At 39.1% G+C, this 144,179-nt stretch overlaps 2 long non-coding RNA genes across 5 annotated transcripts; both read right to left on the minus strand.

Moving 5' to 3' along the window:
• Window positions 1-33,415: 33,415 nt before the first annotated feature.
• Window positions 33,416-35,154, minus strand: LOC123334971. Its single transcript, XR_006553142.2, has 3 exons — window positions 35,097-35,154; window positions 34,623-34,663; window positions 33,416-33,509 (listed from the first exon to the last, which is right to left on the minus strand). It is a non-coding gene; the product is annotated as an uncharacterized LOC123334971 (long non-coding RNA).
• Window positions 35,155-58,321: 23,167 nt separating this feature from the next.
• LOC123466139 lies at window positions 58,322-119,751 on the minus strand. Of its 4 annotated transcripts, none has more exons than XR_006641367.1 (5): window positions 119,438-119,751; window positions 79,710-79,788; window positions 73,484-73,532; window positions 68,774-68,844; window positions 58,322-60,073 (listed from the first exon to the last, which is right to left on the minus strand). It is a non-coding gene; the product is annotated as an uncharacterized LOC123466139 (long non-coding RNA). The 4 variants fall into 4 exon arrangements; XR_006641368.1 differs by lacking the exon at window positions 119,438-119,751 and adding an exon at window positions 88,783-88,928; XR_006641365.1 differs by lacking the exon at window positions 73,484-73,532.
• Between the last annotated feature and the right edge of the window lie 24,428 nt (window positions 119,752-144,179).

The raw sequence follows: 144,179 nt of genomic DNA on the forward strand, positions 1-144,179 counted from the left end.
TAATTATGTCTACAATAACTTCAAATTGACAGGCAAGTCACTACTTTAAGATTGTGAATAAAGAAAGTTAATGGATACCCATGAAAGCAGTGCAGAGGAGGAAAGCTTGCGAAGCTGAGAGCATGATGAAGGGAAATTCACTCATTTCACAGTTGTGCTGGGACGAGGGGCGAACGCTGACTACTCACGCAGATTTCCCGCCAAACGGCACTTTGTGCTGAGGGATGTTAAGTAAACACAGGATTGGAAGCGTATTTGATCTTGTGACAGATTCCATTCAGGTTCAGCCAGTCTGAGTTACAACATGAGACAAGGGTACACGAAAGCATAGGCACAGTAAGTATCATCAGTAAATGCACAGATAAACCATTTCTCACATGTACGCACTACATTAAAAATATGTGCAAATACCTTAATAAAATACAAGTCAATTTTAAAGTGCTACTACGTCAATAGTAGCTGTGTAGTGCAGAGCTGAGGAAACAGTTTAGAATCAATCTGAATTTGAATTCCAGCTTCCACACTTAAGGCAAGTTGTAAACCTCTCTGTACTTCATTATCATCACATGAAAAAGGCATATATGAGAGTTGAGGTGAAGAGTAAGTAACTTAAGGTTGTTTATGCTTAGTGTGTGTCTGGCATTTGTGTCACTATATAAATGCCATAAGAGTTTTTACCATTATGTATCATTCCCATTAATGAATATATGAATATTATAAGCACTACTTTGTCAACAAAGGTCTGTCTAGTCAAAGCTATGGTTTTTCCAGTAGTCATGTATGAATGTGAGAGTTGGACTATAAAGAAAGCTGGATGCCAAAGAATTTATGCTTTTGAACTGTGGTGTTGAAGAAGACTCTTGAGAGTCCCTTGGACAGCAAGGAGATCCAACCAGTCCATCCTAAAGGAGATCAGTCCTGGGTGTTCACTGGAAGGAATGATGCTGAAGCTGAAACTCCAATACTTTGGCCACTGATGTGAAGAACTGTCTCACTGGAACAGACCCTGATGCTGGGAAAGACTGAAGGCAGGAGGAGAAGGGGACAACAGAGGATGAGATGGTTGGATGGCATCACGGACTCAATGTACATGAGTTTGAGTAAACTCCAGGCGTTGGTGATGGACAGGGAAGCCTGGCATGCTGCAGTCCGTGGGGTCACATAGAGTTGAACACAACTAAGCGACTATCACTTTCACTTTCTTTCAAAGCAGGAAATACTTCAGGAGTACACTCACAAACTACTGACAACTGTTATGCATGTAGAAGCAGTGCATACATACATCCATGCTGCTGCTGCTGCTACTGCTGCTAAGTCACTTCAGTCATCTCCAACACTGTGCGACCCCATGGACTGCACCCTACCAGGCTCCTCCACCTGTGGGATTTTCCAGGCAAGAGTACTGGAGTGGGTTGCCATTGCCTTCTCCCACATCCATACTGACATCTGTACTTTTTAAATCTTTCAGCCAGCCTTTTTTAAATGATCTGCTGTATTCAATAAACCCTGGACTGTCACAGATAGAAATATAATTTCCTTTACTTTGAAATTAAACCAAATTATATGATTGAGGCAAATTTAATTAACTATTATACTCATGATATTAATATTTGAGCCATTTGCTTCTGCAAATTCAAAAACATTCTCTCCTTTGCCTTAAAAATTGCGTAATGGAAATCATTTAAATTTCTGTTCAATTCCTGAGTCTTCTCTTCGTGTGCTTAAAATGACTTCAAATAATGAAGCTAGAGAGATGTGAAAGAAGATTAACCAGATACCAAGCCAGTCTCACTTTGTTTAACTGCATTTTCTGTCTGTCTTTACATCACTAGAAGAAAGGGAAAAAACTTAAGATTACAATATGCCTGAGTTCCTGTGATATTGTCTTGAGAACCATTCTCAAGAGCTGAGAAAGCAGGGCTAAACATTTATACAAATAGCGAAGGTTGCAGATGATCTACACTCAGAGGAAGAGAATTACAGACAACTTGGAAATTGTTCAGTAGAACTCACTCAATAGCAAGATGTCCTTGCTTAGCAAGGTGATTCATTTTACCAGAGGGACACAGTAAATGTTATTCTAGATCACCTGGAGAACAAAATGGTAAATGAGTATAACGATTAGTTATAAATATTCATGAAATTGGGCAATTATACCCATAACCATTGTTTTTTCTGTCTTTTTAGAACTAGACTGATTACAATATGAAAACCACCCCTCCTTGAAAGAGTCCTTTGGATTTAAGCATTAACATTTGGCACAATTCCTCTTGCATAAGATGTATAATAACTAATTCAAATTTCTCTACCATCAGAAGACTGTATGGAGATTCCTTAAAAAACTAGGAATAAAGACACCATATGACCCAGAAATACTACTCCTAGGCATATACCCTGAGGAAACCGAAATTGAAAAAGACATATGTATTCCATTGTTCATTGCAGCACTATTTAAAATAACTAGAACATGGAAGCAACCTAGATGTCCATCGACAGATAAATGGATAAAGAAGTTGTGATATATATACACAGTGGAATATCATTCAGCCATAAAAAGGAATGTGCCATGGCAAAATTGCTCACTCCATAAAATAATAATAAATCAGAGTATGCGTCATCACTAGATCAATCTACCTAAAAAGAAAATACACTCTTATCCCCACCTAAACTCCTTCAAGATAAACTCCAAATTCCATTGGCCTGGAATTATGTTCCTTCCTGGTCAGACACTGTTGTTTAGTCCCTAAGTCCTGCTGACTCTTTTGTGACCCCATGGACTATAGACCACCAGGTTCCTCTGTCTATGGGATTTCTCAGGCAAGAATACTGGAAGTAGGTTGCCATTTCCTTCTCCTGGGGATCTTTCTGACCCAGAGATGGAACTGGCATCTCCGGCATTGGCAGGCGGATTCTTCACCACTAAAACACCTGAGAAGCCCAGTCAGACTCTGGTTACCACCAGCTCTTGAGAATACTCAACTGCTCAAGCACCATCATCCTTCTAAACACAAAAAGTTGACAAAGAAAAAAGGGACTTTCTTAGCAAACCTGCATAAGTAAAAATGTATCAGGAAGTGATAGACCTTTCAGAAAGTATTTAAGAAGAGAATTACCTGAACAGAGAACCTATCCTAGGAACTAAAAGTTTGATAGCTCTTCCCTTTTACAAGTAAGAGTTTTAATGAGTTATCTGACAAATTGGAAACACTTATCTAGAAGCCAGTACAAATGACCACCTATCATGAGAAAAGAAAGTGCAAGATTTTTTTTTAAATATCAATTCTACATATATTAAAAGCCTACTAAGTCGCTTTAGTCATGTCCGACTCTATGCGACCCCATAGACAGCAGCCCACCAGGTTCTGCCATCCCTGGCATTCTCCAGGCAAGAACACTGGAGTGAGTTGCCATTTCCTTCTCCAATGCATGAAAGTGAAAAGTGAAAGTGAAGTCACTCAGTTGTGTCTGACTCTTAGTGACCCCATGGACTGCAGACTACCAGGCTCCTCCATCCATGGGATTTTCCAGGCAAGAGTACTGGAGTGGGGTGCCATTAAAAGCCTACACACTATCAAACATAAAATAGACACATAAAGATTTACTTTATGACACATGGAACTATAGTCAACATATTTTAAGAAACTATAAGAGAATATATTCTAATACATATAGATACATATATATATTTCATTTTATATATATATATATAACTTCCTGAATCTCCCCACCAAGGTAGGAGATGCAGGAGACATGAGTTCAGCATCTGAGTTGGCAAGATCCCCTGGAGGAGGATCTGTCCCAGTATTCCAGGGAAGGCTACAGTCCAGGAGGTTGCAAAGAGTTGGACATTACTGTGCACAGCAGTATATATATGGGATGGCATCACCGACTCGATGGACATGAGTTTGAATAAGTTCCAGGAGTTGGACAGGGAAGCCTGGCATGCTTCAGTCCATGAGGTCACAAAGAGTCAGACATGACTGAGCGACTGAACTGAACTGAATATATATATATCAATGTAACTGAATTGCTTTGCTGTATACCTGAAATTAAAACATTATCAGTTATGTTTCAACTTTTAAAAAGCCTTCAAAAGTTAAGTCAGATCACTTAAATATTTAATAATAACTTAGGATTTTGTTTTTATTTGCATCCTTGAGGAATCTGTAAGATGGGGATAACTTGTACAATGAATGACCATGATGACCAAACAAAACAGCAGGAATACAAAGACGCATACACAAAAGAGGAGGCAAGAAACAAAGTCACAATAAAACAGAGATCAAGAGAGTACTGGCCCAAGTGTCAAACTATGAGATTTCTGGCCATTAACTCCATTAATTCACATTTTCCTGATTCTCCAACACCTCTCCTTACTCCTTCTCAGTATCTCTTCTCTTTCTATTCCATCCATTTGTGAACCATTTCATCCTCTTTCTCATATGCTCATATTCTATGACTGCAGTTCAAACTCCCAAAACATGTGTCCAAAGCTGAATTCCTCAACTCCTCTTTCGTCTGCATTCCCCATCCCAGAAAAAAAAGATACCATTTACTCAGTTGACCAAGATATAACACCTCTTCAGCTTCAATGAGGCTATTTTACCAAAGTCTTCATCTTTTGATGACAGCCTCAAGACTGCCATCCCTGACTCCAGAATGCTTTTCTCCATTTTTCATACTACTGGTGAGTCAGTTTATCTAAAATGCAAATAGCTATTTTGATTGTTGTGGCCACAAGTGTGTCTGTATACATCTGCATGTCAAAATTCAGAGTGTTTATCTCAAATGTGTGTGGTGTACTGCATGTCAAGTGTATCTCAATCAAGTTGTAACCAAACGAATTTAGGTATATCTCTTCCATCTGTAAAATTCTTCAAGATGAGCCTAAATTCATTACATGGCCCTCAGAGCCCTTCATAAGTGCATTCTAGTTCACCTTTCTATGCTCATCTCTTGCCACTGTAGCTTTAAGTCTATCTGCACCAGGACCACTTCTAATTCTTCTAATGTGATATTCCTACTAATTCCTTAAATGTTATGTTATGTTACTATTCTTTTCTCCTTCTCTTGCCCAAACAATTTTAGATGCTTCTCCTCTGCCAGGACATATTTGGTGGTTCAGTCTCTAAGTCGTATCTGACTCTTGTGACCCCATGGACTACAGTCCACCAGGCTCCTCTGTCCATGGGATTTCCCAGGCAAGAATACTGGAGTGGGTTGCCATTTCCTTCTCCAGGGCATCTTCCTGACCCAGGGATTGAACCCAGGTCTCCTACACAGCAGGCAGTCTTCAGTAAAATAGTTTCATTGAAGCTGAAGAGGTGATATATCTTGGTCAACTGAGTAAATGGTATTGCATTGCATGCAGATTCTTTTTGACTGATCCACCAGGGAAGTCCTCAGGACATATTTACTCCCTTCTGTTTCTCTGCCTCATCTACTTCTACTTCATCAGGACTTGGTTTAGGCAACATCTCCTTCAGAAAGTTCGCTCTGCCCTAATAGTGTGGTTGGTGCTCCTCCCACAGGCTCCAAAGTTCCCCAGGCACACTTGTCAATAACAGCCCACTCTTTCCTCAGTAGAGCTTCAGTTCATTGGCTAAAGGGACCCGGTGTTAGTCATCCTGGAATCCTTAATTCTCAAGATGTACCTGACACAGAGCAGGTATCTATTGCTTGTTAGTAAACTGATGTGGTGAAAACTGATTTATGGAATTAATTTGCACTGAGTGAAAGGAAAAACTGTGATGTGGCATTGAAGTAATTAATTATACTTAGTTCCTTTGAAGCATATAAACAAAAGGCCAAAGAAGAGACCAATGATGGTAGTAGAAACAGTTCATAAATCATCCTAAGGACTGAGAACAGGCTGACCCTGGCTCATTAGGTAGAAAGGTCACAGCCATGGGATTAACACAAAGAAACTCACGCTCAGACTCCTAATGTCCTATCTATTTCTTCTCTATCTGCAATATTATAGGAAGGGTAAGCATATTTAGGCATATCAATGTATGTGCTGCAGACTGCATTTGGACCCTGTTTACACAGACGGGACTGGGGGAGAATACTGTACATATGAATGTCTATGTGGCTACTTCTATAAACAAACAACCCAATATGTCTTCAAGTATTCCTAAGCAAATCCAGCAGCCAAAAAGACTTGGTTCTAACAGACTGAATAAATGATTATTGAAACAGATAAACCACTGTTCTGACAAAATAGGGTATTTCTCACTGCATTTTCTATACAATCAAGGCTCAACAAATGGAGACATCCTGTTTGGCTGACTCTACTATAGATGCGGTGTGATGAATTCAGAGTGCTAGGCAATGACAAAGCAAGGAAGCAAAGTACCTCAAAGACATTCAAATGCTAAAAAGTGCTGCCATATTCAGTAATTCATGAATATAGAGAGCTGTACTTACTGCCTTCCTTAGCCAAAGTTTAAATTTCTTCTTAATGGGAGATTTCTTTTTTAAAACCCATCTTCAATTCTGTGTTTAAAGAATCCAATTAAGAGTTCCTTTTTAGCTCTTTAGAAAACAAAATGGAGTGAGAAACTAGTATTGCTTATAGACAGTTCTATTGGTATATGACCTTCTTTCCGTAGTCCACACATATGAAAAAACATGGATCAAATATCAGAGTGCTTTTAATAAAAGGTAATGAAGATCGTTATCAGTTGGATAAATACTTATTAAAAATACGAGATTTTTCTGTGTTCAATAAGAATAAGAGGACATGTAGAGCAATTTCTTCTGAGGACAAGATTTCATGTAGCCCCTTTCAGTCAAGAATTCTAGGTGTTTTACCAGCTTCCCCCACCTGAAAAAAAATGGTCTTGAATCAGATAGACCACAACTGAAATATCTAATGCCATTTCACTGCTGCTTCTATTAAGACATTTTATAGCTATCATAACTTGTGCATGGTGGAAAGCTCTTAGTCTGTCATATATACGCTTATAAGACAATGTAAATTCTGCAATATAAGTTAGGAGATTTAATAGAATTCTGCAAGTCTGTTAACAGTCCACACATCATTCCAACTCTAAAAAAGTGTTGTAATTTCTTCAATACCTGCAACATCATCTTTTCTGTAATTCAGTAACATAAGTCTTGTGCATGAAAATTCAAATAAAAAACAGAGGATAAGTACCTAGTAAATTTACTATAGACATGTAGAAAATAATTCTATTAAACATATTTATTTTTTTTATTTTTTTTTTTAATTTTATTTTATTTTTAAACTTTACATAACTGTATTAGATTTGCCAAATATCAAAATGAATCCGCCACAGGTTTACATGTGTTCCCCATCCTGAACCCTCCTCCCTCCTCCCTCCCCATTCCATCCCTCTGGGTCGTCCCAGTGCATCAGCCCCAAGCATCCAGTATCGTGCATCGAACCTGGACTGGCAACTCGTTTCATACTATTAAACATATTTATTTTTTTGCATGAATAGACTAATAAACTTTATATTTAACTTTCCATGGATTTTAAAATCATTAAATGTGATTTTCAGTACCATATTCACTTGCAGGATTCTCTGAAGATTAGTCTTATTCTAGCTCCCTTGAAAGCCACGTCTATGTCAATTCATTAAAACCTCAGCTGGAGAGCCCCTCGCCGTTGAGCTCTCTACCGAGAACCCTAAACAAGAAATTAGAGAGTATCACACGGGCCGCTTTTATCCCTGCCAATCCATAGAGCACTTTAATATGGACCAGGGGGTGCAGCACTGGTTCAGAATACAAAAGACTCAGACGTGACTCTGCTACAAACAGAAGGCTCTCCAGGGGGAAAGAAAAGTGAATAAATGATCACTAAATGAATTTGCTAATCAACGAAATGCGATGTTGTAAGTTCAGTTATACAGAAATGAATGAACGAGATTCACTATTAGCATAGAGAAGGAAATAAAACACACAAGGTCAGGATAGTGAGTTAGCAGACTGTGGGACTGAATAGTGCAGAATGGTTTGATTATAAGCATTAAAAAATATATAAGGGAAAAGATGTTAGCATCTGTAAGATAAAAAGCACAACAAAGAGTGTATGCAGATTTTATTTTTTTAATTTTTGGTGATTCCAATTATTTTTTCATTTCTTGAAGTGCTTCAGGGCAGTTTAACAAAGTTCAAATAGCACAATATAGTAATAGAACAGAAATGTATGCTGACAGAATCTCAGTTAATCCTAAGATTGTTGGATACATTTGCATTTTTATTATCTAAAGCTTATCCTTTATGCATATGTAAACAAATGGAAATATTAATAAAATTTAACATACTAAAAAAAAAAAAAAAAAAAAAAGAGTGTATCTGAAAATGCTCAAAAACAATCGATACTGCTGGAGCTTAGGTTTAATGCAGAGAGTTCAACTGGATGAAGGTTAGAAAGAGATGAAAGTGAGAGCAGATGGTGTTCAATTGTTTAAATGCAATTAAATCCAATGGGAAAAGAGTAAGGTAAATAATATATAAGAACTCACTCCTTGCCAGGCACCCCTGTTAGTTCTGTTATACACATGCTATCTCTTTATCCTTATAACCTCATTTCATCCTCATTAGACAGATGAAAAGATTAAAGCTCAGAAAGATTAAACAATTTCCCCCAGGCCATAAAATCCAAAGGTAGCAGAGTTTCTCCCTCTACTCTGGTAACATTGCCTTCACCGGATTTTGTAATATGGATTAGTTAGAGCCAAAGTGAACTAGGGACCGATACTTGATCAGAGCTGTGGTTCTGAAGCAGTAGCATCAGTATCACTTGAAAACATTCTAGAAATGCAAATTCTGACCCATCCCTGACCTACTGAATAGAACAAGAGGGGTGGGGCCCAACAACCTGCGCTTGAACAAGCCTAAGTGGTTATAACCCCCACTACAGTTTGAGAATACTCAAGTGTCGGAAAAGCAAAGGCTTGCAGGAAACCTCTGAAGTATAAAAGAATTTCAGCCCAGGTTTCCCCCTCTGCTGTCATTACACTAAGTAAGATTTAAGGGCATCACCTGTGGCGTGCTGTCATAAGGGAAAAGTGATTCCCCCGGAAGAGGGCTTCCCAGACTTTACCGTGCACATGAACCACCCAAAGAGACATTAAAACAGATTTCCATGGAGTAGATGCAGTAACCTGAGATCAGCACATCTAACGTTGGAGTCAGCACCTCGCTGACTCCAAGACCGCAGTTCTGAGGAGCACGGTGTGAAGAGCAAAGCCAGAGGACACAGAATTGCATTCTAGAGATACTGACTTCTAAATTTACAAGTCAAACAGAATGTTTTGTGAGTCACATCAGAGTGAAGCTGCTCAGTTGTGTCCGATTCTGCGATCCCATGGACTGTAGCCTATCAGGCTCCTCCATCCGTGGGATTTTTCCAAGCAAGAGTACTGGAGTGGGTGCCATTTCCTGCTGCAGGGGATCTTCCTGAGCCAGAGATCAAACCCAAGTCTCCCACATTGCAGGCAGATGCTTTACCACCTGAGCCACCAGAGAAGCAGAAAATAACAACAAAAAAAAACACCACCCAGAAAACTGAACCACTGGCAAAACACTAGCATACAACTGCCTTTTAAACTTCCCTAAAGCAATTTCTGTAATTATTTTCTAAAAGAGCCTTCATGGAAGAAATTACCCTCAAACCCTAAGCCACACATTTCTGTATCTGCAAGTTTTTCCTTGTAACTCAAGTCCTCTGGCTCTGCTGCCAAGTCACTTCAGTCGTGTCCAACTCTGTGTGACCCCATAGCCGGCAGCCCACCAGGCTCCCCCGTCCCTGGGATTCTCCAGGCAAGAACACTGGAGTGGGTTGCCATTTCCTTCTCCAATGAGTGAAAGTGAAAGTGAAGTCGCTCAGTCGTGTCCAACTCCTCTGGCTCTAAGGGAAGCCAAATTTCTTTCCCAGTCTCAGTGGAGATGAAGAACAGCTGACTCTAGGCTGTTTAAATATGTCCCTTCAATCAAAGTTGGCCCAAGTCACAGTTAGTTGAGACTTTGCACCATGACAGACAAAGCTAATTATTTTATTTGATTGCCTGAGAGAATGACAGATGATACCATAATATCTGACCACAACCCACTCAGAACCACTTAGTGAGACCTTTTAATGGCTTAATCACTGCTTCCTCAAAAAATCTAAGACAGCCAAAAAATTAAACAAACCAAACGGACAGCTAAGAGTTTTGAGATATAAAAGGGGCTGTTTTGACAAACATCCATCACATTCAAACGTGTCTCCACTGTGGTAATGACTGCTTTGTTAACTTTCACTTATAGTTCTAGCTCAAATCGATGGCACCACTTGCCACTTTGCTACAGTATGCAACATAGCTTTCCATCACAAAATAAAAGTAAAAGCTGCAATCAAAGTGTTACTTGTATGGTTCACACACAAATTCTGGAAGCTTTCTTTGCAAATCTCCAAGCTAGAATGCAAGTGGTTTATGATAAAGAAAACAGGATGACATGTCCTCAGTGGACTTGGGCACTCTCCCAATCATTTCTTTGTTTTCCTCCTTAATTCTGTATGTATTTAATATCCCTTAGCTACTTGGACTGTCCTCGTTTCAAAAGATTTATTTCAGTAGACACTTAGCAAAATAGTGCGGCAAGGACTCTGGGTGAGACACAGATCACATCTAGCCCAGCCTTTAAGAAAACTGAGCTGTGTGAAATTCAGCAGAGGACGATGGCCAAGGAGAGCTTCCAGAAACACACCGGGGCTCATGTTCCATCATCTGCCACGTAAATTTTCTAGGCAGGTTCCATCAACATCCTCTGCATTAACTGCCCCATCTAATTAAAAAAAATAAGAGAATAAGGCAACGATAGTATTTTTTCATGGTGAGAGGATGAAAATTAGTTCTATTCAAAAAAATAACTAGAAGGAAACCTGGCACATCATAAACGGTCGATAGTTTTGATGCAGATGACACGCACCTTAGCCCGGAAACTCAAATCACCAGAGCGCCCCAAATACAGTCTTTTCCAGTTTGCTAAAATGAAAAGAAATTACTCTTTCCCGTCATTCCAAGTACGATGGTGCAAATTTACTTTCAATCAATCATCTGGCCACATTCAGTTTTTTATCTGAATTTGTTTCTAAGTTCTTAAAGGCTTACAAAATAAAAAGGCATCAAAAAGAAGGAAAGAGGAGAATAAATATATAGTTTCACTGCCTCTGTCCTCAGTCTCCTGAATCAACCTCTTTAATCCTTAGTCTAAGCAGGTAGCAAACTGAGGTGCCCCCGACTCTTGTCTACAGGTCTCATTAGGTCTGGAGAGTTTCAACCACTTTCAGTTCAGTTCAGTCACTCAGCCATGTGCGGCTCTTTGCAACCCCATGGACTGCAGCACACTAGGCCTCCCTGTCCATCACCAACTCCCAGAATTTACTCAAACTCACGTCCATTAAGCCAGTGATTGCCATCCAACCATCTCATCCTCTGTCATCCCCTTTTCCTCCTGCCTTCAATCTTTCCCAGCATCATGGTCTTTTCCAATGAGTCAGTTCTTCACACCAGGTACCCAAAGTATTGGATCTTCAGCTTCAACACCAGTCCTTCCCATGAATATTCAGAACTGATTTCCTTCAGGATTGACTGGTTTGTTCTCCTCACTGTCCAAGGGACTCTCAAGAGTCTTCTCCAACACCGCAGTTCAAAAGCATCAATTCTTCGGCGCTCAGCTTTCTTTATGGTCCAACTCTCACATCCATACATGACCATCCCAGAAAAACCATAGCTTTAACTATAAGGACCTTTGATAGCAAAGTAGTGGTATCTCTGCTTTTTAATATGCTGTCTAGGCTTGTCATAGCTTTTCAACTACTTTACGGTTATAGAAAAAGAACTTAAATTGTTCAAGAAAGTAGAAAGATAATGGTATTTTAGGAAATTTTCTTTCAAAGTGATTTACTTGAACAGTGGCCATGGGAACCCCTTTCTCCATATAAGCTTCAAAACTCTTATCCCCTACCACCAACTACTGACTCCAACTGAGAAGAAGAGAATGCTTCTCCTTCTTCTGGTTCACTCCACACACCGTGAAATCTCCATAAGCTCATCACCCAGGGACCCAGCCCCAGAAGCAGGGGCCCCTGTGACCTGCCAACTTCTGTGCTCCAGTCTCTCCTCTGGGATCCTTTCCTTCCCTGAACCCCGAGGGGAAATTTCCTAGTGATGGAGACAGGTAACCTCCCTCTCTCCAAAGCCCTAAATATTTTAAACTCTGAAGTTCACTCCATCCCCCTAAGAGCTTAATATTTTAGAAACCAAAGTCAGGAAAAGCTCTTTCGAGTGATTTCCATTCTGTTACAGCTGTCCCTGGAGGCAAGGCTCAGTTGACAACCTTCCTGCTTGAAGCAGAGCAGGGGAACATATGAGAATAGGAAGAGATGAAATACAAGTGAGTTAACTGCTGTGAAAGGCTATCGAGAAACACTTAAGTGCACAGATAACCATAATGCAAAGCAGCATGTTCTAACTGTTGCAAGAAAAGTATAAAGAAATTATCAGATTTTTAAAGGGAGAGATCCCTGTGTATGGAGTGGGGAGGAGGTCAGAAAAGGCTCTGGAGGATGAGGCATTCAGGCTTTCAAGAGGGATGCGACTGGGCAGAAGTGGGTAGGAAAACTTCCCAATCGAGTCTGGGTGATCACTCAAATAGCCACGAGAACCCACTGTTTCTACAAAAGGCAAATCAGTTTGAAAACCTGAAACTCCATCTTTGCCTATAAGAAGTTTTAAGGTAGAATAAAACACTGTAACCAAAGGAATACCCCCAGACAGGGATAACCACAAATAATCTCCAAGTCCTAGTGAACTGAAAACATTTTTATGCCATTTTTAAAAGCAGCCTGGTAGGGACCCCCTGAATAAATCAGGTTATAAAGGACTAATGTATAAAGGAAAAGTTTTTTCTGTCAGTTTGGCACATGTGTCCATTAATTTAAAAGATCCAGGCACCAACTGATGTTTTATAAGAATTAAAGAAACTTGGCTATGTGAGACCATCATATCCGACTTCTGATTTATTTTAAGTTACAGAAAAAGAACTTAAAACTCTGATTCCCCCTAGTCTCCTACCACCAAGCACAAGATGTTCTAAATACAACATAAGGGAATTGACTCATGCATAACAAATTTTTTCATTATGACCACTGCATCTTCCCAACCCCGGCAGCTCTACATGGCCCGTGGGACTGCAACAGAAGCAGTGTAATTTATTTCTTCCCCAAAATCCATTCAGGTAATGTTTGTCCTGTCCGTTTGCCTAGATGTTAAACTTCTCTCTGCTTTGTTCTCTTATAGGTGTTTACTAGAACACTTTTTATAAGGTCGGAATTAAATCTTGGTTGAAAGAAAACATGAGGTTTATTTGTGTAACAGATTAAGTAAAGGGACTTTGTAAAGAAGATGAAAAGTTTCAAGGTTAAAAAAAAGTCTGTGTCAAACCAAAATACATAAGGTACTGTGTTATTCACAAACATTTCAGTATTATAGCCACAGAAAACATTTTTAAAAATCAGCCTCTTACCTTGGAAAAAATGTGCAATTTCCTCCCAATAATGGTTTTACTAGATTTTTTTTCTTTTATCTAGCACAAAACTGACATTTATCTGTCATCATTGGGTCCTTGGGGATTTGCATTATATTAACATTATCACTTTACCATTTTTGCAGAGCTTAAGCCAGCCCAATAGTAAATCTCTCTGGAGATTAATAAAGATGAAACACATAGATAAAATTTCAGAATCTGAAAAATCATCAGCAAAACTATTTTGTTGGCAATCTTCTTAATGCTGAAGGAATTAATTAAGCTCAGTTTTTATGGGACAAAGTGTCTGCTTTTAAAATAAAAGTTTAATTTCTCAATTACCTCCATTTCTAATTCTTCAGAGTCTTAAGCTCCTAAATGTCTGTTCTCTTTAGCAATAAACACATTCCTTCAAAATTACAATAATAGTCAAGAAAATAATCACTGGACAGTAAGTTCAAGCACTGAAGTATTTCTCAGTACAAATTAAATAGAGGTATATATATACACACTAGTAGGTTCTGCCTCAGTTTTAATCCATACTCTGGTTCCTTGGGGGCGGGGCTCATAGATGTGGAAAATGTTCTTTATTTACTGTATTAGTAAAGAACTCAGGGTAAACACAGAGATAGAATGCTAATAGCCTTGTAACTTAAAAAAAAAAAAAAAAAATCTGTGTTCCGGGTGCAAAGTATATTGTGTAGGTGACTGAGTCACACCTAGTCAACCAAACAGAGTAGTTACTGAACACACACGCCTTGTGTTGAGGACCACACATTTCTTAAGTCTTTGGATGGGACGGGATCAAACAAAGAATCAAGTTACCACACTACAATTCTGTGGCTTGGAAGCCTTTCCTATGTTTCCAGCAAAGACTTTGAGAACTTTGAAGTATATTTAGTATTTTAATATAAAGAAAGTAAGCAGTGATATAGCTACTTTCTTAAACCCTGTAACATAACCTGGATTCTGCCATCATTAAAACTACTACAAAACTGAAATATTCCTGGTCAGGCGGCAGTAAGGCCACACTTATTTGAACATGAATCTTCTACTCTGTTTCCTTCTCTGTCTTCTGTAAGCTGGGGTCATTCCTTTGTGCTACCAAAATTCAGAGCAAACCACCACTTATCAGTTGCTTTCCCCCAAGAAACCCAGAAATTTCAGGTATGTGCCTAACATTCTGACTTACCAAGAGCATACTGGAAAAATCACATTTCCAAAAAGGGGGAAAAGAAAAAAAAAGATGAAAATATTCCTGTTTCCTTTATTGCTCCATTGGAGTTGGTGATGGACAGGGAGGCCTGGCATGCTGCGATTCATGGGGTCACAAAGAGTTGGACACGACTGAGCGACTGAACTGAACTGAAGGATATTCTTCAAATACTGCCTTAACTCTTTTTAAATATGCTTTAACTTAGTGTCCTTTTAAGTGTTATTATTGGTTACTCTGAACGTTAACATGTATCCCATTTTTTCCAAAGATCATTTTTTTTTAAAGTCACAGAATGACAGAAGCACAGTGTACATTAGAAATGCTACAACTTCCTGAATTTCTACACTTTGGTCTTACCAGTTACAAGTACAGATGTGCCTTCATGTGTCCAGCAAAGTTTTAGCTTATGGCAAATGCAGAAGCACTCCAACTTTGCCCTCAAAACATGTAAAATCAAGCTGGTGCTCTATACTGCATCCATGAAACCGTTATTAAAAAATACACCCAACATAAGAATTAAATGATATAAAATGATGTTTTCTCATTTTTAAGACTGAGGAGCCCCAGGGGGGTTCCCACTTGCTTTGTTTCCTGTAGAAATCATCCCACCTTTTCAATGACTGTATTAAGCTTGCATGGCAGTTGGAAAGGTCTTGTCTTCATTTTCAACTGACCAAGGTAGTTCTTCGTTGTCACTGAGTCTTCCCAGGTGGTGCAGTGGTAAAGAATTCACCTACCAAGGCAGGAGATGTGGGTTCAATCCCTGAGTCAGAAAGAACTCCCGGAGAAGGGAATGGCAACCCACTCCAGTATTCTTGCCTGGAGAATCCCATGGACAGAGGAGCCTGGTGGGCTACAGTCCAAGGGGTCACAAAGAGTCGGACATGACTGAGCATGCACACATTACATAATATAGTGAGTGTACGGTTATAATGAAACCCTTTTCCACTGAACATAATTACCTGTCTCAGCTTCTTCACAGCTGTTACTACTGATGCTAGAACAGAGGTTTTACTGCCCTCTGCCCTCCTGCAAGCAAGCTCTGTTTCTCCCCTCCTACCCTGCAGTCCTTTACTTCCTTTTCACTTTTTCCTCTGGAAAACTTCTTTTATAAAAGTGGCTGCACTTTATTGCTCTCCTCTCTTTTCTTATCATCTGCCTTCTGTCACAGCCCAGCTGGGAATTGATTGAACGAAAAAAGCAAGAGCTGGAATTGTTTCAAGTCATTTTCTCCTGAGCCCCAGGACACCCCAGGAACTGATTCATATACTTCTCACCTCTTTGCAACCTTCTCTCATCTCTTCCAAGTGCCAGGCTAAAACCACCGAACAGCATGTGGCAGCCTGTCACCAAAGGAAACACGTGGTCCCAAACCCTATTATCACTATGACATTTGATGCCTCAGACAGTGAGCCTAATGCCTTGCCTTTGCCAACACTCGTCAAGTCAAGAAAATTATAGAATGTAATCAAGTTATCCATCTTTGTGAGTTGTGCTGTGTCTTGTCTAGTACTGTAATTAAAAGAGTTGTACATATTGAAATAAGGAGATCAGCCAGGTATCAAGGAGTCTTGTGCTCAAGTTTGCTACAAACATCTGCTTAGGGCTCTTAGGATGAAGAGTTGTCTTTTTCCATCTTCACTATAAGAAGTAAATTGGTTATAATAAAGGGGAAAATACAGGTTATATCCAAGAATTATAAGCATGCAGCAAGAAATAGGAGACTTATATATCAGATTGACTATTAGCTGGCTTCACTGCCAACTAGTGACTCCAAACACCAAGAATCAGTACTTTTATGCAAACTAAAAGATTTCTTTTTATCAGTGATATTGCTATGAATGTTAAGACCCTTAAATAGAGCCATAATGGTATGCATATGTTCATAGTGGCGAAAAGTGAAAGAAGAACTATTGTAGCCATTAAGGCTAACATACCACAAGAATGACTATAAAACACACTATGGTCTATCAAGGTTTATACATGTTCTAAGCCAGAGAAGCCTGGAACATTCTCAACAACTACACAGCAAAAGCTGAGTGAGGATAGCACTATTGCAAGAGAAAGAAAACAGGTTAAGATGCAAGTTATTGAATTATACTTGTGTTTTTATTCCCTAACTTTAAAGGAAATGCTTTCAAAATTCCTTATAGACTTAATCTTGGCTCCTTTATGCAAAGTGATAAAGTGTTTTAACTGTAGGGATTGCTTTATGGGAAATTTTTACTGGCTTTTTAAACTGTCAAAATAGTCACTCTGCCTTTCTCAGAAATTGAACAAGCCTGAAAATACTTTCCAGTTATTATAATTCAGACGGATTCAAAGCACAATCAAAGCCGAGTCTCCAGCCCATTGTCAGGAGGAAAAAAAAAATGAGGTTGTGAATGCTAAGCACTAAGGCATCTTCTGTAAATGGACCAGCAAGGATTGTAAAGTGGTTTATTTTTCAGTATTACTTTTTCCCACAAGCCAGAAAAAAAAAAAAAAAAAAAACACATTATATGTTAACACTGGCCTCCCATTTCTCCAGTTTACAAATGGCTTACATTCCCCCTAATGATTTTATATCTTCTCACTTCTTCAAAGTTTCTGGTCCATGGGTTATTAATTTGCCTGAGTGTTTTGAAAGAGACTACCACGTGCTCCCTAGTAGCCATCACTCTTTTTGGTGTGGTTTCTTAGGCCACTAGAAGATGGGCATCAATGATGACCGCGACTTCCAGATCACATTCTTGTTAGAAATTGCCCAACCTCTCTTTCCCTCTCCTATCGCCTTTAATGCAGGTATGATGCTGGTGATACAGCTCTGTCCATACAGCCAAGGAAAACATCCTGAAAAACGGGGGATGGATCAAACAAAGGAAGCCCGGTCCTCAAATGTCCTGCTAGATTGTAATCATCTACATGCCTCAGCTGGCTTCTTACCTTTTATATAGGAAAGAAATAAGTTTCTACCATGTTTGGGTCCCTACTTTTGTTTTTCTTTATTATAGCACCTCAGCTTATATTCTATCGCAACTGTTTTATTTTTCATTTTATAAAGCTTTTTTTTTTTTTTTTACTATTCTGGATGAGAATTTAAAAAGTCCCAGTGAGTAAACTCCAAAAAGTAACACAAACAGTAATACTGATACAATTAGAAAGTGTTTTACATTAACAATTGTCTAAGAAATTTATCATGACTAGAAGATGACAAACACTACCCAAAAGTTTATAAAATGTCCCATAATTCTAAATTGTGCAAAATAAAATTTCACTTGAATAACTGTAATACTTCAAGATCAGCAAGGAAGATTCTTCAAAATACACATATTCAAAGGTTCTAAGATATACTGAACAGGAATCTTTAATGGAGGAATCTAGATTTGCGATTCTTTAATGGAGGAGTCTATATACAGAGTAACTTTTTAAAATCCTAGGCCTGGCCAAAGAAACATGTTCCTGCTAATCTAACAGCAGTAAGGGGTGCACTGTTAGTTGATAGTTCTTACTGTATTTATATTAACTCACACTTTTCTGATAACCCTATGGCCAAAACCAGATATTTTTAATTGCTGTTAAGGACTCTTAAGAGAGCCATCACTGGGAGCAATGTTAGGGGAAACTAAGGCTAGAAATTTACCTTCAATACTTGCTTTCCAGGGCTCAGAGGAGACAAAAATAGCCAAACATAATTATCATTGAGCATTAAAAACCCTTTCATTGATTATCTGAAAACCAGCCTCCCGACCATTGATCTGCTTGCTTCCAAGGCAGCTTAAGCAGTTAATGCTCAAATATATGGGAAGCACCCAGTGCTCAATGGTCAGCTAAAAAGGGCGAAAGACAGAAAACAAATATGATTATAACTACATAACAATAGTCTACTGCGTATTGATAGCCTAGTGTTATTTTATCAAAAAGCTCTTGGATATTCTATCATTTTCAAGATGATAAAGACACCAGGTAAAATTCTGTCAAGTACATAATAAACTTAATATTATTTCTTTCTTATTCCAGAGAGCATAATTCTTTTAGTCTGCCTGAGAATAAGAACTCTTCTACTTCTCCATAAAACATGAACATTTCAACAGACATAAAGTAATTTAAAGCATGCATTACAGAGATTGAAGACTTCTACTCAACGGATGATGGAGAACCCCCAAAGTGTGAATATTTATGCAAATTTCAAATTCAAGGAAATTGCTGTATATGAGATTATGTTTACACATAGAACATCCAAATTGGAATTCACCCTGAGCGGAATTCTTCTTACAGAGGAAAATAAGTCAAGCTGAAGTCAACAGGAAATAAAAATATGGGAGGAGGGGAGGAGAGGACAAATTGTCCCAGGCAAAATAATAAAGACTGAAGGAAGACATGCAATTTTGCAAAACATATGCATTCAAGACTCACAGTGCCCAATCTGTCAGAGCTCTTGTCACAGCACCTGGCACAAAGTGCATTCTCAATGAACATTAGTTTCCTTCTTTTGCCTCATCTTCTCCTTTTACTCCTTAATATTTTTTACTTAGTTCCCAGTACTGTCTGGTTCTGTTTCCTCAGTTCAGTTCAGTCCAGTCAATCAGTCGTGTCCAACTCTTTGCAACCCCATGGACTGCAGCACACCAGGCCTCCTTGTCCATCACCAACTCCCGGAGTTTACTCAAACTCAAGTCCATTGATCTGGTGATGCTAACCAAACATCTCATCCTCTGTCATCCCCTTCTCCTCCTATCTTCAGTCTTTCCCATCATCAGGGTCTTTTCAAATGAGTCTGGTCCTCACATCAGGTAGCCAAAGTATTGGAGTTTCAGTTTCAGCATCAATCCTTCCAATGAATATTCAGGACTAATTTCCTTTAGGATGGACTGGTTGGATTTCCTTGCTGTCCAAGGGACTCTCGAGAGTCTTCTCCAACACCACAGTTGAAAAGCATCAATTCTTTGGCACTCAGCTTTCTTTATAGTCCAACTCTCATGTCCATACATGACCACTGGAAAAACCATAACTTTAACTAGACGGTCCTTTGTGGGCAAAGTAATGTCTCTGCTTTTTAATATGCTGTCTAGGTTGGTCATAACTTCCCTTCCAAGGAGCAAGCGTCTTTTAATTTCATGGCTGCAATCATCATTTGCCATGATTTTGCACCCCCCAAAAAATAAAGTCTCTCACTGTTTCCATTGTTTACCCATCTATTTGCCATGAAATGATGGGACCAGATGCCACAATCTTAGTTTTCTGAATGTTGAGTTTTAAACCCACTTTTTCACTCTCCTCTTTCATTTCTACTGGAAGACAATTTAAGCAGGCCCTTTTGAGAGCTCTTCATGTCATTAGTTGTCACAGAATTATCTAATTACCAGGTTTCCGTACACCATCAGCTCATAACACTAACCAAGAACACATCTTCTCCTCCTGCAGTTAATACTTCCACGTGTACTCTGGACTTCATTTGTTTTCCTATTTCCCAGGATGCTGCTTTCATGAGAGCTCTCTCCCTTCATTAATCTGCAATATTGTATTTTTGTAGTTTTACTCATCTCCCTTTAACTATATTTAAACATCTTCTGTTCAAGAAACTCATAGTTTGACCCTCATCCTGTTTTTATTCTTCTATTCAATGCCAGACTCATCATATATAGGTCCTCTTTACATTGCTTCTAGATATTTCCCATTTATTTCTAAGAAATTTGTTTTTTGTACTGATAGTCATGAAATTATTACCTCAAATACAACAATGAACTTTCTCCATCTATTTTCACTTTTCTGTAGCATTTAGTAAAAATATAAAACTTCAAATCCCTTGATTTTCAAGACTGCACTCATTTCTTAGTGCTTCACTTTGCTTTCCCATGTGGATTAAATGAACTAATACAATTGATATGCTTATAGTAGGACAGTCATATAGAAAATGCTCAATAAATGTTTATTTCTTTAGTCCTTTTGTCTAAAGCACCTTGTCTTCAACATCTATCTAAAGTCTAGGATGGTGTCCTTCTTCTCATCTCACCATTGAAATGGCATCTCATTCACTGATGTAATTCTCTACACATGTAATTCCCAAATACATCCCCAGATTTAAACTTTTATACTTTGATTCCATATTTCCAGTTGCCCACTTGATCCCTTCTCTTCTATGTCTTGCCAGCTATGGAAACACATCAGATCCCAAGATCAGCTCCTCTTGGCATTTTCATACTGCACATTTTTAAATCTTTAATTTTTACTCTAATATCTACACCCCCTGCATATAATATGTAACTTAAGTCTTGATGCTTATTGCAAAATATCTGAATTGCCCATTTCCTTCCATTCTTATAGTTCAGATCCAAATTAGACCATACCTTAGGTAGAGCAACAATCTGATTGTTCTTCCCAACTGTCCCTGTTTCCCAAATTCCTTCAACATATGACTATCAAACCATGATTCCTAAAGCATGCCAGAAGCTGTCATTCTCACTCAAAGTCATGTCACAGTCCATAGTCTCTGCTTTGTGCTTAAGGCTCTCCTTTCACTGGACCGTGTACCTCTGACACTTTGCTTCGCGCTGTGCTATGATCTGGTACCTGACCTCAGCCCCCAGTCTTGCTTCTTCTTTCTGTCCCTCATCCACTTCCATACTATGACATGCTGTGTTTTTCTTACTTCCACTCACTCTTGCTTCCCCTACCTTAACAACTCCCTAACCTTAACCCAAGAAGCACCCCAATTTTTCCATAAAGTTCTCCCAAACTCTTATTGCATTTTGTTCCAAATTGCCCAATTAGTTCAAAGTAAAAGTTGGACATGTTTGCACAGTTTTTATCTTCCCTGATATGCATTATATTCCATCATCAGCAATTCATCATCTGTTTAAGCTGATTTTGATTTTGATTTATGGCCTTGATTTAAAATACAAAAACCAGGAAAGGGAAATAGCAAATAACAGCAGGTCACTCGGAGAAGGCAATGGCACCCTACTCCAGTACTCTTGCCTGGAAAATCCCATGTATGGAGGAGCCTGGTGGGCTACAGTCCATGGGGTCGCTAGGAGTTGGACACGACTGAGCGACTTCACTTTCACTTTTCACTTTCATGCATTGGAAAAGGAAATGGCAACCCACTCCAGTGTTCTTGCCTGGAGAATCCCAGGGACAGAGGAGCCTGGTGGGCTGCTGTCTATGGGGTCGCATACAGTCGGACACGACTGAAGCGACTTAGCAGCAGCAGTAGCAGCACTTGAGAAAAGGGACTTATTTAAAAGTTAAGTAAAAATAAAGGGACTTGGAAAAATTATGTGAAATGCATAGAGACAATTTTATCTACTTCCCAATATTGAAGTAGTATTTGATCAGTCCTAGGGGTGAAAATATGACCTTAATGGACTCTATTTTCTCAACAGGAATGCTGGGAAGAGAGAGAATAAGAACTTTACCAGGGTCTATGAGGAACTGGCCTGGAGAGTAGAGACACTGCCTTGTGAATGACAGGCACTGATTACCTGTTGCATCTACCCTTATTGTCTAGAGGTATAATTCCTTCAGGCTCTATCTCAACTTAAAGGAAATGTTCCTTAAATCCATCCACTTCCCTTGCTCTGGCCGATTCTATGCTTCCCAAAGCCATCAATTATTAACAAATTGAGTTTCCCACATATATTGCTGTCAAAAGAGTGGTGTCCTGAGAAGACAGCTGGTTCTAGTTATAGATAGCCCTAGGTGGATCTTGCTTTATAAATAAGCCAGACTCTGGTTTACAAATCCATCTCTTCAGAGTCTTATTACTGTGAATCAATTCATCAACATGAGAACAACTTAGGGCAGCCGTTAGTCAAGGAGAAAACCCTACAGCAGAGAAGCGAACAACCCAGCGGCATGAGAAGCGCTGAGTCATCTGCCTCCTTACAGGTGCTCTTAGCAACACTAGAAGAGAAAGGAGAAATCCAGGAACCTGCACACATATTTGCTCCTTGACTTCTTTTACTGCAAAATTAGTAAGTTGAAATAGGCATGAGCTAAGGGATAACTCTTAAAATATCCTATAAAATCTAGATAGCCAATTTCTTAAACTCCCACTAATTTTGCCCATGGGCCATATTACCTCCTTACATTCTTTCCTGGAAAGTGAAGGATGATACTCTCTTCTCTGAGCTCTGACTACAATAGAGCTTTATTTCTAAATGCCTTCTCAACTCTTCTTTAAAACCTTACCTGATATTCTTGTCCCAATCCTTTTTTTTTTTTTTTCCTTAAATCAAATAAATTGTGAAAGACTATCTGTGAACAATTACAAAAAACCAACTGGGAAACTACTTCCCCTCAACTCCCATCCTATCCAGGTAATGCCTTTATCTTTCAATTCTCCTTATTGCCCATGTTTTTCATGTAATATAAATGGATAAGCAAGTTAAAAAGCAAAATGAAAAAAAAAATGGTGTGTATTCAGACCAGATAAAGCCTAGCTTTAGGAACTCCAATACTTTGGCCACTTGATGCGAAGAACTGACTCATTTGAAAAGACCCTGATGCTGGGAAAGATTGAAGGCAGGAAGAGAAGGGGATGACAGAGGATGAGATAGTTGGATGGCATCACTGACTTGATGGACATGAGTTTAAGTAAGTTCTGGGAGATAGTGAAGGCCAGGGAAGCCTGGAATACTGCAGTCCATGGGGTCACAAAGGGTCGGACATGACTGAGTGACTGAATTGAACTGAACTGTGATTATTCACGAAAGACAGTGAGGAGCTCTTGAAGTGTTCAAAGCAGGAGCAGTGCAGGTTTAGGATGGGTCTTAAATGATGTTCACAATCATGGAAGATGGATTTGAAGTAAACAAAATTGAAAGCAGAGATCCCAAAGAGAAGATAATTGAAATAGCATAGCAAGAGTTGAAATCCTAAGATAAAGGTATAACAGTATGAATTATTAGTAGACAAGGAGAACTTGAAAGAAAAACACACGCACAAGTAAAAAGTCAATCTTGTTGATAAAGGAAATATTCCAAGTTTCGCAGGTGAGTAACAAAGCAGACAATAAGGTAAGAAGATGCGACAATAAGGACTCAGGAGAAGTTAATGTAGGAGGCAAGATAGTAAATTCATCCTGAAAATGATGATTTAAGATGTCAAAAGTATTTTGTGGTGGAGATCTCCAGCAAGCAGTTCAATATATTAATATGAGGCTCTAAGGAAGCTTTGGACTAGGCTTATAAATTTGGAAATACTATGTAAATGAAAGCTAAAAATATCAGAATAAGTGAAGCCAATAAAAGTCAGTGTGAAGAGTGGTAAGAAAGAAAACGGACCAAGACCCAAATTGAAGAAGTAGAGGAGCGAGCCCACCCAGGACAAAGAAATGGAATGAACAAAGATAAAGGAAAATGGAAAGAAAGACAGGCTTCATGGTAGAGAAGAAGTAATCCATGATGCCAAGTTCATGGCTCAATTTTTCAAGAAGTTTATTAATGACCTTATAGAGAGCAAAGAAGAAGTTTATTAATGACCTTACAGAGAGCAAAAAGACCTTATAGAGAGCCAATCAAAATGTGTTGGAAGGTGAAAGATGTAAATGGAAATACATGAATTACACATTAGTTGAGGGAGGAAACCACAATAATTGCAGAAATGTGACATTAAATCCAGGGGATTTTTAATATAAAATGTTGACTATGTATTTACATCACAAGAAAGTGACTAGTGGTAGAAAGATGGAGATAGAGAAGATAAATGATGGAAGAGACACACTGATGGGGCAGCATCTTAACACGCGAGGGTCAGTAACACAAAAGGAAACAGTCTCTGGAGAGGAGGAGAAATAGGTAAAAAGTTACTTTGATGGAAAAAAGAAAAGATAATGTCTTTGGGAATTCCAGCTGACAGTGGGAAGACAAAAAAAAAAAATTTTTTTTTCAAAAAACATAATTTTTGCTTACCAGGTGTCCTTCCACCCTTCTAGAAATAGCACTTTGCAGGAAATTTTGCTTTGAGGAAACGTCTCAGTCTTTATGGTTTTGGTACAGCTGAAACCATCTCCCTCCACCACCTTCAACAGGAACTGAGATCTCCTAGGAGCACACTCCATTCATCTGGCCAAAATAATTGACTAAGGTCAGGTGACCCACTTACTAGGATTTCTGCCATGATGACTAAGCTGCCATGAGCCACTACAATTCCAGACTAGAATGGCTGCAGCCCATCTCACAGCCACAGGTGAAATATGCACAAGACCAATTCAGGGACCAGTAGAGTGACCACAAAAATCATCATCTGGAGGAAAACACTTTTGTCCAGGAGAGCTGCTAAAACTGGCCTCCAGAAGGACAAAATGGATCTGGACTATCCCAGGCAAACCAAGTCACCTGACCAAGAGATGGAGATAGATTCTTCATAGTATTAACTGAGAATGTGGACCCAGAATTTCAGATTATATTGCTGACAAATTCCCAGCTTCTCAAAATCCGATTCGAGTAGGGTTTCTCTCTCCTAAAACTTCAGGTAATTGCATAGAGAAGCTATGTAAAAAAGAAAAAAAAAATGTCATACAGAGTCATGTCAGGTTCGGTTCAGTTGACTTCAGTCGCTCAGTCGTGTCCAACTCTTTGCGACCCCATGGACTGCAGCACGCCAGGCTTCCCTGTCCATCACCAACCCCCAGAGCTTACTCAAATTCATGTCCATTGCATCAGTGATGCCATCCAACCATAGCATCCCCTGTGGTCCACTTCTCCTCCCGCCTTCAATCTTTCCCAGCATCAGGGTCTTTTCAAATGAGTCTCCTCCTTGCATCAGGTGGCCAAAGTATTGGAGTTTCAGTTTCAGCATCAATCCATCCAATGTATATTCAGGACTGATTTCCTTTAGGATGGACTGGTTGGATCTCCTTGCTGTCCAAGGGACTCTCAAGAGTCTTCTCCAACACCAGGGTTCAAAAGCATCAATTTTTGGCACTCAGCTTTCTTTATAGTCCAACTCTCACATCCTTACATGATCACTGGAAAAATCATAGCTTTGACTAGATGGACCTTTGTTGTCAAAGTAATGTCTCTGCTTTTGTAATATGCTGTCTAGGTTCATCATAACTTTTCTTCCAAGGAGCAAGTGTCTTTTAATTTCATGGCTGCAATCACCATCTGCAATGATTTTGGACCCCCAAAAATAAAGTCTGTCACTGTTTCCCCATCTATTTGCCATGAAGTGATGAGACTGGATGCCATGATCTTAGTTTTCTGAATGTTGAGCTTTAAGCCAACTTTTTCATTCTCCTCTTTCACTTTCATCAAGAGGCTTTTTAGTTCCTCTTCACTTTCTGCCATAAGGGTGATGTTATCTGCATATCTGAGATTATTGACATTTCTCCTGGCAATCTTGATTCCAGCTTGTTCTTCATCCAGTCCAGCATTTCTCATGATGTACTTTGCAAATAAGTTAAATAAGCAGGGTGACAATATACAAACTTGATGTACTCATGTCAGATAAGGCAGTCATATTCACAAGGCTGGGAACACGAGGAGAAATAGGAAATCACTGAATTCACAGCATTTTACAGTAATGTCAATCTGGGGAGTTAGAATAATTAAATATGCTAACATAACACTATGCTTTTCATGCTTAGAAAAGCTATGCATGTCATATAATCATTACAAAATGTAATAAAAAAGATTTTCCTAGAGTAGTACCTACCAAAGTAATCACGTTATTACGTGTACACCCATGGCGAATTCATGTTGATGTATGGCAAAACCAATACAATATTGTAAAGTAATTAGCCTCCAATTAAAATTTAAAAAAATATATATATATATAAAATTCTTAACACATTTCCTCTAGGCTAAGACAGGAAAGGCAAAGATAACACATGGATCAAAATCATTTGAGACAGAGCTTACCTTTATTGATTGCATCAACTGAAACAGCTTCCATTAAGAAGACCAGTGAGCAGGAGTATGAATTCCATCAACAACATGAGCAACTACTTTCACTGGACCCATTAAATTACTTAGAGCTCTATTCCTTGGTCTTTCCCACTGCACCATGTTATATAACATCTACCTATTGGGATTGCTATAAGAATGGATCTAAGAGTATTTCTCAAGTACTTCAGGCTTTAAGAAAGTCAGTATTAATCCAACTCTTTTATTTGGATTCTGATGTTAGGTGATAGCTGTGAGGAGATGAAAAAGGCCAGAGTAACTGAATGACCATTCTAGTTAGGTCTCTCTCAAGGCACCTGTACTTCAGTGGAACTGGTCCTGAGCACGCAGCAATGTGAATGCAAATAAAGGAACTCTGATGCAGGCACAAAAGTCCAGAAGACAGTCAACAGGTCTGGTTTGAGGACCAGATTTTATACAAAGAGCCGAATAACCTTGGACAGGTCAAATGAACTTTACAGGACTCAGTTCTCTCATGTATGAAGTGAGTGTATTAAAAAGTATGTCATGCATGCTAGGGTAAAATGGTTTTCATGTGCAGATGCATAAGAGGGGAGTTTCTGCAGAATAGGGGGAGGTATGTGGTAAGGGACCAGAAGTAGGTAGTACATACATAAGAAAATAAGGAATTAGAGAGCAAATGGTGATTTTTCAGGGTTGGAAGTGAATGAAAAAATTGAGTAACAGCTACAGGAAATAGCAGAGGCAAGAGAAGCACTTTTCAAGATAAAGGAGATGTCCTTTCTTTCCAAAATGTCCTTGATGGCTTCTCCAGGCCTTCTTGATTCTGGCACACAGTTTTGTCTACCATCTGGTGCCAGTCTATTAGCCAACCTCATTGACACTGCCTCCAGCTTTAGTCTTGAACTTCATAAAATCATCTTACTGCCACTGTAACTCTTCACTCCCATAACTGACTCCAAGTATTTTTCATGCCATTTTCCCTATCTGGAATGCTTTTTGTCCTGGCTCCTAGGCTTTGAATAAACTCTAGCTCCTTTTTAGGATCTTCTGTAAGCTTACATCTTCTCTTACACTATCCCTTGTACAGCCCATAGGAAGTAATCACTGTTAAATGTGACAATGATAATATTGATGACAATTACAAATGGCTCAACTAGTCTAACCCACAATAGCATGTGTGCAGGTGTGTATTCACAGGCATTATATAATTTCTCACTATTCATAAAATGGCTAAATAATACATGCTTTATCATTTCATATTTCTTTGTCCAGATTGGCCAAAACATATCCTAACTTCTCAAGGGACCAAGGATGGTGTCATGCTTATATCCCTTAACTTTACAGCTTAACATAAAATATTGACCAATCAATACTCATTTTAAGAATGAATTCAGCTACAAACTATTGCTTGGCTTCAGTTATGTAGTTAAGCTGTACGTCTCCAAAAGATAATTGTTCCTATTCTTTTACATCATTTTTTTTCTATTTGCTTCTACTTTTTAGAGCAATTCAGAAGTTATTCATTTCATTGAATGTAATACACCACTGATTTTAAGAAGCACTATCATTTTATGCACTTCTACAATTTATACCACAACATGCTATCGCTTATAGGATGCATCCCAATTCCAAAGATGTTCAAGAGTGAAAAAAAAAAAAAGTATGTCTGTTAGGAGTAATGAAGCATGACAGTTAATCTAGGAAACATTTGTTATAAAACACCAAGAACTCATTCATTGTCAGTTATGGATAAAGGCTTTACAGAGATCCTCTCTAAATAAAATATGTTCAGGAGACAAATATTTCAAACGCCTTTAACCTTATAGCAGTTTCTTAAGATTATATCAAGACAATCTGTAAAGAAACGTTATTAAAATACATTGCAAATGCAATTAATATGGCTGAACCATGCTTACTGAGAAAGTCAATAAATGTTAATTGTAATTAGAACAAACTTTTTCATTGAACGTGAAAGTCGCTCTGACTCTTTGCAACCCCATGGACTATACAGTCCATGGAATTCTCGAGGCCAGAATACTGGAATGGGTAGCCTTTCCCTTCTCCAGGGGATCTTCCCAACCTAGAAATTGAACCCAGGTCTTCCACATTGCAGACAGATTCTTTACCAGATGAGCCACAACGGAAATGGAGCTCTTCCATTACTTTTGAAAATTAGAATCCTGACTTATGATCTAGAAAATTTAAGTTTGCTTTCTTTGTTGAAGACAATTGTTGTCATACAAATGAAATTTAAGATTAACACACTAGTGCCATATCACAACGAAAACTCTAGACATATACTACATCCAAAGAAAAGCATACATGAGATGAAACTAACAGAGAAGTATCTTCAGATTATGAATTCCTGTCCATGATATCTACAGTGCAGCAGCAGCTCCAATAGGTGACAAATGTGAGCTGTGCAACAGCTCATAGCCATAAGAAAATGAAGCTGGTGATTGCAAGCCTTATATCCCAACATGGAAAGACACTTTGACAAACTATGAGGCATGGCAACAGTGGAAGATTTAGCCCAAATATAACTGACTGAACTCACTGAACTCTTCCCAAAGTTACCATCCAGACATTAAAAGTACCTACATGGTCTGATTATTATCTGCACCCAGAGAAGCAGCTGAGCAGGCCCTCACAAGAATGGTTTGTCTGCCTGGATGACCTGGTTTTCTTTTTGGGCTAACAATTCTTTCAACTGCTAGACAAGCCTTCAGCCAACCTGTTGGAAGTTTCCTTACCAAGTACATAGGAACCAATTTCTCAAAGGCTTTGTTCTGACCAGGGAATTGTTACAGAGCCTTTGTAACTGAAAGACAGAATTTATTCCTGAACTATGCTTTTATATACTTTTTCCTTTTCAATACATAGTATTTTTATTTTCCTGAATGATTTATTAAACTAGGTCAGGTTCTTTTCCAAGCAGTGAAATTATGAAACATCAGTTAACTATCAGGATTCCTTTTCTGTAGAGGGACTTGACATTTCCATAATAGATTAAGTAAATGCCATTTGATTGTTGAGGACCTGATTTTATGTTTACCAGATGTCATTTTGTCTTTATTAGTGCAGACAAGTCAACCAAATCAACATTTTCTTTTGTCTGATCAGTTACAGCTCTATAAACTCAAACAGTAAGAGCTCTAAGAATATCAGTGTTTGAGGTTTAAAAATAAAATAAAAAAAAAAGAATATCAGTATTCCTATATATCCAATCAACCGAGTATTCTGGATGCTAGCCTGAATTATTAAAAATAATATAGACATGGTACAAAATGTTTGGATCCTGTAGGTATGAGCAAACTATGACCAAATCGGGCCTGCTGCCCATTTTTGTACAGGCTATGTACAAAGAATGGTTTTTACATATTGAAATGTTTACATAGTAAATGGTCATACCAGTATACCTACATAATAGCCTTGATTTTCTTCCTGACTCAGAAAAACTAGGATGTTAACTATCTGGTTCTTAACAAAAAAAGGTTACTGACCGCTTCTATAGAACATTAATGTTTATACTAAGAAGCTTCCTAGGCCTCACGTTTTATTCTGGGAGGCTGCTGAGACTGCTGCTGCTGATAAACCCAGATAAAGCATGCCGTGACTACCACCTCCACAGCCACAATCTGTTTCCCAAGTCCCTGCAAAACAAAGCCCTGACCTATCAGGAAAATCTGTGCTTACTCTGCATAGGTGCCCCAGGTCCTAATATAAGTTACACAGTGGTACCCAGACTCTGTAGCTCTCAAAATTCCAAAGATTCAGTCATATACTGCTGTATTACTCTGCAGAACTTGATTTTATTAGGGGTCTGTTTAGGGCAGTCATCTGAACTGTTCTATGAACCTTCTGTCTGTAGTTTAGCAGTGTAAGAACTAGAGATAGGAGACAGATGTATATCATGACATCGAAGCAGCTTGCTCTGGGCACAGTTATTAGAACCACAAGTTATGGGTCCCTTCCTGTACGTTACTAGCCGTGAGCTTATCTTCATGTTTCAATCTAACACAGTACCTCTCCACCCAGAACAAAATTTCACTTTTGTTATCTAGTTCCCACAAAGGAACAAAGGCTTTTTATCTTGATGGTGAACTTTGGTTTGGGTCCTTAATAATAGATGTGCTTTTACAAGGGTGCAAGTCTTGAGGCTTAAATTGTCTCACTAATAAGGGTGAGTACAAAGACTGAAATACTACAACTACCTGAGATGTGAAAAACACTTGTGCAAAACTTCCACACAGCTCCTAATGATTTTCATTTTAGCTGAGGGCAACTTTCCAAAGGCCGTATCTAATGATGTTAGCACAGCCAGGTATGGGGCTCTTCACTGATGCCAGACAAAATGGTGAAAATAGAATGAAGTCATATGATTGCAATTTGCCATAGGAAGCCATTATTGAAAGGGCATGTGGTATTTATAACGAAACACACTAGTTTGGGCTAATAAAAGGTGAAGCAAATTAAACTTAAAAATACCAGATGACAGTGAAGCCTGAAATGTACGCTAGGAAAATCTGCTGAGTCTGTTTTATACGCATAATCAAAGAGATGACTTTAAAAAAAAATAGAATATATTAACTCTCACTTAGACAACACTTAGACATCACTTAAACAGTGCTTGATGAGTATCTGACTGCTTTCATGCCTTTGGGAAAGAGTGTAACATAAATACAAAGGAAAGCAATCAAACTGATTTTTATTGCCATCTATGGAGAAGGAAACAGCAATCCACTCCAGTACTCTTGTCTGGAGAATCCCATGGATAGAGGAGCCTGGCAGGCTACAGTCCACACGGTCCCAAGAGTCGGACATGACTTAGCAACTAAACCACATAAGGTTACCTCAACTTTACCCATATAAACTAGCTGAAATCAGATACCAAGCATGATTTTTAAAAAAAAAGAGTTAAGCTTTAAAATGAAGTTTAACTTGAGAATTGGCTGAAAGGTCACAGATTACATCACTACATGCTCATTTAATCAACCATCAGTTTCAGTACATGTGAAATTGGTAATAGCAAATCTTTTCCAAGTGCTCCAGTGCACCTAAATGCTTTATTTTTTATTACCCATGTCTATAAAACAGAATGAGGAGAAAATCATTCAGGAGGCAAGTTGCTCACATGGGCAAGTAAACTGTAAGGGGCCTTGTCAAACTCTAACCACTGTTTACTACTGAATTGCCGAGGACAATTGGTGCCTCATATTCCATATCACATTTCATGGAACGTGTCCCTGCCTTTTGATAAGTGGAAAAGTGGTCATTAGCCACAAAGAAACAATGAACTTGCCAACCATGTGCTGCTCTAAATCTTAACAAAGAAGAATTAAACGCTCAAGTGGAAAATATCACAAGAGAGAAGAGTGCCACCTTCTGTTCGCCACCGGAATGCTTAATCATTTATCAAAATGAAGAGAAAGAAAAGTAACTACCAGGACTTGAACGCTAGCAGGGACAATATTGGAGTTAATTAAAACATTTCAAGGGGAAAAAAAAAGACTTCAGCTTTAGAAAAATCACTTCAAAATTCTTCGTTCATACTCAATGAAAACATGTTCATGTCTTTCTTGGAGAAGTGTTTCTGTAAATATGAGACAATACTTTCCTTTCCAGATCAGATAGTTTGAGATTCCCTGAAAATGGTCTTTGCAACATTACTACTTCACAGATAAAGTTCCTAGTTTATAAGATTCTCTTAATGTACCTCCTTTATTTCTGTATACTTTTAATTTTAAAAACTCTACTCCTACCAAACAGATGAACATCAGGCATTCTACAATCCAATTTTATTCTTCAGTTAATCACCAGTGCTTTTGATAGGGCATTCTATTTGCCATTATTCCACATAACCCGAAGTTCTAACAATCCAGTGGGAAAAGACTCCATACACAGAAAACACTTTTTCAAATATAACTTTCTTAAACTATGTAATCAAGGTCATGACCAGGATTTTAAAAAAAAAATAGTTTTCAAAAATAATTAGATTTTTCTTTTTAAATAAAACTTTAATTTTATTTTATTTTTAAACTTTACATAATTGTATTCATTTTGCCAAATATCAAAATGAATCAAACTTATGATGCATGTGATATAATTACATGTGTGTGTATGTTAAGTCGCTTCAGTTGTGTCTGACTATTTGCGAGCCCCGTGGGCTGTAGCCCAAAGGATCCTCTGTCCGTGGAATTCTCCAGGCAAGAATACTGGAGTGGGCTTTTCCTACTCCAGATATGATTATATTTAGCAACAAAAGAGGAGAAGGCGATGGCACCCCACTCCAGTACTCTTGTCTGGAAAATCCCATGGATGGAGGAGCCTCGTAGGCTGCAGTTCATGAGGTTGTGAAGAGTCGGACATGACTGAGCGACTTCACTTTCACTTTTCACTTTCATGCATTGGAGAAGGAAATGGCAACCCTCTCCAGCATTCTTTCCTGGAGAATCCCAGGGATGGGGGAGCCTGGTGGGCTGCCATCTATGGGGTCGCACAGAGTCGGACATGACTGAAGCAACTTAGCAGCAGCAGCAACAAAAGAGTTGTGTTTTTATTACTTGTATTTAATTATCTTTACTCTCCCTTTTGCTGTGTGCTCCTGCCTACAGATAATAAACGATCTAGTACGACTTTTTTATATATTGCTATACTTGGGTCTGTCCTCAGATATCATTACTACCCAGGCTCAGAATATCCATTGGCCACAGTGTGTGCTCAGCTCTGTTCAGGGTTCAGTGATCACTTTCTATGAAAGTAGAAGATGTTGAAATGTACTGCAGGTCAAAGACTAAAAAAAGAAACAAATATTCAATTTTTTAATATTTGGTACAGCAGAATGTATTTCTTCATGGACAAAGGATGATTCCAGGTAGTATTTGTTGGATACACTGAGGAAAAAAATTACAATGGAATATTAGAAAATATGAATTCAAAGGCAAGTAAACAGGTCATGGTTGCCCTGCCTCTTATGGATGCAGCTACTTCCATTCTCTTTGTACAACAGAATCCCCACATCAAACACATTAAACTATCTCTCTTAACCAAATTCTAACTTCAGGTCTTGCAAAATTTGGCATCAACATTCCCAACATTGCTGGTTTGGTTTTATGAACAGCAAAAAAACAAACAAACAAACAAAAAAACCACAAGAATTCAAGTGTATTTACAATAAGAAAATTCTGGCTTTATTTAAACCAGGTTTCACCTCCCAACATTTCCCTACTCTCCTCATCTATGAAACTGAAACATTTCAAAGAGAAAAAAAGGCTTAGGGGTTTAATTTAAGATAAACAAGAAAGGACAACAACAGAAAGAAAAGAAGCAAAAAGAAGTTTTGGAAGGCAGATGGACATAAAAAGAAAATCCAAATTGCCCAGCAGTTAAAGAAACTGTGGTCTAATCAAGCCATGGCACACACTCACAGTAATGAAATGGGCAAAATGCACTGCAACTATTCATAGCACAGATAAATCTAATGCTCATAATATTTAGCAAAGGACACACTCAAATGGTTTGTATAATCTATTTCCACCAATATCGAGCTCAGAAAGGGGGCAAAAGTAAAATATATTAAAGAAGCTTCCGCAGGTAGTAAAATTGCAAACAAAAGCAAGAAAGTGATTACTACAAGTATCAGATGAGGGTCTGCCTTTAAAGGAAAACATAGAATAATCACTAAGGGATACACAATAGGAGTCAGCACTGTCCTATTATTGACCCAACAGGTGGTTAAATTTTAAAATTGTTATACAACAACGTAAATACTTTATATTCCATTCCATAGGGGTTCTATATCATTATTGAAAGGCTACAAGCAAAAGATTAAATGACAACAAATGCAACAGACCAGAGCAAGCTGAAGTAACACATTCAAAATTATGGTGAAAAAATATCCCTTTTCCGAGTATAGATTTCTATGCCCAGCCAATTAACTGTCAAATATCAGAGTAACACAAATATTGCACACACTCCAGATCTCAAAAAACTATTTTCCCACTTACCTTCTCTCCAAAAGCGACAGGCTTTTCAAAACCAAAGTAGCCTAGAGGGATGGGAGGAAGGTTCAAGGGGGAGGGAACATTTGTGTACTTATGGCTGACTCACGTTGTTGTACAGCAGAACCCAACACAACACTGAAAAACAACTATTCTCCAAATTTAAACAATAGTATGTTTGTTTACTAATAAATGCAATTTAAAATAAAACTGTGGCAATTACTACAGAGAAAATCAACATTTGGCCCACACATTATATGGTTCACCTGTGAAAAGTATGAAATGGCCCTAAAAATGTAAGAACTGAATTTAAATATAACCACTATTGTGATATATCCCTAGTGGATAAATTGAGAAATGATTAAACCTTTCTCTCACAGTAAAAAATTCACTGCTAACACCTATTTTAATTTCTTATCACTAGTAAAACAAATTATCACAAATTTAGCAGCTTAAATCAATGTAAATTGAGTAACTTACAGTTCTGGGGCTTCCCTGGAAGCTCAGATGGTAAAAGAGTCTGCCTGCAGTGTGGGAGACCCAGGTTTGATCCCTGGGTTGGGAAGATCCTCTGGAGAAGGAAATGGAAACCCACTCCACTCTTGTCTGGAAAATCCCACGAATGGAGGAGCCTGGGAGGCTACAGTCCATGGGGTCGCCAAGAGTCGGACACGACTGAGCCACTTCACTTTACAGTTCTGGAGGTCAGAAGTCCAAAATGGAGCTCACTGGGATAAAAACCAACATGTGCAGCAGGTCTGCGGGCATTCCTGCAGGAGGTCCGAGGGAAAAGTCCGTTTTCTAGCTTTTTCCAGCTTCTAGATGTTGCTTCTTTCCCCTTCCCCAAACCTCAAAGCAAGTCACGGCCAGAGTCCATCTCACAATGCACACCACTGAAACACTGACTCCGCCTCACCCTTCTACCCTGAAAGGAAGCTCTGATTACATCGGACCCACCTGGATAACTAGGTTACCCACTTTAAGGCCAGAGGATTAGCACCTGCAGCTCCATCCATCACCTTAACTGCCCCTTTTTTCTAACAAGATACTCACAATTTCTGGGGCTTAGGGTGTAGACATATTTGAAAGCCATTATTCTTTCCATCACAATATGTAAAAGTGAAAATCAAGCATGTTATTTTGAAATGTAGAGGCAAATGCAAAAAGGACAACTGGAGATGTTCAAAATGGTTGCATCTCCAGAGACAAACTTGAGAGTGGTGAGGGATGGAGCAAGCAATACTGTCTTTCATCATAAGACTTGTAAAAGCAGCTTGATATTTTAAGTTACATAAAGGAGCGTGTGTTAGTCACTTCAGTCTTGTCTGAATCTTTGTGACCCCATGGACTGTAGCCCGCCAGGCTCCTCTCTCCATGGGATTTCCCAGGCAAGAGTACTGAAGTGGGTTGCCATTCCCTTCTTCCAAGTAAAGGAGGCACCTCCCTAAAATTTAAAAAAAAAAAAAAAAATATATATATATATATATAGTTGTTTCTCTTTCCTTCTATTCTTAGTACCCATCAGAGACATCCACAAAATAGGCTTCTGAAACCATTATCACAAACTGAAGCTTGAAAAAGGCTTTGATTTGTAAGATGAATGTTTTCATTGACAGAAAAAAAAAGTTCTTTGAGTCTGAATGAGAGACACTGAGGGAAGTTCAGCACTGGTGTGTTTTTGTCATAAAAAAAATAGTCTAGGAAGAGTGGAGGAAAAGTCAGATAAGCCTTTCTCCAGGAGGCCGGGTAAGAGTCATCTGGAGAAGAGGAAATGGGGAACTGAGCTATGAGTTCTAGAACAAGTCAGTAATAAATCTGGTGGGGGTGAGGAGAGCACATATGTGGGAAGAAGAAAATCAACCCCACCCAGAGTTCATACCAGGGAAATTTGTGCAAGCAGAAGCAAAGCCCACAAACTCCCCATCACCTATCCTGTGATACAGATGTATCTTAGCTGTTCTAGTTGCCATCTGGTGAGTGCCTTCCATTAACACCCTTGGATCAGCCAGGAGAAATGACATGAATTATTGTCCCATTATCTTCCTGAACCTGTGAACTTCCCCATGCTGACTCTCCCAGGACATTCATTATGTCCCCTCAAAAAGACAGTGCACATTACGCTATTGCTGCCTTTGGAAAACAACATTTCCTCGCCTGCCACATCCTTGTATACATCTGACAATCACACTTTATTTTCCCGTCATAACACTTGTTATGATAGGAAACTAACTCTTACTGTGCAATGGTCTGATCCTTTCTTATCCATTTCCCTTGCTAGACTAAAGTCCTGTGTCTCATCTCTTATATTCCCAGCCATCGCACAGGTCCTGCTGCAGGAAGTACTTAACAGATACTCACTTAATAAGTGAAATACGTAATATGCTTAGCATCTTATGATATAAAATTTGTCCCCAAACTGGTACACTGAATGGTCTAAGATTTCGTTCCATAAAAAAATAAATCCGTTAAGAATAAAATAAGATATTAATTTAGGCTGAAAGACTATAACAAAATGACCTCAAAAATATTGAAATTCTTTACAAATTGAATCTCTTCTATCTTAGTGATGTGTATCACAGTTATTGCTCAGAAGTCAAAAGTATTTAGGTTCTAATTTTTTCTTTGTCACATTGAGTTAATTATTTTGTGACTTAAATTTCCTCTTGTAAACATGGGTGAAATAATACAAACTGCATAGAATGTTACAGTAATTAGATAACATATATTAGAAATAGTGTAAAGTTTAGATGCATATATGTAACAGCAAAACATATTTTGTGAGATTTTGTGATAATATACAAAAGTGAGGAACTCTGATACCAACAAACGACACAACTCTTCAGTATTTAAAAATCCATCCCTAATTATATAAATAAATGGTTAACTATATGCATAGTAATCTATTTAATGAAAACACATTTTATAATTCAACTCATTTTATATATATTGCACCATTTAAGGAAGACATAATAATTTTGTTTAAATTTAATAGTGTATTACTTCCTTATAAAAGAAACTTAAAATTAACACACAAAAGCTCGGAAATAGAAATTATGCCTACTATCCCAAAGTCTGAAAAAAAAGGAACATTCAAAGATCAAAATAGAAGAATAAAAATTTTAAAGCAACATTAAATATTCAGGTTTGCTTTCAGTATTCAAAAAATAATGTCTTTTTTAAGCTATTTTGTCCAACTGAGTTTGCATACATAAAATATTAAGTTATTTCCCAATTTGGTTCAGATGGGATTACAGTTGGTATAAAATGAGAGATAGTTATGCTAAAAAACATATTCAGAGCCCAAAAGACTTAATCAATATTATAGAATAGCTGTATAACCATCAACATATACTAAAAGGAATTCTTTCCACAAGCTATAAACATACAGCTCTGCAAAGAACTGTGCAGAGATTTTATCTTTAAAATACAGTATTGGGAGAATGTAACTGAATCCAACAGTTTTATTAAAAGACTATATTTTATAAAGCTTATAAACTACATACAAATTATGGACATTGACTTTGTCAAGCTCAAAATTCTTTAGTATCTCTAATGCTTAGACACCCATCAGTAGGGTCATTCCTAGGCAAAGTGTGCAACTCCTCGTAGTAAAATTTCTGCTTTTCTCTTTACCTGCTTTGATGGTCTCCTGCTCTGGTTCTCAGGCCATTTGTCTCTCTTGCTCAAAACTTCTTATCTAGCTTATTACAGGACTAATCTTGTGACAGGCCCTGTGTAAGCCCTTTCCAAGCATTATCCCAAATCATCTTCACAACTAGCCTATGAGGAAATTAAACACCATGTCATGTGGAAACTGTGGCTTTAATAACTTCCCCAACATTCAGACACTTGCTAAGTGATAGAGCCCAGGCTTGAAGCCTAAATTCACACTGTTACTTGCCACTCTATGATTTTCTATTTTTTTCTTAGCTTCAGAACAAAACTTTGTTCAGAAGCTCAATACGCACAGTAGATAAACTGGAACCAAACCCACTTGGTTGAGTGAAGGTGAGGGGTTGAAGATCCAAATGTCTTCCTTTGTTCCACACTTTCAACAGGAGCTCCTAGGAGGCCAGATTAAAAAACCACCACTCCAAATCTTTCCTTCACTCAAGATACACCTGATTGAGCCAGTTCCCTCCTCAGGGCATCCATACGAAACTGTTTACCTCTTCAATGGGCATGTGGTAAACACCTCTGGGACTTGTGTGACACCTCCCTTTAACCTGGAGCTGTGAGACAGACATTAGACACCTCTTTCGGGTTCCTACTCAGTCCCAGAATCTTCCCCACCACCACCATGGAAGTGCAACAAAGCTGCCTGCAAGCAAAACCCAGAGGCTCACGGAGTTAACGCACCAGGCCAAGCTTCAGGCAGAAAGGACACGATTGGACCGACAAAAGTGAAATAGCACACAAAACTGACCAGCTTAAAGTGGTTTTGCCTCCTCAGATAGGTTGCTAATTAATCCAGCCTTAAGTTATTTTATAGAGACAGCATTGCACAAGCATAAGACAGGACCCTCTATCTCCAGGATGATCCCAGACCAAGAGCCTTCAGCCTAGAGAGCCTAAAGAAGATATCCGTTGCCAGTGGAGTCCTCTATGAAGCTAGAAGCCCTTCAGAAGGAAAAGCTGACTTCCAGCAAGCAGACTAGCTTATATATAATTCAGTTAACTTCAGTTGTTCAGTCGTGCCTGACTCTTTGCCACCCCATGGACTGCAGCACACCAGGCTTTCCTGTCCATCACCAACTCCTGGAGTTTACTCAAACTCATGTCCATTGAGTCGGTGATGCCATCCAACCATATATAATTCAAGATTAGCCAATTAGCTTCCAAGTTAGAAATTCCCCTAGTGAACCAGTGAAGTTGTTCATTCGTGTCCGACTCTTTGCGATCCCATGGACTGTAGCCCACCAGGCTCCTCCAACCATGGAATTTTCCAGGCAAGGGTACTGGAGTGGGTTGCCATTTCCTTCTCCAAGGGATCTTCCTGACCCAGAGATCAAACCCAGGTCTGCCACATTGTAGGCAGACTGTTCCTCTAGCCTTAACTAGAGGAACTTAAGAAATATAAAACAAGAATATTCTTTTTCTCTTCTAACCATGCAGTAGATACAATGGAATTTGCAAAGCACAGCTCAGTCTAGAACATAGAAATTTCTGAAGAAGGCAGAGAAACGTCCTGGAAACTGAGTCAGCTAACCCCTCCTCAGGACCAGGTTCTTCAGGCCACTAATACTGCAGGCTCTCAATTCCCTGAGAAATTTATTAGAATCTTATTTGTAAATATTTAATTTCAACATACAGGGCATATAAATCAATGAAAGAAAGTGAAAGTCACTCAGTCGTGTCCAACCCTTTGTGACCCCATGGACTATACAGTCCATAGAATTCTCCTGGTCAGAATACTGGAGTGGGTAGCCTTTTCCTTCTCCATGGAATCCTCCCAACTCAGGGATTGAACCCAGGTCTCCTGCATTGCTGGCGGGTTCTTTACCAGCTAAGCCACAAGGGAAGCCCAAGAATACTGGAATGGATCGCCTATCCCTTCTCCAGGGGATCTTCCTGACCCAGGAATCAAACCAGGGTCTCCTGCATTGCAGGTGGATTCTTTACCAACTGAGCTATGAGGGAAGTCCATATAATCAATTGGTACAACTTATGGCAAATTCTAAATCAGCAGCAATAATAAAAGTTCTATATAAATATTATAGGAATTTTGTTTTATTTTACACATCAAAGAAAGTAAAATGATTTAAGTTGACAAGACCAAGAAAAGCTCCTAAAAAGAAATGTGATTTGATCTGCTTAGGACCTGAAACAAATGCAAAGATAGGAAGGTATCTCAGTCTGGGGAAAGGAAAGGGGAATCTAGAAAAGAATGATGTGATAAAGGCCCTGGAAGGCATATGGTGGTGCTTGGCACCAAAACACCCAAAACACTGGCATGATTGCCACGAGGACAATCTGAACTGGGATTTGTTATGGAAGCATCCCAGGTGGATCAGTGGTAAAGAATCCACCTGCAAATACGTGAGCCACAGGTTCAATCCTGTAGTTGGGAAGATCCCCTGGAGGAGGAAATGGCAACCCTGTCTACTATTCTTGCCTGGAAATTCCCATAGACAGAGGAGCCTGGCAGGATACAGTCCATGGAGTCTCAAATAGCCAGAAACAACTGAGCATGTTGAAATAAAAGCTACAAATGTAAATACAAAGGCCCTAAAGAAGCAATTCAAGATTAGAAGGTGCAAGTTTCAGAGAACTATAGGTAGATAACTATTTTAAAGAGTTTTCATATTTGCACCCATATCTAAGTAACTACTTATAGAATTGAAATTTATTTATACATACTTATATTTGTAAAATATAGATTTCTTATTTTTAGAGGCAGCCTCAATATAAGCCTCACTGTGCAGTCCATGGAATTCTCCAGGCCAGAATAGTGGAGTGGATAGCCATTCCCTTCTCCAGGGTATCTTCCCAACCCAGGGATCGAACCCAGGTCTCCTGCATTGCAGGTGGATTCTTTACCAGCTGAGACACAAAGGAAGCCCAACAATGCTGGAGTGGGTAGCCTATTGCTTCTCTGACAGATCTTCCCAGGAATGGAACCGGGATCTCCTACATTGCACACAGATTCTTTACCAACTGAGCTATAAGGGAAGCCCAAAATAAAATTAGAACTTTAAAATTTAAATATTGGAACTCAAACATGAAAACAAATTTTAACATTCAACATATGTAATAAAAGTAAATATTCCCAATTCATCTACACTTTGTCTTATTTTTCATGCCCATTTATATATAAAGGATCAGATTTTTAAATTACTAAATATGTGCCATTCTCTAGGTTGACAGACTACAAAAATAAATAGTTCTGGGGAAAAGTATATAAACCATATTTTAATATCATCGATTTTGATATTTTGAGTTGATATAAATAGTTCTAAGATCTATTATATTCTAATTTACTTGCTTATCTTAGTGTTCATTACTATTTATCTTTCTAGTTTAGTTCAATATACTCTCTTCAATATTTCACTAATAATTTTTTTCACCTCCTTAAAAAAATGAAAACTATTTGAAATATTTAGCTGAGTTAAAAAAAATTATTTACTGAAGAATTTATTTATAGGGCAGCAATGGAGAGACAGACATAGAGAATACTTATGGACATGGGGAGAGGGGAGGAGAGGGTGAGATGTATGGAGAGAGTAACATGGAAACCTAAATTACCATATGTAAAATAGATACCCAAGAGTAATTTGCTGTGTGGCTCAGGAAACTCAAACAGGGGCTCTGACTCAACCTAGAGGGCTGGGATGGGGAGGGAGAGGGGAGGGAGGTTCAAAAGTGAAGGGATATATGTATACCTATGGCTGATTCATGTTGGGGTTTGACAGAAAACAACAAAATTCTGTAAAGCAATCATCCTTCAATAAAAAAATAAAAATAAGTGAAATAAAAAAATGTTTCAAACAAAATATCTGACATTATAAACAAAGCTGTTTTAAAGAATTCTTTTAGAAAAACATTTTTGCTTTGATTTATAAATAGAGAAATAACAAATCTTTTTAGCCAAATTAGATGACTTTAAATGTGGCTTATTTGTATTTAATCTAATTTGTGTAAAAAATGTGAATATCAATAAATCTCTCTTTCCTTCTTTACTCAGAAATAGTGGCAGGAGGATCATTTTCACTTTTTGACAGACTTCATTTGAAATCTTGTCTCATGATGACTCCTAAAAATATCATTTGTTTCAGGAAGAAAGAAGGCAGAGATGTCATTGAAGTGACAAGCTGGCCATGCAGATAATGTCTATGTTCTGTACAACCACTTCGGGAACATTACAGTCAAGAAACCTGTGTTGGAAAAAAAAAAAAAAAACGAATAATTCTGTGTACACCTGTATCTCCAAAAGCTTACTTTTTGACATTGCTCATAGAGTAACCTAAGTCAGGATGACTTATATGCTAAGCAAATAATGAGTTTCCAAATAATAATTTAAATGAGTACAAATAAAGTGTTATGTCAAAAATGTTTAATAATGATATATAACCACCAATGAGAAAGAATATTTTCTAAGCTCCACAGAGGTTATGCTTATTTCATTGACCAACACAGATCTAGTGTTTTAGTCGCTAAGTCGTGTCGGACTCTTTGCGACCCCATGGACTGTAGCCCGCCAGGCTTCTCTGTCCATGGGATTTTCCAGGCAAGAATACTGGAGTGTGTTGCTATTTCCTCCTCTAAATATAGATCTAGGCCCAAACATAACATTGAAGCTTCATAAATATTTGTTGAATTATTTAATTAACATTTTTGATGTACAGTTGGTGTACAGAGGATCTGCTATTTATCTCTCTGATAAAAAAAAATTCTATAATTAAATCTATAAGCATTTCCTTGATAATTTTAGAATCAGAATAAGAAGATTCACTGCTTGATGAGCCAGGAAGCTGTGATGGACAGCTTCATCCTTGATGGAGAGGTGGGATTGCAAGAAGATCAGAATACTCTGGTGGTTGTAAGGATTCTCTCTCTGGGGGCAAAGATAAACAGAAAGTTTGGGCTACTCTTTTCTAGGTTCTCAGCAAATCTCCCTATCTGTAAGTATCATTTTCCTTTGACTGCAGAAGAGTACAGCTGACTGAGGTTTCTGTTTTCTTAAGTTACACTCACACTTATTCATTACTTCTTGATTCTGAACCCCAGTAAAACCAAGTCTCTCAGCAACATATTCAGAAACCCTCTCTTGAATGACATCCTAAATTGGCAAATCTCTTCAATGCATCCACTCCTAAAAATTTTGCACTTCAAGTTCAGTCACTGCTATGTCTGATGTTCTGTTAAGGCAACGGTTTTGAAAAGGCAATAGCAAGCAAATGAGGTGAGATATAGTATTAACTTCTGGTTACATCACATTAAAATAAACCTCAAGGTTCATTTTAATGTAATATTCACTTTTCTATATTTTATTATATTAAGATATAAGTCATCTTGATAGGTCCTGGAATTTTGAAAATGTTAAGAATTTTGACATGAATACATAAAGGTATATGTTTAGTACATTCTCTATATGAAAGTATATCTAAATGGGAATACATTTTTCCATTTGCTATTTATTCAATCTCTTTTCTATTTCTTTTTCCTCTCTTTATGTTTTCTGGGGGGTTGGTGGGGATGATATTCACTCACCAGTAGATCCAGACAATAGACAAAAAAGAAAAATAAAAGGGTTGATTGAACCATAATTCATTGAGTTTCAATAGCTTATTCCCAGGTTATACATTAGCCTTATTATCATGTTCATTTTTTGAACATTTTTCTTGCTTAACTTAAAGGAAGAAATTGACTTAAAACAAAAAGTGAATTTCTTTCTATCTAATAATTTTCTCTACAGTATAGCAATTGTTCTATTTTCCACAATCCTGTATAACTTTTTGAAATATCTGGAAAGTAATTTCTAGATCTCAAAATGACTGAAATTGCAAGCTTAATTTCTATTTTAGCACACGATGCATTGGTGCCATATTTGTATAACCTGTTAATTTTCTATTCTATTAACTACATATCATATGAGAATTCCCAGTGACTTTAAATGGCTAACTGCAGTCAGACAAAATGTTACAGTGAATAAATGAAGTATATACACAAATCTGTAGCAAGAACAGGGGAAAAATAACTTTAAACCAGCAAAAGAATAGCAGCAGGTACAGATGCTGCTGCTGCTGCTGCTGCTGCTAAGTCGCTTCAGTCGTGTCCGACTCTGTGCAACCCCATAGAAGGCAGCCCACCAGGCTCCCCCGTCCCTGGGATTCTCCAGGCAAAAATACTGGAGTGGGTTGCCATTTCCGTCTCCAATGCATGAAAGTGAAAAGTCAAAGTGAAGTTGTTCAGTCGTGTCCAACTCTTAGCGACCCCATGGACTGCAGCCTACCAGGCTCCTCCATCCATGGGATTTTCCAGACAAGAGTACTGGAGTGGGGTGCCATTGCCTTCTCCACAAGTACAGATACCTCCCTCCAAAGAGAAGAATATCAAGATTACTTTTCTCTGCTTCAGAATAGCACCAACTCCAGTAAGTTTCACCACCATTAGCTGCAAATGTCCCCAAGCCTGCTGACCATGGATGGTTGCTATTTTGTATATTACATCTTTACAAAAGTGTGGAGGTTTGCCAATCCATACTATTATTTCTAACGGTAGTTAAGCTACAGTGTCATCATGTTCCTGAGACAGAACATGAGCCGTGTTGTGGTCATGGAGGAAAATATTTGTTTTCCAAGTTGTTTTTGCCCTGAGAATTGATGAGATCACCCCCAAAGGCTATATAGAAAAACAGTAATTTATGTGCAACTTTCTAGTACAGTTCTTTCTCAACTTATGATGGCATTACACATCTCAATAAACCCCACTGTGAGTTGAAAATATAAGTGAAAAATACATTTAACACACCTAACTGATCAAACACCATAAGTGAGCCTAGCCTACCTTAAACGTGCTCAGGATACTTACATTAGCCTACAGGTGGACGAAGTCATGGAACACACAGCCTGTTTTATAATAAAGTGGTAAAGGTCTCAGGTAGATTGTAGACTATCGTCCTGAAAGTGAAAACCAGAAGAGTTGCATCGGGACAGAACTGCTGCCGGTTTACTGGTGGTTTACCCTTGTGATTGCACGGCTGCCGCTGCAGCATCAGGAGAGAGGTGCACACCATGTATCACGGCCCAGAAAAGCTCAAAGTACACTTTCTACTGAATGTGCAACTATAAAGTTGAACACTTGTAACTTGACCCTTCTTAAGCCAGGGACCACCTCTACACATCAGTACCTATATCTCACCCATGTTTGAAAAATAAAATCCTTGACACACTCACACCCAATCTAGCTTTTTGGCTCAGTTATTTACAGAAAATGTCCTTCAAATGATACTCAGAAATGATACTTCTCTCACTGCCTCCTCCCTCCTCTCTCCACTACTCTCTCCATTCTCCTCCACTCCACTCCACTCCACAGAGTGATGCCTCATAGGTCACTGCACATTTACCCTTGCTGAACTCTGCAAACAATTGTCCATTCTCATTTTACTTGGTCTCTCAGCCACACTTGCTGCCTGTATTTTCCACATTTATCCTCATTTAAGGTGAGCAAGATCATCCAGAGACATGCAGTTTTAGAAAATACCAAAACTCCAGAGATTTATTTTTACTTTAAAAGTGAGAAACAAACTTCACTTCATATTAAATAAATCATGAGGCATGGTGTCTCTCAGTTGCCCAAAGACATATGATCACAGTCACAGAGTGCATCCGGAATATCTGAAGGGAAGATAGGGACTCTACAACTCAGAAGGACTGTAGTGAATCTCACTTACAGATTAGCTACATGCATTGCAGCTTTTCTATGTGTGATTAGTGGATTACTGTGAACCCAGGTCTCCCATATTGCAGGCAGACTCTTTACTCTCTGAGCCACCAAGGAAGCCAATATATTATCTACCTTAAATCAAATAACTCATTTAGGGGAGCAAAAGGTTTTAAAATTGGTTCCTACAATACCAATTATTAACTATGCCAAAGTCTTTGACTGTGTGGATCACAATAAACCATGGAAAATTCTGAAAGAGATGGGAATACCAGACCACCTGACCTGCCTCTTGAGAAATCTGTATGCAGGTCAGGAATCAACAGTTAGAACTGGACATGGAACAACAGACTGGTTCCAAATAGGAAAAGGAGTACGTCAAGGCTGTATATTGTCACCCTGCTTATTTAACTTATATGCAGAGTACATCATGAGAAACACTGGGCTGGAAGAAGCACAAGCTGGAATCAAGATTGCCGGGAGAAATATCAATAACCTCAGATATGCAGATGACATCACCCTTATGGCAGAAAGTGAAGAAGAATTAAAGAGCTTTCTGATGAAAGTGAAAGAAGAGAGTGAAAAATTTGGCTTAAAGCTCAACATTCAGAAAACTAATATCATGGCATCCAGTCCCATCACTTCATGGTAAATAGATGGGGAAACAGTGACAGAGTTTATTTTGGGGGGCTCCAAAATCACTGCAGATGGTGACTGCAGCCATGAAATTAAAAGACACTTGCTCCTTGTAAGGAAAGTTATGACCAACCTAGACAGCATATTAAAAAGGAGAGACATTATTTTGCCAACAAAGGTCTGTCTAGTCAAAGCTATGGTTTTTCCAGTAGTTTTGTATGGATGTAAGAGTTGGACTATAAAGAAGGCTGAGTGCTGAAGTATTGATGCTTTTGAACTGTGGTGTTGGAGAAGACTCTTGAGAGTCCCTTGGACTGCAAGGAGATCCAACCAGTCCATCCTAAAGGAGATCAGTCCTGACTGAGTTTTCATTGAAAGGACTGATGTTGAAGCTGAAATTCCAATACTTTGGCCACCTGATGTGAAGAGCTGACTCATTTGAAAAGACCCTGATGCTGGGAAAGATTGAAGGTGGGAGGAGAAGGGGATGACAGAGGATGAGATGGTTGGATGGCATCACTGACTCAATGGACATGGGTTTGGGTGGACTCCAGGAGTTGGTGATGGACAGGGAGGCCTGGAGTGCTGTGGTCCATGGGGTCGCAAAGAGTCGGACACCACTGAGTGACTGAACTGACTGACTGACAATACCAATGTATTGAAGTTTCAAGTAAAATTTTCTTCTGTTCAAGAATAAATGACATGGCCCCAGACTTGAAGACAAATTGGTTTGAGGTAACTCACATTCTAAAGAAATATGATAATTAGGACTAGGTTCCAGCTCCACAGATAACTAAGAAGAAACAAAACCAGGCCTAATTCCTTCAGAGGCTTTTGCCTATAAATAGTTTAAAATATTTTATTTTTCAGAGTGGTGTAAGGTTCACAGAAAAATTGAGCAGAAGGAAGAGATTTCCTATTTATGTCATTGCCACACATGTATACCCCTTCCTCATTATCAACATCCCCCTTCCCACAGAGTTGTACCTTTGTAACAACTGATGAATCTGTGTTGACATGTAATTATCTCTGTGAAATGTAAAAGTGTAAAAGGTCTGTGTCTAGATCCCATTTTTGCCGGTGGATGTCCAATTGTTCCAGCATCATTTGTTGAAAAGACTACCTTTTCTTCATCTAATTGCCTTTGCTCCTTTATCACAGGTCAGTTGATTATATAGGAGAAGGCAATGGCACCCCACTCCAGTACTCTTGCCTGGAGAATCCCATGGACGGAGGAGCCTGGTAGGCTGCAGTCCATGGGGTCACGAAGAGTCAGACATGACTGAGCAACTTAACTTTCACTTTTCACTGTCATGCATTGGAGAAGGAAATGGCAACCCACTCCAGTGTTCTTGCCTGGAGAATCCCAGGGACAGTGGAGCATGGTGGGCTGCCGTCTATGGGTTGCACAGAGTCAGACACGACTGAAGCAACTTAGCAGCAGCAGCAGCAGCAGCAGCAGTTGATTATATTTATGCAAGTTGATTTCTGGACCCTTTGTTCCTTTGACCTATTTGCCTCTTCTTTCACCAATACCACACTGCCTTGATTACTGTAGCTTCATAGTTAAGTCTTAAAGTTGAATAGTATCAGCTCCAACACTGTTCTTCTCATTCAACATTGCATATATTCTGGATCTATACATATTTTTTAAGCTTGGTCTATATTTCTGTGATCCTCTAATCTTTATCTCCAGGCTTAACTTCTTTGCTTATTCTGAAATTTTATCTATTCAACTTCTACTTGACATCTTAATTTGGATGTGCTTAGTTGCTCAGTCATGTCCAATTCTTTACAACCCTGTGGACTGTAGCCTGCCAGGCTCCTCTGTCCATAGGATTCTCTAGACAAGAATACTGGAGTGGGTAGCCATGCCCTCCTCCAGGGGATCTTCCTGACCCAGGGATCAAACCCAGCCCCCACCCCACCCCCCACATTACAGGCAGATCCTTTACTATCTGAGCAACCAGGGAAGCCCTCTTAATTTGGATAGACATCTAAAATTTAATGGGACCAAAATGTAACTCTTGATATCTGTCCCTTTACCCAGACTGGCTTCTCTACACATCTTTCTCATATCAGTACATGGCACCATGATTCACCAAGTACACAAGCCAAAAACCTAGGCATCATCCTTGATTTCTCCCTTTCAGCTCTTTTTTCAGTCCTACCCAGCATATGGCTAGACAACAAGTCTTATCAACTCTACCCCAAACCCAAATATTTCTCACTCTACTCAGTGGAAAAACTCTTTGTCAATCCAATCATTCTCACACAGCTAAACTCAAAGTGTTGGCCAAGCTATGATTCCATCTAAATCCTAGAGTGCTGTTCCAAAGTTGTTGGCAAATTCAGTTCCTGGTGGTTACAGGATGAAAGCCCCTATTTTCTTGAAGACTGTTGACTAAGAACCATTCTCAGCTTCTAAACGCTGTCCTTTGTTCCTTCCCTGTGGTCCTTTAACACATGGTAGTTGCTCCATTTAGGCCCGTGGAGAATGTCTCTATCTTTGCAAATTTCTGAGCTCCTCTGTCTATGACCTCTAAGTCCAACTTTGAAGGGCTTATGCACTTAGGTCAGATTCATCTTATTAATCACTGAATATTAAAATCAACTGATTTGAGATCTTAACTACATCTACAAAATCGCTTTATAGTATCTAGACTCATGTTTGCTTAAACAACTGGAAGAAATTATATGTAGAGTAGGTACCAGAAACCTTGCTGACCACTGTAGAATCCTGACTACCATGCACATCCTCTTCATCATTTAGGTTTCAGCCCAACGTCACCTCCTTTGCAACTCCTAAGTACTCTGACTAAATGAGTTCTTGGGAACCCTAAGCACCCTGATTAAATGAATTCTCCCTCTCCCCCATTATTCTTTATACCATATCCTGTTTCGTATTTTCTAATATAAAATAGACTCTAACATACATTAGCTCATGGTAGGCACTGAAGAAATATTTGATGTATTAAATAATAGATTAAAGTAAAATAGCTTAAGTCTGATTGTATTAAATGGAGTTCTGAGTAGGGAGCAGCAGAAGACTTAATCCAACAAATACATAAGTGTATTAAAGGATATTACATAGGCCATTGAACCTCTAAGTAATCTGGAGAACCCAGCTTGGAGTATACTTCAAAAAAAAAAAAAAAAAAACAGCACCTGCATCTCCCTGCTCAGCAGACTACATCACTGCAGTCCCTGGACACAGACAATGAAGCTCACAACTGATGGTCATAAAGGAATCTTCCCTAGACTCGCTTCTGTCTCTACTACCTCTGAAACATAGCAGTCTCTTTGCCGTACTTCCCACCATCATCAGAATGAAACGTTCACCACACCTCCCTCACAGCCCTCATAACAGAAATCTCAACAAGGTACATTCAGTAAACAAAGGTGAGTCTAAACAACTGCACCCAAACCATGAAAGAATTTGTCATACAACTTCTAACTTATTATTTTAGTGTATTTTCTATCTTTCCCACAAATAAACTGTATAGTTGAAATTATATATACAATTTCATACTTTACTCTTTACTTAGCAATTTATCACAAGCATTGTAAAAAATCACTGCATACCATAACCTTCCACTACAAGCTGGACATTGGAATCTTATACAATTTTGCTTTAATAAATAGGGCTATAATAAAACTGTTTTTCATGCTTTTACCTTACTTTTCTTAGCAAAGATTCCTAGAAATTACAATTAAAGATTGGTATTAGTTGTTCAGTTGGGTCTGACTCTTTGTGACCCCATAGACTGTAGCCCACCAGGCTCCTCTGTCCATTAGGATTTCCCAGGCAAGAATACTGGAGTGGGTTGCCATTTCCTTCTCCAGGGGATCTTCCTAACCGAGGGACCAAATCTGAGTTCTGTATTGGCAGGTGCATTCTATACCAATTGAACTACCAAATTACAATAAATGAGTTTAAAAGTATGAACATTTGCATGCTCAGTCACGAAGTCATGTCCAACTCTTTGTGACTGTGACCCTAAGGATTGTAGCCTGCCAGGCTCCTCTGTCCACGGGATTTTCCAGCAAGAATACTGGAGTGGGTTACCATTTCCTCCTCCAGGGAACTGAACCCACACCTCCTGTATCTCCTGCACTGGCAGGCAGAGTCTTTACCATTAGCACCACCTGAACATTTTATTTCTTTTTTAATATGTTGACAAACTACTAAAAAGTGTGATTGCCAGTGTGTAAGAACACCTTGTCCAATACATCTTTATCAACTTTATGCATCATAATTTTAATACTTGCTAATTTGACAAGCAAAATAAAAATATGTCAAAATATTACCCATTGTTATTGTTCACCTGCACAATGAGAACAAGAACAGTATCTGATACAACTCATGTATCTCCAATGTCTGGCTCAGTGGTTGGGCATATAACAGGTGTTCAATAAATATTTATCAATGGATATTTTTGAATGAACATCTTAATTTGCTGTTTTGGTTGTTATTCAGGTTCAACACTGTTTGCATGTATACTTTTGCACTTACTTTTCCTCTTATAAATGAACTTTTCATATTCTTCATCAATTACCTACTGGGATCTTAGTGGTAAAGCATCCCCATGCCAATGCAGGAGATGCAGGAGGCATGGGTTCAATTCCCTGGAGGAGGAAACAGCAACCCACTCCAGTATTCCAGTATTCTTGCCTGGAAAATTCCATGTACTGAGGAGCATGGTGGGCTACTGTCTGTGGGGTCACAAAGAGTTGGACACAACTGAGCGACTGAGCATGCAGGATCTTAGTTTGCTTTTTTATTTTTATTTTATTTTATTTTTTAACTTTACAATATTGTATTTGTTTTGACATATATCAACATGAATCTGCCACAGGTATACACGTGTTCCCCATCCTGAACCCTCCTCCCTCCTCCCTCCTCGTACCATCCCTCTGGGTCGTCCCAGTGCACCAACCCCAAGCATCCAGTATCGTGCATTGAACCTGGACTGGCGACTCATTTCATATATGATATTATACATGTTTCAATGCCATTCTCCCAAATCATCCCTCCCTCTCCCTCTCCCACAGAGTCCAAAAGACTGTTCTATACATCAGTGTCTCTTTTGCTGTCTCGTATACAGGGTTATTGTTACCATCTTTCTAAATTCCATACATATGTGTTACTATACTGTATTGGTGTTTTTCTTTCTGGCTTACTTCACTCTGTATAATAGGATCTTAGTTTTTATAATTAAGATATGGTAGTTAGTAATATTCATGCACCAAGTCACATAAAATCAAGTTAGAAAACAAAAGACCATCAGATGCAAAGATAGCTTTAAAGAAAAACAGTTTGAATTGCAGTCTTCAACATTCAACTGCTTATGTCAATCCAAGTAAATAAAAATAAGTGACATGAAGGAAAACAATAATAATTAGTAAGGATAAAATGCTATTTGTAACTGTAATTTACAGAGAATATTTTATGCATATTTGTTTGTTTGTTCAGTCACTAAGTCATGTTTAACTCTTTGCAACCCAATGGACAGCAGCACGCCAGTCTCCTGTCCTTCACTGTCTCCTGGAGTTTGCTCAAATTCATGTCCATTTAGTCAGTGATGTTATCTAACCATCTCACTCTCTGTTGCCTTCTTCTCCTTTTGCCTTAGATCTTTCCCAGCATCAGAGTCTTTTCCAATGATTCGGCTCTCTACATCAAATGGCCAAAGTATTGGAGTTCAACTTCAGCATCAGTCCTTTCAATGGATATTCAGGGTTGATTTCCTTTCGGATTGACTGGTTTGATCTTGCAATCCAAGGGACTCTCATGAGTCTTCTCCAGCACCACAGTTCGAAGGTATCAGTTCTTCAGTGCTTAGCCTTCTTTATGGTCCAAATCTTACATCCATACATGACTACTAGAAAAACCATAGCTCTGACCATATGCATATAGAATACTTTAAAATGCATTGCATTCTAGGTCACAACATTCATGGCGAATGTTTCAAGCTGATTCCTTCACCTGGAGATGCTTTCTTGAGCCTATTGAAGGCACCTCTACTGGGCCCTTCTGACCTCAAACTCCATAATATGAATGACATATTCTGTTCCTTTGCTTGTTTGCATCTGTTTGTCTTGCTGTCACTCTTAGACTTTCACCATCTGAATCCCTTAACTCTCTCTTTTCGCCAAGACCAAAAACAGATCTATTCTTGCATGCTGTCTCTTGTGAGATCTACCTACTCCATGAGAAACACTCCCAATTCCTTTATTCTATTAAATTTTGGGGTAGAAGCTGACTTCCATCCTGCAATCATAGATGACATTAGTTTATCAGGTAAGAGTCAGGCAGTCCTCTCAACTCTTGTTTCTCCCTTATTGTCTGAGATGTAGGTAGGGATTTTTTTTTTCTCACAAAGAAATGTTTTCACAAAGCCCTTCTCACTCTTGTCTGACATCTCTCTACAATATTGAACTGGCCCAAAGATCCAAGAGTCATGCGTATGCTTCTAGATACTTTTCTTTGTAACATCAGAATATGAGGATTTAGCTCACACTCACTCTGGCATTGAAAATCAATTGTACTGATGACTTAGGAAAACTTGAGGCTGGAAAGATCATCTTCACACATTCAACTGAAACAGTATATGATCAGAAATGAACATAACTTTCTCTGATGAACTAAAAACCAGGCAAGCCCAAGCACAGAATACAATAGATAATTCTATGTACACTATATGGCACAGCTTCAAAAATTAAAAGGAGAAAGGCTAGGAGAAAAAGAAAGAGAAAGAGAAGAAGCAACAGCAAAATAAACATAGTCTTCCAGGAAATGTCAAAAGCATTCCTAAAGACATTTCTTTACAAGAAACAGCTTTGGACCAATCATTTGGCAGATCATATGCAGTAGCAATTTCACAAGAAAAGAACAGTTGCCTCAAATCAGGCTTTTTTCTCTATGTGGTGAAAAAAAGATAGAAACCCATCTTTCATCATAATTTCTAATTAAGCAAACCGAATTTAAATTCAGAGAGCCAAGGAACTGTTCATAGAGTCCAATAACTCAGCTTCCTAGGACACAAAGCAGAGTGGAGAAAAGTGGGAAATAGATCTAGAAGGGTAAATAGGAGGTGACCAGCCCATTAATGAAGTTTGTGGAACGTTTCTAATACAGCCAAGATCTTAGAACTGGACATCAGAATTTAGCATTTGCAACAGAAATATGTCACCTACTATGCCCCAGCTAGTATTACAGTCAATATGTAATATGTTATAATGGCAAGCGTAATCCAGACTTGATTTCTTGAATGGAAGTTAAAATGTTCCGTCAATCTGGAAAATAAAATATAGGCTCATTCATTGTGAAATGGTCACGTTAATTCTGTTTAATGATAGTGTACTGATTAAAGGATGGCACTTTTTAACAATCTAAGCAAGTTTAAGATTTACAGTCTTAAAACAGCCCAACACCTGGACCATTTCACCTCATAGTAATGGGGCTAATCTAGCCCATGTAAAACCATGGAAACACACAAAGAGAAGAATTCTTTTACCTAAGGTTTCACAACTGTGGAAATCAAGAAAATATACAAAGCTAAGGCACATAAGAAAATGGACATCAGACCAATAATCTGAAAGCCAAGAAGGTGACGAAAGTCGAAGATAAGGAGAACACGTAAGTAATCCATCGTAAATGCCTCTAACAGAACTGGCTTTCCAGGATTTCGAAGGAAAGGAAACTTTTGGCCAAAGTACAAATCTTTTAGAACTGAATTTATCTGCCCAATTAAGAAAAAAGAGCACAAAAGAGAAGATGCCTGATGACTTTCCATTTCTCATGAGACTTGACTATACTTTGTAAAATTCGCTTCTGTTAGATTTACCAGTATTCATTCAATAAATTTACTTTTATTTGAGACAAAGTGAGTATATACTTTTTCTTACAACCAAACAACCAGTGTAACTAGGATATTGAATGACTGCTATTAGAATTTCTAGCCTACCAAAATTTATAGGGAACGTAAGTGAAAATAAATCATTGATACAAACATAAGATAAAATCCTAAAACTTTTGGAAGAAAACATGTGAGAAAATCTTTGTGATCTTGAGTGAGACAAAGATCTTTTAAATACAACAAAATATAATCCATTAAAAAAACAGATAAATCAGACTTCTAAATTAAAATATATGTATACCTATGGCTGATTCATGTTGTATTTGACAGAGAATAACAAAATTCTGTAAAGCAATTATCCTTCAATTAAAAAATAATTAAAAAAAAAACCTTTTGCCCGTCAAAATACATCATTAAGAAAATGAAAAAGTAAGTCACAAATTGGAAGAAATTTTTCAAACTATATATCTGATAGAGGACTTGTATCCCAAATACATAAAGGATTTTTTAATTCAATAACAAGAATGAAAACAACTCAATTAAAAATATTTGAATAGACACACCAAAGGAAATATAAGAATGGTTAATAGGCACATGAAAATACGTTAAACATAATTAGTCTTTACAAAAATGCAAATAAAAATTACGGTGAGATACCACATCACATCCACTAGAATGAAATATTAGAAAGACAGATAATAAACATCATGAGCATGTAGAGAAACTGGAACTCTCCTCATACATAGAAAACCAAAAGTAGTTTCTTAAAATATTAAACATAAATTGGCCCACACAACTACACTCCTAGGAACCTACCCAAGAGAAATTAAAATATATATCAACACAAACGCTTATATTAAAATGTTCATATCAGCATTATTCATAATAGTCAAAAAGTGGTAAACTTCCAAATATCCATCAGTGGAAAAACAAAATGTAACATATTCATACAATGTATTATTATTCAACAATAAGAAGAGACAAAAGTACTGACAAATGCCAAAACTGAGATGAATCTCAAAACCATTAAGCTCAGCATAAAAAACTAGATTCAAAATATTTTATCATAAATATAAATCATATTTATATGCCATTTCTATTAAAGGAAATCTGTAGACAGAAAGTGTATCAGTGACTACCTAGAACTGATGACAAAAGCGGAGATTCACTGCAAACAGGCTTGAGGGATCAGTTGCACATGATGGAATGATCTAAAACTGGACTGTAGTGATTGCTTGCACAACTATGCATACTGACCAAAATTCCTTGAACTGCACATTTAAAAACATGTGAATTTCATATGCAAATTACACATCAATCAAGCATTTTTTCTTAATTGACCACTTATACTCAACATGGGGCTCCCCATGTCGCACTAGTGGTAAAGAACCTGACTGCCAATGCAGGAGACATAAGAGATGTGGGTTTGATCCTAGGATGGGAAGATTCCCCTGGAGGAGGGCATGGCAACCCATGCCAGTATTCTGGCCAGGAGAATCCCATGGACAGAGGAGCCTGGTGAGTCACAGTTCATGGGGTCACAAAGAGTCAGACATGACTGAGCAACTGAGCATGCATAATGAGCACTCCACATAGAACTGAAAATCCTAGCCAGAGCACTTACGCGAGAAATAAAGAAAAGGAAAAGTTAAATTGACTGTGTTTGTAGATGACATGATCTAACCTATAGAAAACCAGAAAGATTCAACCAAGAAAGTGTTAGAAGCAATAAATTAGTTCAGTAAAATTGCAGAACACGAAATAAACACACACAAAAATAGTTATGGTTCTATACACTAACAGGAAATTGCCTGAAAAAGAAATTTTAAAAGCAATTACATTTACAATAGCATCATAACAAAATACTTAGGAATAAATTTAACCAAGGAAGAGAATGACCTGTACATTGAAGACTACAAGAACTGAGGGGGAAAAAAATGAGGTGCTATTAATAAATTAAAATAATAAATAAGAAAGGTAGCCTATGTTTTTTATTTGGAAAAACTAATACTGTTAAAATCTTCATACTACCCAAAGTGACCCACAATTAAACACAAACTCTATCAACTTTTCAATGGCATTTTCACAAAAATGCCATTTGGTATTTCTGTGGAGTGCTTATTGTCCACGCTCAATTGCTCAGTCATGTCTGACTCTTTGTGACCCCATGAACTGAACCCATCAGGCTCCTTGTCCATGGGATTCTCCAGGCAAGAATACTGGCATGGGTTGCCATGCCCTCCTCCAGGGGAATCTTCCCAGCCCAGGATCAAACCCACATCTCTTATGTCTCCTGCACTGGCAGTCAGGTTCTTTACCACTAGGCCATATAGTGATATGCCATTTCACAAAAACACCATCAAACTACCACACAATGGCACTCATCTCACACACTAGCAAAGTAATGCTCAAAATTCTCCAAGCCAGGCTTCAACAGTACGTGAACCGTGAATTTCCAGGTATTCAAGCTGGATTTAGAAAAGGCAGAGGAACTAGAGATCAAATTGCCAACATCTGTTGGATCATAGAGAAAGCAAAAGAGTTCCAGAAAAACATCTACTTCTGCTTTATTGATTACACCAAAGCCTTTGACCGTGTGGATCACAACAAGTTGTGGAAAATTCTTAAAGAGATGGGAATACCAGGACTGGTTCCAAATTGGGAAAGGAGTACATCAAGGCTGTATATCATCACCCTGCTTATTTAACTTCTATGCAGAGTACATCATGCAAAATGCCAGACTGGATGAAGCACAAGCTGGAATCAAGATTGCCAGGAGAAATATCAGGAACCTCAGATATGCAGATGACACCACCCTTATGGCAGAAAGCAAAGAGGAACTGAAGAGCCTCTTGATGAACGTGAAAGAGGAGAGTGAAAAACCTGGCATAAAACAACATTCAAAACACAAAGATCATGGCATCTGGTCCCATTGCTGCTGATGCTGCTAAGTTGCTTCAGTCTTGTCCGACTCTGTGCGACCCCATAGACGGCAGTCCACCAGGCTCCCCTGTCCCTGGGATTCTCCAGGCAAGAACACTGGAGTGGGTTGCCATTTCCTTCTCCAATGCATGAAAGTGAAAAGTGAAAGTGAAGTCACTCAGTCATGTCCGACTCTTAGCGACTCTATGGACTGCAGCCCACCAGGCTCCTCCGTCCATGGGACTTTCCAGGCAAGAGTACTGGAGTAGGGTGCCACTGCCTTCTCCCCTGGTCCCATTACTTCATGGCAAATAGATGGAGAAACAAAGGGAACAGTGACAGACTTTATCTTCTTGGGCTTCAAAATCACTGCAGATGGTGACTGTAGCCATGAAATTATGACACTTACACCTTGGAAGAAAAGCTATGACCAACCTAGACAGCATATTAAAAAGCAGAGACATTACTTTGCTGACAAGGGTCCATACAGTCAAAGATATAGTTTTTCCAATAATCATGTATGGATGTGAGAGTTGGACCATAAAGAAAGCTGAGCACCGAAGAATTGATGTCTTTGAACTGTGGTGTTGGAGAAGACTCTTGAGAGTCCCTTGGACTGCAAGGAGATGCAACCAGTCCATCCTAATGGAAATTAGTCCTGAGTATTCATTAGAAGGACTGATGCTGAAGCTGAAACTCCAATACTTTGGCCACCTGATGCGAAGAACTGACTCATTGGAAAAGACCCTGATGCTGGGAAAGATTGAAGGTGGGAGGAAAAGGGGACGACAGAGGATGAGATGGTTAGATGGCATCACTGACTCGATGGACAAGAGTTTGAGTAAACGCTGGGAGTTGGTGATGGACAGGGAGTCCGGGCATGCTGTAGTCCATGGGGTGACAAAGAGTAGGACATAACTGAGCGACTGAACTAACTGAATGTGACTGAACTGGACTGAACAATTTTGGTGCAGACATGGAGAAGAGGGAATCCTGTACACTGTTGGTGAGAATATAAATTGATACAGCCATATGAAAAAAAGTATGGAGATTCTGCAAAAAAATAAAATTAAATTAAAAAAAATAAAAATAAAATTATCCTATGATCCAGCAATCCTACTTGTGGGTATATGTTCAAAGGAAATGAAATCACTATCTCAAAGAGATATTTATACTCCTCTGTCCACTGAAGTATTATTTACCATAACCAACACATGGAAACAACCAAAGTGTTTATTAACAGATGAATGGGTAAAGAATATATGGTAAATGTACATAATATAATATTAATATTCAGCCACAAGAAAAAAGGAAATTCTGCTATTTGCAACAACATGGATTGGGTATTACACTAAGTAAAACAAGCAAGAGAAAGAAGATAGATCTCTAAGATCTCAACTGTATGTAAAATCTGAAAAGCTGAACCCAAAACAAAAGGAGAGAGTAGTGGTTACAAGGATGTGTTGGTCAAAGGCTATAAACTTTTTATTATAAGATGAATAAATTCTGGGAACCTAATATACAGTGTGTTACCTATATTTAATAATATTTCATGTATACATGAAATTTGCTAAGAGAGTAAACAAGTGTTTTCACCACAACAACAACCAAAAAAAGGTAACTGTGAAATGGTTGATGTATGAGTTAATTTATTTGTGGTAATAGTTATTTCATAATGTAAATGCACATCACATCAGCATGTACATACATACAATTTTATGTCAATTATACATCAGAAAAGCTGGCAAAAACTGACCAAAAAAAGGAATCTACTTAAAATTCTTAATATTCAATATAAGCAATATTCTCCCTTTAACAATGTTTATTTGCTTAAATTTTGACTCCCTCAAATAAATCAACCAATAAAACCTGTCAAATGTACAACAAACATAGTCTTTTTCCCAAACAATAAAAAGTAACAGAGTTAATTTCAAATCTCTTCAGATAATTTTACTGACTATCTGCCTTAAGTGTTTAAGCAGCCACATTGATTATATGATTACTGCAAGATTTAGAAGGAATTGACTGGCTAGAAACACACAAATTTGTAGACAAGCAGTTAACTCTTGACTCAAAAGTTGTAACTGAGTGTTAACAATGTTTTCTCCTTTCCATAGGTTCTTACTTTTTATCTTGTATGTATCCAATGGAGGGCAGAAGATCCTAACACTAATATTCACATAGTTTAAATGACTTTTTTGTATCAATATGACTGATCCCTAATGAAAGTGAAGATAATAATCTTTTGATTCTGATTCATGGGATAAGAAGACAGTACTTAGCCTCTAAATGACGAATACAGTTAACATGAAAAAGATAAGGCAAACCACAAAAAAAGATGGGACATATACATAAAAGAATTTAGAAACAAGGCAGAGATGTGTCTGTCTTAAATCATGTCCACTGAATCTCAGGAACTGGGCTTTACCTCCCTCTTTTCTTCATCTTTGGAGCCAGTACTCTTTGGCACTTTCCCTCAAATTACCACTTCCAGTGTGACTTCAAGAACTGCATGTCTTCAGCTGGTGGCCCAACATTCACTCTCATTTACACAGTGAGGTACAAGCTGATCCAGGACCTCAATCATTGACCGAAATTAATTTCCAGTCCCTCCCTAGGCATATACCACCAGAAGCTAAAACAGAGGTCAACAACCTGAATGAGAAATCAAAATCGGGATCAGGATAAAAAAGTACTTCAGTATATGTCAGATAACTGCAACAATTCATTAAATGTGCAAAAGGGAAACTAATGTTAGGGAATTAAACAAAATATTTAAAACCAAAATTGTACTCAAAATACTTGTATGAGTGAGTGAAAGCTGCTCAGTCGTGTCTGAGTGGAGCTTGACATGGGCTCCTCTGTCCATGGAATCCTCCAGGTAAGAATACAGGAGTGGGTTGCTATTTCCTTCTCCAGGGGATCTTTCTGACCCAGGGATTGAACCTGGGTCTCTTGCATTACAGGTGGACTGTTTACCAGCTGAGCCACCAGGATACAACAAAATACTTGTATATGAATGTTTATGGTAGCAGTATTCTCAATAGCCAAAAGGTAGAAACAACCCAAATGGCCACCAGCAGATGAGTCAATGATGGTATATACAGGTGATGGAATTTTATTCAGCCATTAAAAGGAATGAAGTACCAAAACACGCTGCAACATGGATGAATCTTGAAGACATTTTTGCTCAGTGAAAGAAACCAGACCCAAAAGGTAATATTCTATATGATTTAATCTATATAAAATACCCAGAATAGGTTAATCCATAGAGACAAAGTAAATCGGTGCCAGGAGCTGGGGGGAGGGCAGGGGGAGGGAAATAAAGAATAACTACTTAACGGGAATGAGGTTTCACTTGGAGTGATGAAAATGTCTTGAACTAGACAGAGGCTGTGGCTGCACAACGTCATGAATGTACCAAGTGCGACGGACTCATACACTTAATGGGACTCTTTTATGTGATGTGAATTTCACCTCAATTTAAAAGCAAAACAAAACGCTGATTGTAGCCATTTCTTTCTGAAACCAAAGGTATCATTCACAGTGCAAAACTAAGACTAAGTTCTCTTCCCTTCCCTTCCTTTTATAGAGGTGGCTGATAGAGGGGAAAAGGAATTTAAAGTCTCTGTGACTTCTTCAATAGAGACAAGAGTTTGGCATATTGATACACTCTGAAGTATAGATGGACATGGAAGAAGCTGAGTATCAGATAGAGCAGTAAATTACTACTTGTAACAATCAGAGAAGGATTTGGTGGGGAGAGGGAAAACAGTTCTCTGCTAAAAGACCCAAGACCATGGACAAAGGTGGCCAGTGAGAAAGTTTTGATGTGCGGATGACCAAATAACACTGAAGATCAAGGATGTCTAACATCCAAATGCATTGTATAAGTACAATGGAGTTTTCTTGGGGGGGGAGAAAAAATTATTGATTTGCTGAATTGAGCACACACACACAAAAAGAGCAAACAGATCAGATACTGGAAATGAGACCCAACAAGAATAAGAGTTTAAAGCCAGTATTAATGACCACTAAAACATGTAAATTACTCAAGAATTCCCAGAAATCTAGCTGCGGCATTGGATCTCTACAACGTATGACAACATGCTCAAGGAAATTTTATCGATGGGGTCAGAGAATGGGACTATGGGTTGGCACCTGATTACAATTTGTTAACTGCTATGCACAAATGAGGTAGGTGTATCTTGTCCACCTATTCATTAAAGCTCTCTAATTAAACATATTAAAGAGCCATTACTCAGTCACTCCATTTCATTCCCTGGGTACATATGCAAAGTTTCAAACTGAAATTGATATGCTAATAATCTTAAACCACGGATAATATTATGAGGAAAATAGGGGGGAATTTGTAGTCCCTTTAGTCTGGGTTTCTTAAAGTACAGTCTACTAAGGAACTACATTTGAAATATCCAAGATGCTTGAGACAGCTGCTAATTCCTAAGTCACATTCAGACCTAATCAGAATCTCTCTGGGAAGCCGCTAGAGACTCATATTTTAACATTCTTTTTAGATGATTCTTACACTCACCACTTCAGTTCAGTGCTCTCCAAAGTAGTGGGTAATCTCCAGGTGTTTAGAATAATCTGCTGGGATTTTAACTTCCTCATTATTCATTTTGGAGAAGGCAATGGCACCCCCACTCCAGTACTCCTGCCTGGAAAATCCCATGGATGGAGGAGCCTGGTAGGCTGCAGTCCATGTGGTCGCTGAGGGTTGGACATGACTGAGCGACTTCACTTTCACTTTTCACTTTCATGCATTGGAGAAGGAAATGGCAACCTGCCAGGGTCCAGCCCCGGCTGATCCAGGGAGTTCAAAGTGGGGATGGCATCGGCGACTTATTTAAATATTAATTAGAGATATAAAGAGTAATAGAATGAGGATAGCTCAGCAGGAAAATTCAGTGGAGAAAAGAGGCTGAGTAGCTTGGTTTACGCGGGAAACCAATAAAACTTCAAGACAAGAAACTTGCACCACTTACGTAGGCCGCAGGTGTCCTTCCGTTCTCCCGAAGGAGAGGAGACACTGAGGCCTCCCCGGTCGGATCATAGAAGCCCAGGCATAATTAGTAAGCATGGCGGGTTCCGCGCTCCAGATGGAGACTCAGCCAGAGTTTGAGAGAGAGGATGACAAGGGGAGACCAGTATTTCGAGGAACTGATCCCAATTCTTTATTTTCCAGAGTCTGTTTTTATACACTGAGATGTTATACAAAAGTCACGTGGGGACAGCAGTCCTGACTTTTATTAAAGTCAGGTGCTTCATACAAATGTATACAGAGGTCTTAGGGGTGTTACATCATCTTCTGGCCAGGGGGGCCTGCTGACAATTTATGACCCTCTCCTTGTGACAGCGGTCAGTCAACCAGGACACTTATTTCTCCAGGGGTGATTATTCTTAAAACAGACACCACCCAAATAAAGTTACATTCCTATAGGGTGAGGGTGTAGTGGGTTTTAGTTAAGGAAAGAATTTACTTAGCCTAAGGTCTAACATGATTAATATCAAAGGTTAATACTTATTTCATCTATATATTCATTAATGTGTGTAAGGGCAGGGGATGTGGAGTCTTAGCAACAAACATTGGCTCAACAAATGAAAAACCCTTCACCAATACAATTTCTAATCAGCCCACTATACTTATACTAATGGTTTTCTAACTTTTCTAAGGAACCTGTTTTTAGAAGGTTTAAAGCATCTCATGCCTCTCACGGTTGGGAGGCTGTGAGCAATCACATGTGGCCGGACAAGCCTGTTAGGCAGGCTAGAGAACCTTCAGAGGAGTTGTAGGTTAAAACACTCTTGTCACGCCCAGGAGTTTTTATTAACTGGAGCTCTAAGTTAACTCCTTCTCCGAAAGAGGTGGTGGGGAACAGCCCCCCGTAAAGTCAGAGGTGTAGGTGAGAGCACAAAGTAGTAAAGTAGGCAGGCTCTGGTTATGGGGGTAGATGCTCGAGGATTTCCAGGGGGACTCCTGAGGCTCGATCCCGCCTTTGTGTATGTCGAGCCTCCTTCCTCATGACCTTTGCCACAGGCGGAGTGCCTCCCGCTGGCTCCCCACAGCAACCCACTCCAGTGTTCTTGCCTGGAGAATCCCAAGGACGGGGGAGCCTGGTGGGCTGCCGGCTATGGGGTCACACAGAGTCGGACACGACTGAAGTGACTTAACAGCAGCAGCATTATTCATTTTTAATCTAAAAATTTGTCCATATTAATATTTCATATGTGCGTTGGTCCCAACACAGCTGTGAAGTAAACTGCAGAAAGAATAAATTCTATACCAGAGAGTATTTAATGACCCTTCCCTCCCAGGTACAGCCTTTGTGGGAGACTGTAGCTGGTTACTTTGTAATATAATTGTATTGTTAAATTTACTAAAACAAAAATATTAAATAGTAGAATATATGTAATACTTGATAGCAATATAAGAAGTCACTAGAAAATTCTTTTCTACCACAACAGGTTCACTGGTTAGTGCTCACCCTTCTTTATAGTCCACATCTCACATCCATACATGACTACTGGAAAAACCATAACTTTGACTAGATGGACTTTTAGTGGCAAAGTAATTCTCTGTTTTTTAATATGCTGCCTGAGTTTGTCATAGCTTTTCTTCCAAGGAGCATCTTTTAATTTCATGGCTACAGTCATCTGCAGTGTATTTGGAGCCCAAGGAAAGAAAGTTTGCCACTGTTTCCATTGTTTCCCCATCTATGCCATGATGATGGGACCAGATGTCATAATCTTAGTTTTTTGAATGTTGAGTTTTAAGCCAGCTTTTTCACTCTCCTCTTTCACCTTCATCAAGAGGCTCTTTAGTTCCTCTTTGCTTTCTGCCATAAGGGTGGTATCATCTGCATATCTGAGGTTATTGATATTTCTCCCAGTAATTGATTCCAGCTTGTGCTTCATTAATTTAAAACTTGCAAAATTGGTAGATGATTTTTTATGAATTCCATGATAGATTAATGCAGCCAATGATTACATTTCTTTCTTCTTTTTCAATTTATCTTAGTGAGGTATCTTTGTCACTGAGGTATTTTATCACTTTTTAAAAGCAAGCTGTGAAATAAACTGACCTTAGATATAAACCTTCAAATAACTGGATCACAAAGTGTTAAACCAAGTTTTTCAAAAGGAATGAAACATACTCAATTACATTTCTACTAGTAATAATACTACTAGTATTTTAAGTAAAAGCAAAACTTGTTTTTAATTTTTGAATATCATTTATTTCATTTTACTTGTGCTTTAAATTTCCATTTGCATGTACTTTTTACAATGTGTATTAACACATCATGAAATTGTAAAATAAATAAGTATAACATAATTTGGAGAAGCATACTTTAAAATACTTTACCGAAAAGAGGTGCCATTTGGAAAATGCAGAAGTAACTATTAACACTTCAGATGGTAACATTTTAGCTGGCATAGCTATTTTCTTGTTAAGTTAAAATTGGAAAAGAAAGAGGAAAAATTCCTTTTTCTAAGCCATTCAAAATAAAACCATCTTATTTATATTACAGTGACCTGGTGAAATTTTTGCTGATGCGATTTCATCGTGAGCCCTGTAACATGCATTATATCCCATGTTTTCAGTGTGTCTCTCACATAACAGTCCTTGAAATCTCCATGGCTGAGGAACTTTGTCCCACAAAACACTGACTTGCCTACTTCTGTTCTGTAGAGATAACAGTTTATTGGTCCTGTGATAATCATATGTGTGTGAATTCCTTTTCAAATCTATGGCTTCCAACAGTTTCAGGGAAGAAAAAAAAAATCCATAAGCTGTCCAAAAACCTTTTGATTTAGATCAAAGTCTCAAGAACTGTTGAGCCCAATTTAACTTTTTGTAGCACTGTATTTTCAGGTATCCAAGATACACTTTGAAAACAATGGTTTTACTTTGTTTCTCCCCAAACACCAATGTACATTTATAGCTACCTGTTTTACAAATCCTAAACTTTATCTCAATTTTTTTTTCCCCCTCCTAGAGGCATGTAGAACTCTGAGTAGTATCTCTATCCATGTGTCTACCTATAAGATCTTAATCAGAAAAGTAGGTGTGAGCAGGCATAACTTAAATGGGAAAAAATACCACAGAGAGCACAACCCTATTTATTCCTTTGCACTGTTGCTGACAGAGTAAAACACAGACTCCCTGTCATTTCTGCCGACACAAACACTGGTTCTTTGCTAGAACCAGTAGAAGGATTGATAGAACAAACACAGGCTTGGGATTCACTGAATGGGTCTTTGAGATTTACATTCTGTCTTTGTCACATTTAGCTGTAACTTTATTCTGTGGTTTTTCATATATAAAGAAGGACTAAAAAAAATCTAACGTAAAATTAATGAAAGCAATATATGCCATCACCTATGGTAAGTGCCCTGGGCATACAGGGCGTCAAAAGGACCTTGTGAATTAAATGATCTGTTTCACCTAACTGCTCTATCATTTGAACCATCCTCTGGCTACCACTATAGGCATTTTTGCAACAAATAATAACGTATCCCTGCAACTTCATCCAGTTCCAACAATCCTGGAAATACGATTAGTATCTGAATACTCGCTGATCTGCTTTTGTTTGTTGTTGGGGTTTGCATAAAGAGGACAATAGTTTTGGAAATATTAAACCAATATATGATCCATGACCCAGTAAATCATGTCCCATTACACTCCTTGGTCATTAAGCATTCGCCTTGAGTTTAACTGCATCAGGAAGAAGAGAGTGGGTTCAGAGAGGTTTTATCACTAGGAAGCTCTCCTCCAACAGAGCCAAGAACAAGAGTGGCAGAGATAAACTGAAAGGGGTAGGAGGTGCCGCACATAGAGCAAAAGGGGCTGGCTTGCCAACTATTACTCCCTCAATTAGCAAGAGGCAATGATATCAAAGCATGAGAGGATAAAGTTGAAATTGGACAGGTTTTGTCCCATTCACCATTAGAGAGTCTAACAGAAAATCATGTACCACAATATGAAACAGCTACAGCAAAGCAGAAACTGTGTGGAGAACGTTTAGGCAGAAGGCGATCAGAGGAAGCACCCCTCAGCTCAGTGGGTGCAAGTAGACTCCCTCCTACCTTCAGCTCCCACATTAGCATATAGAAAGGGGAAACTGTGGCATAAGAACTGTGAATGGAATGACGATTGCCAGCTTTAAATTGACTATTTATGTGCTTTAACCCTGAGGAGACTAAGAAACCTTCAGTTGGCATGCTTATGTTCCCCTGACCTCCCCCTTCATTGTAAGGACTGACATTGAAGCTGAAACTCCAATACTTTGGCCATCTGATGCGAAGAGCTGACTCATTGGAAAAGACCCTGATGCTGGGAAAGACTGAAGGTAGGAGGAGAAGGGGAAAACAGAGGATGAGATGGTTAGAGGGCATCACGGACTCAATGGACATGAGTTTGAGTAAACTGGGAGTTGGTAACAGACAGAGAAGCCTGGCATGCTGCACTCCATGAGGCCGCAAAGAGTCAAGACACAAGTGAGCAGCTGAACTAAACTGAACTGACCTCCCCGTAAGTCTTCTACCTCAACTACCACCAAGCAAAATAGGCCCTGGAAATCAAAATAGTTTAGAAAACTTTAAATTCTCCTTTTTGCAAGTACGTGTCTGCAAGCACAACTGTTCGTATGCGCCAACACGAAGGGTCTGATTGTCACAAGACTCATATTCCCACCCAGTCAGAGATCTTCCTCAGTCTCAAACTGTTAATAATTTCAAGGATACATGCAATCAAGAAGCACAACTGAAGCAGGGAGACACCTCAGAACATCTCACATACCTCCTGAGGTACATTCTTTATGGATTCTCTCTGGCTCAAACTAATAGATGAAGCCTCCCAGTGAGGTCTGTAGGTCTCTTCACATAGTGAGAACTGTTTAAGTTATGAAATATTTTGAACCAAATCTTTACAGGCCCTTTGTGACCAAATATTTCCAAGAATCCATATCTCATAAATTAGAACACAGAAATGAGAAAACAAAGAGCAAAGATGACCAATAAGATATAAATATAGATATATAGATAGACACGAATCAAAAGAAAGCTTTAGTGTCTATATTAATATTTTACAAAGTAAATTTCAGGACAAAAAATATCATGAATTTACCAAGGATTAAAAAAAAAGTTATTTCATAATGACAAAGGAGTTAACTCATTAAAAAATATAACAATTCTAAGAGTTCTGTACCTAACAATAGAGCTTAAAAATATGTAAAGCAAAATCTGACAGAACTGTAAGGAAATATAAAAATAGGCAAATCTGTAGTTACAGTCAGAGATTTCAATACCTATCTCTCAATAATGCATACAAAAGTAGACAGAAAATCAGTTAGGATATCATTATGGATTAGACTGTGCCCCCACCAAAATTCGTATGTTGAATTCCTAACCCTTAGTATCTCAGAAGGTGACCTTAGAAATAGAAATTACAGATATTTGATTAACAGATACAAACTGCTATATATATAATAGATAAACAGCAAGAATTTACTGTATAGCACAGGGATTTACACCCATTATCTTGAAACAATCTATAATAGAACAAAATCTTCAAAAAGAATGAATCATTATACTGCATACCAGAAACTAACACAATCAACTATGCTTTGATATTTTTAAAAAAACAAAAAAGGAAATTTTTTTAAAAAGTAAAAGTATCATGTTCTGACCATGATAGAATTAAATTAAAAACAATAAAAGTCATTATTCTTTCATTTTCTCTTTTGACACATAAACTGATTATGTTACTGTATGTATATACAGTGTGGAACGTGGTGTGCAGATGATCCCTTTATAGATTTAAAACTATGGATTTATAACAAAGAATTTGGGTCTTCCATATAAATCCAAATAGGATATAGGCAAAAGCCTTTGTAAAGTACATATAACGTCAACCAAAATACCTGGGACTAAATTAAACAAATATGCAAGGGCCTATATACTTAAATGTGCATTATTGCCTTGTTTAAAACCACAAAAAATAGAAACAATGTAAATGTCAATATTAATTATTTTAGTAACAAGAGAGAAATGCACATGAAAAAGAAAATAAATCTGAATAAGAGTTAAGGTATTTATCATTCACCAGTGCTGTAGTAGAAATCCATCAATGGTTTACATTTTACTCCAAGAAATTCTGCATTAACTAGAAACTGTTCTGAAGAGGCAAATTTTATAATCCAAAACCATAAATTTTTGGCAAAAGTATGAATTTAATGAAATATTTAATAATCCATTTAAGCCACACAACAGTAATAAAATCACTATCATTTATCATCGAGATTCCAATTTACAAACTGATTTGTCATAAATTACCTGATGAAAGTTTCAATATGTCCATAAAATAAACAGGATGAGGATCATGCTCAGTTTCCAGAGGAAGAAATCTAGGCACAGAGATAAAGAGAAAATGTGAAAATTGGAGCTAGGAATCAGTTCTTCTAATGTTCAAACCATTTGATGACTCAAAAAGGTGTAATTTACAATGAACATTTCCTTTGATCTAGGAAATGAAGTTTTATACGTGAAAGTAGATCCTTTTATCAACACCTCTTATCACATAACTAAAAATATGTGAATAGAAAAACACTGTTCCAAATTACATTTGGAAAATTGAGTGAAATCTATGTCGATTATCACAATCCCAAAGTGAATGAGCTACTAATCTCAAAAAAAAAAAAAAAAAAAAATCACAATGGCTGCTCCAAATGCAGGGCAAATGGCCCACTAATTTTCTCTCACATGTACCTAGTCAGTTTTCTCTTCCATTTTTAAAGCCCCTGAATCCCATTACAGTGTAATCAATGTAATGAATTCAGAAATAAATAAAGGAGGCAGACTTTGCCTCACAGCAGATATTTGCATTACATCCATGAGAATTTACTGTTATTAAATTAGCTGCAGGGGGGCTTTTTTTATTGCTACCTAAATGCAGAGAAATAGTCAAAGCAAATAAAATTCCATTTTTAACAACCAAATATAATACTAAAAAAGGTCAAATATACCTGTTTCTACTATTACATGCATGCAAATTTTGATACAGAGCAACCTTTAATTTTCAATTAAAAATGCCAATCATGTTTGCCCTACATCTTAACTATTCAGATCTCCCTACAAATAAGGAAGACATTAAAATTGCATAATACTGAAGTTCATGTAATAAAGAAAATGATGACCTTAGTAGGTTTAATGGCATATCATTTGTTTTTTCTGCCAAGTTTATTGCCTATATCAATACCCTCATTAACCAAAACACCAGCCAAAAGCCAAAAAGTAAGCCATGTATTACAGTGAAAAAAAACTGAATTGTGGAGTCAGATGGAACTGATTTTGAATCCCAGCATAATCATTCACTAGCAAGGTGAATTTGAGTAAGTTACTTAGCTTCATCTGTAAAACAGAGATAATGATAGCTATTTCTTATGGTTACACAACTTAAATAAGAAGACAATAAAACACGTGGGATGGCTTTTGCACATAATAAGTACTCAGTTGTTATTATTGTTATTAAGCTGCTGCCTCGTAAAACTAAAATTTTACTCCTCATAGAACCATGGAGATAACAACCAAGAGTCTATTTGCTCTGTACCCTTGGCTCTAAATATCTTGCTTTCCCTAATTCTCTGTACTAATTTTTTTTAATTTACCCATCCAACGTATATTTATTAAATTCCAGCTATGTGTCGGGCACATATTTAATCATTGGGGCTACAATAGTAAGCAAACAAAAATCTTTGTTCTCATGGACAATAGAAAAGGTACACTAGAAAAATATGCAATATGATAAATAGCAATGAGGGCTAAAGAATAAACACCAAATACGACAGGGGGGCAGAGACCGCTGTGAGTGGGCATGAAATGTCGATGTGACCTACCTTGATTTCCAGTGAGAAACTGGCATTTGTGCAAAGACATACAGGAGGTGAAGGAAGAAGCTATATAAGGTGGTAATATTGTGGTTATATTGCAAAGGCAAAGCCAGTAAGATTTGATAGACTGGATCTAGGTTTTAAGAAGCAGAGAAAAATCAAGGATGACGTCAAGATTTTTTGCCTCAGCAACTAGAAGAATGCAGTTGCAGTTTACCAAGATGGGAAATATTAGGAAAGCAGAAGGTCTGGGAAAAAACAAACTCAGTTTGGATCACACTAACTGCAAGGAGATCCAACCAGTCCATTCTAAAGGAGATCAGCCCTGCGTGTTCTTTGGAAGGAATGATGCTAAAGCTGAAACTCCAGTACTTTGGCCACCTCATGCGAAGAACTGACTCATTGGAAAAGACTCTGATGCTGGGAGGGATTGGGGGCAGGAGGAAAAGGGGACAACAGAGGATGAGATGGCTGGATGGCATCACTGATTCGATGGACATGAGTTTGAGTGAACTCCGGGAGATGGTGATGGACAGGGAGGCCTAGCGTACTGCAATTCATGGGGTCGCAAAGAGTCAGACGCAACTGAGTGACTGAACTGAACTGAACTGAACTGAACTGAACTTTGAAATAACTATCAGACATGTAAGTAGAAATTTCAAGTTGTCAATTAAATACAGAAATCTGGAATTCAGAGAAAAGCCCATCCTGGAAGTGAATTTGGAAGCCATCAGACTGTTATCAACGTATAATCCATGAGACTTGTGAAGATCTTTAGACTCATTCAGAATTGGATGTATATAGAAATTCTAAAAGGACCAAGGACTGGGACCTGAGCTCAATATCATTCAGAAATCAGAGAATGAGAAGGGAAAAGTAGCCAGCAAACATGACTAATAAGTAAAGGTTAGTGGCATAGAAAAAAACACAATAAGCAACAGTGTCTAGGAAACCAACCAAGAAACAGTACATGAAAGAGAAGGAAAGGGTCAACGGTGTCAAATGCTTTTGAAGGTGACATAGCAGGAGGACTGAGATTTACCCATTGGATTTAAAAATCTGGAATCGATTGGCACTTTAATAAGAGATGTTTCACTGGAGTTGTAGAAGTGAAACACAGAGGTAGAACTCATTAAAAGAAACCGAGCAAGAAGTATAGAGAAAGTTCTCAAAGACGTTTACAACAAAGATAAGGAGAAAAAGTGATGGTAGTAGGAAAAGAAAGTAAGTCAGGAAGTTTTGTTGTTGTTATCTTTAAGATAAGAGAAGTTCCAGCATGTGAAATGGTGAAAAAAGAAATTCTAAGAGATGAGGGAATCTGATGATGCAGAAGAAAGAGAGGACAAGTGTTAAAACAATGACCTTGGGTAACAATGAAAAAGGGATGTGAGCTGGTGTGATGTAGATGGATAATAAGAGGTAGGAAGACAGTGAACATTACTGCTAATGTTCATTGGAAGATATATATGTGGGAGTGGAATCTTAAAGAAGTTCTCTCCAGATTGCTTCTAATTTCTCAGTAATATGGAAATCAAGATTAAGAGCTGAGACAGAACCATAATGGGTTTGAAAAAATAAAATAAGGTATGAAATAATAGCCTGTGAGAGAGAGAATAAAATGGACTTCAGAATGGAGTAAGACCATCTGGCAGCATTGAGAACCAGTGGAGACAAGTGATCACAAATTTAAAATAAAATCATGAACAGATAAACAAAATATGCTATATTATACACAGCCTTAAAAAGGAATGAAATTCTGACATATGCACAACAAAAATGAACCTTGAAAACATTGTGCTAATTGAAATAGTTCAGTTCAGTTCAGCTGCTCTGCAGTATCTGACTCTTTGCAACCCCATGGACTGTAGCATGCCAGGTGTCCCTGTCCATCACCAACTCCTGGAGTTTACCCAAACTCATGTCGGTTGAGTCAGTGATGCCATCCAACCATCTCATCCTCTGTTGTCCCCTTCTCCTCCCACCTTTAATCTTTCCCAGCATCAGGGTCTTTTCTAGTGAGTCAGCTCTTTGCATCAGGTGGCCAATGTATTGGAGTTTCAACTTCAGCATCAGTCCTTCCAATGAAGATTCAGGGCTGATTTCCTTTGGAATTGACTGGTTGGATCTCCTTGCTGTCTGAGGGACTCTCACGAGTCTTCTCCAACACCACCACTCAAAAGCATCCATTCTTTGGCACTCAGCTTTCTTTATAGTCCAACTCTCACATCCATACATGACCACTGAAAAAACCATAGCCTTGACTAGACAGATCTTTGCTGGCAAAGAAATGTTTCTGCTTTTTAATGTAAACAGGTCTCAAAAGAATAAATACCATATGATTCTACTTATACTAGGTACCTAGATTACCTAGAGAGTAGAGTACCTATGCAGAGAAGGCCATGGCACCCCATTCCAGTACTCTTGCCTGGAAAATCCCATGGACGGAGGAGCCTGGTGGGCTGCAGTCCATGGGGTCGCTAGGAGTCGGACACGACTGAGCGACTTCACTTTCACTTTTCACTTTCATGCATTGGAGAAGGAAATGGCAACCCACTCCAGTGTTCTTGCCTGGAGAATCCCAGGGATGGGGGAGCCTGGTGGGCTGCTGTCCATGGGGTCGCACAGAGTCGGACACAACTGAAGCGACTCAGCAGCAGTAGCAGAGTACCTATGAGAGCAGTCACAAGGTAGAATGGTGGTTTCTGGGCTTTGAAGGAACAAGAAATGAAGTTATTATTTAAAAGCTGTTGTCTGAAGTTATTGTTAGAGTACCAGTTTGGGGAAATGAAAAAGTGCTGGAGATTGGTGGTAGTGATGGTTGGAAAATAATGTGAATGCACTTAATGCCAGTGAATCGTATACTTCAAAATGGTTAGAATGGTAAGTTTTACACTACACATGTTTTATCACATGTCATTCATCATTCAGAAAACATAAAGCAAAATCAGACATCAGGGTTGTGTATTTCTCTCTAGCCATGTTCAGCTATATAGCCATAGAACAGAGGGAGAGTTGCCTGTAAGTAACATTGTTGTTTTGCTTTTCAAGGTCAAGTAAGAAGTCATTATAAGGATAAATCATATAACTTAAGACCAAAAAGCAAGGAAATGAGGACACAAAGCAAGTTACAGGCACTAAAATTCTGGTGGAATCATACCTGATTGGATTGGAAGATTACTGGAGTTGAGATAATTTGAGAACATAAGCTGGAAAAAAAAAAAAAAACAGGATATGATTTTCAGGGAGAAGGGTGCTTGAAATTAAGATTATGGGAATATTAAATTATGTGTACTGACAGAGCCTAAAACATGACCAGGGGAGTGAAAAATTTAGGGATTTCTGAGGACAAAAATCACTAGAGAAGGGTAGGTCAAGGAACTATTGGGTCAGGGTTTTGGATGTAAAGATCTTTGCAGACAGTGAAACGATCCAGAATTACAACAGTATTATTATAAAGAGTGTCAGTAAGCCAAAAGCTAAAATCTTCCAAGAATAAAAGGTAGTGGGTGTGGGTGAAACAGATGGTGGCAACAGATGATTGCAATCAGGAAGAGTAGGGGGCAGTAATGCAGTCTGATGAAATACGATTTAAAGCTGAGTGTCTGCAAGGAGAAGCAGGGATGATTGGAATCCGCAAAGAGAACATAGACTCCATCTGCAGGTCCAGCAGTAGAAAATGCATGAAAGAAAATACAGCTCCCGCTTGGGAGGGCTGCAGGGGAAGAAGTGCCCAGATCCAGTTAGAACACAGCATCAGTGTCATGTTCAGGAAAGAGGTCAGTGATAAGGGCAGTTTGCAGTGACTGGTCTAATCAGCCAAGGACCACAAGGAGCAAAAGTGCAGTCTGACAAAATCAGATTTATTGACTTGATGCAGTGAAAAAAGGCACTCAGAGGAATCCTGGAACACCCCTTTCAACAAGAGGGAGGACGAAAGCGTGCTTTGTAGGGCTGGGTTCCTGCTGAAGGATTCGGAGGAGGGACTGAAGGGAGCCAGGATCAGTGCCACATCCTTCCAGTTTCTCAGGTGGAATGCAGAGAAGCAAGCACTAACTGGGCTACCCTGGTGGCTCAGCTGGTAAAGAATCTGCCTGCAATGCAGGAGACCCCAGTTTGATTCCTGGGTAGGGAAGATCCCCTGAAGAAGGGATAGGCTCCCCACTCCAGTATTCTTGGGCTTCCCTGGTGGCTAAGCGGGTAAAGAATCTGCCTGCAACATGGGAGGCCTGGGTTTGATCCCTGGGTTGGGAAGATCCCCTGGAGAAGGGAAAGGCTACTCACACCAGTATTCTGGCCTGGAGAATCCCATGGACTGTACAGTTCATGGGGTTGCAAAGAGTTAGACACAACTGAGTGACTCTCACTTCATTTCACTTCACGCATTAACTAGGGATCAGGGGATGTTATGAGGCGAGGGTGGCTGAGTAATTGGGTGTCCCCAGTAATACATAAGGAGAGCGAAGTAGGTCCAGGATGTCATGGGTAAGAAAGCAATAGTCATTCGAAGAAGGGAACCTTGCGGCCTTTTAAGGTTGCCGCCTCCTATTCGCTTTGCAGTTGGCTTTATCTTTGTCTGACCTCCCAGTCCGATGAATGGCAGGGATTTTTTTTTTCCTTTCTCTTTTCAGTCTGAGCTGATATTTGCTCTTTCAGTCCCAGACAGACTCACTCCTTCACTGAACATAATTCCAGAAGGCACGATGGAGGAGGTTCAGAAGAGGGAGAAGCAGTGAGAGATGGGGCCACAACAGACATATCTGGACAAAGAGGATTGAAGCTTAGGAAATGAGTGATGACCTGGAAAGCAGGGACGTCTTGTCCTGATCACTTAAACATACTGTCCTGAGAGGCTTCGTGGAGGGAAGGGATGCAGTTGGGGAGGCTGAGTACTCTGGGGGTACTCAGGACCTGGAGTCCCGCCTCACCTCTGCAGAGGGGGCCCTACAGGAAGGTGGGCTTCTCTGGAGCACTATGGCCCTCCCTTGACTTCTATGAGAAAGCAGGAAATAAAAGGGAGAAAACATCTGGAATGGGTGTTGCCTCATAGTGAAGAGAAGTGACAACAGAGGAGGAAATAAAGATTATAAATGTATAAAATATATCACATTTCAAAATATACAGTTTGGAATTATTTGATATCAAGGTAAATAACCTGACATACAGCATGTTCCCTGAGGTCATCATAGTGTTATACCAGAGGATGATTAACATTCTTAATGGTGTCCCTGAATTACCAATAAAATGGGAGATTATGGTGAGTGTGCTCTTTACAAGGCAATAAGATAGAACCAGAATATATTTTCTATATCCTTCTGTTCACAATAAATAATCCATCTCTTCTTCTTCACTAGTTTCTTCCTCATCAAATTTATTTGGAAAAGATTCCCATCAAGAAATATTGCCATGCAGAACACTTGACTCTACAGACAGACTGTTAACCCAAAGGTTGTCCAGTAAGTGGACTAAAACATGCCAAGTCCCCAAGTTCACATTCCGTCCCTGAACATATGGTAATAGAACAGGTTCCTTCTACCAATGCCATCCTTAAAAGAAAAGTGCTGGAAAGTTAGAGACAAAGAAAATAATGCCTATGTACCAACGCTCACAGTCTAGCACAGATTTGTAACAAACTCACTTTTTCATGTTTCACAATTCACTTAGTGTTTTCATGTGCATTCTCCCACTTGGTCCTCACAAATACCCTGTGAAGATATTAATCTGCAATCTCATTTTGCAATGGCAGTAACCATGCTTCAGGGAGTTTAAGAAACTTGTCCAAGGTCACATTACTGATGAGTAGAGTTGTGGATGTTGTTTAGTCACTAAGTCCTGTTTGACTCTTCTGTGACCCCGTGGACTGCAGCCCACCAGCCTCCTCTGTCCATGGGATTTCCCAGGCAAGAATACTGGAGTGGGTTGCCGTTTCCTTCTCCAAGGATCCTCCCAACACAGGGATTGAATCTGCAACTCTTTTAATCGCAGGCAGAATCTTTACTACTGAGCCACCAGGGAAGCCCTAATTAGTAGAGGCTAGACTTCAATTTGTGTCTCGAGCTTCACATCTGAACAATTATTTGGCCAGAGGAGGAGCAGGGAGAGATTACATGAGCGTTTTAGGGGGGCAACCATAACTCTGCTTCCTGAATATAATCAGGACACAGAAGACTGGTAAGACGGATCAAGAGGATGAGAAGGTGTCTGCACCTTAAACACAGGTGAGATACAGGAAGCATTCACACTTAGCCACTGGCTAAGACACACTTCCCTTTGGTTCCTTCTCTTTCTGAGCAGAATGGATAAGTTCTAGCCTTGTAGCAGGTCTTACTTAGACAATATTCATCTGAGTTTGACCTCAGAATAATAAACTCATGTTATTGGTCTCATTTGACTTGAACCATAATCTTAAGTCTTAACTCATTGTGTTTATGTTGGCCAAATCATATAAGCTCATTTCATAAATAAATTGGATACCATCTAATTTTCCTCATGTGGAAACTGTTTTCATTTTCACTGTTCTCATATGTTACTACCTTAGTGATATGGGCAATATATTGATTGTGTTTAAGAAAGAATAAGATCTACATTAAAATAAAAGATCCCTCCAAAAAATAAATAAATAAAAATAAAAGATCCCTAAATGTTATACATACATCCTCCTGATGCCTATAGAGATTATCATCCCAGATCATTAAGTCAAGTACACTGACCTATAAAGTTGGACTACAAAGAAAGCTGAGCACCGAAGAATTGATGCTTTTGAACTGTGGTGTTGGAGAAGACTCCTAAGAGTCCCTTGGACTGCAAGGAGATCCAACCAGTCCATTCTAAAGGAGATCAGACCTGGTGTTCATTGAAAGGACTGATGTTGAAGCTGAAACTCCAATATTTTGGCCACCTGATGTGAAGAACTGACTCATTTGAAAAGACCCTGATGCTGGGAAAGATTGAAGGCAGGAGAAAAGGACAACAGAGGATGAGATGGTTGGATGGCATCACCAACTCAATGGACATGAGTTTGGGTAAACTCCGGGAGCTGGTGATGGACAGGGAGGCCTGGCATGCTTTGGTCCATGGAGTCGCAAAGAGTCAGACACGATTGAGTGACTGAACTGAACTGAACACTGACCAGTATAACAAAAGAAACATTTAAGAACCTACAAACTCTAGAAAATACAAGAAATAGATAGTTGTTTATTAATGTGCATGGCAAGCAAGTGGAGTTGAAATGTAAGCATTCCTTACTAAAATACCTTAAATATGCCTAGATTACTTATCATGTGTTCCTGCACTTAGATACAGTAAGCACCTGCTATATACCAGCATCTGCTCTCGTGTGGTTTACAGTTTAGCAGGGAAAAATATCCAAGTGAGAAATATGCTATGAAATCTATATGGTATGGTGGGACCCCAAAGAGTAAAATGGTAAATTATATATTATATTATTGAGAAATTCTTATCAGCAGAAATAACTTTTAGTCTTGATCATGGAAGAGGATTAAGTGTTTGCTATGTTAATTGGGAAAACTGGAAACTTGTAGAAGAGGGTATTTACAATAAAACTGTATATGATGAGAGCAAAAAAATACAAAATGGAGCTCTTAAGAGAGCTAAAGAAGAAGACAGCTTTATGCCATAAAAATCAGCTTGGACTTTATTTTCTCAACAACACCCTCATTAATCAGAGCAGGCTAACTTACCACAATTCTCAATGTCAATATTTTGAAACCAATTTTATACCAATATTATGATAATATATGAGTGGGTAGAGGGTAATGTTTGCAATAGCATGACCAAAACTAGCTGTCAGATCTTGCCCTTGGTTTTTATTTGCTTCATGAATAACACTTTTCCCTGTGGGTCAATGATTCAAGACAATCACAAAGTTCTACATTCATAGGTATCCATGTCAAATAAGTCTGGACAAAAAGTGAAGTCGCTCAGTCGTGCCTGACTCTTTGTGACCCCATGGACTGTAGCCCACCAGGCTCCTCCGTCCATGGGATTTTCCAGGCAAGAGTACTGGAGCGGGTTGCCACTTCTTGCTTCAGGGGATCTTCCCGATCCAGGGATTGAACCCAGGTCTCCCACATTGTAGGCAGACACTTTACCACCTGAGCCACCAGGGAAGTCATGCACAAGAACTGAAAGATTGGGACTTCACTTCTGCTGGTGGTACAGTGGACAGGGATCTTCCTGACAATGCAGGGGACATGGGTTTGATCCCTGGTCCAGGAGAATTCCACATGCCACAGAGCAGCTAAGTCCACTCACCACAACTACCGAGTCTAGAGTAGTTTTAGACTACCAGAGTCCACATGCCAAAATTACAGAGCCCATAAGCCTAGATCCTGCACACCACAACTTCTGAGCCCATGTGCTGCTAACCCTGAAGCCCTCACGCCTAGAGCCCATGCTCTGCAACAAAAGAAATCGCTGCAGTGAGAAGCCCACACACCAGAACGAAGAGTAGCCCCCACTTGCCGCAACTAGAGAAAGTCCTCTCACAGCAACAAAGACCCAGCATGACCAAAAGTAAAATAAATAACTATGTTTTTAAGTCTTAAAAAAAACTGAAAGATTTATTCTACATCTGCTGGTAATAACCTATAATAGTTATTGAGTATGTAATATCCTTCTAAGCTAAGTGCTTTCTGTGTATATAAACTTTCATCCTCAAGATACTTGGATTATATAATACTATTTTCTCCATTTTTTTTAAGGAAGAAACTACAGCTCCAAAGATATAAATAGTTTATCCAGGGTCATGCGCCTTATGAATGGCAAATTGGAACTCAAACCCAGGTCTCACAGACTGCAAAAGCCATATTCATGATCTTTACACTGACCCTAGAAATATAAATAATTACAGTTCCTTCGCTCAAGGAACACATAATTTAGTGGAGTAAATAGTCAACTGCAAAATAGATGGTAGATACACAATGTGAGGGCACATTGGATAAACACCTACCACAGACTCGAGTCACGGCGGAATGTATGCCGAATGAAGGAAGAAAAGAAAAAGGCTATTTCAGGCTAAAGGGAGAGAGATAAGAGACCAATGTCTCTATGCAAAACCACAGTAACTCCACAGGACCACAGGGGTCTGGTGGATGGTGGCAGGACCCTGAACTAAGACATACATTGTTCACCCACCATTGCAGCCACTTAATTTTGGTTTTAATACTGTATCTGGACTCTATCTGTAGTCCAAAAGAATACATTAAAGTTAGAGGTCAAAGACATTCACAAAATATAAGCTGCAAGGAGAATAGCGTCTGTTAAACATGATCAGGCACATATGTAGTTTCTAAGAGCTTGCAAACTTCTGTTATTATGCACAATGAAAATGTTGGTCTCTGTCTAAGGCTGTAAGTACCACTTACCCTTTCATACCTCCAGGGTCAGGTATTTCAAGGTTATGTATACAAAAGGGCAGCTCTTCAGGGAGCCAGCTCAGTGTACCTGTAGGTCAGAAAAGCATAAAATTTGTAAGATGATCCAAAACTGTGATATCTAATTTAAAACTTACAGTTTCAGGATTGTGGAATACCACTAAGTATTATAAACTCTAGCAAAGGGGATGGAAGTAGAAAAACAAGGAAGCTTGGGGCTGGTGCACTGGGATGACCCAGAGGGATGGTATGGGGAGGGAGGTGGGAGGGGGCTTCAGGATGGGCAGCACATGTACACCCGTGGTGGATTCATGATGATGTATGGCAAAACCAATACAATATTGTAAAGTAATTAGCCTCCAATTAAAATAAATAAATTTATATTTTAAAAAAATTCACCAAAAGTGTCTGGATTACTATACTAGAAAAAAAAAAAAGTGTGGATTACTATACTAGAAAGTATGACCCAGCACTGACTTCAGGAAGTTTTTCTAATTTTAAATTAACCTTCAAAGTAGTTTAGCCTCATGAACTTGTATCACCAACACAACTCAACTTCCCTCCCACACCCACAAACACCAGCAACACCATCACCAAGAGGAGAAAAATTATATCACTCCTCACATGGTGGTTGCCATTTGGGATCCAGGACTTTATAATATCCTCCAATATGACTCCAGGTTAGGCAATGAAACAAGGATTTATCAAAAAAAAAAAAAAAAAACAAAAAACACTATACCATAACTAAGCTCAGAGAGGCTGCCTAACCCTGTCTCTGAAATAGAGACTGAGCACAGTGTAGTCCCAAATTACTTTTTTTCTTACCTACTGATCTACACATCCATAGTTTTAATTCATCTAAATTTTGTTTAAAACAATAATCCCTGAATGTCAAATTAAGAGAGATACAAACTTGGGACAATTCATGTATCAGCTGAGCTCATGTCCTCAGATTAAATTTGGGGCTGTCCCACAAGTACTTTCCTAATTCAGTTCAGTTCAGTTCAGTTGCTCAGTCGTGTCCAACCCTTTACGACCCCATGGACTGCAGCACCCCAGACCTCCCTGTCCATCACCAACTCCCGGGGTTTACTCAAACTCATGTCCATCGAGTCGGTGATGCCATCCAAACATCTCATCTTCTGTTGTCCCCTTCTCCTCCTGCCTTCAATTTTCCCCACCATCAGGGTCTTCTCCAGTGAGTCAGTTCACATCAAGTGGCCAAAGTATTGGAGTTTCAGCTTCAGCATCTGTACTGCCAATGAATATTCCAGACTGATTTCCTTTAGGATGGACTGGTTGGATCTCCTTGCAGTCCAAGACACTCTCAAGAGTCTTCTCCAACACCACAGTTCAAAAGCATCAATTCTTCGCCAGTCAGCTTTCTTTATAGTCCAACTCTCATATCCATACATGACCACTAGAAAAACCATAGCCTTGACCAGACAGACCTTTGTTGGTAAAGTAATGTCTCTGCTTTTTAATATGCTGTCTAGGTTGGTCATAACTTTTCTTCCAGGGAGTAAACGTCTTTAAATTTCATGGCTGCAGTCACCGTCTGCAGTGATTTTGGAGCCCAAAAAATAAAGTCTGTCACTGTTTCCAGGAGGGTGAGAGAGAGAAAAAAAAAAACTGAGCTACCTGAAAAGAGCTGTAACTTTTGGGCAAAGGATGCATCCAGTTTGTGGCGCGATGCCACACAGTAAAGACTAAAGGAACAAATCATTCCTCTCTCCCTCTGACCTACTCCAAGTGCTCCACCATCCGACCCAAACAGAAGCCAGAGAATGGGAAAGGCTGTCAAGTGCAGTCGATCCAGTTTAGCCCCTCCAGGCACAGTGTCTGGAGGATTTGAATGATCAAAAGCAAAACCTTATATAGTAACTGAAATTCCTCGTTCATAAATGAGTTCAACCAGATGCATAGGCCAAGCAACACACACAAAATTTTTTTCCCAGTCACTCCTCTCCCTAGAAATATCTTCTACACATTTGCAGTTCCTTGAGAAGTCACTCAGAACACAAATTATTAGTGTTGCTATGCTTTATTATTAAATTTTGTGCTCTGAATACAGATATGAACAAAATTCATATCAGCAGACACAAAATAGTGGTAACTAAATTAATCAAAATATTTTATTCAGAATAAGTTTTCATCTTTTAGCTAAACAGAGATAAATAGAGATAAGAATAAAAAAAGATAAGATGTTTATATCTTAAATATTTCTACAATCATTTACCAGTTTCCCATCTTCTACTTTTCCTTTTTTTTTCTTTTTAGCAGCTTTATTTTTAGTCTAACCATTTTAAAAATATCTTCTTTCATTATAAAATAAATATAATATCTGTGTTTGCAACAAATCAAATTTATTTCAATCTGTATCAGTAATGTTGGCAGATAACATTGACCCCTTTCATAAAGGCATAAATTCAATGTATATACACAGAAGAGCAAATAAACACTATGAAAAGACCCTGGCAGCTTGAGGTAAGATCATTCTGCGATATACTGATATTTAAAGTCTCTGCTTTTAAAAAAATTCCATGTATTAGAGTATTAGCTGATTAGATCTCTTTTAAAAGTAAAATGTCCTATGGATAACAGGTAAGTTTCTCAAAGGGAGCATTCATCTGATTTAAGCCAAGAGTCTAAGTAATCTAAATTAGAATCTTGATTTTATAACATTAATCATATACCTGCTGTGTGACAGATACTGTACTAGGAAGTGTTAGTGTAGTTGGAGAAACTAATTTATAAACACTTATAAATTCATGTGACTCAAGGAACAATCTATTGAAACATGCCTCCAGCCATTTCCAACAACTTACTTTTTCACAGCCACGTAACATGACTGTCATCTGCCTCGCCCTCTGTTCTTCAGCTTCCTCTGAGGTATGTTCCCTTTTTCCTCTCCAAATCATATGCCTCTTCAAAGTTTCAACTCAAATGCTTTGTGATACAGACTGCGAACTAACCACCAAATTAATTCCTACCCTTCTGCTGGGAGTATACCTTTACCACATTTCACTGCCCAACGGGGGCCCTAAAAATGAGTCCTAGCCAATCAAATGGGCATGGAAGTGGTTTGATCCCCAGTAAACAATCCATAAAAAGTGGTTCACTCACTTCTTCATGCTTTCAGGAGACTGAGATGGCGATACTCAAATCAACTTCAGAAGCTATTTGTTAAAGATGTAATTTCTACCACTAACCTGGATTCTCATGACTGTCTTGAACCAGAATCCTCCTGCCAACCAAGAAGCCTCTGAACTGGTACAGGAGCAAGGAATGAGCTTCTAATATGATGAACCATTACACTTGGGCCTCTGTAGATTATAATTCAGTTTTCCATAATCCGCCTCTTCCACTAAACCACTATGGTCATTCTCATTCACATCCATTGAACACTTGTGTATTATACCAAATATTACAGCACTAATTTGTGTTCTTATTTTTTGGTTTAACATTATAAGTAGCCTTCTTGCACTTCTTCAGCTCAGTTCGGTTCATTCAGCTGCTCAGTCGTGTCCAAATCTTTGTGACCCTATGAACCGCAGCACACCAGGCCTCCCTGTCCATCACCAACTCCCGGAGTCCACTCAAACCCATGTCCATTGAGTCAGTGATGCCATCCAATCATCTTATCCTGTCGACCCCTTCTCCTCCTGCCCTCAATCTTTTCCAGCATCAGGGGCTTTTCAAATGAGTCAGCTCTTCGCATCAGGTGGCTAAAGTACTAGAGTTTCAACATCAGTCCTTCCAATGAACACCCAGGAATAATCTCCTTTAGGATGGACTGGTTGGATCTCCTTGTAGTCCAAGGGACTCTCAAGAGTCTTCTCCAACACCACAGTTCAAAAGTGTCAATTCTTCAGCACTCAGCTTTCTTTATAGTCCAACTCTCACATCCATACATGACCACCAGAAAAACCATAGCCTCGACTAGACGAACCTTTGTTGACAAAGTAATGTCTCTGCTTTTTAATATCCTGTCTAGGTTGGTCATAACTTTCCTTCCAAGGAGTAAGCGTCTTTTAATTTCATGGCTGCAATCACCATCTGCAGTGATTTTGGAGCCCCAAAAAATAAAGTCAGCCACTATTTCCACTGTTTGCCCATCTATTTGCCATGAAGTGATGGAACGGGATACCACGATCTTAGTTTTCTGAATGTTGAACTTTAAACCAACTTCTTTCACTCTCCTCTTTCACTTTTATCAAGAGGCTCTTTAGTTCTTCTTCACTTTCTGCCATAAGGGTGGTATCATCTACATATCTGAGGTTATTGATATTTCTCCCGGCAATCTTGATTCCAGCTTGTGCTTCCTCCAGCCCAGCATTTCTCGTGATGTACTCTGCATGTAAGTTAAATAAGCAGGGTGACAATATACAGCCTTGATGTACTCCTTTTCTTATTTGGAACCAGTCTGTTGTTCCATGTCCAGTTCTAACTGTTGCTTCCTGACCTGCATACAGGTTTCTTAAGAGGCAGGTCTCTTAGCTCCTCTAATTTAAAAAACCAGAGATAATTAAATATCTGAGTTGCAACCAGGAGTTTTAGCATAAAAGAGACATGATTATAAAGCAAAAATATTAAATAAAAGCCTTGTTGTGTCGTGAATAACGTATAACTCATAGCATCGATGTGCTGTAGTACACACCTGCAGTGTTTACTTAAAGAGGAATGTGTCCCAACTCCTCAGAGGTAACTTCTGAACACTTAGGATCTCCCAAATGATAAGGAGTGTCCTTGTTATCCAGACCACGCCTAACGGTTCATGCTACTCAGGAAGTTCATGGTGTGCCTCTAGATAGATTATGTTAATGGCTTGCTCCTTGGAAGTAAGCTATGACAAACATAGACAGCATATTAAAAAGCAGAGACATCATACTGCCAACAAAAGTCAATATAGCCAGTCCAGGTTTGATGCATGAGACAGGGTGCTCGGGGCTGGTGCACTGGGATGACCCAGAGGGATAGTACAGGGAGGGAGGTGTGAGAGGGGTTCAGGATGGGGAACCTTGTACACCCGTGGTGGATTCATGTTGATGCATGGCAAAAACAATACAATATTGTAAAGTAATTAGTGTCCAATTAAAATAAATAAATTTATATTTTTTAAAAAGTCAATATAGTCAAAGCTATGATTTTTCCAGTCACCGACTCAATGGACATGAATTTGAATAAACTCTGGGAGATAACGGAGGTCACAGGAGCCTGGTGTGCTGCCATCCATGGTGTCACAAAGAGTCAGACATGACAGCGACAGAATGAGTCAGTGATACCATCTAATCACCTTACGCTCTGCTGCCCGCTTCTCTTTTTGCCTCCAATCTTTCCCAGTATCAGGGTCTTTTCCAAAGAATCAGCTCTTCAGATCAGGTGGCCAAAATACTGGAGCTTCAAATTCAGCATCAGTCCTTCCAATGAATATTCAGGGCTGATTTCCTTTAGGATAGGGCTTCCCTGGTGGCTCAGATGGTAAAGAATCTGCCTGCAATGTGGGAGGCCAGTGTTCAATCCCTGGGCCAGGAAGATCCCCCAGAGAAGGGAATGGCAACCCACTCCAGTATTCTTGCCTGGAGAACTCCATGGACAGAGGTGCCTAGCAGGCTACATGGGGTCACAAAGAATCAGACATGACTGAGTGACTCATTTCACTTTCACTTCCTTTAGGATTGCTGGTTTAATCTCCTTGCAGTCCAAGGGACTCACAAGAGTCTTCTCCATCACCACAATTCAAAGGTATTAATTCTCCAGCTCTCAGCCTTCTTTATGATCTAACTCTCATATTCATACATGACTACTGGAAAAACCAGGTATGTGACTATACCAACCTTCATCAGCAAAGTGATGTCTCTGCTTTTTAACATATTGTCTAGGTCTATTATAGTTTTCCTTCCAAGGAGCAAGCATCTTTTAATTTCATGGCTGCAGTCACTGTCTGCAATGATTTTGGAGCCCATGAAATTAAAAGCTGTCACTGCTTCCACATTTCCCCCCTCTATATGTCATGAAATGGTGTGACCAGATGCCATGATCTTAGTTTTTTTTTAATGGTGAGTTTCAAGCCCACTTTTTCACTCTCCTCTTTCACCCTCATCAAGAGGTTCTTTGGTTTCTCTTCAATTTCTGCTTTTAGAGTGGTATTGTCTGCATAGCAGAGATTGTTGATATTTCTCCCAAAAAACTTGATTCCAGCTTGTGATTCATCCAGCCCAATATTTTGCAGGATGTACACTGCATATAAGTTAAATAAGTAAGGTAACAATATACAGCCTTCTCATACTCCTAGTTTTGAACCAGTCACTTGTTCCAAGTTCAGTTCTAACTGTCATTTCATGACCCACATACATGTTTCTCAGGAAACAGGTAAGGTGGTTTCATACTCCCACCTCTTTAAGAATTTTCCACAGTTGTGATCCACACAGTCAAAGGCTTTAGCACAGTCAATGAAGCAGAAGTAGATGTTTTTCTGGAGTTCCCTTGCTTTCTCCATGATCCAGTGGATGTTGGCAATTTGATCTGTGATTCCTCTGCCTTTTCTAAACCTAGCTTGTGCATCTGGAAGTTCTCAGTTCATGTACTGCTGAAGCCTAGCTTGAAGGATTTGGAGCATAACTTTGCTAGCATGTGAAATGAGTGCATATGTATGGTAGTTTGAACATTGTTGGCATTGTCCTTCTTTGAAATTGGAATGAAAACTGACCTTTTCCAGTCCTGTGCCCATTGTTGAATTTTCCAAATTTGCTGACATACTGAGTGTAGCACTTTAATAGCATTGTCTTTTAGGATTTGCAATAGCTCAGCTGGATTCCATCACCCCCACTAGTTTTGTTTGTAGTGATGCTTTCTAAGGCCCACTTGACTTCATATTCCAGGATGTCTGACTCTAGGTAAGTGACCACAGCATCATGGTTATTAAGGACATTAAGACCTTTTTTTATATAGTTCTTCTGTGTATTCTTGCTACCTTTTCTTAATCTCTTTTTATTCTGTTAGGTCCTTAACATTTCTGTTCTTTATCATGCCCATCCTTGCATGAAATTCCCTTGATATCTCCAATTTTCTTGAAGAGATCTCAAATATTTCTCATTCTACTGTTTTCCTCTATTTCTTTGCATTGTTGATTTAAGAAGGTCTTCTTATTTCTCCTTGCTATCTCTGGGACTCCATATTCAGTTGGGATATCTTTCCTTTTCTGCCTTGCTTTTTGCTTCCCTTCTTTTCTCAGCTATATGTAAGGCCTCCTCAGACTGCCACTTTGCCATCTTGAATTTCTTTTTCATTGGGATGATTTTGGTTACTGACTCCTGTACAATGTTACAAACTTTCATCCATAGTTCTTCAGGCACTCTCTCTACCAGATCTAATCCATTGAATCTATTCATCACCTTCACTGTATAATCATAAGGAATTTGATTTAGGTCATACCTGACTGGTCTAGTGATTTTCCCTACTTTCTTCAATTTAAGCCTGAATTTTGCAATAAGGAGCTCATGATCTAAGTCACAGTCAGCTCCAGGTCTTGTTTTTGCTGACTGTATAAAGCTTCTCCTTCTTTGGTTGCAAAGAACATAATCAATCTGATTTTGGTATTGACCTTCTGGTGAAGTCCATGTGTAGAGTCATCTCTTAGATTGTTACAAGAGAGTGTTTGCTAAGACCAGCTTGTTCTCTTGACAAAATTCCATTAGCATTTGCCTTGCTTCATTTTGTACTCCAAGGCCAAACTCACCCGTTACTCCAGGTATCTCTTGACTTATTTTTGCATTCCAGTTCCCTATGATGAAAGGGATATCTTTTTTGGTATTAGTTATAGAAGGTATTGTAGGATTTCATAGAACCCTTCAACTTTAGCTTCTTTGACATCAATAATTGAAGCATAGACTTGGATTACTGTGATGTTGAATGGTTTGCCTTGGAAACAAACTGAGATTATTCTATCCTTTTTGAGGTTGTACACAAGTACTGCATTTCAGACTCTTTTGTTGACTATGATGACTACTCCATTTCTTCTAAGGGATCCTCACCCAGAGTAGTAGATATAATGGTCATCTGAATTAAATTCACCCATTCCTGTCCATTTTAGTTCACTGATTGCTAAGATGTCTATGTTCACTCTTACCATCTCCTGCTTGACCACGCCCAACTTACCTTGATTCATTTACCTGACATTCAAGGTTCCTATGCAATATTACCATCTTCTTTATACCATCAGACTTTACTTTCACCACAAGACACATCCACAACTGGGAGTCATTTCTGCTTTGGCCCAGCCACTTCATTCTTTCTGAAGCTATTGGTAACTACCCTCTGCTCTTCCCCAGTAGCATATCTGACACTTTCTGACCTGAGGGGCTCGTCTTCCAGTGATGTCATACCATTATCCTTTTTCATACTGATCATGGGGCTCTCCAGGCAAGAATACTGGAGTGGGTTGCCATTTGTCTTGGGGGGCCCTACACAGCATGCCTCAAAGCTTCACTGAATTACACAAGTCCCTTTGCCATGACAAGGCTATCATCCATGAAGGGGAGAAGCAATGACTACCCAGTAGCAATAAATCCCTGTAGCATCCAGATCATGATTCTAAATATCATCTCTGACTAGACTTCTTGATTTATTCCAAATTAGAACCAGAAGCATACACCACAGATTGGATCATTTCGCTGCACCAAAAAAGCAAGAAGTATGAAAGATGAGTGGGGTCTGTGTCAAAAGGACACAGAAGTCAACAGAAAGGGACCCACGATACCCAAAAAATGGGAAAATGTGAGCAAAAAAATGGAATAACAAAAACAATAAATTGAAACATCAAATTCAAATATAAAAACAAAATTTAATGCGTTCAATATTTAATTTTTTAAACAAACTCATCATCACATCAAATACTGCTAGGGTATAATTCCTTATTTTGAAAACTGACAAATAATGAGAATAATTAAGCACAATATTCTGGATAACAAAGTGGATGAGGTGTGACTTTAAAGACAAATCCCAGACAAAACATACAGAAGGAAGAATCAAATTAGAAAATCATCTTTTTGATTCTTACTCTTACCTCTTCATCCTCTAACCCTGGGCAATGAAAGGTCATGATATCCTGGATCATCTTGTATCAGAAATCAGGTGACTGCTCAAAGAATAATGAAGTCATGTCAAAAGGACACAGGAGCCAGCTCTCAAGGGGCGCTGACTGGCCAAATCAATTTGAGAATCAAAATTTTAAATGATATTAATGGATTATAGCTTATTGAGTAAAATAGGAGAATATAACATACAACACTGCTATAACAATAAATAAGTTGAAAATTTCATGAAGAGCAGGACATTTAAATAGTTTCAAAGTACCTCTCCATAAAATATTAAGTAATTACAAAAGGATAAAGAATAACCTCACAGTGGAGAAACCTGGCAGAGGCTACCTTAATCAAGTGATGAGAGTGAATGTCATCAGCAAAGGAACAAATCAAAATCATGAGCCACTTGATAGTTTGGAACAAGAACACAGTATCACTTTTGTGACGTTTCTGCTACAGTTGCATAACTTGGCTCTAATCATCAGGAAATACCAGTCAAACACAAACTGAAGGACATCCTATGAGTGCTCTGTAATCTTCAAGAAAGCCAAGGCTGTAAAGGTCAAGAAAGAACTGAGAAAATAAAGAAGCATGACAGCTAAACACAGTGCAAGATTCTGAACTGGATCTTTTTCTTATGAAGGATATTACTGAGGTATTTGGCAAAACTTGATTGGGGTCCAAAATTAGATGATAGCAATGTGTCAATATTTATTTACTGATTTCGATGTTTGAACTGTGGTTATGTAGAATGCCCTTGTTGCAGGAAATACATGAAAGTATTAAAAGATGGCTGGGCATCACATCCTTAACAAACTTTCAAATATATAGAAGTGAAGTCGCTCAGCAGTGTCCGACTCTCTGTGACCCCATGAACGATAGCCTACTTGGCTCCTCCATCCATGGAATTTTCCAGGCAAGAATACTGGAGTGGGTTGCCATTTCCTTCTCCAGGAGATCTTCCTGACCCAGGGATTGAACCTGGGTCTCCTGAATTGTAGGCAGACAAGTTACCATCTGAGCCACCAGGGAAGTCAAATATATAGGAAAAAACAATTTTCTGTACTGTACTTCCAACTGTTCTACAGGTTTAAGATTGATTTTTTAATAGAAAAAGAAAAATCACCATTTTGTAATCACAATTAAATGATTACCTAGATAACAATCAACAATGGATGCTATAATTATAAGGTATCTTGTAATACGATATCTCATAGATTAAGCTTCCATAGGCTCTTCTTTGTAGTGGAGGGTTTAGGCTGATTCCACCTGAACCAACTGATCAATCTTAATGTCATCAAATGTTTGTCAACAAAGGAAAATACAAATTATGATGTAATATAATATGAAGGATACAGTAGCCACTATGAAATATCTTTCCCTCAAAATATGAGTGTGAGTCTCATAACGCCTCTAGCTCTAATGAAGAGTGACCAGGAAACACAGGAAATAGACCAGTCATTTAATAACACCACAAGGATACAATCAGCCGAATCTACAGTGCAGAACATTCTACTGGACAAATGAGCTGGTCTCTCCAAGTCAGTTATGAAGAGGAACAAAAAGTGGTGTATGAGTGAGGACTTAATTGGAATAAGAGACTTCAGAGACATAATAACTGAATGTAACTATGGACCTTGTTTGATCCTGATTTGAATAAACCAGTAGCAAAATAGCATCACTGAGATAATCAAAAGAACTTAAATAAGGGCTAGTCATAAAAAATATGAAAAAGCAATTGGTAACATTATTAGAATTAATTACTGCATAATAGTTACATTTTTAATTTCTCTTTATAGACTAGAAATGTGTATCAGTGTATTTAGATGTGATGTTTCAGATTTGCTTTAAAATAGAGAAGCAAACAGAGAAGGCTCTGGCGACCCACTCCAGTACTCTTGCCTGGAGACTCCCATGGACGGAGGAGCCTAGTGGGCTGCAGTCCATGAGGTCGCTGAGGGTCGGACATGACTGAGCGACTTCACTTTCACTTTTCACTTTCATGCACTGGAGAAGGAAATGGCAACCCACTCCAGTATTCTTGCCTGGAGAATCCCAGGGACGGGGGAGCCTGGTGGGCTGCCATCTATGGGGTCACACAGAGTTGGACATGACTGACGTGACTTAGCAGCAGCAGGAGAGAAGCAAAATAAAAGTGATTAAAAAAATTTAGCAAATGTTAACAATTTTTGAAGCTAGGAACAAGTTCTTTATGGTCTTCCCTAGTGGCTCAGCAGTAAAGAATCCCCCTGCCAATGCAGGAGATGTGAGTTTGATTCCTGGGTCAGGAAGAGTCCCTGGAGAAGGAAATGGCAACCCACTCCAGTATTCTTGCCTGGGAAATTCCATGGACAGAGGAGCCTTGTGGGCTATAGTCCACAGAGTTGCAAAAGAGTCAGACACAACTAAATACATACACACACACACACACACACACAAGTTCAGTATATTATTCTCTCCTCTTTTGTGTATATTTAAGAATTCCCATTTTGAAAAAATCAAAAATTTATGCAAAAAATTAGCTTGTTCCATTTCTTTAAATGACTGAATATTTGTATTACTCTTTAATGAAATGTGTATGTGTACTAAATCACTCCAGTCATGTCCAACCCTTGGTGACTCTTTGTACTGGAGCCCGCCAGGTTCCTCTGTCCATGGGATTCTCCAGGCAAGAAAACTAGAGTGGATGTCCATGCCCTCCTCCAGGGGATCTTCCCAACCCAGGGATCAAACCCACATCTCTTATGTCTCCTGCATTGGGAGGCAGGTTCTTTACCACTAGCGCCACCTGGGAAGGAAATAAAACGTCAACAAAGAAATTTGGGGAGAAGAAAGGACGCAAGGAAGGTTTGGCTTATTTCAAATGGTTCAAAATTAAGAAAGAAGGTGTGAATTCACATATACACCCACACACATACCCACACTGACAAACAGACCCCTTAGTTAACACTGTGAAGAGCGACTGCCAGTGGTACCTTGCTAGTGAAAAGTGACTAATGGAGCAAGATTATGATGAGACCACACTTTAAACCCAATTAAATCCAGGTTGTGCTTAGGAAACAACAAGTTGAATCACTGTAATAAGTCACACACCTAGTGTGGAGAAGGAAAGAGAACCCACTCCAGTATTGTTGCCTGAAGAATTCCATGGACAGAAGAGCCTGGTGGGCTACAGTCTATTGGGTCACCAAGAGTCGGACACGACTGAGTGGCTAGCACACACACACACACACACACACACACCTAGTCAGTCTTTAGAGTGAACTCTTGATTCTGCACATAATGCTGCAATTCCCAACTTCATCAAAGATACTAAAATAAACCCTTGCTTCCAGCCTTCATATAGAGGTCCCAGCTTACTTTTCAGAAGACTTAGAGTAAAGGAGTCATCACTCCCCCCAGGAGAGAATAATTCAATTACTACAAGGTCAACTTATCATGAGGATGTCCTTATACTTATCCAGATTTTGGAAGAGATGGCCCCATGGGTCAGGGCTGCACCATCTGCTATGAAATCAGTTATCAAGACTTGTGGAGTTACAGGATTAAAGTCTTTCTATTCTATTGTTGTTCAATCACTATGTCATGTCCAACCCTTTGTGACTCCATGCACTGGAGCCTGCCAGGCTTCCTGTCCTTCATTATATTCCAGAGTTTGCTGAAATTCATGTCCACTGAGTCAGTGATGCCTTCCAACCATCTCATCCTCTGTTGCCCCGCTTCCTGCCCTCAGTCTTTCCTAATATCAGGGTCTAAAGAAATATAAACGTGCCAGCATAATGAGAGATACATTTCTGTGCAGAAAATCAATATTCAGAAATGTTTCATTGAAAATAAAATTACTCAATAAATCAAAAATCTTCCAAAGAATTTCTTAAAGAAATTGACTTTACTCCGCCACAAAACTCTTCCTCCCAAAGGGACTTGCAGAATATCTTTAAAACAGTAAGCATCTAACAACGGCTCTACTATGTTCAATTAAAAAACAGCAACCCAAAAAGCCCTACTGAATTCTTTCACCAACTGACAGGGATCATTGTGCTCAATCTAGAGCTGCTAAATCTGAATATCAAAGAGTTTCACGTAGCTTGCTCCAAACTACTCAACTGTTACTTCTTAATAGTAGAACAAATAGCTGCAAATTAAAAACCATTTCCAGCAGCCTTTGTGTTAGGTCTTTTCTTTTCTCTTTCCCCTTAAAAGGCTAGGTCGGGGAATAAAGGTAATCTTTGGAAGTGAGATAGATGGGCAGAGCAACTCAAAACAAATCCAGAGAGAACAAAGTTTCCTGTGGAGGAAGTAAACATTACCGAGCTGTCACCGTGTGTGGAATGTATCTTCTGAGCTTAATATTTCATATTAACTTTTTCTTCCCTCTGAAATTTACTTTAGAAAATTCAAGCCAAAACACCCCTTTGGGATCCGGGTGTGTCCTTTACCTTTGACCTCAATAGGAGTCCTACACGTATGAAAGCAGAAATTGGCTTTTTACAGTAGATCGATAAAAGCTCTCTGGGAATGAGCAGAATGCCTCCCAGAAAGATTTCTGTCTTTACATCTCATAAAATGACCTCGATATCTGGGAGAGAAAATATTCTCTCTATTTTCCCATCCAATTCTATTTTCTCATATCACAGAGACTGCACATTGCTTATACCATTGCCGGTACACAGGACAACCGGGAGAGAGATTTATCACGTTCTGATACTCCTCAGTTCAGAGAGGTCTTGCTGCTGTTCCATTTCATTTGTGTGCATCTGGAGAACAGAGAAAGTGGACTCAAATACTCAATATAAGTAAATATTCCATCATGAGAGTCAGTAAAGACATCCTCTGTCCTGTCTTTTCATCTTTCCTTTCTCCATCTCCATCTTCCCTTCTCATTCAATCCTCTTTTTCTCACATAAACGCACAGGATTGAACATGCTGTAATACATTCCAGAATTGTGTCCCCTACACTTTAATTATCAGCACATATTATGGATTAAAAAAAAAATTTCTTCAGGCAAATTGACAGAAACAATGTACAACCTTCAAATGAACTATACTAGATTTAGGGAAAACATTTTAGATTTTATCTTTCACATATAATTTCCTGAAAAATATTTACATTGAAAGAATGTTGCAAGCTTGCCTGTCCTGGCTTTCCATGAAACAAATGATTTTAGGAAAACTCCTAAATCTTGATGTATACAATCCCAGAATTTTTAAAAGTACTTTTCAAAAGCTGGTTACTTGGATTTAAAAAGGAGAAAATCAGAGTTTAGTTTTAAAGATTTTGACCATCAGGAGCTCTCATTCCAAGGCCATAGGTGTGTGTGTGTGTGTGTGTGTGTGTGTGTGTGTGTGTGTATACAACTAAAGCAGTACTATACTATGGCAAATATAATGACAACTTAGCAATTTCCAGATGGGACATGAAGACATGTACCTTTCTGCAGCCTTATTTTGAATTTTATACTTCTGTTCTCCTACTTCAGGCACTTTAGTTAGTGAGTCCAAGTACTCAACTAAACCCAAAATTTCCCTGGCTTATTCTTATTTCTTAGTTCAGATTTCTTATATCTTTGTTCATATACCCTTATACTTGAATTATCTATCCTTGTGATCTAAATATGGTAGCTGTATGGCTATTTAGATGTTCATTTTAATTAACTGAAATTACATAAAATTAAAATTTCAGTTCCTCAGTCACCCTTGCTTTATTTCAGGCACTCAGTAGCCATATTTGGCTAGTTGGTACTATATCAGACAGTGAAGATAAAGCACTCATCATCATAGAAAGTTCCACTGGACAGAGATAATCTATACTATCTTTAACTTTGGGCATACTGTCTGTCCCTGCCCCCAATTACTAACAGAAAACGCTCCCCAGATAAATCTCATACATCCTTCAGAGCTTCTGCTCTGCCATTGAATTCTCACCCTTCTAAACTCCACAGCTCTTATTTCCAGGCCCCTTGTGCTTCCAATTCTGCTTCGTATTACTAAACCTTTTTCTATATATCTTTTCTCACCAACCACCACACTCATTCAGTCTTCGAATATCCACTGAGTACCCCACATGGCAGGCACTATTCTGCGTTCTGGGAGGTGATGCTTATCAAGACAGGCAAGAGCTGAGCTCCTTCGAATCAGAGCCAACCCTTTGATTTCTTTAGCACGTAGGATGAACTAAGGACACAAAAGGGAATGAAAGACACACTTATTAAGCAGCTTTGGAATTCTGTTTTAAAGAAATAAGTTAAAAAAAATAAGATATATTGTGACAGGAAAATTCTCCCTGGGTCTGCATCCTGAATTAGACACTCACTGAGTCACATACCATGCTGTCATGTGATCACATTTACGAAAGCATGCAACCAAGTGTATCATTTCAGAAACGTTTTAAACATCACTGTGCTGCTGAGGCAATTAAATATCACATACACTAGGCTATATGTTGAGCTCTTTCATAGAAGAAAATATTTATTTCAAGCATGAAAGATGAGGCATATTAGTTACACTAGAGGCTAAGGTACTTTAACAAAGAGATAAAAACCCTGGCTTACTTCTCTTTCATATAACAACCCCAGGGGGAGAATTCAAGTTTGCTAGGGTAGTTCTGCTACTCAAGGTCCTTCGGGATTACAGGTCCCTGTCATTTTATTGCCCTACCATTCAACAAAGTTATCACTTTCATCTGCATGGATGAAGCTGGGTCACACACACACTATGTTCCTACTCACAAGAAGGGGAAAAAGAGAGGAAATCCAGAATATATATATATATATATATATATAAAGCAAACGAGTCTGAAGTTGTCTGCACAGTTTATATTCCCAATCCACCAGTGATAACTTAGATTTATGGGCACTCTTGACCAAAAGAATTTGGGGAAATGTAGTCTCTAACTAGATAGTTATTTGCTCCTAAAGAATGAGAAAATGGAATGGTGGAAGGAAGGGGAGTCTACCAGTGAAATTATTTTAGCTATATTACCAGGAGAAGCTATTCTCTTAGGTTATATCCCATTCATACATAATACATTAAGGAACTACGAATAGAATTATAACGCTAAAAATGTACCTGTTGAAGAAAGCACTACCGTGTTCTATTCAGAATTCATATTGTCATCTTCCATACATTTACATATGACCTGGAATAAAGCTGATAAAAGAAATGCTTACTAGTTAACAGTAGAAGGCAATAAATGCTATAGACTTACCAAATTACTATAATATATGTACATACATGAACCTCCTTCAAAGAGCATATGACTTCAGAGGAGATCAGCAGGATATGGCATAAATAGAAATGCAAGTACATACTGCATCTAGCATAAGCTCAGATAAAATTATGAGGTAGCGATTTATGTCATCTCTCCTTTCTCTCTATTTCAACACTCAGCATCTACCAAAAACCACCAGCAACTCTTTAAAGGCTCTTTAAACAAGAACACTTTGAAAATTCTTGTCCCTGTAGGAAAAAAGATTATATCTGAAACTCCTTAATACCTGAGTATAAGTTTGCTCAAGTCACATTCTTCAAAGAATATTAACATTTTAATGGAGGTTTAGGGGAAAAAAAAAGAACACGAATGACTGAATCTGAAATGGGCACATTTCAGGATTTAGACTCTTATATGAGGAAAGTACTTAGGGTAAATTCTTTCCTGCTGGCTTTTACAAGTCATACAACATAAGGAATCAGTTCATTGTAACTGACACACAGACTGCCCTTCCTGCATTCACATTATTAAACCACTAAACGTTTGCATCGTCTCCTTCCTGTGCCACTTCAAGTGTGCCGTTTTTCCACCAAGTATACTCTGACACAGCCACCAGGGACAAACTAGTCAGCTCGATGTTCCCTTAAATTATGATGTTCTAGAATTTTAGTTTATGACAGCAACTCATAAAACTGTAAGAATATTTCCTGTTGCCAACCTTGAGAAATACCTTATTGAACCCAGTCCTTGGCAATGTTACTGAGACTCAAATATTAATCTACCCACTTGTCCCAGCTGGCAACCAGACTGCAGCTAACATAAACAGATAGAAGATAAATAGATAGATAGATGGATACATAGATAGATAGATAGAAAAATGTGATTTGTGCTCATTTCTTCAAATCCACAGGCTGTTCAACCATTTCCAGAGGTTACAGAAAATCTGTGATGATGTTGGAAGCTCTTTAGGAGTAAAATTCTGACAAAGAAAATACAATGTTCCGGTTTTTATAATCACATAAAGCAACAGTTTATTATGAGCCCTTACATCCTTGACTTGGCTGGAACAGCCAGACAGTTCTTGCTTGGAGTCTCTTATTGATTGCATTCGGCAAGTACCTGGGGCTTAATTTATCCAAGGACTCTATTGGACTGATATCTAGATGGCTCAAGTGATCCTGACTGCACAATGAGACATCAATAGAGCTGCTATCCAGGGCTCCTACCCATGACCTGTACATGTGTGTGCTCAGATGCTCAGTCATGTCCGACTCTTTGTGACTCCATGGACTGTAGCCCACCAGACTCCTCTGTCCATGGGATTTTTCCAGGCAAGAATACTGAAATGGGTTGCCATTTCCTACTCCATGGGATCTTCCCCACCTAGGGATTGCACCCATGTCTCTTAGGTCTCCTGCATTAGCAGGCAGATTCTTTACCACTACAGCACCTGGGAGGCCCCCGACATGCATGTGTAGCTTAAGCTTTACACTGTGGTAACTTCATTCCGAGAGTGTCTATTCCAAGACAAGCTGTCATTTTCTCAAGGTGTAGACCTGAAAACTGGCTCAGCATCAATCCTGCCATATTCTACTGTCTAAGCAGTCACATAGCTCACCCAGATTCAAGGGGAGGGGACCGCAGACTCCCCTTCTCAATGGAGAAGGGTCAAACCATTTATGGACACCTTTAATTGGTCACACGTGGCCATATACTCACTGCAGATGGAAAGAGCCCAGAGATCATTAAGAATATATTTTTGGTATTACTAGATAATTAAACTAAAAGTGATATTTCATAACAAAATAATTTACTTCAAATTACTTCACATGAAGTTCATCTGGCCTCTAAGGAATTACAGAAATCCTGTTATGATTATTACTTTGTAAGTTATGGTGTTCTCTTCAACAGAAGCAAAGAGCTTGATAATTAAAGTGAGATCCTAAGGTAGCAATAAATATAAAAATAGGAACTTAATAGTTATATTCAGAATATGCTAACTTACAAAGAAAGGAAAAGTGAATAAGTCTTTCATGAAAAAGCAACAAGGACAAATTTTAATTAATATATCAGCTACCACCTGTTCATCATTCAAAGTGAATTTTAAACGCTGCCGCTGCTGCTGTTCCATCATTAAGTCATGTCTGACTCTTATGATCTATGGACTGTAGAGACCAGGTTCCTCTGTCCATGGAATTACCCGGGTAAGAATACCAGAGTGGGTTGCCATTTCCTTCTCCAGGAGATCTTCCTGACCCAGGGATCATTCCGTGTCTCCTGCCTTGCAGGTGGATTCTTTACCTAAAGAGATCTAAATTTTTCCAAATATATTCCAATTAAACATGAAACATTTGTAAAACAAAAATGTGTGCAGGTTGCCATTTTCTCTTTCTGGGCCTTGTACATACCCCGCCTCCCTGTGGTTGGTTAGGGCTATATGACCAGGTTCTAATCAATGGAATGTGTGCAGAATTAATGTGCACCACTTTCAAAACTGTCTGTAAAACCACCTGTATGATCCTTCATGCTTTGTCTTTGCTTTTTAGCTAGGCAGATGAAAGAGAGAGAGTGGACTCCCAGAAGCCTCTAAGGGTCAACCAAAACAAATCACCTTCTAGTAGAGATTTACCCTGTCCACAACTAATATGACCAAGGAAAAAAATCCTTTGTTTTGCTAAACCGCTGACATAAGGGAGTTGCTTGTTACAGCCACTGATATTAAACAAACTGATTAATATAGAAAGTAAAAATTAGCATCCCATTTCCCTCCTAAAACAGACACTGTAATCACCTTCTTTGGAAAGCTTAATGTATCGTGGAAATTCAAAGTTGACAGGCATCACAGATGTCATCTGGCTGATCTATTTTCTTGATGCCAGTAACCACACTGCCGCCAGTGAATAAAACACTTATAAACACCCATACTCAGAGAAATATACATTGCAGAAAACAGGAGTGTAGAAGCCTACGTTGCCATGACAACAAGAACATAATTCCATTTCAAAAGGATCACCAGCTACTGTATGAAAAATAAACTTCTTTTCCAAGCAAGCTTTTAAAAATGTTGCATGCAGAATGGAAGGTATCGAACATCTTACTGTGAAAAACCTGTTACATCCTTGGTACTATCAATACCAACTGTAACAAATAGTAAAAAGCCACTTTGGTTTCTCTGGGTATTAATGTGAGTGCCAAGAACAGCATGAAACTTCCAGGTAATGTATCATTTCCTCTGCTAGGGAATAAAGTACTTTTTCCTTGAACAGTAATAGTCATGCAAGCTCAAGAGTTTCCTCAAAATAAAATGTGTTTATCTAATATATTAACCTCGTGAACAAACTTATATGCCAAAAACCTTATTGTTTTAAATATAGTCCTCAAAATTACATGATACCGATGTTGTCTGAAGCGACAACATAGTAATGGTATACATATTTTAGAATTATAAGTAACCCTACAGATTATTTAGTGCAAATTATTCATATTAAGGATTAGAAAACTGAGGCTCAGAGATGTTTAATGACTCAACCAATGTCACAGGATTGATGAAGATGACCTTGTACTATTAATATTATACACTTTTATACTACTGCACTGTGGGTACTATTTCATACTGTAGAGTATTTTCTATTAAAAAATAAAGTACTCACACTTCTGGAAATTACTTTAGAATGTTTACATAACCAATATCATAATCTCTAGGGATTTTTTTAAAACTTTGCCAAGATTATACTTCAGCATGTAGAAGTAATTTCTAATGTAATCTTTTTAACTGTAAGGAGTTTAATGAAAGAATAAATTTATCTCTTAATTATTAAAAACTTCCTTGTTCCTTATTATCTTTTAAAAACCTGATACTGTAAAACTTGATCAAGTTCTTAATACTTGTAAAAGAAATTATCTAGTGAAAAGCATCCATTATTATAAATGTAGCATTATTTTAAATGTATGGCTTTATTATTCCAATTGTAAACATTAACTGAACTACCCAACATTAAAGTCCACTTTTGGTGAATACATAGTAATACTTTTATTAAAGTACCTGAAATTAAAATTTTTTAAATTTATTTCATAATAGCAATGATATAATATTTAATGTTTAAAGTTCTTCAAGGCTATTTGAAAACAATTCACTTATCAAATTTGATAGATGTGCCACTGAAATTTCACTTACTATTCATTTTGTTAGCAAACATGTTTTTCATTGAAAATATATAAAAGTACATTTAGGTAAGCACCTCTTAAAATTAGTTTAAATTTATAATTAAGAGAAATTCTAAATAAAATATTTTTGTATATTAATACTGATTTAACATTTAAGTAACATGAAAAATAGGTCTGGGAGAAAATATTTATTGTGATATTTTCTAAACTGAAAGAATAGGGAAGCCAAGAAAAGAGTTGATAAACAAATATATCCTTTCCACCAGCTCTTTATCAACACTAATTATTTTTAAGCCTTAGCATTGTGGAACAATCAATTTAGAAATCAGATCTATTAATATTATGACCCAAGAAATCCCTCATATATTTTAGATAAAGAGAAAAATGAAAAATTATGGAGAGTGGTAAACATATGGACTGATAATGTATAAGCTTCCTATCTTTTAAGGCCACCAGAGGCTTCCTTCAGAGAAGGCAATGGCACCCCACTCCAGTACTCTTGCCTGGAAAATCCCATGGATGGAGGAGCCTGGTGGGTTGCAGTCCATGGGGTCGCGAAGTCAGACACAACTGAGAGACTTCACTTTCACTTTTCACTTTCATGCTTTGGAGAAGGAAATGGCAACCCACTCTAGTGTTCTTGCCTGGAGAATCCCAGGGACGGGGGAGCCTGATGGGCTGCCATCTGTGGGGTCGCACAGAGTCGTACACAACTGAAGCGACTTAGCAGCAGCAGCAGCAGAGGCATCCTTGGGACTTCTCAGGTGGCGCTAGTGATAATCAAGAACACGCCTGATAATGCAGGAGAGGTAAGAGACTAGGGTTCAATCCCTGAGTTGGGAGGACCTCCTGGCAAAGGGAATGACAACCTGCTCCAGTATTCTTGCCTGGAAAATTCCTGGACAGAGAAGCCTGGCATGCTGCAGTCCATGGAGTAATCACAAGAGTCAGACATGACTGAGTGCCTGGACAGCAGCAGGCCTCTTTCTGCAGTCTCTGGTTTCCTCTGTAACTGTCTACCTCTTTTATATCACAGTCCAAAACAGTCAGGTCATGAGGTGGACCAACCCCCTCCCAGATGCCCCCATCATCACACACACACACACACACACACACACACACACACACAAAATGTTGAAAAGGAGATTCAGCCTAACTGCCACTACTGGCCATTTTTTAGATCTGAATAAAAACAGATGTTATGTATTATAAACACCTACCAGTTAGCTCATCCTATAAAACACACACATCTAATTTGATGCTCATTTAATAAATGTTAAATTTAACCTTTCTTTAACTCTTTCAATTATGGCAAAGTTAGCATGTCATCAGAAAGAGATTATCATTCACACTTTATTTTCCAAAAAATAGAAGTGATGATTACTCAATGGGAGAAAATAATTCTAGGAGCAGGAAAAGATTTAGAAACTATCCCTTTCTCAAAAGGACAATCTGGTCTCCTTATTCACACAAATATCTGTGTTGAGTTACTGACAGAATGACATAAATGTGATTAAAAGTCATCAACAGAACCATCATCATCATCTGGACTAAATACCATCCATCACATTTGTCTCTGTCTCACTGTAAACATTCTTAACGCAATCATAGAAAAGTGTAAGCTTTTTGTAGTTTCTGTTTTGTTTTGATTTCAGAATAACGCTTCCTGCCCATCTAATATAGTAAGAACAATCAGTAAATATTAACATGAAAATTATAAACTCAAACTCCATTTTTAAACGTATTTCTACTTTTAATATAACCAGAAGATCACATTTCCCCACGGCCATCGCTTTCTAGAATACCACGAAGTCTACACCAGCATGGGGATTCAGGAATCCACCCATCTCTCTGCCAGTTCAGTTGCCTAGGGGAAGACATTGTTTGGTTTTCATTCATCTCTTTTCCCTCATCAGTTCTGCTCCATAACTTAACTCGAGCACATCATCACTTCTCTACAGAAAAGCAGCAGTCGTCATTGAAGATATTCGTGATGTACAAAACTGAAAACTAATGAGGTGAGAAAGATTAAGGGACTGTGAGCAACTCATCGCCTGGGCACTAAACAGGAATAAGTGAATGCAAAATGGCTCTGAAATATGCAAGACCAAACAGCTGGACTTCCTGGGTGCTATGAATTATATTTTCAAGCTTCTAAGTCCACCTCCTAAAACGAATTTCAGAATTTTTGTCATACTCTGTTCTGGATGTACCCTATAGCGTTTATACAGGTAAGGAAGGAGTGATGATGACCTCTGGTCATCCCCTTGCCAATGCTCAGCGTATTTCCAGTACCAGTTCCTTCGAGACACTGGTCAGCTCCCCTCATTTTCCTTTTCCTCCAGTAGGAATCACCACACCGGGTTAGAAGCCCTAAGAATATCTATGTCTCCTGAATGAGGAAGTTCCAGAGTTTATCTGTCAATGGGTACTCTGACTTGTATTATTTTATTTTAGTCAGTAAGAACAGGATAAAACTTTAATTCATATTTTTAGATATTTGTTGTTGCTTAGAGAAAAATGGAAACAATAAAATCCACCACCCTCAACTTTACCAAATCACTGAAAAATACCAAACCAGACTAAGTTAACAGCCACAGAACTGAAGTATAATCTACCAACATGAGTCATGAAATTTATAAATTCATTTCACATATGAAGAAAATCAAAGACTACATGAGAATATATTTGTAAAATAATACATAAGAGCTTCTGAATCAAATGAAATGGTTCTATAAGATGGCTGAATGTACTCTAACATTTAATTTGTATATAAAATAGCCATGTTTATTAGTTTCTGTATAACTTTGCAACCTGTTATGCAATAATTTTATTTCATTATATTTTCACATGGCCAACAAATATTTTACTTACTTACTCAAAGGTCTAAATAGTGTTCATAGGAACATTTGCTCAGTCATGTCTGACTCTTTGAGACCCCACAGACTGCAGCCCACCAGGCTCCTCTGTCCACGGGGATTCTCCAGGCAAGAATACTGGAGTGGATTGTCATGCCCTTCTCCAGGGGACCTTCCCAACACAGGGATGGAACCCAGGTCTCCGGCATTGCAGGAGGATTCTTTACCAACTGAGCCACCAGGGGAGCCATTGGATATACTGGAATTCCTCAAATAAACAAGCAGCACATAAAGAGTTTTGTGAGATAAAAGGATAAAGATTAATAAAATATGTACACCTGTATAGCATTTTTAATGCACTGGAAAGATGCTATGTACATGTAAATTTGAATTAATAAAATGCTACATATACTCCAGACATCTTTATGTAAAACGAAAGCATTTGATAAACAGCCCTGAAGACCACCACCCATGTATATGCCTATTAAATCATTGTGTACATGAATATTAATTATTTAGATCATTCCAAGTACCCGAGAGCCTGATTTTTAGAAAGAAAATGGACTATCACACTCAGCAAACAGATTAAAAATGACAATGACATTTCTTTTGGTTACTCTTTCCCCGTTAGTCTATTCTTGCTGGAGAAGGTACTGAAAGAAGTAAGATGAACAAGTCCTTCTCCAGAGATGTTCACTTGCTGCAGAACTGCCAGGAATATAAGTTCCACCCATCCTTTTTTTGCAGAATTTCTTTAAAAAAAAAATCTGAATAGGTTGTTTAGTTTTCATAGATACTTGGGTCCTTTTTTTTAATAAAAAATAAATAAATAAGCGAAGAGTCTTAATTCAGCCTTTGAGAAAGGCCAAAGTCATCACCCATTTTCGCATTATTAGCTTTTTCCTGTTTGACTTCTAAACACTCTCTAATTCTAAAGGGAGCCAGGGATTAAAAAAAAAAAGATAGGAAACACTGAATATTAGGGGGGGAAAAAAAGGAAAATATAAGCAAACATCCTCAAGAAGAATTGAAGAGTGGAATCTCATTATATTGCTTCTTGGCCACAAGACAGTGTCTACTCAACCTGCCAGCTATTCGTATCTGTGCTGGGTGGTTTAGTTTGCCGCCCTCCCTAACTCACGCCTTCCTCAAGCACACCTTCAGGCATTATGCAGATTAGGAAGCAGAAAGTCAAAGAGACTGAGCCTTGGCCATTGTCTTGAAATTTGATTTTCTTTTTCTGATCAAATGTCCGTTTTTTATATTTTGCACATATTGTCAAGTAAGCCTAGCACACCACCAGGAAACTATTAAGGGCTATCGAAAGAGATGCCCAAGTCTCTCTGGTGAGCACCTTATTGATGATGAATTTACAGTGATAACTCAGTGCAAAGACAAGAAAAGAAATAATGCAACTGGCAACTCAATTTTAAATATTTCAGGTGGCAATAGACTCCTATTAGCTATTTCTAGGTCTGTTTTATGTCTTCTTTAAAAATTCATCTTTAATTGGAAAACACATGGAGTGCACTTGGGGGTCCCATGGTTCTGCCTTTAGCTTCAATAGTGTTTGAACCGAACAGACCCAGGTTTTTTTTTTTTTTTTTCTGCAGCAAAAGAGAAAAGGGGGTGGGGGGCAACTATTCCAAATTTTTACCCAAGGAAGGACCTATATAAATACTTTTGTTTTCTTTTACTCTCAGAAATATAAGGCTAGTTCAAATTGAGAAAAGAATAAAGCTAAAAGATTTTTTAAAATGAGACCTGCATATAATGCTCTAGTCTTCTCCTCCCCCTTCTTTACTTTTAATCAATAATTGAAAAACCTGTAACTTGCACTTTCAACTCCCTAAGTTCTTCGGTATCTGTACAGTGTTTTCCAGCATATTATACATCGTTGCACATGTTAAATGTATTTTTTATTTAAATGTCTTCTTTTCCATTAATAGCTTAAGCCTGTAGGCCCTGCATTGTGAGGACTTACGCTATAGTGAGCAAATGAGTCCCTGAAATCAGTTTGCTATAGTGCCACAGGGAGAGAGCCAATAGAATTGAAAAACTGCGGGACTGAGGACCTCTGCTGGCGGTTTCGTGGCACGATTTTCTTAAACCACGGTAATACAAGAGGGAAGGGGAAGTTATCTACTTAATACTTAGAAACCTTTGATTGCCTTCCTAAAACTTTATTTAGTGCTTCTGCCACATTTTCAGAAATTTGAGTCTTTCATTTCCACAGTAGTTGCTTTACTTTCTGAAAAAAAAAAAATACATGGAAAGGAAGACCATTGGGTGAAAACATTAATTTTTATATTATTAATGTTCCAGAAAACTAAATTTGTTCATGTATAATGCTTCAGATTTTCTTAACATGGGAGCTGTACATAATTATATATGCATATGGAGGCATAGATATAGATAGGTAATCCTCATGATATATAGAACATGGAATTTTGTATCGAAATCTAGTAAAGTTTTTATAATTACTAAGAAAATTCTCATTTTTCCAGAAGCTAGATTTGCTTTATATTCAATATACACCTAGATAGCATTGGAAGCCAAGTTTTCATCTAAATGTTCAGAACACTTTTTTAAACTTGAAAAGGCAATTGTACTGGTTATCCATCACTCCACTTCACTGCTAATGCTGCTTACCTGTGCATTCCCTCTAGTATCAGTAATTCACAGATTACTCTAACTGAAAGAGACCTTAAAAGTCATGTAGCCCAACCCTTTGGTTTTACAAAGAAGAATCTGAGACTGGTGGAGGTCAACAGCAACCTCTGCCTGTTCTCGCCAAGTCTGGACCCAATGAACAAATAACTACCCAAGGCCTTCTCACCTTCTAGGGGAAAAATAGAAGGGGAAAGAGACAGCAGAGTCCCAGCCCTGGGACACAGTGGCCCAGTCCTGCTGTGAAGGCAGGAAGACTTAAACCACGTCTGATTTCAAGCATTCCAACTGCTAGGAAGACGTTTGCATCGAGAGAACAAGAGCAACAGTGATAACCATTACAAACATTATTGAGCACCGAAAATGTGCCAGGCAGGCACAGTTCTAAGCACCCTACATGGTATAGCTCATGTAGTCATCACATCAACCCCATGCAGTGGATAAACTTGCTAGTATAATTGAGGAAACAGAGGCACAGGGCGAGCATCACTTGACCAAGCCCACTAAGTCACATCCATGCAGTGGAGATCCAGAGCTCACATGCTTAACCCTACACTCTGAGAAAATATAGCAAGCCTCAAAATTGGACCCAAAGGGTCCACCTTGAATTTTATAGCTGGTCTGTCTGACCTTGAATCAGAAAGTGATCTTCTATAGCCCAATCCCATTAGATCCAGAATTCTGAAATTTTAAGAGCTGGGGAGAGCCTTCTTAAGCATGTAGTCTGGTGGCCCTTCATCTCTTTTGGTTTATAGACTTATTTGAAAATCTGCTAAAAGGAATAGAACTTGTTCTCTGAAAAAAATATTCACTACATAAACACACACGAAAGCACAGCAGCAGACCCATGTGCAATAAAATTTCGTGTTGTTTATGGAATCTTTGAATACTCATTTATAGACCTTAGGGGACCATAGGATTCTGATTCTGACTTAGTCCAACGTTCACAATTCATGTTTTATATGAAGTTATTGATCTCATATCTCTGTAGCCAAAACAAATATGCCAGTCTTATAAATGTCCAATCTTACAAATGTCAGTGCTGTCCAACTGTTTCACATGCCAGCACTTCTAGAAAATAATATTATGACACAGTTGTAAAGAAAGAAGCTTTCTTGTGACCAGACATGACAAGCTCCAAGAACTCAGCCTCCCCAGACCTCACCAAAGCACCCAAAGTATTAAGAAGAATCAATATCTCAATGTACCCAATTCATAACACACCAGTTGGGAGGTGCCAGCTCAGAAGCCTCCAATAGATAACAAAGTATGAACAGGCTTAGGAGACCAGTGTTTAAACTTCCTTCTCACTTCTAAATCTGCTTCAAATTCTCACCCCTGACCACTAGCCCCAACTTGGTTTAGATTTTAACCCTCACTTCCCTGATCTTCAAAATAATGGCTTGTGTGTATTGATTGCCACTCAAGACTATGGTTTTTCCAGGAGTCATGTATGGATATGAGAGTTGGACTATAAAGAAAGCTGAGCGCCAAAGAATTGAACCTTTTGAACTATGGTGTTGGAGAAGACTCTTGAGGGTCCCTTGGACTGCAAGGAGATCCAACCAGTCAATCCTAAAGGAAATCAGTCCTGAATATTCTTTGGAAGGACTGATACTGAAGCTGAAACTCCAATACTTTGACCACCTGATGTGAAGAGCTGACTCATTGGAAAAGACCCGGATGCTGGGAAAGATTGAAGGCAGGAGGAGAAGGGGACGACAGAGGATGAGATGGCTGGGTGGCATCACCGACTCAATGGGCATGAGTTTGAGTAAGCTCCGGGAGTTGGTGATGGACAGGGAGGCCTGGCGTGCTGCAGTCCCTGGGGTCACAAAGAGTCAGACATGACTGAGAGACTGAACTGAACTGAACTGATTGATTGCTGCAAAACAAATGAACCCAAATTTAGTGGCTTAAAGGAAAGTACTTGTTATCTCACTGTCTGGGTGGGTCAGAAATTCATGAGCAGCTTAGCTCTGTGGTTCTGACTTGTGGTCTTTCACAAGGCTGCAGTCAGAGTATCTGCTGGGGCGGCAGTTTCTGGGGCTACTTCCAAGCTTAATCAGAGGACTGTTGGCAAGAAGCCTCAGTCCCTCCCCACCCTCTCACGGGGGCTGCAAGAACATGTTCTCTCCGACATCAAGCAATACAAAGGGAGACAGAGAACCTCAAGTGAAAACTGCAATCTTTGTGTCACCTAATCTCAGAAGTGACACTTCTGCTGTATTTCATTGTCACCCAAACCAACTCAGGTAAGTGTGGAAAGGAAATGAACAGAGTTGTAAACACTAGGAGGTGGGGCCCTGAGGGACATGGCAGAGGCGGCCACCAGACTGGGGGTTACTGAGTGCCTACTTTGTTATGAGCACTTTAAATTTACTCAGCATTATCTCATTGCATTTTTGTGACAACAGTCTGATATAGAGATTTCCTTTTATGATTGAGACTAAACCAAGAAAGGTTAATTGCCCAAGATCATACAGGTAATCAAGCCTATCTATCTTTAATGATTCACATTCTTTTCAATACATTTTTATGCTGTGCTTTGCCTTCTGAACCTCAATTTTTCTGGACCCCAGTTCTCAGGTATAAAGCCCCTCCCACTCTTCCCAGTTCTGACCCGTTATCCTATTTGGATGTGAGAGTTGGACCATAAACAAAGCTGAGCACCAAAGAATTGATGCTTTTGAACTGTGGTGTTGGAGAAGACTCTTGAGAGTCCCTTGGACTGCAAGGAGATCAAGTCAGTCAATCCTAAAGGAAACCAGTCCTGAATATTCACTGGAAGGACTGGTGCTGAAGCTGAAGCTCCAATACTTTGGCCACCTGATGCAAAGAACTGACTCATTGGAAAAGACCCTGATGCTTGGAAAGATTGAAGGCAGGAGAAGAAGGGGATGACAGAGGATGAGATGGGTGGATGGCATCACTGACTCAGTGGATTTGAGTTTGAGTAGGCTCTGGGGGGGTTGGTGATGGACAGGGAAGCCTGGCATGCTGCAGTCCATGGGTTGCAAAGTTGGACACAACTGAGCAACTGAACTGAACTGATCCTATTTGCCCACTTTTGCTGCCAATCCATACTCTGTGATTACATAAATCAACAGCACTTCCTAAGGACATATTTAATTCCATCTTCTCAGTAATCATGTGAGATAATGTAAGGCATTAAGTATTAAAATATAATCATAAATTTATTAATGAAAATGAAGCTGCTCAGTCATGTCCGACTCTTTGCGACCCCATGGACTGTAGCCTCCTAGGCTCCTCTCTCCATGGGATTTTCAAGGCAAGAATGCTGGAGTGGGTTGCCATTTCCTTCTCCAGGGGATCTTCCCAACCCAGGGATCGAACCCAGGTCTCCTGCATTTATTAATAGCTATTGTTAAAAGACAGAGAGAGAAAAGAGTAAAGATGTTGCAGAATAAATTTGAGACACATAATTGTTTCATTTGCAGTGATTAACAAATTTATTCCACTCTCAGAAAACACAGGCTGAAAATTTGAAGGAGAATGAAGCAAAGTGGAGGTGCCCTTGTTTGATTCTCACATGTTTCCTAAAGGCTAACTGAAGATTCTGTTGATTAAAATGGATACACAACAAATTGCAAGATAAAGTGGGTCTATAGAATGTTAACTGGCCAGGCAGGTTTTCATATGAAGAAAGCAAGAGGCAAATATGAAAAATTGTCTTGTTTTCTGACACTTTATCAACTACACTAAATAGTTCTTATTAAACCAGATTGGTGGGTATTTAGTAATTAAAGAAATCCACCCCAATACCAACTTATTCAGGTATTAACATCCCAGGATATCAATTGATCGATATGATATGAGCCAAATAAATAAGTTGAATCAAGTTTCCTGTCACACGAAAAAGAGCCTTAATAATAGTACTTCTTGAGTTACTTCAAATCTGAAGTTACCTCTCTCTTGTCATTCTGAATAGGCAGTGGTAAAAATGTGTTGGAAAGACATTGTACACATATGTATGTGCATTTATGCATGTGTGTGTGAGTACATGCCTACTTACGTGAATGTCATTCTATGATTGATAATGAAAATCACACTTTTCCATCTATTTGTGATAGAAAGTGAAAGTCGCTCAGTCGTGTCTGATTCTTTGCTACCCCTTGGACTATACAGTCCATGGAATTCTCCAGGCCAGAATACTGGAGTGGGTAGCCTTTCCCTTCTCCAGGGGAGCTTCCCAACCCAGGGACTGAACCCAGGTCTCCCACATTGCAGGTGGATTCTTTACCAGCTGAGCCACAAGGGAAGCCCATTGTTCTAAGTCTTTCTCTCTAAAGTCATGCATTTGTAGATATGCTTTTCCATTTTGTCTGAAGGGAATGCAGTCATAATCTTCCCCAACTTACAAATGAAACAAAACCAACAACCGAAAAAAAAAAATTGCTGCAGCTTGGAGAGAAGGTGTAAAATACAGAAAAACCAAGACTGAACCTATTCCTCCCAGCTCTGATTCTAACACTCTATCCTCTACATGAGACCAGCGAGTCATAATTAGAGAAAATTATTGGAGAAAGAAGAGCTTATGATATCAAAGTAAGGAATAATATCTCTTCAATGGGTATCTAACATTAGAGAGAGCCCTTTCACATATATCATAGCAGTATCAGCTCATTTAATGAAAAGAGTGGAAATAGAGTAGAGGGATACTGTGATTAAAAAAGAAATAAAAATTTTCTTCTTCCTTCTCTCCTGTTTTGGTACCACCCTGCAATGTTCAGCTATGATAACAAGTGCCTGCCCAAAGTCTTCAGTAGAACTTCAGCCCCTGATGAATTGAATCAGTACAGCCAAATCCAAAGTCCATTACTCTACAGTTCTGCTAGTGCCATTCTAAGGCTCCAAGTATTTCATGACAGAGACAAAATTTATTCTCAAGTTCATCCATTCTTAAAAAGCACCATTGTACATGTCGGGCTTCTTTATTGTGAGATACCTAACTTTATCTTACAAAAGACTAAAGAAATTCACTAAGAAAGCTCAACTCTAGAAAGGATTAATTCAAGTAGTGATATCATAGAGGACCCTGTTAGATGTTTCCTAAGACAGAGAGAAATAAAATGATCTACTGGGAATTCAATTTTGAAGAGTGAACAACTTAAGGACAAAATTTACCATCATACTTTTTGGATTCTAAGACATTTTTTAGCACTAGTAAAAACCATAATGCATCATATTGTTGGCATTACTGGGGTTTTTAAAAATAGGTTGTTACTTAGCAAATGGTGTGGTTTATAACCCATGACAAAGGCAAATCAAGGAAAAATGACATCTACAGATGAACATTAATGAATGTTTTAGAAATATGTGTCCAAAGAGACTTTGGAAAAAACATAAGTCTTTGAAAGTGTTAGGCATCATAACTAAGTAAACCCGTTATCTAATAACTTGCACTGTCCTCTATTTGAATAAAAACCTGTTTACAGGGGCAGGTGTCCTATGAGAATCTCAAAAGTGGAGGATGAGGGAGGATGGATGTGTAAGTTCACCTCCAGTTGCTACAGAGGACAAGTCTCTTATCACCAGGCAAGTGCAGCCCATGTACAAGGAGGGCAGTGGGACTAACGCCCTCAGATAAGGTCTCTTGTTCTGAGCCCAAAATGTATTCAGTTCAGTTCAGTTCAGTTCAGTCGCTCAGTCATGTCTGACTCTTTGCGACCCCATGACCCGCAGCACGCCAGGCCTCCTTGTCCATCACCAACTCCCGGAGTTCACTCAAACTCATGTCCATCGAGTCAGTGATGCCATCCAGCCATCTCATCCTCTGTCATCGCCTTCTTTTTTTTAATATAAATTTATTTATTTTAATTGGAGGCTAATTACTTTATAATATTGTATTGGTTTTGTCATACATCAACATGAACCCGCCCTCAATCTTTCCCAGCATCAGGGTCTTTTCAAATGAGTCAGCTCTTCGCATCAGGTGGCCAAAGTATTGGGGTTTCAGCTTCAACATCAGTCCTTCCAATGAACACTCAGGACTGATCTCCTTTAGGATGGACTGGTTGGATCTCCTTGCAGTCCAGGGAACTCTCAAGAGTCTTCTCCAACACCACAGGTCAAATGCATCAATTCTTCAGTGCTCAGCTTTCTTCATAGTCCAACTCTCACATCAATACATGACCAAAATGTATTAGTCAGACATATTTCAATCGTAAGTCAAAGAAACCCACTCAAGCAGACTTAAGTAGGAGAGGGATCTTGGCTGAAACACTTAAAGTTGGACCTGGTCTCAGGCAGTTCGGGGATTCAAACACTGCCTTGTGTTCATCCTTGCTTAGCCCCTGTTTCGTTTTGTTGTTTGTTTGTTTTAATGGGCGAATAACCACTTACAATATTGTGTTGGCTTCTGCCATACATCAACATGAATCAGCCATAGGTATACATATGTCCCCTCCCTCCTGAACCTCCCTTCCACCATCCCACCCCTCTAAGTGGTCACAGAGCACTGAGTTTGAGCTCCCTGCACCATACAGCAAATTCCCACTCTCTATTTTACATGCATTTGAGTCAGTTCTAATGAGGTGGATGAACCTAGAGCCCACTATACAGAGTGAAGTAAGTCAGAAAGAGAAGAACAAACATCATATATTAACGTATATGGATGGAATCTAGAAAGATGGTGCTGGCGAATCTATCTGCGGGGTGATGGAGACGCAGACATAGAGAACAGACTTGTGGGTGTGGTGGGGGAAGGGAAGGAGGGGGTGAATTGGGAGAGCAGCACTGAAACGTATGCATCACCATATGTGAAACAGTCCCTGCTTTAGACACCGCCCCCCATCAGTCTCCCAGATCCACATTTCTCTGTCCATCAACTTCATCCCTCCTCGCTGAGGCAGAGGACAGAGGGACATAGTCAACACAACCCAAGAGGGAAAAGAAAGCTCTTTTTTCTCAGAGACGATATTGCCCCGGCTTGTGCTATTAGGCTCACTCTTGAGTCAAACACTACAGCTGAGGGGATGGGACATTAAGTTTCCACTCTAAGTCCCAGGCCCACCCATATGACCAGGCTAGAGAGACCTTGTCACTGGTGGTCCCTACTGAGCTACAGGGGATGAGGAAAGGCCATTCCCAAGTCGGGGGAAAAGGCAAAGAAAACAACAAATATCCAACACATACGTTCACTATGCAAACTTATATACACAAAGTCTGTTTCCCACATAGACTTTCCCACCAGGGTACCAATGCGATACTCACTGGAGGAGTATTTCCACATACTTGCAATTACAGTTCTCAATATCTGGCTGACATTTCAGAACTCTTCAGTATTTGATCAGTTTGAGTCCATCCCCTGAGCTTAATGAATCAATAACTAAACAGGCTGCCAATCTAAAAGATGACTGAGTAAATTAGAAAAATGTCCTCCTCCCTCAAGACACTTTAATGCCATCTACCAAAAACTGGTTACAGTGACATGTATCATGTCAACTGATGGAAATAGCACCCCATGGAGTTGTATAATGCAAAACTGGCACAACCGAGAACTGTAGCCCTGACCAGGAGCTAGAGACATGTACTCCTGCCCTGGCACTGTTGCTCTGGAAGATGCTAGGTACTCCCTAACCTAACCTTTGTACATCTCCAAATTCAGGCTCACCAACATCAACAGATGTCTGAGAAGTACCCACTTTGTACACATGGCTGAACAAGAAAAGAAAATCTTTGCTCCAAATCAAATTTTCTCCATCTGATTGAAAAATAAAACACAAGGATCCTCAAGTTCTTTGAAGGGATAGAGTAACATTTTGAGCATTGAAAAAGGCTAAATGGTAAGAACTACCAGCCTTAAAATAATTTTACAACTGTCTAAAATTTTCTTATTAAAGTTCCATTGTATTCTCTTGAGAAATCCTTCATAAGACAAATGTTATTTAATTAGGAGCACTGTACATCAATTCATGTGATGAAATAATCATATACAATGAGTTTCACAGAAATTTTCATATCCCATTAAATCTTGCAGGTACTTGAAAAGTATCTTGGAAGCTTGCTAGCAGGTGTCTGGGCAAATCTTTACTTCCCTCACATGCCTTCTTTTACAGTTATCTCATGACCCTGTCAGTTTTACACATTGACATTTTGTTTGAATAAAGGGTTTTATCGTTTTTTAAAAGTTTGAAAGTCAATGCATTAATTGATATAATTTCTCTCTTGCCATGTACATGCTGAGTAAATGTTACCCTAAGACAAGCGGAAAGAGTCACAGGGGCAAGGGCATTGGGGAAAAAAAAAAAAAAAAAACGAAACCCAAGGAAAATGTGAAATTCATCAATTCTGTCATTAGAGGGAGTGCAAGGCAAGCATGGAACTCAGATTCCAAGCACTTATGGAAAATAGAAAAAAAAAATGAGTAGACAATTCCAATGAGATGAGTCGATAAAAGAGCTTCCCTTCCCATCTGCAAAACTTGGTGTTTGTTGTATGCTGGGGCTGGCCCTGATTAGGGTATAACATTTACTCAGCATGTACCTGCCAAGAGAGCAATTATAATATCAATTAATGCATTGACTTTCAAACTTTTAAAAACAATAAAACCCTTTATTCAAACAAACTATATTCAGCATAAATCTTGGAGATTATCAAGTACAATACATTTGACAGAGACTTTATGAAGCTAGGAAAGATACAACTGTACCAGCAAGAAGTATACAAAGTGTATAAACTTAAGCACACGGGATTTTTTGGGCAGTAAAATTCTGTATAATTCTCTAGTTGGGGATACATGTCATTATACATTTATCCAAACCCATAGAATGTAACCAGCAAAAGTGAACTCTATTGTAAACTATGGACTTTGGGTGATAATAATTTGGTCATTTAGGTTCATCAGTTGTAACAAATGCACCACTCTGGTGGGGGAATATTGATGATGGAAAAAGCTATGCATGTGTCAGGGCAAGGAATATGTGAGAAATCTTGGTACCTTCTCCTTAATTTTACTGTGAACCTAAAACTGCTCCAAAAAATAAAATCTACTTTAAAAATTTGTGTTAGTTGCTCAGTCGTGTGTCTGGCTTTGCAACCCATGGACTGTAGCCTGCCACACTTCTCTGTCCATGGGATTCTCCAGGCAAGAATACTGGAGAGGGTTGCCATGCCCTCCTCCAGGGGATCTCCCTGAGGATCAAACCCAGGTCTCCCACACTGCAGGCAGACTCTATGGTTTGAGCCACCAGGGAAGCTTCTCAGTAAATTCAGTACCATACACAGATTATAAATTTGCTATTTGACCTAGAGACCTATGAATGACTCACTCTTAACTATTTCTCCTTCATTAAAATTGAGAACAGATCTTCATCAGGAGAGCTGGCAAGGTAATACAATGCAATCAATTACCTAAAAAATGCAAATATCCATCACACAAATGAGAAAATCAGCCTCAGAAAGTTGTGATTTTCCCAAAGTTATGCCAACTGTATGTTGGATCAGCTCTTTTGTTCTTAGATAGATGTCAGAATTGGATTCTTTTTTTTTTTTTTTTAATTTTTTTTTTTTAATTTTATTTTATTTTTAAACTTTATATAACTGTATTAGTTTTGCCAAATATCAAAATGAATCCGCCACAGGTATACATGTGTTCCCCATCCTGAACCCTTCTCCCTCCTCCCTCCCCATTCCATCCCTCAGAATTGGATTCTTATTCCACTGCATCAGAGGGAAAAAGACACGAAAAAAAAAGCCAAGCCTGGGTTGATTCTTTGTAAATTTGGTAACAGAGAGGGTGGATGCCCTTCTTCCAAGGCAAATCCCTTACATCTTTATTTTAGATCCTATCCCTTCCTACTTCCCAGGAATTATAGTTAATCAATGATATCCTATTCTCATTTGTCTTCAATATCTTCCTTTTGTCCTGGATTTTTTTTCCTCCAATATATATGTGACTATCCCAAATCTCTCAAATCTCAAACAAATTAACCAAACTTTTCTTGACCCTATGCCCTACTTAGACTGTATTCTATCCTTCTCTACTCAGACTTCTCAAGTTCAGTTCAGTTCAGTCCAGTTCAGTCGCTCAGTCGTGTCCAATCCTTTGTGACCCCATGAATTGCAGCACGCCAGGACTCCCTGTCCATCACCAATTCCTGGAGTTCACTCAAACTCATGTCCATTGAGTCTGTGATGCCATCCAGCCATCTCATCTTCTGCCATCCCCTTCTCCTCCTGCCCCCATTCCCTCCCAGCATCAGAGTCTTTTCCAATGAGTCAACTCTTCACATGAGGTGGCCAAAGTATTGGAGTTTCAGCTTTAGCATCAGTCCTTCCAAAGAACACCCAGGACTGATCTCCTTTAGTATGGACTGGTTGGATCTCCTTGCAGTCCAAGGGACTCTCAAGAGTCTTCTCCAACACCACAGTTCAAAAGCATCAATTCTTCTGCGCTCAGCCTTCTTCACAGTCCAACTCTCACATCCATACATGACCACTGGAAAAACCATAGCCTTGACTAGACGGACTTTTGTTGGCAAAGTAATGTCTCTGTTTTTGAATATGCTATCTAGGTTGGGCATAAATTTCCTTCCAAGGAGTAAGCATCTTTTAATTTCATGGCTGCAATCAACATCTGCAGTGATTTTGGAGCCCCAAAACATAAAGTCTGACACTGTTTCCACTGTTTCCCCATCTATTTCCCATGAAGTGATGGGATTGGATGCCACGATCTTTGTTTTCTGAATGTTGAGTTTTAAGCCAACTTTTTCACTCTCCTCTTTCACTTTCATCAAGAGGTTCATTAGTTCCACATCATTAGTTCCTCTTCACTTTCTGCCATAAGGGTGGTGTCATCAGACTTCTCACAGACGGTCTCTAATAATTCACTTTATGACCTCTTTTTTTATCCTTTACCCTAAGCCACTGTACCTTCTACTCCTTCCATGCAATTTTAATTATTACCAATTTAACCAGTGACATTTTTATTAATAATCCAAATGGGAATTTCTCAGTTATGAATTACTGGACATCTTAGCTGCATTTTACAAAATTGATTGCTACCATTTTCTTGGCACTCTTTCCTTCCTTGGCTTTTGGGTTGGGGAAGAATGGAATGAAAGAGGAACAGAAAGCCTTCAAGACAAAAACAACAATGTATGTAAAGACTTTAAGGCACAAGGGAAGTCATCCAAAGAACTAAAGGGCAGTCATTGTGATTGGAATATGTTAGTGAGAGGAAGCATAGCTGAAGATGAGCTATGGACAGAAGCTATGATCATGCAGGTCATTTTTAAAATTTTAGATTTTATCCTAAAAAGAAAGACTAAAGGATATGATAGAAGTATATGATCTAATTTGTTCTTTAACCACCCTGGCTATACTCAAGAGAAAACATTGGCAGGATAGATTTGTAGACAGGTCACAGAGGAGGCATGGGCTTCCCTGATAGCTTAGTTGGTAAAGAATCTGCCTGCAATGCAGCAGACTCCAGTTTGATTCTTGGGTCAGGAAGATCTGCTGGAGAGGGATAGGCTACCTACTCCAGTATTCTTGGGCTTCTCTTGTGGCTCAGCTGGTGAAGAATCTGCCTGCAATGTGGAGACCTGGGTTTGATCTCTGGGTTGGAAAGATCCCCTGGAGAAGGGAAAGGCTACCCGCTCCAGTATTCTGACCTGGAGAATTCCATGGACTGTATGGTCCATGGGGTCACCAAAAGTCGGACACAAGTAAGCGACTTTCACTTTCATGGAGGAGGCTAATCTTTCATATGAAAGAGGATGATGATTCAAAGTGGACTTGTGGTTGTAAAGCTGTAGAGAAATAACTAGATGCCACTTTATTCTAGTTTTAATGTGACTTTTTTGACCACTCCGTTTTTTCCATGACTCCTAATTTACCACTCCTAAAATATTGATGTCATCCAAAATGGAGCTTGTCTACACCTGAACTTTTTCATTTCCTTATTCACTATTGTTTCTAAATCAGTATCACCTACATAGCTTCCAAAATAAAATGTCCAGACTCAGTTTCTTGTAACATTTGGCATATGTGGTGGCCATGAGATCATGCCTCTCAGATCTCTGACCGCAAGGAGTATACCTTCCTTAGTTCACCGAGGGCCCTGGCGGCTTCTCACGGAAGCTGTCACATTTGTATTGAGGCCATGCTGAAGGCCAAGCATTTCCCTAACTCATTAATTTCTTCTACATTTAACCCTATTGTGGCGTCTGTTTCTTTGGCAACCCAAACTAATCCTAGCAGTACCAATAGTAACCTAGATAAAGACAGTAAGATAAAGATTTGGATAGTTGTCTCCTACCTGGCAGTTGAATTGGATGCCATCCAGGTTAGCAGGGGGTCACAGTTCGTTGTTGACACAAGGTCTAGGCAGGTCATTCCAGTGGCTATTCTCTTGCTGTCTGCACATGTCCTGCTCGACCAATCCCTGCTGCACTCACATGACTATCCAGTTCACTTAACTACAGAGCTTAATCAATAACAACCTACATGCTTGCCCATTCCCCAGCCTCTGGTTTCCCTGGTAACTGGTGAGCCAACCTGAGGTCAGTTCCCCCTAGAAATGGTAGCCTCTTTGTCCCCCAAGTAATGAAGATAGCTGCCATGTCCTGCCTGCCATTGGCTATATGCATGGTGGGATGTCTCTCCAGGAGGACTGTTTGTTTTGGACTTGCAAGATTCCATTTCTAGTAAATCACTGATGTCTCTGTACTGTGTCTGAGCTCTTTCTTCAGTCCTGAGGTGGGCAGTTATAAGGCTTCCAGGCCTGGTGGGGTACAGCCCAATACACAAAGTGACAACATAAATGTTAAAACTTCAATAATAGTAATGTGGGGAAATACCCCAGAGGAGGAGAATGCTATGCTATGTGCAATGATGGGCATTCTAAAAAACCAACCCTAATCCCTGCTAAGTTTTTTGACACACTACAGAAGAATAATGAGAGACTGAGGGCTGTTAATGGTTAAAAGGGAAAGCACTATGTCCTCTCTAATAACCCACAGGAGGCTCTTTTCTCAGATAGAGGAAGGGCAGACATAATTGAACAATAAGCTGAAGACCTAATTGTTAAAACCAAGAGATGTTTGAGTGCTCAGACAAAGCAGGAATGTTATGTAAAAGTCAAGTTCCTGGTGGGGAAATGTGGGACACTTAAGATAGGACCATCTGAATGGATGCCCCTGAGGCTGCTGTCCCTGAAACCTACGGATTTACATAAATGATCAACAGTCTGTAGAGACCCCTCCCTCATAAAGCATTACCTGCTCCTCAGAAACCTTCTGTTTGATCCACCAGACTGAGAACCACAAGAGTTAAAGCTGAGCAGAACTTGACTGGAAACATAATGGATCCATTAAAAGACAAAAATAAACAATATACCTAAAGAGTAGCAAGAAATAGTATTTACCAGCAGGAGCTAAGGGCAAATTCCTAAGACCGATTTAAGAATACTTGATCAAGTAGAAGAGAAGGTAAAACCGGACAAGAAAGAATTCATTGATTTGGGGATGTTTCTTTGGACACAGAATTTAGCATCTTAGCAATGTCTCCAGGGAATGGCCAGTTCACTGCCGGTATGGCTTGTAGAGGCCTGATAAAAATAATGGCCACTGTCAAGCAAGTGGAAATGTCTGACTTGTCCTAAAGGAGAACAGAGAAAGAAATAGGCTTGGAGAAGTGGAAAAATATGTGAGGCCAGAAAAACTCGCACAGAACTATGCTCCATGGGAGGGCTCAGGGTACACTCACCAAGGCCATCAGAACTGTGCTGGTGATAAGGGCACTCCCTCGGCAGACCAGGTATGGTGGTAAGGAAGCCATTCACATAACTGGGCTAGTTAATCTCTTGGGAGATGGTGGGATTCTGATGTAATTGAAGGCAGATGTTATGATGCTCAATGGCCAAACCCAGGAGGCTACGATTATCATGAGGATCGGCAAGGTCAGAGGGGCAACCAAGGTCACTGGACCTTCAGAGAATTGAGACAGTTAAGAGCGAATGGTGCCCAACCTGCAAAATTGATAGCCAGCCCGCCAACATGCTGCCTTCCGGCCGTCACTGGGGGATGGGAGGTAAGCAAGAATGGAGGAGCAGGACTCTACACTAAAAGTGATGGCTGTAATAAAAAGCCACAATCCTTTGCTCATTTTCCAGACCTGAGCTACTTTCCAGATCCAGAATAGGAAGCCAATGGCTTAGAAGGTGGCCAAGGACCGAGGAAGAAGACCCTGCCTTACACACTGTGATGACCTTCTCAGCCCTTCCCCTAAAGGGATATAGAGCCTTTTAGTGGGTGGGTGAAAGTACTGGAGAAGAAAAAACACTTGCTGATGACTTAAGAGAAGGCAAGCTAGTAACAAGGCTAGAAGTGCTAAGGAAGGTTTTAAGGAAAAAGTACACTGACTCAGTAGGACTAAATCGCATCTACTATTTGTCATTTTGGGCTTCCCTGGTGGCTCAGACAGTAAAAAATTTGCCTGCAATGCCAGAGGCCCAGGTTTGACCTCTGGGTCAGGAAGATCCCCTAGAGAAGGGAATGGCAACCCGCTCCAGTATTCTTGCCTGGAGAATCCCATGGACAGAGGAGTCTGGCGGGCTACAGCCCATGGGGTCACAAAGAGTCAGACATGACTGAGCATGCACATCACCATCATCATATAACCCATGGATCAAAGAATACATCAAAAGAAAAGTAATAGGGACTCCCCTGGTGGTCCAGTGGTTAAGACTTAACTTTTCAATGCAGGGGGTGTGAGTTCGATCCCTGGTCGAGGAGCTAAGATCCTACATACTTAGTGGCCAAGAAACCAAAACACACAAAAAAAGAAACAATGTTATAACAAATCCAATTTAAAAATGGTCCATATTAAAAAAAAATCTTTAAAAAATGAGAAATAATAAAAATGAAAATATAACATATCAAAATTATGAGATACAGCTATTGCCTATATAAATTTTCCCTTTGTCTCCATATGTGATCATTTTATTTATGTGTATTTATTTAGCATCTAGAATATAAGCTCTATGAAGCAACAATTTCATTTTTTTCTCCACTGCACATGTAGTCCCTAGCATAATGCCCAGTCCCAAGTAAAGAAATATAGGTACATGAGGGCTTCCCAGGTGGCGCTAATGGTAAAGAACCCGCCTGCCAATGCAGGAGACATAAGAGACGTGCTTTGATCCCTGGGTCGGGAAGATCCCTGGAGGGCATGGCAGCCCACTCCAGTATTCTTGCCTGGACAATCCCATGGACAGAGGGGCCTGGTGAGCTATGGTTCATAGGTTGCAGAGTCGGACACAATCAAAGCAATTTACCAGGCATGTGCATGTATCATTAAAGGGTAATAAAATACTCAAAGTCATTTAAAGAAATTGAACAAGCTGACTTTTTATATATATAATTTTTTCAAAAAGGAAATTCTTAAAGTGAAAGTAAAGTCACTCAGTTGTGTCCGACTCTTTACGACCCCATGGACTGTAGCCTACTAGGCTCCTCCATCCATGGGATTCTCCAGGCAAGAATACTGGAGTGGGCTGCCATTTCCTTCTCCAGGAGATCTTCCCAACCCAGAGATTGAACCTGGGTCTCCCACATTGCAGGCAGATGCTTTACCCTCTGAGCCACCAGGGAAGCCCTTAAATATACACCAAAATTCTTATAAACACCAGGGAAATTCTTAAATATACACCAAAAAAGAGAAAATAGTATAATGAACTTATCTGTGTGTGTGTTGTGTCCAACTCTTGCCACCCTGTGGACTGTAGACCTCCAGATTCCACTGTCCATGGAATTTCCCAGGCAAAAATACTGAGTGGGTTATTTGGTGGGCTATAGTCCATAGGTTGCACAGTCCGATACGACTGACTTGACTTTGTACACACACACACAAATATGTATATGAGTCCCATCACTCAGAAGCAACTACAACAAAAATTTATTGCAATCCTTCCAGAATTTTCTAGACATATACAAAGATATTTATATTCTTTTTTACAACAATGGAATAACACTATCCACATCAGCTTGTAGACTGCATTTCCTCAACTAACAACATATTGGGAAGTTATTTAAGTGCAACCAAATGAAAATTTACATTAATTACTAGTGGTTGTATAGTATTCTATTATACAGACTTATCCTGATTTATTTAACTAATCTCTACCAATGGACATTTAGGTATTTCTTGTTTTTACAAAATTAATTTTTATTTAAAAAATGCAATAATTCACATACACCCACACATCATACTTACTTGACTATTTTTTAAGGATAAATTTCTACAGGTAGAATGACTGGCTTAAAAGGCATGCACATCTAAATGTTGGCTACAAAATGACAAATTCTAGAAATAATATACAAATCTCATAGCACACTAAGCTAGTTTTTTTTAAGCTATTATCTTGATCTTGGAATCAAGTATATGTTAATACTTGTATGTCTATTATATTTATAATTTGTCCCTTTTACTCAAAGAATTGTTCAAATAACACTTTTTCCTTGCAGCATCTTTGTGCATGTTCAGTTACTCAGTGGTGTCCACCTCTTTGTGACCCCATGGACTGTAGCTCGCCAGGTCCTTCTGTCCATGGGATTTTCCAGGCAACAATACTGGAATGAAGTGAAGTGAAGTGAAAGTTGCTCAGTAGTGTCCAACTCTTTGCAACCCCATGGACTATACAGTTCATGGAATTCTCCAGGCCAGAATGCTGAAGGGGGTAGTCCTTCCCTTCTCCAGGGGATCTTCCCAACCCAGGGATCAAACCCAGGTCTCTCGAATTACAGGCAGATTCTTTACCAGGTGTGCCACCAGCGAAGCTTTGCAGCATCTTAGTAATCCATTAACAAAATACTGATAACAATTGTACATTTTAAGATTTGCATAATATTTATAAGCCAGTTGTTGTTTTTTCAAATTGTTGATGAATCAACTACACTACCAATAATGACTAACAGTTGAATAGAATGAATCTGAGCAAGCACTTATTTTGCGAATGCCTTAAAACTTGAGCAGATTATTTGACATTAAAATTACCTACTCAAGTTTAAAGTATTCTTTTTCCTCTCCTACAAAACCCTGTAGCTACTTTGGAAGGTACGCGCTCTGGGAATTAAATTTCAAGTCTAACACAGTTACTCCAAAATAATGTTCGTTTGAGCCTCAATTTGTCCAATGACAAGATACAAATAACAGCACTTGTATAACAGCTGCGTAACAGAAAAATGAGATATATGTCAGATAATTACTGGAGTCCCCATAATAGTTCCAGGCACTTTATACTACTATAATCTTCAGAAAAGATCAATTGGCAACACCCATGGGATCACTGGGAAAGTGAGAGAGTTCCAGAAAAACATCTACTTCTGCTTTTCTGACTATGCCAAAGCCTTTGACTGGGTGGATCACAACAAACTTTGGAAAATTCTTCAAGAAATGGGAATATCAGACCACCTGACCTGCCTCCTGAGAAATCTGTATGCAGGTCAGGAAGCAACAGTTAGAACTGGACATGGAACAACAGGCTGGTTCCAAATAGGGAAAGGAGTACATCAAGACTGTATATTGTCACCCTACTTATTTAACTTGTATGCAGAATACATCATGTGAGATGCCAGGCTGGATGAAGCACAAACTGGAATCAAGATTGCTGGGAGAAATATTAATAACCTCAGATATGCAGATGACACCACCCTTATGGCAGAAAGTGAAGAAGAACTAAAGAGCCTCTTGATGAAAGTGAAAGAGGAGAGGGAAAAAGCTGGCTAAAAACTCAACATTTGGAAAACTAAGATCATGGCATCTGGTCCCATCATTTTATGGCGAACAGATGGGGAAACAATGGAAATAGTGACAGACTTTATTTTGGGAGGCTCAAAAATCACTGCAGATGGTGACTGCAGCCATGAAATTAAAAGACATTTGCCCCTTGGAAGACAAACTATGACAAACCTAGACAGCATATTAAAAAGCAGAGACATTACTTTGCCAACAGAGGTCCATCTAGTCAAAGCTATGGGTTTTTTTTTTTTCCCAGTAGTCACATATGGATGTGAGAGTTGGACCAGAAAGAAGGCTGAGTGCCAAAGAATTGATGCTTTTGAACTGTGGTGTTGAAGAAGACTCTTGAGGGTCCCTTGGACAGCAAGGAGATCCAACCAGTCCATCCTAAAGGAAATCAGTCCTGAATATTCATTGGAAGGACTGATGCTGAAGCTGAAACTCCAATATTTTGGCCACCTGATGCAAACAACTGACTCATTGGAAAAGACCCTGATTCTGGGAAAGACTGAGGGTAGGAGGAGAAGGAGACGACAGAGGATGAGATGGTTGGATGGCATCACTGACTCAATGGTCATGAGTTTAAGTAAACTCTGGGAGTTGGTGATGGACAAGGAGGCCTGTCATGCTGCAGTCCATGGGTTCTCAAAGAGTCGGACATGACTGAGCAACTGAACTGATATGAACTGAATAATGGAATAAATTAAAATCACAGACTACTTGATAGGATACAATAAAAAGAACACATCCTTACTTCTGGGTTTCTGTGATATTCCTGCCATGTATACAAAATCTAAATCAAATAATGAGGAAATATCAGATGTACCCACATTGAGAAGTATTCTACCAAATAACTGGTCTCTAAAGGTTATGGAATTCAAAGACAATCGAGATTCAACATTGAAGGAGATTAAAAAGAAATGACAACTAAATGCAACATGTGGTCCTTGGCAGGATCTTTTTACTGTGAAACATATTACTTGGGCTACTGCCAAGACTTGAATGGGTAAGCAACTAGCTGGAAGTAATGTAGCAATGGTCATTTCCTGGTTTTGATGATTATCTGGTATTTGGGTTCGAACATGTCCTTGCTTTTCCATTTACCCATTAAGTATTGGAGTTAACATGCATCATGTCAGTAACGTACTTTCAAATAGTTCAGACCAAAAAAGTTCACTGTACTTGTGAATTTCATACATATTTAAAATTATTTCCAAGGAAAAAAAACTTAAGGGTATGATTTTTTTTTTTTAATCTAAGCCCAGAAACTATAGTTGAATGAGTCAGCACCTCAGACAGACAAGACTGTTTATGTTGTCTTGAGTATTCCTGGTCAAATAACCAAACAAATTCTAAAAATGATGTAGATAATTTAATATACCACTTTATGGAATTTGAAGGTGCACTAGCCACAACTGTTTCCTCATCCAGATATCTATTACTGGCACTGATGCGCTTCTAATCTCCTCCTTTGGGAACACAACCTGCATGGTAGACACCAGTAGTTGTCTACACAGTATCCATTACTCCTTCCTCTTTTCTAACAAAATCCCACTCTTGCTCAGGCAGAGAAATTGGTTCACCTAATCCAATTAGATCATGGTAGTTGCCTAGCCTCAAAAATTGGTTCAGGAATTAGCTTGTAACCTACTATGGGCCAGTAAGTCCTGGAGCAACAACAAAGACTTCTGTAATTTTTCATCCGCTTAGTTATATGGAGCCTAGAACCTCAAGGCTCAAGAGGCATTTTTGCCACCTTGCGGCAAGTCAGCCTAAGCAAAAGCCCATCATATTAACAGCGACAAAGCCAAGGAAACCACAGTAAATTGAGCTGTGTCCACTGAGTTAACCAAAACCTATCCTGCCCTTGACTATTACTTTGTGAGCCAATTTAAACGAGTGGGATTGAACTAAATTTTCTGTTACTTGCTTCCAAAAGTATGCTAATTTATACAGTCTTCAATTTCAGGTTTGAAAACTGGCATACACAGGCCAATCTTTTTAGGTAATTTCTTATTTTGTTCTCCCAAAGCCTAATATGAGTAGAGAGAGAAGATAAGAAAGAGAAGGCAATTAGTCTATCAGTTGAAAAGAGGTCTGAGGTTAGATGGGTGTTTGCACATATATTTAGAAGAGGGAAGTATTTTATTTCTTTAAGAAACATGTATATGGCAGTATATGTTTGGCACCATTTAGATGTTTCATAATATTAACTTACTTGATTCGTGTAACAAATTTATGAGGACCTGTTATAACTTTCATTCCCATTTTCAATTGAAGAAACTGAGGCATGTATAAGTTAAGTAATGGGCCTAAGGTTGAAGTTGCAGAGTCAGGATTCAAATCATTAAGTATATTAATACTGGAGAAAAACAAAAAATCATCCAATGAGGACATTTCAGTTTTATATGTCTGTTACAGGATACGGCATGTAGTTAATTCATTTGGAAACATAAAATTTGCATCAAGAAACTAGATATTTCTCAACTATCAGAAAAAGAATAAATGGAACTATTAGTCATTTATCTAAAAAAAAGATAATTACCAGATGTCTATGTTTGTTTAAAATCAACACATAAGTAGACAGTACCTCAGTAATTAAGAAGTACTACAATAGAAAAGTCTATTAAAAATAGAAAAAGAAAAACTTCTCTTTTTAAAAATAGAGTGTGTGTGAGTTATATAGTGGGAAATCTGAATAATTACAGTTGTTAACTTGGAAACAGTACCAGATACAATTTTCTTGTCTATTACATTGGGTATCTTTGTTCATTCAAATCTGCCTAACCTGAACTTCATGTCTCGTCACCTTGACCCACTTAATCTGTACTTCCCATAGAAGGGTGGTCTAAAGAATCTTCTCCAGGCTTGAAAGGGGAGGAAAACAAGAAGGTGGACCCCCCCCCGAGGCTAAAGAAAGTCTTGTGTTACCCAACAGTTTGTATATGACTTAGAGGAGCAGCTTATCTCTCCTTCAATAAATCCTCCCAGAATTTTCCCTTTCAAAGCTGTCCACCTTTTTTTTTCCCTTTAATTCTTTATTTACTTTAATATAAAATGACATTTATAAAATTCAATAAAAGCTCAGCAAACAGAAAGACTTAAGCCAACAAATGTGACATAATTTACTAATGAGGTCACATTTTATTCATTTGCCAGTTTATTCTGTTTTTATTTAAAAAAAAAACAATTAAAATAAAATAGAAAACTATCCCCAAAAAACTCTTTTCAATGTTTACAGTTAAGATTTTACAAATCTGTCCATCATATTTGAAGTAGGTGTAGAGAAGGGGCCTAAAGTTAGAACACAGAGAAATTGAGTAGAAAGGCATCTCCCTTCAACCCATCATGACTGAAGTGCTTAATGGTGCCTTTAATTATTTAAATGCTGCAATGTCTAAATTTTAAAAGGACAAACACAATATTGAGCACACAGGAAGGTTAACAGCACAATTTTAAATATTTCTGCTCACTACAAGGAAACTGATCAGACAAAAATCACCAGGGAAACGTCCCTGTACAGTGTTTAAGCCGCCTGGCTTATTCCAAACAGTCCCCAAAGCTCAGCTAAATCGTAAGAAGGCAATCAACATTACTGTTAAACTGTTCTGTTGCTCTTGTAGTTAGCATCTTTGTTTGATCTATGTCCAATGTTATGGAATTTGGGGGGTTTTGGCTTGTTTTTCCATTCCTGTATGTCAGAAAACATGTCTTTATATTCCCCAAACTCAATGGACATGAGTTTGAGCAAGCTCCAGGAGTTGGTGATGGACAGGGAAGGCTGGCTGCTGCGGTCCACGGGGTTGCAAAGAGTCAGCCGCAACTGAGCAGCTGGACAACAGCAGCAAATATTCCCCATAGTATGTTGAATATGGGCTTCCCTGGTGGCTCAGGGGGTAAAGCGTCTGCCTGCAATGCAGGAGACCCGGGTTGAACATATGTTGAATCTAGCAGCTACTAAACGAACCCTCTTGAATAAATGAATTGAAAAGGCCAGGTGTCAGAGGAGTCCAGAGGAGAGGTCGGAACCCATCAGCCTTAACGGGCCGGCCGCTCGGTGGCGCCGCCTACAGGCGAACGGTGGTTGGCGGCCCGGCCCAGCCCGGAGCCTGACACTTTGCTGACACTTGAGCGTCGCCTGGTTTCACTAATGGCGGGTTACTTGAGTTGCGAGTTCCTCAGAGTTGCGTCAACCTGGTTGGCTCTCTCTTCTCACAGTCTGGCCAAAGTGCATCTCCAAGTGTTCTTTCTGTGACGTAGAAGGACTATCAGCTAAATTCAAAGGGACTGGGTTTTAGTCCCAACTTACATGCTGACTTACTACGTGAAAGTTGCTCAAAAAGTCGGTTGCTCTGACTCTTTGCAACCCCATGGACTATACAGCCCATGGAATTCTCCAGGCCAGGATACTGAGTGGGTAGCCTTTCCCTTCTCCAGGGGATCTTCCCAACCCAGGCATCGAACCTGGGTGTCCTGCACTGCAAGTGAATTCTTTACCAACCGAGCCACAAGGGAAGCCCTGACTTACTGTGTAATCATGGACAAATTAACTTCTCAGAGTTAAGTAATTTCTTCTTCTCTTAAGTACCAGTTCGTTCCTTCAAGCCAAAGGTTGAACTGTTAAGAAAGATTAGGAAATGACTTCCAACATGGTCCATACCCATGCTTGCTTTGACCACATATCGGGTGTATATGTGTCTAACATTTTAAATTCCTTGCCCACATTTTAAGTTGACTGGATTTTTTTTTAGTAGATTCTCAAAAATATAGAGATTCTGATTCTGTAACACTTATAATTTTATTAGATTTATTGTAGGTTTATCATTGTGTCTTTGCTTTTATAATGTGTTGCTAGTCACAGCCATGACTTATTTAATAGTGATTTAACTGAGCAGGAATGCAATTGCAACTTTAGGTTCCTGTGGGAAAATGCAATGTGTTTATAATGCATTTTCCAGAAGAGAACTGGGGAAAAATGAGGATTATCCTGTGATTTTGTTATATTATAAATTCACATGCTCCCTAAACTAGATTTTACTTTGTTTGTGTAATTAGTTTTGATCTCAGAGTTTATAAGAGTTTGCTGATATGATAAAATTTAGATTGTAGCTAAGGTTGCTAATATTTTCTTAAAAGTAAGTTTGGTTGCTAACTGTGGAATATAAATAGTTGAAATTTGTATTAGGGCCAACCGAATTTGGTTCTGTTTTCTTTCAGCTGCTTGTCTTTAACATTAGAAAATAAAGAGGAAAAAAGCCAAAAATCTTAGGAATGTATCTGAAGTTAGTTTTCAAATGCCATTCAAACAAATTGGGGGAAAGTGAAAATAGGCATAAAGGAATAACAGAGATACGTGGAAAATTCTACAGGAGAATTTTACTTTTAAATTTATTACATGATTTAAATGTGTATAAAGTTTGCTTGTATGTAGATTTCTGATACACATTAAATAACAAACATTAGATATATATGAGATCTTTAAATAAGTTGCAAATATGTGATTAATGCAGTGGTGTTTTTATGATGAAAATAGGCTGCCCTCTTGAAATTAGTTAAGATAATATCATCTTCCAAACTAGAATATGCTTTTATTAAATGAGTATTGGTTATCTGGAAATAACCAAATATACCTTGAAATAACATTTTGTAATGGTAATGCTAGTGAATCTGGATAGTCTACTAAAATCCTTTCATGGAAACAAAAAAAATAAATATAACTCATACAAAAATAAACTTTAGTCTGCATGACATTTTTTTTATTTATTTATTTTTTAATTGAAGGATAATTGCTTTACAGAATTTTGTTGTTTTCTGTCAAACCTCAACATGAATCAGCCATAAAAAACTGAACTCAAAGGGTAAAAATTCCCTTGTCTCTGGTTCTGCCTTTTCAGGAAAAAGAGTTCCCCAGTGTGATGGTTAACTTTATGCATCAAATTGACTGGGTCACAGGATGCTATATATTTGGGCAAACATTTTTCTGGGTGTTTTTTGTGAGAGTGTTTTTGAATGAGGTTAACATTTAAATCAATAGCCTGAGTAAAGCCCTCCCTAATACGGGTGTGTAGGGGTAGGTTGAGGCAGGCAGGAGGAGGGCTCATCCAACCCACTGAAGGCCTGACAACAAAAAGGATGATCCTCCCCGAGAAAAGGATAATCCCTCCTGCCTGAATGCCTTCAAGCTTGGAATTCACTTTTTCCGGTTTCAGACTCAAAGTGAAACCTCAGCTCTTCCTAAGTCTGAAGCCTGCCAGGCTCAGATTGGAACAACACCATCAGATCTATGGGTCTCCTCCTTGCTGACTCACCCTGTAATCTTGGGACTTGTCAGCTTTCATAATCTTGTGAACCAATTCCTCACAATAAATCTATTTTACTACATTTTACCTTATAAAATCTATATACTTTTGGTCTGTTTCTCTCAGTTCAGTTCAGTCACTCAGTCCTGTCCAACTCTTTACAACCCCATGGACTGCAGCACGCCAGGCCTCCCTGTCCATCATCACCTCCAGGAGTTTACTCAAACTCATGTCCATTGAGTCAGTGATGCCATCCAACCATCTCATTCTCTGTTGTCCCCTTCTCTTGCCTTCAATCTTTCCCAGCACCAGGCTCTTTTCCAATGAGTCCGTTCTTCGCATCAGGTGGCCAAAGTACTGGAGTTTCAGCTTCAGCATCAGTCCTTCCAATGAATATTCAGGACTGATTTCCTTTAGGATGAACTGTTTGGATCTCCTTGCAGTCCAAGGGACCCTCAGAGTCTTCTCCAACACCACAGTTCAAAAGCATCAATTCTTCAGCCTTTAGCTGTTTCTCTGCTGCTGCTGCTGCTAAGTCGTGTCAGTCATGTCCGACTCTGTGCGACCCCATAGATGGCAGCCCACCAGGCTCCCCCGTCCCTGGGATTCTCCAGGCAAGAACACTGGAGTGGGTTGCCATTTCCTTCTCCAATGCATGAAAGTGAAAACTGAAAGTGAAGTCGCTCAGTCATGTCCGACTCTTAGCGACCTCATGGACTATAGCCTACCAAGCTTTTCCATCCATGGGATTCTCCAGGCAAAAGTACTGGAGTGGGTTGCCATTGCCTTCTCCAAGCTGTTTCTCTAGTGAACTCTAAATATACCAGGTCATCCACAACATGACTTCATGTTCATCATGTTCTTTCCTATTTTACAGACAGATCCATGACACTCTCTTATTCTAAAGCCATTATGCTTTATGAACATTCAGCTCTTCATTTTCTTTAAATTGCTTTATTAACTTTCTGATACTAATTTGGTTTAGTAGGACGTTTTTGTTGAAGGTAAACGAAAGTAGACCACTTAGGTAGACCACTAAATGTGTGTTTTATAGACTCCTTATCTAGAAATTTCATTTTTAACCAAGTACTTTTAAGATTAATACATCAGGACTTCCCCTGTGGTCGAATGGTTAAGAGTCAGCCTGCAGCGCAGTGACACATATTTGATCGCTGCTCCGGGAAGACCCCACATGCTGCAGGGCCACTGAGCCCAGGAGCGGCAACTGCTCAGTCCACGCGGCACCATGCTCTGCAGCAAGAGAAGCCACAGAAGCAGAAGCCAGCACACCACGACTAGAGAAAGACTCAGTTCACTGCAACTGGAGAAAGCACAGCCATCAAGACGCAGAGCAGCTAAAAATAAAATAAAATAATAATTTAAAAAAATCACTGGTTGTGATCCAGTACACACACACACACACACACACACACACATAGGTAGCATAAGAGAACATATTTTTAAAAATTAATAAATCAGCTTCTTCAGACTACACCTATCTCCGAAAACCTAGTTGTTCCTCAACTCACAAAATAAAGGTGCCCAGAACCAAGGCTGCAGACCAAATCCTAGGTTCAAGGTGGGCTCACATGGAATATACGCTCCCTAAGGCCTCTCTGAAATGCAGCTTCAATCAGCTACCTCTTCTCTCCTTGTCCCCCACCCTTTATCTTTCCACTCCACCCTAACCCCACTGACATCACTAAATTTCAGAATTCTCCACATTATACAATCTCCAGGGAACAGATGATGGTAAGCGTGTTCCAATTTAAATTTCTGATTCAAATTCATTAATACTGGCTGCCTCACCCACTTTGTTGAGGATTAACCAGCAAGCGTAGACCATAGAGAGAAATGATTAATGAGCTATGTCTGCCATGGGCGAGGGAGCAAGAAGTGGCTGCAAAAGTCATGCCTTCATCACCCGTGCTCCAGATACTTAAACTGACACCCTTTCAAAATATACATGGAGAAAAGTGTTGCAGGGTAATTTTTTGAGATAATCATTTCTCCTGTTCCTACCCCTACATAATACTCTCAGAAGAAATACAATTTTTATTTCATTGTGGTTACCTAGACCCTTAGAAATAGGAACTCCAAGCATTGCACTCTGATTTCCTTTACTTCTAGGGACTGTTAACAGCTTTGGGTTCCAGAAGCAGAAAGAGGAGTTGTCTGGCACAAAGAAGTCACGTCCTTTTTAGGCTTTTGTTTGGCTCACTAAGGCTGGGCAATCCCGGTGGAGAGAGGGAATAATGACAGTGCTTGGAGTGGTTTTGAAAATGGCTCATTTTGGAAAAGAAAGGATAGATTCTGGGAGGACTAGTGAAGGCACAGGGGGATTATCTGACTTTCATATCCAGGGAGCATGCACAAACCCCTGCTCCCAGTTCCAGAGACTAGGGAGGATAGAGGCCTTTTGGACATCTGCAGGATCCTACTCAGAGTCCTAAGACTCTCCTTCACAGAGAAGAGGGTCTCTGTGGTTAAGCCTGAGTCAGTACAGAAAACTGATGTGAAGGCATCTGAATACCTCAAGAGCAACAGGGCCTGAATAATGGTAGAGACACAGCTTTCCTAGGAGCATCCCTTCATAGAAGGAAAATTAATGACAACCAACACAATGACTAAGAATGAGAATCTTCTCCCATTTTTCAAACGAGTGCATGTTTGCACAAGTGGTCTACTGCCCTCACCCTTCAAAAAAAAAGGTGAGTTAGACTAAAGTTCACAATTTAAGCTATGACAAATTCATATTTAAGCTATGACAAAATGTTATATATTATTACCCAAGAATTGCAGAGCAAAATCATACATAATATACAAGATTTATAAACCAACAGAAAAATATAAGAATTTAAAATAGGTTCAAATTCATGGGCATCACTAAACTTCTGCAAAGCTGGGAGAAGGAATGAGAAGATTTTAGAGATCCATGAGGGGGATAAAGAAGCAAAACTGAGGCGATAATAGTTTAAGCCATTTGTCCAAGATCGTGTAACTGGTATGAGAGGGCCTAACACTAACCAAGGTCTTCTGATTCCTGTGAGACTAGAAGAGCCAAGATGATTCGATATTAAGCATAATTCATACTATAGTGTTTCGAACTCAGTAGGGGACCAGAGATAAGGTGGCTGAAAGCACCTCAAGGGCCCCCAAGCGTGTTAGGGAGGAAAGAGTAGAGAGTCATCAGGAGCACGGTGGTACAGCTGTAATGTCCTGAGGCGTGCATTGCAGCAGACTGAGAAACTGTATATGGGATGCTCAGATGTAATCAGGCAGATCTGAATTCCTATCCCTTCCTTTATTTCTTTGCCTTTTAAAAACCTCTGTTACATATTGAGATATAACTAGCATACATTATATTAGTTTCAAGTGTACAACATAATGATTTGATATCTGCAGACACCATGAAGGGGCTTTCCAGGTGGTGCTCGTGGTAAACAACAACCAAAGCAGGAGACGTAAGAGACACTGCTTGAATCCCTGGGTCAGGAAGATCCCCTGGAGGAGGCCGTGGCAACCCATTCCAGTATTTTTGCCTGGAGAATCCCATAGAAAGAGGATCCCAGCAGGCTACCATCCATAGGGTCACAAAGAAATGGACATGACCGCAGCAACTTGGGATACACACACTATGAAATGATCACCACAATAACTCTAGTTATTTATCACCATACATAGTTACAGAATTCTTTTTCCCTGTGTTGAGAAATTTTAATTTACTCTCTTAGCAACTTTCAAATAAGCAACACTGTACCGCTGACAACTATAGTTGCCGTGTTGTACATTATATGTCAATGACTTGTTAATTCTATAATTTGAAGTTTGTATCTTTTGACTTCCTTTTATCAATTCACCTACCCTCTACCCTCTGCCTCTGGAAACCACCTAACTGTTCTCTGTAACTACAAGTTTTATTGTTTTTCAGATCCCACACATGTCTCTTCTCACTTTTTTAAGAAATGTTTCTTAAACTCTGAGTTTTAAAAAATGCCTATAATGTGACCAGGACATGACAGGTCCTTAGATCAACATACTTTGAATAGAGGTACAGTGAGACTGAGTCCAAAATTTGAGAAGGAATCTGCCACTGCAGATTAAAACATCACAGCAAATTTCTTAGAGAAGGAAATCAAGGAAAATAAGTATCTATTAGTGTAAGTGTTTTATAGCTTTCACTTGTGGTTTGATTTGAAAGGAGTTGCTTTTTTAACTTTTATTTATAACTTTTTATATTTCTATGTCTGCATTTTGCTATATATTGCAATATTTTCTCAATTTCTGTTGATTTCCAAATGTCTATGAGATCCTGATCCTACCAACCCCAGTTCTGTTATGTCCATTAAAATCCAGGAACATAATCCTGAAATTTGGCAGAAATTAACATGTACCAAATTTCACTGTTCTCTCGGTCTTTTACTAGACTCTTACTTGCTATGTGCTGTGCTACACTAAGGCACTTCAGTCATGTTCAACTCTTTGCAATCCTATGGACTGTAGCCATTAGACTCCTCTGTCCACGGGATTCTCCTGGTAAGAATACTAGAGTGGATTGCCATGCCCTCCTCCAGGGGATATTCCTGACCCAGGGATAGAACCTGAATCTCTAATGTGACCTACATTGCCAAGCAGGCTCTTCACCACTAGTGCTGGGAAACGCTTTGCTTTCTATCAGTTCACTTCAGTTGCTCAGTCGTGTTCAACTCTTTGCAACCTCATGAACTGCAGCACGCCAGGCCTCCCTGTCCATCACCAACACCCGGGGTTTACTCAAACCCATGTCCATTGAGTCGGTGATGCTATGCAACCATCTCATCCTCTGTCGTCCCCTCCTACTCCCTCCTTCAATCTTTCCCAGCATCACGGTCTTTTCCAATGAGTCATTTCTTCACATCAGGTGGCCAAAGTATTAGAGTTTCAGCTTCAACATCAGTCCCTCCAATGAACACCCAGGACTGATCTCCTTTGGGATGGACTGGTTGGATCTCCTTGCAGTCCAAGGGACTCTCAAGAGTCTTCTCCAACACCACAGTTCAAAAGCATCAATTCTTCTGCGCTCAGCTTTCTTTATAGTCCAACTCTCACATCCATACATGACTACTGGAAAAAACATAGCCTTGACTAGATGGAACTTTCTTAGCAAAGTCATGTCTCTGCTTTTTAATATGCTTGTCTAGGTTGCTCATAGCTTTTCTTCCAAGGAGTAAGTGTCTTTTAATTTCATGGCTGCAATCACCATCTGCAGTGATTTTGGAGCCCTCCAAAAATAAAATCTGTCACTGTTTCCACTGTTTCCCCATCTATTTGCCATGAAGTGATGGGACCAGATGCCATGATCTTCGTTTTCTGAATGTTGAGTTTTAAGCCAGCTTTTTTCACTCTCCTCTTTCACTTTCATCAAGAGGCTCTTTAGTTCCTCTTCATTTTCTGCCTTAAGGGTGATGTCATCTGCATATCTGAGGTTACTGATATTTCTCCCTGCAATCTTGATTCCCACTTGTGCTTCATCCAGCCCAGTGTTTCTCATGATGTACTCTGCATATAAGTTAAATAAGCAGTGTGACACTATACAGCCTTGACGTACTCCTTTTCCTATTTGGAACCAGTCTGTTGTTCCATGTCCAGTTCTAACTGTTGCTTCTTGATCTGCATACAGATTTCTCAAGAGGCAAGTCAGATGGTCTGGTATTTCCATCTCTTTCAGAATTTTCCACAGTTTGTGGTGATCCCCACAGTCAAAGGCTTTGGCATAGTCAATAGAGCAGAAATAGATGTTTTTTCTGGAACTCTCTTGCTTTTTTGATATTCCAACAGATGTTGGAAAATTGATCTCTGGTTCCTCTGCCTTTTTTAATAGCAGCTTGAACATCTGGAAGGTCACGGTTCACCCACTGTTGAAGCCTGGCTTGGAGAATTTTGAGCATTACTTTACTAGCATGTGAGACGAGTGCAATTGTGCAGTAGTTTGAGCATTCTTTGGTATTGCCTTTCTCTGGGACTGAAATGAAAACTGACCTTTTCCAGTCCTGTGGCCACTGCTGAGTTTTCCAAATTTGCTGGCATATTGAGTGCAGCACTTTCACAGCATCATCTTTTAGGATTTTAAATAGCCCAACTGGAATTCCATCACCTTCACTAGCGTTGTTCACAGGTGATGCTTCTTAAGGCCCACTTGACTTCACATTCCAGGATGTCTAGCTCTAGGTGAGTGAGAATACCATCGTGATCATCTGGGTCATGAAGATCTTTTTGTACAGTTCTTCTGTGTATTCTTACCACTTCTTAATATCTTCTACTTCTGTTAGGTCCATATCATTTCTGTCCTTTATTGTGCCCATCTTTGCATGAAATGTTCCCTTGGTATCTCTAATTTTCTTGAAGAGAGCTCTAGTCTTTCCCATTCTATTGTTTTCCTCTTCTCACTGATCACTTCACACTGATCACTGAGAAAGGCTTTCTTATCTCTCCTTGCTATTCTTTGGAGCTCTGCATTCAAATGTGTATATCTTTTCTTTTCTCCTTTGCTTTTGCTTCTTTTCTTTTCACAGCTAGTTGTAAGGCCCTTTCAGACAGCCATTTTGCTTTTTTGCATTTCTTTTTCTTGGGGATGGTCTTGATCCCTGTCTTCTGTACAATATCACAAACCTCCATCCATAGTTCATCAGGCACCCTGTCTATCAGATCTAATTCCTTGAATCTATTTCTCACTTCCACTGTATAATTGTATGGGATTTGATTTAGGTCATACCTGAATGGTCTAATCATTTTCCCTATTTTCTTCAACTTAAGCCTGAATTTGGCAATAAGAAGTTCATGATCTGAGCCACAGTCAGCTCCAGGTCTTGTTTTTGCTAACTGTATAGAGCTTCTCCATCTTTGGCTGCAAAGAATATAATCAATCTATTCAATATTGACCATCTGGTGATGTCCAGAAGTCTTCTCTTCTGTTTTTGAAAGTGGATGTTTGCTATGACCAGTGCATTCTCTTGAAAAACTGTATTAGCCTTTGCCCTGGTTCATTCTGTACTCCAAGGCCAAATTGCTTTCTATGTTTGGATTCAATTTTTCTACCTTAAAAATGAAAAAAAAAAAAAAGCAAAGGAAAAGGAAGGAGGAAAGATTGTCTGAATGTTTTTTCTACTTCATGATACCCAATTCCAATTGCTGATCAGACTGCCCTCTGAACTTCTTAAATGAGAGAATCATTTCTTAGATAAAATTTGTGTGTCTTTAGCAAATATTCAGGCTACATTTTAAAATATTTAAAATTGTGCTCATATTCAGTTGTACTTACATTTATTAATTATGGATATATATCACAAAACTAGGTCAATAATGGATGGATACATATACCCCCATATATGTGTGCTTTAAAATCTCTATAAAATCAATAATTACCTTAAGTGGTCTCTCAACTTATCACACACAAACAATGTAACTGAGAAACAGGAGCCTTCCATTTGAATCACCATTTTCTACTTGACTAGTTTCATTCACATATAAAATAAAGTAGAATGTGGCTTAACAGTCAGTGTGTTAATTGCTCTCTGAACAAGTATTAAATGTGTCATTATTACCTAAATAATGAAAAATGGTGGTGTGATTTCAATATGGAATAAGCTGCCCTTGCCTTTTATTTCTTGAGAGATGTAATATCACTTCAATTGCTTTTAATCAGATGTGACATCTTCTGTACACTGATAGATGTATTATTGATATACATGGTCTTGAAATGATGTGACAGATTATCTCTTTTATCTTTGATTAAAGTGAATTATCACATTGCAACAGCTACTCTCCCTGTTGTCAGTTGCACAGGCAGCTTACCACTTATTCACCACGATACTTCAAGTTTAAAATGCATGATCAGGGAGAACATTTGTGCCTCTATGTGTGTAACAAGAAATATAAACTTCTGTTCCTCTGTAGTAGAACGCTGTTGGTTTGGCCTGCCTTCCTTCCACTCTCGTCACAACAGCCCAATTTTCCTTTGGTGAGTCTCCTCTGCCCGGCCTTCAGTCTTTGTGATATGAGTGGGGCTGATGTTAACTGTCCCTCAAGTCACCTCATATCGAAGAGTAGAAATATGAGTAAACATGACCAATGAGCTTACTACATGACCCGTTCACAATGAATGGCTCAGAGTAAGGGATGCAACCCTGTCAGTGAATCAGAATCATCCCTGGACTGTGTTGGTACAAAAAAGAGTAAAATGGCCAGTTGGACTAAGAAAGAGACCTGCATCTTGATGACAGATTTTGATTCTTTGGATTTAGCTATGACTGTCTCTGAAGACCTCCCTGGAGAAGGGAATGGCAACCCACTGCAGTATTCTTGCCTGGAGAATCCCATGGACAGAGGTGCCTGGCAGGCTACAGTCCATGGGGTCGCAAAGAGTCAGATACAACTGAGCGACTAACACACACACACACACACACACCCCTCTGAAGACCTACCCTTGGACCATTCAATTACATAAACCATTCAATTCCCCTTTTTTTTTTAATTGGTTCCATTTTTTTTTAATTTTATTTTATTTTTAAACTTTACAAAATTGTATTAGTTTTGCCAAATATCAAAATGAATCTGCCACAGGTATACATGTGTTCCCATAGAGATTTTCAGTCACTTATAACCAATAGACTTGTGATTAGTATGCCCATGGCCTGATTTTTTTTTTTTCTCCTGTTTGGAGAGTGTATTAGTCAAGATAGGATAAACACTGATTATATAACAAATGAAATCTGAAATCTCAGTTATTTAACACAACAGAGATTTAATTTTGTTTATCTCGTAGTCCAATACTGGTTGTACTGCCTTCTTCAATGGCCTAAGTATGTTATTAATATGTGGGTACATACTTTCCAAGGTCCTCCCAGTCGAGGATGGGGGAGAAGAAGGCATCCTGGCTCCTCAGTGGCTTGGATTACATATGACACCATCACTGCGGCTCACAGCCCATGTCCAGGCTGATCACCTGATATCAGACTAAGGAAGGCTGGGAAAATGCAGGCAAGCACATGCAGACTCACTGAGCAGTGCTCTCTGTATCAGTCAGGGTCCTGCAGAGAAGAATAACCACAGAGACGTGTGTGTGTGTGTGTGTGTATGGAGAGAGAGAGCTTAAGGAATTGGTTCACGTGATCACGGGGGCTGGTAAATATGAAATCCAAAGGCCAGCAGAAATTCAGACAAGCTCTGGTGAGGTGGGGTCACCTTAGAGACTGTGAACATGTAACCCCAGGTACAGGGTCTGGGATTAATGTTACCTTGGAACTTGTGGAGGGGTGACCCCCAGGAGCAGGGGCTAAGAAGGGGGCCTCACCCTGGAGCTCGAGGACATGTGAGCCCAGGTTCAGGGTCTGGGAGGGGTGTCACCCCACAGACTGTGGACATGGAACCCCAGGTACAGGGTCTGGGGGTGGTCACCCTGGAGATGTGGACATGTGAACCCTAGGCAAGGTCAGGAGGAGGTCACTCTGGAGACTGTGGTTGTATGTCCCCAGGTGCACAGTATGGGAAGTGGGGTCACCCTGGAGACTGTGGGTGTGAGACCCCAGGTACAGGGTCTTGAGGGTGGGGTCATACTCTGGAATATATTCAATAGTGTGAGCCAACTGGATCTTCAAACCAAAGGTGTTTCAAGCAAAGGACTGGCGTGATTCATGATACATACTCTGGATGATTCATGATACATACTCTGTAAGTATCAAGTTGATATGTACAGTCTTGAACAATAACTCTTTTTTTAAGAAAACCTCAGGTTTTGCTCTTATGTCCTTTAATTGGATCAGGTCTAAAGTCAATTGATTATAGATGTTTCACTCATGTGTGCTAAGTCGCTTTAGTTGTGTCCAACTCTTTGTGACCCTAAGGACTGTAGCCCTCCAGGCTCCTCTGTCCATGGGGATCCTCCAGGCAAGAATCCTAGAGTGGGTTGCCATGCCCTCCTCCAGGGGATCTTCCTGACCCAGGAACCGAACTTGTGTCTCTTAGGTCTCCTGCATTCACAAGCAGGTTCTTTACCACTAGGGCCACCTGGGAAGCCCCTAATATATTTTAACTAAATTGAGGCATCATTGACACAATGGACATGAATTTGAACAAACTCTGGGAGGTAGTGAAGGACAAGGAAGATGGGTGTGCTGCAGTCCATGGCATCACAAAGAGTCGGACACTACTTAGCAGCTGAACAACAGCAGCAGCTAGATTATGTCTGGTTGAATCACCATATACTATAGCCTAACCAAGTTGAAATATAAAACTAACCACCACACTATCTCTGCCAAAGATCCAATGCCCTTATTTTTTATTTTCTTCTCATTACATTGCTGTGGGAATAAGTATTTCTGGTGGGCATTATAGGCATGTCCCATTATTCAACATATTCTGTGTATCTCCTTCTATTCCATGAGGCTAAATATTTTAACAATAATAAAAATATTCTTCTGGTCTTCAGAATGCTAATTCAATTCTGAAATCTTAGCTAAATTCTAGGTCTATATTTTTAACTGATTTCATTTACGTATTTATTAATTCACTCAGTTAATATTTTTGAGTTATCTACTGTAACCACGGAGAAGGCAATGGCACCCCACTCCAGTACTCTTGCCTAGAAAATCCCATGGATGGAGGAGCCTGGTAGGCTGCAGTCCATGGGGTCGCTAGAGTCGGACACGACTGAGTGACTTCACTTTCACTTTTCACTTTCACGCATTGGAGAAGGAAATGGCAACCCACTCCAGTGTTCTTGCCTGGAGAATCCCAGGGACGGGGGAGCCTGGTGGGCTGCCGTCTATGGGGTCGCACAGAGTCAGACCCGACTGAAGCGACTTAGCAGCAGCACTGTAACCTAGCACACCAGAGGTCATCTTTTCCTGTCAGATACCTGCAGCTTCACATTGAGAAGAAATCAATAACTGTGGCAAGAAATTATGCTCTGTCACAAAATCATCCCCACACTCAAAGGCTTAAAGCAAGAAACACTATGTTTCATGGTTTCTATGGGTTAGGAATTTCCAAGCAGCTTTATGGGGGAGTCTCCTGGGAGTGCAGTCAGATGTCTACTGGGCTGTGGTCATTAGACGGTTGATCAGGACTACGGGTCCTGCTTCCAAGGTGGCTCACTCACCTATCTGGCAGGTTGGTGCTGGCTGCAGCAGGATTCTTTCCTTGTTCTCTTCACGGGCCTCCTCACAGGGTTTCCATTGCTCCATACAGTAAGCTTCCCCAGAAGGAGAGATCCAGAAGACCAAGGCAGAAGCTTCAGTGCCTTTTATCACCCCGACTTGGAAGGCACACACTTTTATTTCCAGTGAATCTACTGGTCACACAGATCAGCCCTGAACTATGTGGGGGAAGACCACAAAGGAACATAGATTCCAGGAGGTAAGGATCCTGGGGGTCAGCTTGGAGGTCAGCTATCACAGCGATGCATGCCAGTCCTTTGCTTGAAATACCTTTGGTTAAAGGATCCAGTTGGCTCACGCTATTGAATATATGGCTCCATAATTCACACGTTCAGGTCTAACTAGATCATGAGCTGAGGTTTTAGTTTAATTTAGCATAGATCTAAAACTGTGTAGATCACAAAAACAGTAGAAAATTCTTAAAGAGATGGGAATATCAGACCACTTTATCTGCCTCTTGAGAAACTTGTATGCAGGTCAAGAAGCAATAGTTAGAATTGGACATGGAACAACAGACTGGTTCCAAATTGGGAAAGGAGTATGTCAAGGCTATATAGTCACCCTAATTATTTAACTTATATGCAGAGTACATCATGCAAAATGCCAGGCTGGATGAAGCATAAGCTGGAATCAAGATTGCCAGGAACAATACCAATAACCTCAGATATGCAGATGACACCACCCTAATGGCAGAAAATGAAGAGGGACTAAAGAGCCTCTTGATGAACATGAAAGAGAGTTAAAAAACTGGCTTAAAACTCAACATTCAGGAAACTAAGATCTTGGCATCTGGGAATATTCAGGGATGATTTCCTTTAGGATGAACTGGTTTGATCTTGCAGTCCAAGGGACTCTCAAGAGTCTTCTCCAACACCACAGTTCAAAAGCATCAATTCTTCAGTGCTCAGCCATCTTTCTGGTCCAACACTCACATCCATACATGACTACTGGAAAAATCATAGCTTTGACTAGATGGAACTTTGTTGGCATAGTAATATCTCTGCTTTTTAATATGCTGTCTAGGCTGGTCATAACTTTTCTTCCAAGGAACAAGTATCTTTTAATTTCACGGCTCCAGTCACTATCTGCAGTCTCAAAGAAGATACAATGTTAACAGAACCACATTTTATTTGCTTTGTTGTAATGGGTGCAAGATTGATGGGAGAAATACCAATAACCTCAGATATGCAGATGACACCACCCTTATGGCAGAAAGTGAAGAGGAACTCAAAAGCCTCTTGATGAAAGTGAAAGAGGAGAGTGAAAAAGCTGGCTTAAAGCTCAACATTCAGAAAACGAAGATCATGGCACCTGGTCCCACCACTTCATGGGAAATAGATGGGGAAACGGTGGAAACAGTGTCAGACTTTATTTTGGGGGGCTCCAAAAATCACTGCAGATGGTGATTGCAGCCATGAAATTAAAAGACGCTTACTCCTGGGAAGGAAAGTTATGTCCAACCTAAATAGCATACTGAAAAGCAGAGATATTTCTTTGCCAACAAAGGTCCATCTAGTCAAGGCTATGGTTTTTCCAGTGGTCATGTATGGATGTGAGAGTTGGACTGTGAAGAAGGCTGAGCACTGAAGAATTGATGCTTTTGAACTGTGGTGTTGGAGAAGACCCTTGAGAGTCCCTTGGACTGCAAGGAGATCCAACCAGTCCATTCTGAAGGAGATCAGCCCAAAGTGTTCTTTGGAAGGAATGATGCTAAAGCTGAAACTCCAGTACTTTGGCCACCTCATGCGAAGAGTTGACTCACTGGAAAAGACTCTGATACTGGGAGAGATTGGGGGCAGGAGGAGAAGGGGACGACAGAGGATGAGATGGCTGGATGGCATCACTGACTCGATGGATGTGAGTTTGAGTGAACTCCGGGAGTTGGTGATGGACAGGGAGGCCTGGCGTGCTGCAGTTCATGGGGTTGCAAAAAGTCAGACACGACTGAGCAACTGAACTGAACTGAACTGAATGGGTGCAAAACTGAAGATCATGAGCTCTTGGTCTTGGAAGCTCTAATAAAATAAAAAATTGTGATAACTGCCACTATGGGTATAATCAATTTAGGTCTGGGTAATGTCAGCAGTTTAGTTCCAGTTCTTACATTCATCAGTTGTAATAATAAACCAGTTTTTTATGAATATCTGTCCCAGAAAACAATTTAGATAGGAAAAAAATGCTTTTTTTTTTAATCCACTATATAAATTCAAGGAATCATTCTCAGTTTTCTCCTCCCAATTGTACAGGACTTCTAAGTCTATTTACATTTGGACCTCAGCTTTTGGATTCAGAATATATTCAAGTTCAATATTAAACCAGGTAATTGAGCTAATAATGTCACAAAAGCTTAAAGAGTTGTTCAGAATAAACTATTTATAAAAACCTGAGTTAGTTGGCCAAAGAAATATTTAAAATTCTTCAAAATTAAATAATCAATGCTGTATTACTTAAATGGAAAATTGATAACACAATAAGTTTTAATGATCTAAGTGATGGAAAATTATAATAAAATTTCTTTAAAATTTTTTCAACATTCTGATATTTCTCCATATTTGTGACTATTGTATATGCTTTCAAAGGAATTAATATCAATGAAATAATTAAAGAATGAAAATGGAGCTCATTTATATCCAATTCTCCTTTTCTCAAAGCTTTATGCTGCTGGTTTATGTAATCTTTGGATTAAAGCCAGAAATATTTTTTTTCTTGGATAAAAAAATTAGCTTTTCTAGTTCTTTCAGAATAAACAGAAACAGCACAGTGGTAAATTATCTCATCATAAACCCAAGCTTAAAAAGAAAATAATAAAACCATATCCAACTAATCTAAACTGCCAAATTGAAACAAATTTCCATGTATTTCAAATATTCAGAACAAAAACACCAGTGCTTCAGTTAAAAACAAACACTAGCATAAATATGTTGTTGATATGACTATATAATAATGTATCCCATCAACTCTAGTTAAACCTGAATGATCAAATCTCTAGATTTTCTTTAGAGTTCACAGCAGGTAAGAACTTCACTGACAGTATTAAATCATCCATAGAAATCTCACAATGACACTGTTAGGGTTAGTATGCTATATCAAGCTACACTCAACTATACTTGCTTGATATTTTTAAAATATAAATAAAAGAAAATGTAAAACTTATCCTCAAGTTTCACATGTGTTGAGAATAATACAGAAGAAAAACTTAAGTGGTAAATATTAGTTGTC

This window comes from Bubalus bubalis, chromosome 9, assembly GCF_019923935.1.
Source record: "Bubalus bubalis isolate 160015118507 breed Murrah chromosome 9, NDDB_SH_1, whole genome shotgun sequence".
Taxonomy (NCBI): domain Eukaryota; kingdom Metazoa; phylum Chordata; class Mammalia; order Artiodactyla; family Bovidae; genus Bubalus; species Bubalus bubalis.